This window comes from Dipteris shenzhenensis, chromosome 23 (assembly GCF_047967505.1).
Source record: "Dipteris shenzhenensis isolate YYH24624 ecotype China chromosome 23, Dip_SZ_1.0, whole genome shotgun sequence".
Taxonomy (NCBI): domain Eukaryota; kingdom Viridiplantae; phylum Streptophyta; class Polypodiopsida; order Gleicheniales; family Dipteridaceae; genus Dipteris; species Dipteris shenzhenensis.
The window spans coordinates 31,728,788-31,872,966 of record NC_141618.1 but is presented as its reverse complement, the minus strand read 5'-3'; the positions used below and the strand labels follow the sequence as shown (position 1 = coordinate 31,872,966).

Below are 144,179 nucleotides of genomic sequence, written 5' to 3'. Positions count from 1 at the left end.
AATGTAATGATCTGAAACCATATGCGAGCATAGGGACTGTGACTCCAAGTAGGAACTAGTCTAAAATTTTGGGCATGGCTTAGATTGGCAACTTGGGGAGATTCAAAGCATCGCCTCTATGGCGATCTAGTCTACTCTGATCTAGATCTATACCAACCATCGACCGATGAAAGAACAAAAAATAATTTCTTTTCTTTTGTTCTTTTTAAGTGCTGGGTCAGATGCATTGATGTAGAGGTTGATGTGTGTGTAGGAAGTGGATTTGTCAGCGAGGCTCAAAAGTGAGTGATACTTGCACCAAAATGTGCATGTGATGTGATGAGTGTGTAGAGCACAAAAAATCAATTGATTTTCCTTTTTGGAGCACCCTCAAATTCTTTCTGGATCAAGAGATACAACTTGATCTAGGTGGAGGGGCAAAAGGAGTGCAAATGTGCTCAATGATGATGTGGCAGTCAGGGGATCACACGCAGTGACTGTGCCTAACACGGACTATCCCTATAGAGCCCTATGCTAAGGTGGCAGGAGTGGTCACATGCAGTGGACTGTGTGTGCCTACAGAGGGATAAATGTGCCTAGTTGGGGGCTGTTGACTAGTCAAAGGGTGACATGGCACTGTGACTTTAACTACTGAGTGTTAGAGGTGACATAGCAGTGAAGATAAGGATGCCACATGGTAGATGAGATGACATGGTAGTCGGGTGCCATGTGTCAAATTTTAAACCAAAGATGTGAACCATTGGCTACGCTTGAGATTTCGTTGGGAGATGGCTATGCTTGGATTCGCTGGTATTGCTAGGAGATCGTTGAGATGTTGGAGGCTTCGTGTGCTATTCCCTGTTGTAGAAGAAGTCGTTGCCCATGGGTCGCTAGTGTTGCCCAAGAGGAGCCTTTGAGCATGGAGCAGAGGATTGAGGTTTGGAGCTTTGGATTCAACCTTGAACATTGAAGGCTGTGAGCCTAGAGAGCCAGTCATTGTCAACGACTCGGCTGTGAGCGTTGGGATTGCCCAGTGTTGGAGACGGAGAAGCTCATCGTTGGAGATGGCGGCTACTGCTACAATTTGATCAGCCTATCAAGGAGATGGATTTTATGGAGGAGTCGCTTCGCTGAGGCTGAGGAGGCCGATAGCTATGCTATGGAGGTGTTGGTCGCCATTGTAGGAGCTCATTGAAGCTCTCTTATGAGCCGCCTTGGAGACGGTGATCTCCTTCGTTAAGCCTCGCCACCATGAATAGCCTTGGGTGTTGCAGAGAAGCCTTGGATGTGGCTTAGAGGGGTTGCTAGCCATCGAAGGAGACTTGTTGGAGAGGCTTACCATAGGAGCTTAGCTTAGATAGAGAAGCTCTCTCTCTCTCTCTCTCTCTCTCTCTCTCTCTCTCTCTCTTGGAATTCTATCAAAGAAATCGAAGAAAACACTCAAGAAATCTAAAGAGATTAATGGAAATCTCTCTATCACTCAATGAACAAAAATTCCCTCAAAGTGGACGAAAATTCTCTCAACAGAAGTGAATGGAAGAAACTCACGATCACTCAAGAGAACTCTCAGTCTCACAATCTCTCTCACACTCTCAAGAATCACAATGCCTCAACAGAAGGCAAGGGAGCTCTGATACCATGACAAAATATGAAGCGGGGAGAGGAGAAGAGTGGAGATGAGGAGAGGGCATGACTAGAGAGCACACCACAAATGACTAATTGTACACTAGATTTAGTTGAAAATGTAGAATATATAGAAACCCATTTAGGGTTAGGGTTAGGGCATCTAACCCTTTCCTTTATAGCACTCTATTGGGTTAGTGCTATGCACATATGATCACATGATGGTGCTATGCACATATGATCACATGATGTTGAGCGTGAACTTTGAATAGCTGTTGCACGATAGGTGCTGTCAGAATCGATTGAGAACAAGCTATCCACTTGGCCTCTAATGGTGAAAATTGTTTTAAGGTTAGAGGAGGATAGGAAAAATAACAAAGGAGCAAACATCCCAATGAATCTTGCAAACCACATTATGGCTGTTGTAATGTCTAAAATTAATAGAAACATCTTCATCAAAACTTGATCACTCGGACAATTTGTTCATGGATGGCCTATCTCAAATTTGCTTCCTATACTAGAAGATCAACTTAATTTCATGGCAGTCAATTGCTATCCATGCGTTCTACAAAAAATCACCAATGAGATCCAAACATGTCTTGCATCACTTCACCCAATTACCATTCCTTCAAAAGGCAATCATATAATCCTCATCACAATATCGAATACTATGCCTATAGAGGATCACCTCTAGTACCAAAAGACAATCAAAGCTACATCAAATCATTGAAGGCTTGAATCGCAAGTGGCACAAACCCAATGCAGAGCAAGCAACAGCATAGTCAAATGTAAGGAATGGATGAACTCATAGAGCAAGCTAGAGAAGGTGAGAAAGAGGAGAAAAGCACATGTAGAAGGGATCCAATTCCAACATGAGAAAAACACACAATATAGTCCTAAGGAAATTAAGGATGGATCATCTCAAAATTATCAAAAGGCAAATCAAAGCAATAGTATATATGATACAAAGAGAAAGATGGTGTTGAAAAGTTGAAAAAATTTGAGTATCCTTGAGAAAAAGTCGTGCAAAGGCATAGAAATGTAGCCGAGACGAGAGGACTATCAGAGCCATATAAGAGACCTAAGGACAAAAAATCAGCAAAGAAAGGAGGGAACAGAGGTGGATGCATACCTAAAGTTGGAGGAGGTTGGATATGGCAATGATGGAAAGGACATTCAACCTCTCTATACACTACAATTCAATATTGCACACCGAGTTGGAGTTTCAATCCAATGTGCGATATCGAATTTTAATCTAACATAACCATTTCGAACTCTAACCTAACCACTATGGAGGGTACCAATGGCTATTACTCCACAAAAAAGGCTTAATTTTAGTAAAGGGTATTACTCTCATCTACTCCCTATGCCCTTACAATCCCCACAACATGTTCTTTCCAATGAATTGTTAACATGACACATGCATTGGATAGAATCAAATACATAATTCTTTTACTTTAAACTCAAACTCAATGTTGTAACATTGAGCTTGTGTTTCAAACCCAGATGAGACATCATTGTTGGTGCCCTACTACTCCATGGACAAAGATTTCGACATTAAAACAATAATCATCCAATATAAATCAATAATAAATTGTAAGGTTTTTTTGGCACTTCTAGAAATTACACAATGATATCAAACTCTCATTACATCATAATGGCAAAATCACAAATAAATTATGCTTCTATGCTTGCATGGTTATTACCAATAAGAGCACAATTACATTTCCCATTTAGATAAATGATTATTTTGAACGTTCTTCTAAAAATCATGTCATTCTTGGTACCTTTTGCTAATTTGTGTTTGGAGAGGTAGGGATTGTTTGTCTTATTTTTTAAATGCCTTTATTAATGAGTAAAGAACTTCTCTAATTCCTTTAAAAAAGACCCCTTTTTGTGTAAAATCTTTTAAAGATTCCAAATGTTTCTCCTAAGGTGGAAATATTACCCAAACAATCCGCAATGGTGTTAGTTGCTTGAGGAAGAGCTGGACAAGGACAAGAGGTAGGAGTTAATGTACATGAAGGAACTTCTTTGAATGTGGTTGTTCAACCTAAGGTAGGAAAAGGGGGTATTCCCTTGGTTACCATTTGAAGATATCTTGTTGAAATATGCAAAACTGTGTGGCGTACTTATGATATATTTTCCTATGCAAATGATGGAGGAAGCTTGAAAGACTATTGACTGCATTAATGAATATGAATATTGAGGACCATAAGGACGAGTTACTTTGGGCTTACAAGGATCAAGAGAACACCAAGAATTTGGTCACAAGAGTTTGTGTATAAGGTGTGAGAATGTAGGAGAGTGGCCTAGGGATCTGATGAATGCCCTCCTAGTTCTTTTCGATGCATTAGGAGGATGGAGTAGGTTCCTTTTTCAGTGCATCCATGGTTGGTGGATCATATTATTGCTTATGCTTCTCTACCTAACCATGTTGTTTGAGATATTGTGCCATTTATGATACATCAACATGTAGCAATTTCTTGGCGCTCCTTTGCAATATATCCTTTGATGGATCGGCCAATCTCAGCTTATGATGTAGCCAACCAGACTATCCAATCGGTTCAATCAATCAATCAATCAAGCTATCCAATCAAACTAATCGTTTCAATCAGTCAAGCTATCCAACCCACATACATGGGAGCTAAGTAGAAAAAATTTGAATTCGTGATTCGAAAATCACTTGAATGATTCGAATGAAAGAAAAAGCGGTGACACGTCACGTTTTTTACATAAATCGACACATCATCCCTCTATATTCATATGAATAGATTTTATTTGTACCAATTCGTATGGATAAACCTATATTAGGATGAATATGTGCCTATGTTTCTATGTGTAAGGTCACTGTTTGCCAGTGTCTCTTATCTCATGCTTGGTTCCCCAGCAGAGCATAAGAGATCAAATAAGGAAAAGAAGAAGAAAGTTCCTTAAAGGTTGTGAAAGCAATCTAGAAGGTTTGAAATAAGATGGATTTTGTGTTAGGGAGCTTTAGAATCTCATTTTGAGTTCCTGAGATCTCTTATGAGATTTGTGGTTTTGGTCTTTGTGTCTTTGTTTGTGGGAGTTCTAGGTTCGCTTTATTGAGTTCCTTCGATCTCTTGTGAGAAAAGTGTCTTAGGTGTTTTTGTGTCTGAAATTTGTTTGTGGGAGTTCTAGGATATCCTTGTTGAGTTCCTTAGATCCCTTGTGAGAAACGTTCTCTTGGTGTTTTTATGTCTATGAAATTTGTTTGTGGGAGTTATAGGATCTCCTTGTTGAGTTCCTTATATCTTGTGAGAAATGTGCTTGTTTTATATCCATGAAATTTGTTTGTGGGAGTTCTAGGATCTCCTTGTTGAGTTCCTTAGATCTCTTGTGATAAAATTTTTATACGTGGGAGTTCTAGGATCTCCTTATTGACTTCCTTAGATCTCTTGTGAGAAAATTTGTTTGTGGTTTTAGGATCTCCTTGTTGAGTTCCTTAGATCTCTTGTGAGAATTTTTGTATGTGGGAGTTCTAGAATCTCCTTGTTGAGATCCTTAGATCTCTTGTGAGAAATATGATTTATTTTTTGTTTGTATTCTCACACATTCTTTGAATGAATATTTAATATTCTTTCAATAGAATGTGAAAGAATGAGACAAGTCTTCTAATAACCTTTAAAACTCTTTGTATTTGTATTCTTACACTTTCTTTTGAATGAATATTTAATATTCTTTCAATAGAATATGAATGAATGATTTTCAATTTGAGTATATTCTTTGAATAAAAATGAATCCATGTCTCTATTTTTATTACTCATTCTTCCACTTTCTTTTGAATGAATATGTAATATTCTTTCAATAGAATGTGAATGAATGATTTATAGTTTGCATGTATTAATTTTCATCACTTGTTCTTACACTTTCTTTTGAATGAATATTTCATATTCTTTCAATAGAACGTGAATGAATTACAATTATTATATTGCATTCTTGAAAGTATTTTTTAAAGGATATGTGTTGTTTTTGACAAAATGTGTATTGCAGTATGTTTCTATTCATACGCAAATTAATTTTTTTGCCTTTTTTTATTTAACAACTTCAAAAGCATGGTGCATGACAAGATTTGGTCATATGTGATGGAGATATGAAAAGTACATGCCTCGGTCTCTTTCGTGCAGTATAAATATTGTGGACACAAGTTCACGGGCGGTTCTACTCGCATCAAGCAACATTTTCTTAGAATAGGCGATGACGTTGAAGCTTGCTCCTGCACTTCATTTGATGTTCTTCCATTATGCAAATCATGTTTAGAGAAAGTGAAGAAAGTGGTTAATCTGACCCTGAAAAGGAATTGTCCAAGCCAACAAGATGTGAGCGCTAAGGTTGATGAGATGGTTGAAGGAGAAGCACCAACAAGTGCAAGGGGTGTATCCATACATGAAGGTGATGTAGATTTGCTAGCAAGCAGATCACAGGTGAGTTTTGATGCGACTAATGCCTGTCAAGTAAAGAAGAGAAGAAAGGGAGAACAATCTTCTATGGAGGATGTTTATATTTAGCAACAAGAGCATGAAGAGCACTTAAGATGGATAGAAGCATTTATAAAAAATGGTATACCATTCAATGTGATGAGAGATGAAACATTTCATAATGCCTTGAAGTCATGTACTAGAATAGGATTTATTTTTTTGGATTATAATAAAATGCATACAAATCATCTTGATAGAGTCAAAAAAACTGTGGTGGACTGTTTGGAAAAAATGATATTGGATTTTATTCCTACATATGGGTGCACTCTTGCTTTTGATGGATGGATATCAAGTAGGCTAGACCCTTGATAAATGTAATTTGCATTACTCCCAAGGGAACTATGTTTTTAGAGAGTATTGATACGTCTCTAAAAGAAAAAACTTTAGCATATATTGTAAAAATATATGAAAGAGCAATTCGTAAAGTTGGATGGACCAGCAAGTAGGCTAGACCCTTGATAAATGTAATTTGCATTACTCCCAAGGGAACTATGTTTTTGGAGAGTATTGATACGTCTCTAAAAGAAAAAACTTCAGCATATATTGTAAAAATATACAAAAGAGCAATTCATAAAGTTGGTGGCAGTGAAAATGTTGCTGCATTAGTAACTGATAATGCATCGAATTACAAGACCGCGGGTGAGATGGTCATGGCAAAGTATCCCACTCTGACATGGGTGCCATGTGGCACTCATACTCTCAACTAATTATTGAAGGATATTAGATAATTGCCATTTGTGCAACCAGTACTACAAGATGCTAATGCCGTAGAGTGAGTTTTATAAAGAGTCATCAATACTTGCATGTAGTATTCAGAGAGCACTCTATGAAGCAACTAAAGAAATTTTGTCAAACTAGATTTGCCACTTCTTTTCTAGTTCTTGCTAGATTGTTGGAAGTGCATCAAGCTTTCGTCGAGACTATTGCTGATAGATGATCGGCAAATTGGCTCAAGAAAAAGACGTAGTATGCAATACCAGACAGTAAATGTGTGCATCTTGTACAATAATCATTATTCTAGAGAAATGTAGAAAGAATAAAAGAAGGTGTGGAGCCATTTGTGATAGTATTGAGGATGGTCGACATTGATTCCTTTGTTATGAGTAAAGTGTATTGGAAGATGTCAAAAGCAATACGATAAGTTAAAGAATTTGTGTGCTTTGCACCTAGGAAAAAGCAACAAGTGGTATATTTGACCGGTAAGAGATGGAAGAAAATGCACACTCCTTTGCATGGAGCTATGTTTGCAGTACATCCACAATATCAAATGCATGCTCAATCACAGGATCCATAAGTAACTTTTGAGAAGTTTGTAAGAACTTGCTTCCGGGAGATCAAGGCAAATTGGCCTACCAACAACGAGTGAGGTATACGAATTGCGAAGGCTCTTTTGGAGATCCTTGGAATCTTGATGCTATTAAGATGACTATTGCACCTACTTGGTCTGTTGTAACATGTTGCAACTCGTGTGCTCTCTGTTGCTGCATCATCGGGTGCATGTGAGCGAAATTGGAGTGCACACGATTTTATTCATTCTTAGAGACACAATCGCTTAAAGCCATCGAGAGCTACAGATTTAGTATTTTGCTTTGGAAATCTACGATTGTTGAAAGTTGAGGGTAGGGTAGCAAGCAAAGCTATTGTAATGAGAATTACTAGATAACAATTGACTACAAAATTAGTTGCCGAGGGTGCATTCAGCGAAGAAGAAGATGAGCTTTAGCTCCTCAGTGACAACAATAAAGTTGAAGAGATAAACGATATTGTACCTGTGTTGAATGTAATATAGAGTGTTGTATGTTACACATGAGGGGATGGATAGGAGAATATGATAGGTGATGGAAGATTCATATGCCCATATCCATATCATCTCATTTTTTATTTGGAAGCAATGGATGAAGCTCTAAATATGTGGGACGATATGTTGTATGTGAGGGGATGGATGGGAGAATATGTCAAGCAATGGAAAAGCACAAATGCTTATATCCATCTCAACTCATTTTGCACTTGAAAGCTAAAACCTTGTGGGCTACAAGTAATGTTGTGTTGTACATGGAAGCGGTGGATGAAGCTCTAATTATATAGGATGGTATGTTGTATGCGAGGGGATAGATGGGAGAATATGTCAAACGATGGAAGAGCACATATGCTCATATCCATCTCGTTTCATTTTGTACTTGAAAGCTAGAACCTTGTGGGCTACAAGTTATGTTGTTGTGTTGTAATTATTAAGATTGTGGATGATTTGGTATACATAATAGCTAGAGCCAACCTTGTGACTTGCAAATACTTTCAAGGAAACATCGAATGCAACATCGGAAAAAAGGAAAGAATAATCGAATATGCACAATCGAAGTTTATATTTTCAAGTTGCAAGGGTTGATCTAGCTATCATGTGCACTAATTCACGTCGATATATTTCAACATTTCTGCATTAACTTTACAAGTCCACCTAATCCATTAAAACCACTTAAATCACTTATACCACTTAGTCCACTTAAATGACTTAAACCATGTAGTCCACTTGAATCACTTAAACCACTATGTCCACCTAATCCACTTATACCACTTAAACCACTTCCTTCACTTATATCACTTAAATGAGGTCATTCACTTATACAACTTAGTCCACTTAATTCATATTAACTCAAGGTTGTCCTGATAGTGTCGGCATTAACATTAAAGTTCAAAATTGTTTTCTAGTATCTTCTCTAGGAACATTAATGGTGGGATATTTTGACCAAACATTAATAACTTTTCATTCATAGTATCTCCTATAATAACTATCAGATCCATCCTAAGCTTCATATTTCATCCTTTTTTAGTAGTGTCTCCTAACCAATGGAGCTTTTTAAAGTTAATGCTTTTATATTTTTTTGCAAAACTCTACTGTATGAAAACATAGAGGTAGGTAAAAATGGTGGTTTCCATAAGCTCATGGAAATGACCATTTCTATCAACCCCTCTCTTTTCATTGATTACAGCTTTGCAAAAAATACAAAAGCATTAATTTTGAAGAGCTTCTAGGATTGCAAGATGGAGGGATAAGTTTATCTTAGATTTGATAGAGTTTGGTACTGAATTAACAAATGAAAACTTATTAATGTTTAGTCTATTATCTCACCATTGATCCCATTGGAGGAGATAATACAAAACAAATTTGAACTATCATTGCATAAGAAATTGGAGAATGATAAAAATTATACAATGAAACAAATGTTCGCCATAATCAATCCACATTCAAACATTAATTATTGTATCATTTATCATATTTTAAAATTAGACCACCATTTTTATCACATCATTCACTTATACAAATAATATTTAAACATTAATTATCGCATCATTTATCATCTCATTGTAAATATACAAAATTGAATGATGGAGTAGATCCAGACTTGGATGATATACAAAATTATCAATGTTACAAGTATTCATGATCGGTCACTCATATTACAAATTGTCCAAGGAAGACTCATTCATTTGCTAGTCTAAGTCCTTGGTTTGGAGTGAGCTATATGCCACATCTAGGAGCAATGTAAAAAATTTCACAAAAATTAGCAGTGCTTGAATGTCTATTCAATTGTGCTAAATTTCCCTGAACTGCAAGTCATCGTAGACGCCGATTAGAGCTTTTGTGGGTCCAATACTTGGTGATGGTGCACAAATGTCTAAGATCTTTAAGATGTGATGAGACATAGCGTACACATCTTGTGCAACGTCGAAAGGTGGGGGATTGGTGCAGAGGCACTCTAGAGCAATGTGTCAAAATCTTGCAATGGAACTCCGCACAGTGTTGGGGCTATCATTGGGTAATGCTTGATAGTGCTTCCCAGTGCTGCATGGAGTCATCATTCTCAAATCACAAATGCTCAGATACACTTCCTCAAATGACTCCAAGAAGTGTAACATAATGTTTTGCCCATGCAAATCATTATGCAGGACATTGTGTTGGTGCATGTAATGAATAGTGCAAACTGGTGCACTTAAAATATCAAATACATGCTAACAAACCCGTGGAGCTCTAGCAAGCATTTCCACATCATCTTTGTGAAACACCAGAGACGGTCACTTTCCCTCATGTCTGAGGTAGGTTAGCCATCTTTCCAAATGATTTCCATTCCAAAACGAAAATAGTATCATTGGATTATCATCATGGACTAGATCTATAGCTTGGATAATGCCCGGATGTACATCACTCAAGCACGTGGCTTCTTCCAAGGCTCTGGCCTTCAATGCATCAGTGGGCACAGAAAGCCTCAGCACCTTACATGCATAAATCTTGTGTGGATCAAATGGATCGACAAGAAGATTGCACATGTTGGCTGTTTCACGTGTGCCTGTGCCCACAACCGCACTAGGCGTGAATCAAATGTCTCATTTGTTGAAGCAGTATGGGCTGCATTGGTCTTCACACTGGTGCACGATCATGCAAGCCATGTGATGAGGGGCATGCTTGTGCAGGCAAGAATGAAGGAGATGGAAATCTATCTGCTTGTGCAAATAGATTGTGCATTCTTGGTGCAAGCAAGTATGCGGGAGATGGAAATTGGTCTACGTGTGTGCAGTAAGAGGCACAAATGGATGCACAAATGGAGAAGCAAAAGATGCAGCTCCTTTGCCTTTGAACCCTCGCCGTGCATTCTTGATGTACATGACTATGGCATCTACAACATGACCCTCCCACTTCATGTCATAGGAGTTGATGTCTCGATCTATTTGATCGAGACATCGTCTACCCTCCAACATGAAGTGGTGCAAATACGAGTCTATAGACTCTACTATAAATACATATGGAAATCGGTCACGCATGGTCCTCCCTCCACAATCTGCCATTGTCCTCACCAAATTCTGTACACCACCTTCACCATTTTGGAAAGCTGACTCAATGATGTCCTAATCGACATTCATTAAGAAGTGTACATTCTCATTTTTTAGCACCTTCCTCTGAATCTTAGTGAGATCAGGTTGCTGAAACTTCCTCTTCTCACCTGCATGAGCCATCTCATATGCAGTAAGCTACAACACAGAATTCAAAAAAGAATTCAGTTCCAGGTGCAATAAGAAACTCATTAAGCCATAACAATTAACAATGCAAGCAGTCTAAGAAATTACCTAGGTATAACCTCTCAACTCAAGATCACATCATGTAATAGACTACAAAAAATCAAACACAAAAAATAAGCATGTAACCTGCACAAAAAATGACCTAGGTATAACCCTAACCATGGACAAGTCACCATCTAACACTAGGCTTCAATTGCAACACACAACTATCAAGGGATAGTTGAGTGCTAGACTAAGTGTCTAAGAGCACATCGCATGATATCTAACTTCGCTTGTAACACACAACTATCAAAGAATAGTTGAGTGCCAGACTAAGTGTCTAAGAGCACATCGCATGATATCTAATTATCAAGGGAGATAAAATTGAAATTGCCACACACAATAAAAACAGACTGCATCACACAACTCTCACAAGAGAGATGAATGCCAGCCTGCCTACACACTAAAATATGATACAAAAAATATATTAAATAATTTAAAAAGACGTCAGCACATAACGCTCCTAAGAGAGATGAGGGCCAGTCCTAAACAAAACAAAACAAAATAAACATTAATTACTAATGAAATACTGCAACACAATCAAGGGTGCAATAAAGTACCTATGAAGAGAGCTGGTAGGTATCGCAAGCAAGTAGGAGGTAGTAGGGCTGGCAAGCAAGTGGCTAAGGTATTGAAGGAAGACAGGCATTAGGGGAGAATTGGGGTCTCAAAAGGGCCTCATAAGAAATGGGTTAAGAAATGGATTAGGCCTAATGCAAGCCCTCTTGTGGGGTCCAAGGGAGTCCTAACCCCCCCTACCTAGGTGGCCAACTGATCCCACCTCTTACACCTTTTACACCTAGGAGGGGGCCACCTCTTACACCAAGGAGGGGGCACTTTTCCCAAAGTCAAAATTTCAAATTTTGAATTTGAACTCCCTCTCTCTCCCTCATCCCCCCATCCTCCAAAGTCAAACTTTTGAATTTGAATTCCCTCCTCCCCCCATCCTCCTCCTTGTCTCCCTCCTCCCTCCTCTTCCACACGTCCCATTCCTCCTCCTCCTCCTCCTCCTCCTCCTCCTCCCTCCCCCTGCCTCCCTCATCCCTCCTCCCTCCCCCCCTCCTCTTTTTCTCCACATGCCTCCTCCTCCCTCCTCCCACATGCATCGTCCTCCTCCCCCCCTGCTACTTATTCCTCCTCCTCCCTTCTCCCACAAGCGTCCTCCTCCTCCCCCCTTGCTGCTTTTTCCTGCTCCTCCTCCTCCCTCATGCTCATCCATTCTCATCTTCCCTCATGCTCATGCCTACTCCTCCTTCCTCCTACTCATGCAAGCTCCTCTTTCCTCATGCTCACGCCTGCTCCTATTGCTTCTAGTCCTCCTACTCATGCGTATTCATCTGCCCTCATCCTCACACCTAGTCCTCTGCTTGCTTCTCCTCCCTCGTAATCATTCATGGTCCTTCTCATCCCTCCTCAAACATCACCTACCTTCTATCATGGCCTATCATAGTCTCTGTAAACTTTATGACTATTGATGGCACCATTTGAGGAGATCTCCCATGTTACCATGTGACCGTACAGTTGCAGAATCAATATGTGATCCATGATTATTTTTTTCATGAAAAGAAGCATCTTGAACCTCAGGAGGTGCTCCAAAGAGGAGAATATGAGATAAAATGTTAGTTTTGTAGTGTTTCAATGTAATTTCTTACTTTAAATTATCCACAGTGGTGCATTGCTTTTGTTAAGGTCCCCTTAGTTGTTATTTCACGAACTTCATGGAGGATGATATGAGAATGGTGGGCATGGATGATACAAACTTTTCATATCGAAAGACACAAAGTCATGCATGAGTAAGTTGTTTTGGAGATGATGTAGGACTTGAAGGGAATGGTGATGCAAAGGAGATGCTTGGAGCTTGTGATGCTGCTAATGTAGTCTTGAAGCTCAAAGTTTATTGAAGAAGAAGAATTTACATGATGCATTACATCTATTTAAATTTAAATTTCTAAAATGATGTTTCTTCATGTGTGCAATAGCAAGCATGAATGGAGAATTTATCCATTTGGAACAAGAAGGCATGGAGAATTCATAGTATTGACCCAAGGCAACCTATGTGATCCATTCCAATGTGTCGTACATGAGATTATAAGAACTTACAAGTTGAATGTGAGATTCCAAATAGCATAGCGATCTTTCTAAGGACTTAGTTGAGGATTCAAAGACCCTATTATTGGTATATTAGAATTGAAGAAGAAGAGAAATAGGCTCTGAATCCTCTTTGTAATACAATTTGAAATACAAACACCTATTTCTAATAATATTCTTCTATCTAAAGCAAAAAAATTTCATGTATCTATGGCCGAGTGGTGAATCTTTTGTTATGTCTATTTTAATTATCTGTTGTTTTTAATAATGCATCTTTTTTTATATCAGCTTCCACACAAAAGTTATATCACATTTTGATGTAACTTACAAGTCAATAAAATGTTGTTTGTCAAGTTTGGCCATGCCAATACATATGTAGAAGGTATATGACCATGGCACCACATTGATTAGATGGAGTGTTTAAAAACTAAAATATGAGATTTTCCTACATCACCTTGTAAAGGATTGATGCATTTCATGATTTTATACGAATAAATATAGATTTTGAAGGGGTAGATGAAGAAATTTGACAACTTTGGCCATTTCAATGTCAATTTTTAGCAAATGTAGGAGGAATTTGATCATGGCAGAGAAGGCAAAGTTGGTCGAGACATCATGGGGTGTCCAAAAATGCCAAAACCCACCATGGCACGAATTTGGCCATTTGGACACCCCCCAAATGGCCAAATTCATGCCGTGGTGGGTTTTTGCATTTTTGGACACCCCATGACATACCGACCAACTTTGTCTTCAGTGCTGTGGTCAAATTCCTTCAACATTTGCCAAAAAGAAACATTGGAATGGCCCAAATTGTCAAATTCCTTCATCTACTTGATTGAAATCCATGTGTCTTTATAAATGCATCAACTTCAACATAGATAAACATGGAAAAGAAAATATTTACAAAGTAATTTAGCAAATGACGGTTGGTCAATATGACAACTTATGTGCCTTGTAGCACAGCTCTGGTAAGACCCTTAGGCAATATATTTTCTATATAATTTCTTGTGCTTTGGAGGAACCTTGTACGTTGGCTATGTCAATGTAATTTTTTATTTAATCCAAAATACTTTGATCTTTCACTACATCACCTTGTAAATTTTTATTTTCTTTGTTTATCTTGCCTTTGGAGCCACCTTTTAGGTTGGCTATGTCAATGAAGCATTTGATTTCATATCACTAAATCACCTTGAAATAATTTGATCCATTACATGAGAAAATATATATTTTGAAGAGGAATCTAAAATTTTCATTTTCTATGTTTTCTTGGTCATGGAGGTTGCCTATGTCCATGTATCTTTTATTTTAATTTTTAGGTTGGCTACTATATCACCTTGTAAAGGATTGATGCACTTCATGATTTTCTATGAAGAAATATAGATTTTGAAGGGGTAGATGAAGGGGTTTGACAACTTTGGCCATTTAGATGTCCATTTTTTTCAAATGTAGGAGGAATTTGACCAACTTTGCCTTTTGTGCCGTGGTCATATTCCTCCTTTATTGCCAAAAATGGTCACCAAAATTACCAAACTTGGTTGAGAGTATTATTTTGACTTGGAATATTCATAATATTTTCCTAAATTAATTTTATAAAAATATATACAAGTAATAGAACTTAATTGCATGGAATATTAAGAGAATAGTAAAATAGCTATAACTTTTGCGTTATAACTCCGATTGCAAAATTTTGTAGTTCAAAATCGAGAGCATGAGTAGCTCTATGATATTTGACTAGAGAAGACCCTATTTCCCCTCGAATGTTAAAATTCAATGCAAAAGACCTTTAAAAATCAGTTACAAGTTGAGGGGGTCATAAATTTGTAATTACTTTAGATACAAATAAAGGAAAAGGGACAAGTTTACATCTAAAATGTTCACCTCTCTACACAACAAACTTGGAGGTGGTGTATTCAATACTCTACAATTCAAAGTGACATTACCTTATATTGAATTAACAACACATTCAAAATTCCAACCATGACTGAATCAAAATTACTTCTTATGACATGGTATCTTGCAAGGAAGAGAATGTGATAAAATGTATATTTTTGTATTATAATCTCTCCATTTAAATACAAAGACTCTTCATAGCCTATACCTCCTCTTTGCTACCTCTAATACATATAAAAAAGAGGCTTTTGAAATCCCCAAGTAAGATCATAATACTAATACCATTAAGGCTCTCCTCTCAGGGTAGCCAAGCACAAAGTTTTTTACACCATTGCCAATGGGATACAATGCCATAAGGGAAGCCATGTGATGTGGATCACAATGATCAAGCTGTCAATACTTTGATGCACTTCAGTAGTTAAGTAGGCCATTCTAAAAATTGGATACATTTTCCTTGGTTTAGGATTAACTATTCACCACTTGCTTTAAACTATCATCTCCACTCCCATTACTCTATGAAAAAGTGCTATTCCAACTACTAAGTTGGTTTTAAATGTACTCAATGGCACGCTAACAACATAAATTAAGTAATTAAAAAAATGCAATTGTGGATATGGCCCTTGAGGGGTCCCCTTTATGGGCAAGGGCCATATTGACATGCCATGGACATATATGAAATGTCCATGGCATGTCAATATAGCCTTTGCCCCTAAATGGGACCCCTCAAGGGCCATATCAACATGAAAGAGAACCCCTCAAGGGAAAATGATGTGAAATATATGTATAGAATACCCAAAAAAATTCCATCTTTGTGGGACTCCAGTGATGGTCTCACATGGCCCAACCAATTAAGGTCTAGGAGGTTACATAGGTAGTATGTTTTACTTTCTTTAGGATTGATTACAACCAACACTAAAATCACTCCAAGAACCAACTTAGTGGCTGCACCAATCCAATGTCACCAACTTATCAATGCAGTGGTCGAACATGCTTTAAGCATGGGTTTTTGTGATTCTAAATCCACATGCTCATATTAATAAAGCTTTTTCCTTGTACTAATGCAAAAAAGCTACGGGTAGATGACTGATGGTGAGATGTGGAAAAATACTACTAGCCATCCTACGGATAGATGACAGGTGGCAAGCCATGGGTAGATGAAAGGAGGTGAGTTGTGGGTAGCGCCAGGTGGCAAAGAGCCTGGCAAAGAGCTGTCTACCACTAGCCATCCTACAAATATATGATAGGTGGCGAGCTATGTGTAGATGAAAGGAGGAAAGTTGTGTGTAGCACCAAGTGGCAAAGAGCCATCCTAAGTCAACCACTAGATTATGTAGTCAAGACAGACTATGAATAGTCTAATGCACAAAGATGCAACACAAAGACTGGGCAAAGGAGGGAAGAACTGCTCTACATGCTCATGGAGTAAATGCATATAGTGATGTGTGTTGAGCTTTGTGGTTTTCATAACAACAAGCTTTAGTAGACTACATCTCATTATTATTCCAGTACGGTAATCATTATGCTGGGAAAAATTTTGGCGAGAGTGCAAGTTAGTCCCAAATTCCAAATTGCACCCACTAAAGCATTGTGCTGCGGCCCCAAAATTGCCCCTAAAATAGTTTCATGAGTGGCTACACCCAATTGTGCATTGATCATTAATTTATATTTTGCGAGGATACGGCATGATAAAAAAAATATGTTCGTATTATAATTTCACAATCCAAATACAAAGAGGCTTCATGGCATGTCTCTTCTTACTAACTCTAATACATAAAAAATAGTGGCCTATGACATCTCCAAGTAAGTTCCTAAATCTAAACCTACTAAAAAGAGCACTAAGGCTCTCAACACCAAGTCATAAAAAACGATAACAAAATCATGCAAACGCCAAGCAACTCCATTTTTGGAAAAAAAACCCCAAAAATGTGCATTTTTTCACAAATTAGTGGGACAAAATATACACTTCATGTCAAACATTTTTAAAAACTAGTACTTTTATGAAAACAGAATGCATAAAATATTACTTACATTTTACTCTATAACACAAAAATGTATAGTATTATCAATTGAAAAAAATGTTCTCTTCTTTAAATTGAAAAACACGATAAATTACAAAGGAGATGAACTTGCTTCATTCAACGAAAAGAGTGGTTAGAGCTTTTGCTTTAAAATACCAATTGTTTTTCGTGCAAGTGCCCATATATTTTTAACTCAAATCCTTATACAAGGATTTCTACATCCTACAAATCAAGCATGTCCACACATCGATGAAATCCATTTTTTTTTAAATCGCATTGTTTAAGCACCTCTAGATGATATGTTTCCTTAAGTCTATCGGTTGAAAGAATTTTTTATGAATTGCCTTCCACATAAGCAATAACATTGCCCTCATGGATAAGTATACATTTCTAGAATATTTGTTGTACATAGTACGCTATCCACAAATTGATAATTGGTAAAATGATGTTACTTTAAGATCTAATACAAATTGATGATAGACTTTTAGTGCATTGTCTAAAAAAACAACTTTTATTTTTTATACACAGTTGATCAAATGGTTGAATTTTAATATATTTTGACATTAAAATGGGTAGGTATATATGGAGTCCATGACCATAGAATATGTTTATTCAAAGCAATCATGTCTCTAGATTTAGATAGAAGCCCAACGACTCAAATGGTCAAATTGTAAACGACTGTGATTAGTACAATTTATCATTTACTCTGTTTCGTTCTATTGGTTCGATTGAGAGCTCTAGCCTTTGCAAAAATAAAGTTTTTAGTTAAAGAAGGCTAGATTTGGAAGCATGAGTATGTTAGCAATTGTGTTTTTGAAAAATTCACGAAATTTTGGATTTAGGAATCCACTATGTTGACAAGCGTGAAAAATAATGAATTTTTTGTTTAAAAAAAGAAAAGTTTTGTCAAAAGAATAAAATTTTCATACGAAAAAATATGAATTTCAATTTATGAAAGAACAAAAATATCGGGCAAAATACTTCGTCATGTAAAACTTTCATCGACAGAACATTAGCACAATTTTTTTCCATTGACGAAATTTTTTTTTGTCGATGAATTTTGGGATTCAAGAATCCAGCGGGATTTTGGAATCCCAAATTTCATCAATAGAAGAAAATTTCCACCGATAAAATTTTTTCCCCGTTGGTGAAAATTTTCTTCCATCGATGAAATTCGGGATTCCAGAAGCCAGCGGGATTCTAGAATCCCAAAATTCATTGATAGAAAAAAAATCGTCGGCAGATTGTAATTTTCATCACAGAAAATAAATTCCGCCAACGAAAATTTTCCAACGATGAAAGTTTTATGTGACAAAATAATGGAATGACATTTGCATTCATTCATGTTCAAAATTTTCCTTTTTTGGATGAAAAGTTTGTTTCATTGACAAAAATTTGTATCCATTCATCGACTTTATCACAACAAAGTGGATCCCAGAATCTAGATTTTTATCATTTTTAAAAAGGACAATTGTTTTCACCTTCATGATTCATATTTAGATCAAAATAAAGCAAACCACTAAATTGTACTACTCACAATCATCTAAAATTTGACAATTCAGATATTTGATTTTCTTTCTACATCTATCGAAATATTTTCTTTCAACAAGCCTCTTCTTTGTCTATGGACGACATATACCTACTTATCTTCACACCATATATATTCTCTAATTCAATGACCAGGATGAACTTTAATGATTGGGATGAAGTTTTCGTAGAAGAAAAAGCACATTTTTGTAATTCTAAGTAAATAATGTATTATACTTTACCTAGACGCATGAATTATTAGTACTTTCAAAGAATATTAGATTGTATAATTGATCTTGTTTTTTTCACTATCATTTGATGTGAAAAGTAGAAACACTTTCATCTTTCAATTAGCAATATGTACATTTTTCAAAAAAAGTTTGAAACTATGCTTATTTTGTAAAAGTTATGAAAACAGTTCTCATTAATGTCTCCCAAACATTGTAAAATTGATCAATATTTAAGACTAGTGAAAAATCATAATAGCCTACTGCAAACGACAACTCATGACTCGTTGTCGTTTTTCATGACTCGCTGTTTCTTCCTTTTGTATCCAAGCACAGTTGTTTTTGTCATTTCCATATGCAGCTAATCCTTGAAATCATCGGCTTTGTGTGCCGTTCCAATCTATGCTATATGATATCATCTTCAACAATCCAAGAGATTAACTAGGTGCACTCTATAGGGGCATAGAGACATTTATTTGAGAAGACTATAGAGTTACAAGTCTTGTGATTTCTTTGCTAGTTGTTGCAAATAATGCAAGAGATATTTTGCAAGAACCTTGTAACTATGTACACGGTTGGAAATCAAGCACTCAGAACCTTTTCCCATAGAAGCAAATGTGGAGTCATTTCAACACCTCGTGATCATCATCAACGTTATTCTCTATATTTGATTTGAGTTAAAAAAACTACGCACCGTATAGATCTGAAAGGTGATATGGGAAGATTTTGGTGGTATCTTGGCCTTTCTTTTGTCTGTTGGTTGCAGGTCATAAGTGAGGCTATTCTAAATTGGCAAAATGGTAGCTATTGCTATAAGATTGCATCCCACATCATGGAGCACATCAAGAGAAAGTATAAATTATCTACTAGCAAATGTAATGTCTTTGTCTCACTGTAGAGTGCATTCAAAAGACCTCTATCTATTAACACTATATATCCACGTAGGTATGTTTAAAGTCCTTTATAAACCCACTCAATTAAGCCTTCCATGGAATTCATCTCTAGAAGCATTGTGTTTGGAATTAAAATCTTGCCTTCTTGCATATCTCTGGTTATTCCATTTCCTATGTCTATAACCCACTTTATGAATTCTTGCTCTGTTGATGTTTCACCAATTTGAAGAACTCGCATATTTTGTGTGAGTTTTAATACTTTTGTATTCCTCCAAATTCTTGAGTGGCATAATGCAACATTGACAACCTTGTCTCTTCCTGCCTTTGGAACCACTAGTAACACCTATCTAAAATCTCCACCAATAGCACCACCTTTCCACCAAAAATATTTTCATTAGACATGATATCTTGCACTGTCCTATGCAATACTTCAAAGGCATAGCGATGTGTCATAGGTGCCTCATCCCATATTATTATGTTTTCCTCCTTTATAACATTTGCAAGGTTGTTGTTAACACATATATTGCAAGGTTGTTGTTAACACCTATATTGCAAGTGCTACTAGCATGCAGATCCAACGGTATCTTGAAACGTGATTGTGTTGTGCGTTGGTACCACCAACAAAATCCCCATTGTAAAGGTAGTAAGTAGAAGTGAATATATGTGTGTGGCATTAGTAGAATATAATATCGAGTGGCAAGGGCCCAAGGTTGAGGTGGCAAGGCATGTCCATGTGCCACCCTTCCAAGTAAGAGGACCCATAGGTGTGTTATACATAGTCCATGGAACAAATAATATATTATGGTGAGATGGCATGGAATCTCCATGTGCCACCCCTCCACCTAGGCGGTCCCATGAAACATTAAGTGATATATGGCCAAGGCCAAGGGGACATATTGTATTTAATTGGTAGAGGTGGCAGGGCATCTTAGACTTTCTCATCTATGTGGGCTAGACCCACGTGGAATAGTCCAAGGGATAATATTTTCATAAAGAAAAAGTAGGTTGAGGTGGCAAGAGTCATTTGTGCCAACCCACCATGTGTGTATTTAAATAAGAGGGAAAAATCAAGTGCATTCTGCACTAGAGATATGGGGCTTGTAATATGTGGAAAATGCATCCCTCAATTTGTCGATCGCAAATTGAGGGTGTGCACCACCATCCACATACATGGAAGATGCCCTCTCCACACCATGCATGTGGGAGGATGCATTTATGGGAGAGAGACCCCTCTTCTTTGTTATAAAAGGAGGGGCTATTCCTTTGATGCGACACGCTCATTCTTGTATAGCCACCATGCTCTAATATATCCCCATATTTTCCATGACTCTCTCCCCTTTTTGTCAATACCGCCATGCCTCCTCCTCCTCCTTTGTTCTCCACACTCACCTCTTATTGATGTTCATACCCTTCCCCATGTCACCTCTTCTTCTCTCCCTCTCTTGTTGGTGGGCATTGAAGGCCTTTGATGAGCGTTGAATGATGGGGCACAAAGTCTTACAACAAAAAAATGGTGTGGCTGCTGGGATACGATCTCCACTTATGAAGATCGTGTCGCTCTCGACAACTTCATTGTTGCTCTTATGTAAAGATCCTTCTCGCCTTTTTTTGAGCTCCTTTAAATATATATATATATATATATATAATTTATTTCTCCCTCTTCCTTTCCCTCTTTCTTTCCCCTCTCCTTAGTCACTCTTTTTCCTCCATTGTTAGTATCTCTTTCTAACCCCTCTCCTCACTCCTCCCACTTTCACTCTCTCCACCATCTCTCCTCTTTCACACACTCTCTCTTCCCTCTCTACTCTCTACTCTCTCTTCCCTCTCAATCTCTCTCCTCTCTCTCTAAAAAAATTTGACATTTTCTCTCCCCTCTCGCACTCCCTAACCTCCCTCACTCACCTCCTACTCTCCCTCCCCTCCTCCACCTTTGGTGCCTCTCCCGTAGCATCATCTCCCAAATCACCTCCCATAGCACGTCTCCCATAGTGCCTCGCCTGCAATGTCTCCCGCATCGCCTCTCTCGTAGCAACGCCTCTCCCGCAACTTCTCCCACAATGCCCCCCATAGCGCCTCTCCCACAGCACCTCCCACATTTGCTCTTTGTTCGTGCACCACCGTCGGCCTCCCTCTACCTCGGGCACCCCCCCACTCCCTTGCTATCACTGTTGATATGGTACTGCAACGATGCGAGTTGATGATGTGGCAACAGAATCGGTGTCGATGATGTGGTAGTATTTCACTTCATGATGTGGTTGGCAATCAGAAAAATAAATTAAAATTGATGACATGGCACTGTGTGATGATGTGGCACTGAGTGCTTCACATGGGATTTGAACCCATGTTCTGTGTTTTTGCAAAATTATTAAGCTACCTCCAAGCCAATTCAATTTTCATGAAATTATAGGGGAAGTTAACAATTTATCATTATAATTGGGAAGATTGGAGAGGCCATAACTTTGGATAAGAGATGAATTTCAACATGCTATAAAAAGGAGAAGTGTCCAATTTGTAGAATTCTACAAGCCAAGCAGCCTATATGTCCGAGTTTAACACTTTTGAGGACTTACTTCAAAGCCTTGAGCTGGCAACCGTGAGTACTTGGAGGGATGTATTCCTAGAACTCCAAGTCGACTTGCAGTGCCACATGATCCACCACCAACTTGTCGAGAGACAGGTGGGAGCTCTTATCATGGGATGTAAAAGAAATTGAATTTTTGAACATCCATCGGCAAGGTTTCGATTTTAATTCTCCAAGCTGCACAACAACTAAGGTTCTGGCATCTTCAGAGGTGGTACATGAAGTAAGGTTTGTCAACGGGTGGGAACTACCTCAGGATTGGGGATTCATCTTAAGAATCTTTTGTTTAGTCCCAGTTCACAAACTAGTGCTATCTGATTACTACTTGGTGCATTGGGTCGCTTCCTCCTAGGTGACAATGATGGATGGAGAGTGCCGATCCGATGATTGATGCTCCCAAGGCTAGTCAACAAAGATGCCAAATTCCAGTTGTGATTCCAGTGCTGCACCATTAAAAGTAAGAAAGAGGAAAGTCCACAAGAAGAAGGTTAAGGAAGCTCGGAAGCCCAAAAGTTATTATTATGACTATCCCAAGCAGTTAGGATTTTCAGAATTCTTATGTAACAATATGCATTTGTATGGTTGAAATGTTCTGGCCCCAGAATCCTTTTCTACCAAATCAACCATTTGTACTGCACGTTGAGTTGCATATTGTGATCTTATTTGGTCATAAAATAAATCATTAGCAAAGGATTGTAAGCTTGTTTCGTCTTGCACTCCTCGTCAAAGTATTGGCTTCCCCTCATCCCCTAATACTTCCCATTCTTGATTATCGAGAGACTTGGGATATCTGTGTTTTGGTCCTTGTATGATGTCAGCATGGGTGATGCTCGGGTGATGTACTTCGACGGTGCCTACAAGCCCACAACAAAAGCACCCGAAGCCGAAGTATCTTTACTTTCTCCCAACGGGATGGAATTCCGATATAGCAGTCCTGTGGCCACCAACACATGTAATCAAGTTGAATATTCAGCCCTTATCTTCAATTTGCAGAAAGCTAAGGACCATCAAATCAGCCAACTCGAAGTTCGGGGGGATTCCCAGCTAGTGTGCCGACAAGCCAGTGGTGATTGGAAGGTACAAAGTGAGTCCTTGGCCCCGCATCATCAGCATGCCATGCAACTCTACCAAGAATTCCAAGAGATCCAATTACATCACATCCCAAGGTCCGAGAATAGTGTGGCCGATACACTTGCTTGAGCCATCTGTGAGTTCCAAGGAGATACCATTTCCAAAGGAGTTTTGGGCCCACACAATTCAAGGTAATTTATGAAGGCCCGAGAATAGTGTGGCCGATACACTTGCTCAAGCCATCTGCGAGTTCCAAGGAGATACCATTTCGAAAGGAGTTTTGGGCCCACACAATTCAAGGTAATTTATGAAGCCTAGACCTACCCCATGGAGGCGAACCACCTGCATGCGAGTCATATATTGTTATTATTATGGGGAATGTGGCCACCACCGAACAAAGTGTCCTAACTACATCATTCGGGTCCTCCGGCTTAAGGCCATCATTTAGAAAGCACTCCATCTACTTGCCCAGAAGAAGAAGTTGCAATGCCAGACCTCATGCCACTAGAAGAAATCTCTTGGAGATTGCAAGAGTTAGAGGAAGCTGAAGGTGATGTGCAAGCCTTACATCTTCTTGCCCTAATAATGGCCCTCCTCTTTGCTCTCAAGAACAACTTGATGCGACGTCGAGCCCCCAATCTCCCACAATAATGGCCCGACCATGAAGGTTGTCTATGAGCTTTTCTTTGCTTATTGATTCTTCTCGCATCACGTTCCACTCATTTCCCGAATCTCCATTTTTGGCTTACATATGTTTTCTAGAAGTTTCATCTCCTGAATTTTATTTCAAAATACCACTCTCAATTGTTAGTAATTAGCCGACAGTTTTCCTTCCCTCCCCACCTCCCCACAATTTCCTTTTCTTTCCATTTTCCTCAATGGCAGACATTCTAGTGTTCTGTGGCCAAATGGGCGAGAACCCAAAAGAATACGTAGTTTCATTCAAACGCCGATGTGTGCCCCTTAATTTCCTAACAGAAGACCACTGGTTGTTGGTATTACCCACATTCTTGGAAGGATTGGCTCAGGTATGGTATGAGAAGCAGATAGAAGCGGTCCGTCAAAGTTGGCCAAGGCTGACTGTAGCAATGATCAAATATTTCAGCAAGGATGAAGCACAAGAAAATGTGCACTTGCAGGTGGCAAATTTGAAGCATTTTTAGAAGGAGAGACGGTGCATCGGTATGTGGACCGAGCGGCCGTACTTCTTGATTGCTTGATTGCCATGCAAGAAGACAGTGCTGGATTGGGATGACTCAACATGTGCTGACTTACTTGATTGCTAGAGCTAAAGATGGTTTTCGTCTCAAGCTTAAGTGGAAGGATCCGGATACCATGGAGCGAGCACAAGAGATCGCCCACAAGTTCAATAAAGTTCAGTCGAACCCTACTTCTAGAATAGACTTTTCTCCACCCCAATCTTCCAGAGCCTCCCAGCGTCCACCAGGGACATCCTCAGGCTCTTCCACTAGGAATGTATCCACAGCCTCCTCTTGGGATGTATGCACCTCCCCCACCAGGGGCAAATCCTCACCCTCCACCTAGGGGTTCCCCAACCTCGTACACAAGCTCCCCTCCTTTCAACACCTTCTACCTTGCCAAAAAAAGAACCTGGTGTCAATGATCTCACTAAATCACTGAATGACTTACGACTTGAGATGGTGGGAATCTAGAAGCAAGCCAACCGCGTTCCAAGGGAACGTGCCAACATTGTATGCTTTGATTGTCATCACAAGGGTCACTACTGCACCGAATGTCCGAATGGCCCACATGTAAACCTACTAGGTGAATCTGACGCAGGAGAGTCCGATGTGGAAGTCCTTGATCTTGGAAAGAGAAGTAGAGAAGCTGCGGGACCTTCTTCCGTCCGAGGACTTGATTAACCAAGGAAGAAGGTAGCCTTTTCAAAGACTCTAGATGTTGAGATGGAAAGTCCCCCTACATAGGAGAAACGTTCCCTAATCCTGTAGAAGTAAGTGGTCTCCGTCTAATTTCCCCATTGAATCAGGGCAAGAAGACTACTCGGTGGTTCAAGACATTGCCAACCAGTCTCTCCCACAACTCATAGCATTAAGCCCTAAGGCGAGGTGTGAATTGCAGCAAGGGCTTTCTACAAGGAGGTCCAAGAGGAAGGAAAAGGTGTGGAAGATTTTGTCTATCTCAGAAGATATCGATCGACATTCACACACTGTGGATGTCATCATAGATAATTGTCGCATTAAGAATGTGTGCGTTGATGGTGGTGCCACATGCAACATCATCGTGCCCCACATCATGAAAAAGTTAAACCTAAAATGCACTCGGCGCTCCTCTACTCAAATCAAGGTAGCAGATGGAAGATGACTCGCTACCATAGGGGTCGTTGAGGATTTTCCCATCGCAGTCAATGGGCTGACCACCACCATCACTTTCTATGTGGTCATAGAAGATACGGGAAGAAGTTATCTAGCCATACCTGGGCGACCAAGGCTCAGAAAGAGTGATGTAGTTAGCTACTGGAAAACGGGGCACATGTCTTTTGGCACTTCAAAGGAGAAGATCCCGATTCATCAGCTTGGTGCGGCGAAATCTGAACAAGAAGAAGAGCTAGGAAATGACACTGCCTCATCCATAGTATCCGAGTCTAGGAGAGGTCTCCGAAGAAGAAATCTATATGATGGAAGTGTCTCCTACTCCACTGCCAACAGAGAAGGTAACTGCCACACCCCAACAGCTAGAGTCTATGCTTTCTTCTAATCTTACTCCCAGTGAAAAGTATGAATTTCTAGAAATGTTTAAAGATTTGCTTGACCTCTTTGCCACAAGTTACCATCATTTTTGCCATGTGACTACCATAGAACATAAGATAGAACTGAAGCCAGATGCTAAGCTTGTGGCATAGAAGTTCTAAAGGTTAGGCCCAATTCAAACGGATGCGCTATGGATAGAGGTGCAAAACTTGGTAGAAGCTGGATTCATTGTTCCAGTCACCAACACCGAATGGTTTTCACCAGTGGTTGTCACTCCCAAGAAGAACAACAAATGGTGGGTTTGCATTGACTACAAGAAGCTCAATGGTGCCATGAAAAGAGATCATCATCCTTTGCCATTTTAGGACATCATTCTGGAGAAGGTGAGCGGCCATGAGATATACACTTTTTATGATGGCTACTCAGGGTTTTATCAAATCATTATTGTTAAAGAAGATGTGTACAAGGCTACATTTGCCATGCCATGGAGCATTTTTGCTTTCAAAGTGATGCCGTTTGGTCTTACCAATGCTCCAGCTACATTCCAATAGTTCATGCAGATGGTCTTCACCCCTTATTTAAGGATTTTCTTGGAAACGTTTTTAGATGAGTTTTTCATATTTTCTACATGAAGTGAGCACATCATGAAGGTTCGCACGGCTTTCCAAAGGATTAATGAAGCAAATGGCAGCCTCAACCCTGAGAAATGCACTATTGGGGCCACTCAAGGAAGATTGCTTGGGCACATAGTCTCAGCAGATGGCATTAGGCCTAATCCAGATAAGGTTGATGCAATTCTTAAGCTCTCTCCACCCACCACAAGGCATCAAGTGATTTCCTTTGTGAACTTGGTAGGATATTACCAGTGCTTCATTGATCAATATGCTACTTTGACTAGACCCATGACTGTGTTGTTAAAAGATGGTGTTAATTTTTCTTAGAGTGAAGAATGAGACCAAAGGTTTGTGCAAATCAAGGAGGCTCTTGCATCTGAGCCTATTCTCCACAACCCCAATTGGTCCAAGATCTTTTATATCAACCCAGGGTTTGGAGATCACACTTTGGCAGGGATTCTTCTCCAGCAAGGGGAAGACCAATTCATGTATCCCATTCAGTTCACTTCACAGCAAATGCTTGAAACCAAGTAGCGATATTCTAACGCTGACAAGCATGCTCTATCCTTGGTGTTTTGCATTGAAAAGTTTAAGCATTACGTGGCTTATAGATCTTTTGTCATTATTTCAAGCAATGGTCTTGCAAAGCAACTTTTGCAGTCGCTTAATCCCCTTGGCTGGTTGGCTAAGTGGTTAGCAATCCTTCAAGAGTATGTTTTTACCTTCAAAATTATAAAAGGGCGTTGTTCTAATTTGAAGAACGCCTTAATTGACTTGGAAGAAAGTCTTGAAGTGAACCTTGTAGTAGCCATGGAAGCAGATGATCCATGGTATGGAGGTGTCTACAAGTTTTTGGCTACCTTTTCTTTTCTGCCTGACTGCACCAGTTATGAGTGGAAGAAGATTCACAGAAATAGTAGGCGCTATACACTCTTTGATGGGGTGTTGTATCGCCAAGGCATGGATGGTGTATTAAGAAGAGCTATTGATGTAGAAGTACCCAAAGTGTTGCAACAATGCCATGATGGTTCTTGTGGTGGACACTATGCAGCAAATTACACAACCAAGAAGATTCTACATGCAAGGTATTACTGGCCAACTATGTTCAAAGATGTAGCTATGTATTGCAACACATGCGAGCCTTGCCAATTCTTTGGTAAGAAGGATTTATGGCCTAGGCAACACCATCCTGTGATGTCCTTTCATCCATTTCAGAAATGGGGTATTGATTTTGTGGGCCCTCTACTAATGATAGCCCACAAGAAAAAGTACCTTTTGGTGGCTACACAATATGTCACCAAGTGGGCCGAAGCTATAGCTCTCTCAACAGCAAATGGTAAGGTAGTCTCAAATTTCATCTTTGAGCGCACGTGTTTTGGGACACCTATGGAAACTGTGTCCAATCATGGGATTCCATTCTTCAATGAAGCCGTGAAGTCGCTCATGGAACGTATGGGTATCGATCATCACACTTCCAGCATTTATTATCCATAATCCATGGGTCAAGTGGAGCGGTTCAATGGCCTCTGGTGCACGTCCATAGGAAAATGGCAGACAAACATTGGGGCCAATGGGATCAGAAAGTTGTTGAGTCAGTTTGGCCATACAATATTACTCACAAGACATCCACTCGACACACCCCATTTGAATTAGTATATGGTACCAAAGCAGTTCTGCCACTAGAGATAGAAATACCTAGCCTAAGGTTTGCACGGGAACAAAAGATGTCATAAGATGAACACGTTGTAGGCAAGTTGGTTCAACTTGAAAATTTGGATGAGACTCGGCGGCATGCTTTGCATCATGCAGAGATCCAAAAGAATTGACAGAAAGCCCACTTGGATGCCAAGATCCGCAAGGGGTGGGAGTGTCATTTTGCATAAGGAGACATGATGTTGTGCTTTGATAGTAGATTGGACCACCAAATGGACAAAAAGTTTATTCCAAAGTGGTATGGATCATACCAATTCATCAAGGAACGCAACAATGGATCAGTGGAGGTTCATGAGCTACAAGAGCCGCAAAGGAGGAAAGTGTTCAACAAAAGGCATCTCAAGCCTTTCTTTGTTCGGTTGTGACCCATGCATGGGCATGCGCAGATATTAGAGAAAGACATTCCGTCTACAGTAGGTAATCCATCAAAATTTGCCAACCTTTTGCCATATTCCTGAAGAATTTGTTGTAAATGCAATAATGGCTTCTTTTTCGCTATTGAAATTTGACCAATTATATTCTCCACACTTAATTGCAATGCATGGAAAAAATCATCTAAAAGTACTGATGAAAATTTGTCCCATAAAAGGCCTACAGACACAGGCTCACAAAAGACCAAAGTTGTGACAAATAGATGTCTCAATTTTGCATGCTATTTTGATAGAACAAAGCTTCTTGCATACACACAAACCACTCTTCATCACTTTCCAATAGACCTCTAGCTAAGCATACTGCCTTGAATGGAGGATAAAGCTATCCATTGAAAGTTCGCAAATCATCAAAGGACTTCAACCCTTGCAAGTATTTAGCAACATATGCATGAAGTATTGCTCTCCAACAGATGGTGAAACATTGTACATTCGGCCAATACTATTACATGATTTTCTTTTGCTCCATTTCTTGTTTGGTTTGTTCCAAATCCATTTTCTTAGAAAGTCACCGTAAAGTAAATTCTTTACTTCGTATTGCAATTCATTGTATTCGAACCATTCTATAGTTTTTCTATTTTGTTCCCTATCCACCACATTTTGCAAATCATCATCTTCTCAAAATATTACACTATTCATCATTGGAAGATGAACTTGCAATCTTAGGACATCTGGTTTTCCATCGTGCATTTCATACTTATAAATCCTCTAGCATTCTTTTGATGTTGACACATACCTGCATTTAAATACAAGCTAATCGCATCTATAATGTCATTATTTGGATTGTTTGATTCACCTTGTTCTTCTACAGGGTTTTCCATTTGCATCCTAATTGTAGCCCGATCATGACCTCTATATACATATTTGTACAAATATTTAACAGCAGCTGTGATAGTTGAGCAAACTTGAATATTAATGTGTGCCTTGTACGTCATTGATAGGAAAGGATTGAAAGACTCAATCCAACTATTGCCTACAGCACCCTCTCTTACTTGTATCTTTCTACGATCATCCCTACGCATGTACATAGGATAACCATCATTACCCACAACAGTACATTGAGAGAAGGAACATGGGTAACATCGATTGCATTTGCCATCAATCATGCAAGCAACAGAGGCATTGAATGCACCACATGGGCCATGAACATTACATTGCTTGATAATTGCATGCAACTTAAGAAATAATATCTCATCAGGTATCTCTGCACATACCAAGCGATCATAGTGGCTAACCTTTGTAGGTTTATTTGCACCTTCTAAAATCAACAATATACAGTGAGTGTGGCAAACCTCTCTTTTGAATCTCTATCACACAAACATATCCACCTACTTTGCCAAACAAATTATCCTTCAAATTTGATTTCATCATATCGTTGTGATTTTGATAGAAGACACATGTTGTCAGTTCTGGGTGGTCTTATGCACTCTAGCCTAGAAAAAATCCTTCTGATATTTCAACCCATTTCGGATTGCAAAAGTAAATGCAATAAATAAATCAGGTTTTCCTCTTTTCCTTACAACTGTCATTGCATCTAGATATAATTGGCACATATACATTGGTCCTCCTGTAAATGATCATGGAAAGACAACATTCTATAGCATTGCCCAATAAATTAACTGGCCCATCATTTGAATTAACCATGTCCGTTAATCCTAAACCTGTGTACGCAAAGCGCCTGATTGTTGTGTATCCATATTAACCTAGATTCTTCCATGTTACTATATGCATCAACAATATATTGTTGGAGTAATCTTCTCCCATGTATAAGGCATGCATTTGTATCTGTTCTCACTTGCAAACAGTATGCATAATAGTGTCTTTGTGTGACACACTTTTGCCTCTATATATCATGCAATGATATGTGTCAAGGAACATCTCTATATGGCATGTTTACATGCCAACCGTCCTCCCCTCGAGGAAATAGAAGAGCATACATGAGTGGCATGTATGATCGATGCAAATCAGATATTGTTTTGGCATGTCCATTGCGGCTTAATATTTTAATGTCTCTATTTCCAACATCAAAGTTATCTTCTTGGCCTAGCATGATAGCTGCAACTTCACTGGTAGTTGGAACTAAGTATTGCCTAGATGTTGTACGACTCTCATAAATCACCATTTTTACATTTGCATGTGGATTTTTTCTCAGAACTTCCCCTATAGCTACCAATGCAATTGCATATGGATTGCATGCATGCATCATTTTTTGTAACTCTTCCAAAATGCCTTGGTCCAAACCGGCATCCCATTCAAACGATGTTCCAGTTCATGATCTTTGTCATAAACATATAGTTGCACAAATTGTGGGACTTCTTGTCTATTCTCATGAGGCAATAATGTAGCAACACAATTATATACACTGCCATAAACTCGAAAGTTATGTATTCCTCTATTTCCTAAAAACCTTTCATCAATTTGAGCACCCGGGGAGACAAAATCCATCAAACTATCATAAGCCCTTATGTTCTTCTTAAATGCTTTCCTTCTAAGAGTCATTGCAATGTCATAAAGATTTCAAAATTTCTATTGGATCTTGTAAGTTTACATGACCAACTTTATAGCAGTGCTTTCCCACAACTTGATGCATGTTTGTTCTTGTCTCTTGCTTCCATAATTTTGCATTGCAAATTTGATTCATAGGTCCCAGTGACTGAAGTGTAGGATCACAAAACACCAATGGATACAGAGATTGGTGTTGTATATCATCTTTTAAAGGAAATTGAAAGAGAATAGAGAGACACTCATCTTGATTTGAAGTGGTACCCATGTTTTTGGCAATGTTCTCTTGGTATTGATCGTCCAGAGGACCTAGTTTCAAGCATAGATATTCTTGTACTTGTGATTGGATTCTCTGTTACATTTCCTAAGTGTTTATTGACATAGAACTTGGAGCAAGCCCATGAGTATTTTGATGGTTCAATGACTCCTATCTTGAGTAATTCATTGATTTTTTCTTGGCAGAGTTTTTGGTCTGTGGGGAGCATTCCATATCCATGAGCTTTTGTAGGATTGGTGTTTGGGACTTCCGGGAGCTCAATCTCATATTTGTTTTTGTCCCAAAATGCTAAAGGGTTGTCAGAGCAACATGCTTTTATCCTTTGTAGTAAAGGTTGGTTTACTTCTTTCAGCACATGCAGTCTAGTGGCCTCTATCTTAGGCGGGTTTTGCATATATTCTATCTTTTTTCTTTGGCGAATGCTTTTGACAGTGGGAATTTTCTCTGTCCAGTGCATTTTGCAGTGTAATCCCACCTTGCTTCCACTGAGAGTGAGGACAACTTGGGAAGCATCAATAGTATAGGGCTCGCTATGATTGAAAAAGGGGTCCACCTTGCTTCCGCTGAGAGTGAGGACAACTTGGGAAGCATCAATAGTATAGGGTTGGCTATGATTGAAAAAGGGGCATCTTGATTGAAGCCAGATCTTCCTAACCAAGGTTAGGCTTACTTAATCAAGGTTAAGTAGAGAGAGAGAGAGAGAGAGAAAGAGAAAGAGAGAGAGAGAGAGAGAGAGAGAGAGAAAGAGAGAGGCACACATGCATTTTTTGTTTTTTTTGATTTGTTTAAATTTAAGAAAACCTTATAACCCAAAAAGAAAAGAAATAAAAGTGACCAACCTAATGTAATGAATGATGCAATAAGAGATAATGTTTTTTTGAGGCTCTTGATCCACCAATGCTGATTATACGGGAGTACCCACATTTAAAACCATGCAGATGATGTTGTGTCAAAAAATGTAAACACAAATACAATTTGCCATACAAACACCATTTGAAAGTACATTTCCACTTAAATTCCTCACGTATGATAATTTTATTATTTTCAATGAGAAAAAAATCAAATTGCTATATTTTTATTGACAATTCCAAAATTTTCAAATTTTTTGATAAATTAAGGACATCTTTCTTATATTATTAAATTTTTTATACACACTTCATTTGAAATTACATTTCAAATGAAATTACTCATGCATTATTCTTTAAATTATTATTGAAAGAGAAATAAATTGAATTAGTGTCTTAAACATGTTTTTAAAAAATATATGGTCCACTATGATGTGACTTACATAACATCCAATTGTTTAGCACATTTAATTAGCCTTCAAACCTAGTTTCTAAAAAATATATGGTCCCTTATGATGCGACTTACATAACATCAAGTTCTTGAGCACATGTATTTAGCTATCATAATTGTAACTCAATTAACCTTTGTTTTGACAAAATTCATTGCAAACACTAGAGTCAATTTATTTGGGACTCTCGTAAAATAGTTGTACGCTATAGAGATTCTTTGTTTTAGGTATCTCTATTAACAATGGTATAGCCTTGTTAATTTTATTTTCTTTTGTGTTCGTATTTGTGCGTGCATGCATGCGTGCGTGCATGCGTGTGTGTGTGTGTGTGTGTGTGTGTGTGTGTGTGTGTGTGTGTGTGTGTGTGTGTGTGTGTGTGTGTGTGTGTGTGTGTGTGTGTGTGTGTGTGTGTGTGTGTGTGTGTGTGTGTGAGAGTGAGAGAGCGAGAGAGAGAGAGAGAGAGAGAGAGAGAGAGAGAGAGAGAGAGAGAGATTGTTTGTAAGAAAACCTCAAAACCCAAAAATGAAAATAAATTAAAATTAGCCAACCTGATGTAATGAAGGAGACAATGTGTGTTAATGGTCTACTCAGTGCTCAAGATCTAATGATGATTACACTGGAGTAACTACAATCAAAAACTGATAAATTTAGAGTTAAGAGGAATGTGCATATAAACATGATTTAAAAATATATATTGTCCCCTATGATGTGACCTACATAACATCAAATTCTTGAGCATGATCTGTCTACAATGGGGAAGGACTCATCTTTGTCATGTCTCTAACATCATAGGTTGCCTCTATATGCATATGCATCTTTATTTTAATAAACAATGTTGAAAATTTTTATTTCAAAAAATTTAAAACCTTTATGTCTAAGTGTGTTTAATTTATACATATACACATGTGTAGACCATAAAATATTGGAGTACAATGGTGGTGGCCAAGTGCACCGAGATTCAAGAGGCCATCTCACTGCCATGGTGCCTCTTAAATGAGGCAAGTTATCAAGTCCAAGGTCTATGCACCCTCATTCGTTGTTCTAGCCGTGGAGCGGACCTTTTCTCAGAAATCTCTGCACCAGCTCTTCCAGCTTTGAGGAGGCGAAATGCATAGATGGGGCCTCTGGAGGCATATAGTGACGACTGTAAATTCTGATGTTGCTTGCTTCAAGCGAGTCAAGGAGTGATTTCTATAATTTTGATGGGGACGAACAAAAATTCTCTGTGTTTCTCTCTTCACCCCCTTCATACAGGTGCAAGCACCAATTTAGTATTGTCCTGGCTTAGCATTTCAACGAAAGTTCATGCCCTGACTGCCTCAGAGGTCCTCTATTCGACCAAAAAAGCTCAACAAAAATGATTTCCAGGAACATGGGATATATGTAGAGAGCGAGAGATTCACCGTACCTTTTCCTTGTTGTGGGAGAGAGAGAGAGAGAGAGAGAGAGAGTCCAACAAAAGATTAACATGAGAAGTCACTTACTCTGCCTGAGATTCACGTGTACGAAGGAATAACATCAAGTCTTCAGAGTGCTAACAAGCAATGTGACCCGAACATACAAACGACAAACCACGCACAATATTCATTAAATATGCAGAGAGAAGAAGACAAACATTGCCCTACATCCTAACATGGATGCATCTCTAATGTGTTCATGTTGGCCTACATCTCTAATGTAGATAAGACGGCACGGGCAACAAATATTCACGACATGTTCATAAAGATAGAGATAAAGTAAAAATATCTAGACAAGAAAAAGTGATATGTATATATTTATGTGTGTGTGTGTGTGTGTGTGTGTGTATATGTACACACACACACATTATATATATATATATATATATATATATATAGATAGAGAGAGAGAGAGAGAGAGAGAGAGAGAGAGTTGTACCGAGATAGAAGTAGTAGGTGTACTATATCAACAACCAAACAAAAATTAGCATTCACAAGAAGCTCTTGTCTGCATCGTGGAATTCGAGTACAAAGACAAAATGAAGCAATTTGAACATGAATGGAAAGGAGCGAAAAGCGGGGGTGGCAAGGTGGTGGCTGACCACCACCCTTAATTTCATGCATATGCGATTGACCCATATTCGATTGTGAACTGAAATCAAATCTTGAATAAAATCCCACATTAATAATGCCATTTTGAATACCATTCCTCTCGCTATCAAGCATCAAATTAAAGAAATATTAAGGACACACAACTTTTTTGTCCAATTAATCTTGCTTCCACTCATGGGTTGTCCCGAGTGTAAGAGAAACAACCAATAGGGGATGTTTGCATGGCTACCTACCCTCTACCTCAACATGGTATTGCCCCACAGACTCGGGGGGGTCACTCATCATATGTAACCCTATCACGTGAGTTCAACAGAAGGATATTTTTTATTTCTAAAATTTACAGAAATAAATATACATAAGGGACTATTTAAAATAGTTTTAGGAAAATTTTACAGATTTGTATAGAAAAGGGGTACATTTTATTAACAAAATCTTTTACAAATAAGGGATTTTAAATATAGGCCTTGAACACACGTGATATAGAGGGTTTATACATAGTGACCCCCCCGAGCCCACAGAAAGGAGCACTCTCATTGCTACACTTGAAGGACATTTGAACTATTGCGGTTATTACGTTGTGTGACTATCGTCGTGAGGCATGACCACCATTAACCACTGACAACACAACATAACCATTTCGATAAATCTAGTGGTTGATCGTGGCATTTAGTTTTTTAAAACTCCCTTTATTTAAGGAAGAACACATTAGACGCATGGGGCACAATGGGACTTCTCACGAGTCCATGAATAGATGACAATGGGACTTCTTGTGATACAATGGAAAGGGCCACATGTCTCTCCTCATTTAGTACTCACTTGAATCATGAGAATTCCATTAAGTCATGAGAATCCCATTTAGTACTCATTGAGTCACTAGAATCCCATTATGCTCCATGAGTAAGTGAATAAATTAGTAAAAGAGGAGAAACTGAGAGTGACTGTGAGTGGGAAGCACAAGGAATCAAGTTATATCATGGAGATAGGAGCCCCACATATGACATTAATGGTTCCACCATCCATTTTGAAACTTTAAAACTATAGATCTACATTTATATATGTGTGTGTGTTGTATTCTTACCATAACGTATAAAATTTAAAAACTTTACATGTAAATTTAAAACAACATAAAAGGCCTCTTATTTCTTCCTTGGTCAACGGGAAGTTGTAGATGAGCTCATATAATGCTTGCTTACTTCTCGTAATCTAATATAAGATTTATTTTTTTTAAAAGGAAATTTTTATGGACCCAAAATGGAGAATTCTAAGCAACTTTCGTTTTAAGAAAACTTCAGTTTCAAAATTTTGCAACGATGGAGTGTGCAATTTTGATCCTGTAGTTATATTTAATTAGATACTTCTGATGCAGGAGTCGACTTCTAATCACCAGGTTCCGTGAAGACGGATCTTAATGCTGGACTCTGATGCCGCACTCTGTGTAACGACAATAGATTATAGAACCAACACGCTTCTCCGTGAGAAACCATCTCTCAGATGCGCGTCAACAAAACGGCAAAGGCTCAAGAAATGGGCGGCTGCCGTGCTGCTATTGGAAGCTTCAGAGCACGTCGCACGCACGCTGCTGCTTCGCAGTTGCTTGGCGTTCCAGCACCACTGTCTTTCGTCCCTTCATCGTCCGTCGTCACGTCTCTCTCATGCAACGCTGCAGTAAACCCAGAACGTTGTTTTTCATTCTATTCCATGCTCACCACCATGTCGTGCAAATCTTGGACACTTCTTTCAGCTTTCTTTAGTGTTTCAGGGCTCCGCCACGATCGCCATCGCAGTTTTTGTAGAGTGAGGGCAACAGTTTAGAATCAATGAGCACGAGGAATGTGGCTATGGGGCGGGAAATCCATGGTAAAGCACAGAACATGTGTAGATGTGTGAGATGTGTAGACTATATGTGTGTCCGATGTTGGGGCATCTTTGCCAAATCTAAAACATTGGTGGTCAAATGGGTGTGCGTGATTGGGTGTGAGAGAGTTTCACCCCTCTTGAAAGGGTGGCTAAGGAGTGTTCGCAATAAACATTTTTCTTGGGGTGTGAAAATTTAGAAGGTTTTGATTCTCTAGCTAAAATATGACTATATTGCCTACATTTAGAAGATTTTTACAAAATTGAGAATATATTTTTGACACCACTAACAAGTGTGTGCGCGTGTGTGTGTGTTTTTTTTTGGCGTGTGCTTGAGCTTGACCCTGGTTGTGGACTTAAATTTAGAGGATTCTACAAAATTGAGAATATTTTTCTTACACCACTAGGTGTGTGTGAGTTTGACCTTGGTTGTGGACCTTGGTCTAGAGGAGGGTGCCCCTCATGATACGCGTGGGTAAGGAGCGTTCACTCTTCACTACAAACGTTTTTCTAGGGGTTTCAAAGAATTTTGAAGGCTTTGATTTTCTTATCTTAGCGAATAAAGTTGTAGTGAAAATTCAACCCTGGGTGCTCTTGACAAGATTTTACAAAATCGAGAAAATATTTTTTGAGAAAGTGGTGAGGGGTGGGTGAATAAAAGTAATTTATTAAAACATCATGTGTGCGTGTGAGGGTCCCGCAAGGGTAATAATATTTGTAGGTATGTGGGGGGTATATAAACAAGATGTCGGGAGTTCGTAGAGCCAGGTTGCAGATTTTTATCAGAAGTACGATATCATGAGCTGGCGGAGGAGAAACGCCGTGGGGGCGATGGTGGAGGCCGTTCTGCTGGTGGTTCTGCTGGCGGCTACTGCGCCACGGTGGTGTGCGGAGGCGCTGCCGGTTCTGGCGCCGGACGTGCGTATCTGCCACATTCCGGTAACGATCCCCGACGAAGAGGTCCCGTTCTCCTGCTGCGCGCCGTCATGGGGACGGCCCGCGATCGACTTCGACGCTGAGGCGGCAGCGGCGGCGGCCGCCACGACACCTCCACGTGTGCGCCGCGCCGCCCATACTCTCTCCGACGCCAACGTGGCGCGCCTCGCCGACGCCTACGCCCGCATGCGCGCCCTCCCCGCCGACGACCCCCGCAACTACGACCAGCAGGCCAACATCCACTGCGCCTATTGCAGCGCCGCCTACCAGCAGGGTGGCAATTTCACCACCTCCTCCCTCACCCCCCTCCAAATCCATGGCTCCTGGCTCTTCTTCGCCTTCCATCGCTGGTATATCTACTTCCATGAACGTATCCTTGGTAAGCTCCTCGGCGATGACTCCTTCTCCCTCCCTTTCTGGAACTACGACCACCCCGACGGCATGGCCATCCCCCCCGCTTATGTCAACTCCCCTGAGCTCCGTGACCAAAACCGTGACCCCGCTTGCCTCCCCCCCTCCACTGTCATGCTCGATTTCTACTATAAGAATGCCTCCATCCGCACCCAGGAAGAGCAGATCGCTGCCAACCTCGCCATCGTCTTCCGCCAAGTCGTCTCTGGCCCTACTACCAACCTTCGCTTCTACGGCCAGCCTTACCGCGCAGGTGATGGTCCCCAGCCTGGCTATGGCACCGTCGAAACCATGCCTCATAACAGCATCCATGGCTGGACGGGTGACCAGTTTAATACCGACCAAAAGGACATGGGTGCCCTCTACGCTGCTGCTCGTGATCCAATCTTCTACATCCATCACGTCAACTTGGATCGCCTCTGGGAGGTCTGGAGATCTCTCGGCCGAGAGGACATCGACGACCCGGATTACCTGGACTCTGAGTTCGTTTTCTACAACGAAGACGCCGAGCTCGTCAAGGTGAAGGTGCGTGACTCCTTCGATATAGAGAAGCTGGGCTACATCTACGAGCAGGTGGACAACCTCTGGCTCAACATGACCCTCAATTCCATCAGCAACGGGACTGCAAGCCTTTCCGAAGATGCAAACCTCTGCATCCTCAGCGAGCCCTTGTTCGAGCCCTGCTCGCTTCTCATCTCCAGAAATTCTTCCGCAAACGATGGTGGAGAAGAAACGCTAGTTATGGAGGGCATTGAGGGCGATGTCTCCTTGCCTGCTCAATTCGAGGTTTTTGTCAACTTGCCCACGGCCGACCTTTCAACCATGCCCGATTGCACAGAATACGCTGGCCGTTTCTCAACTATGGCGCAGCCGTTGCAGGCTTCTTCCAACAATTCCACTCTCCTGCGCACTTCAGCTCGGTTCGGCCTTAGCTACAACATTCGTCAACTGGACCTCGGTGCAGAGGAGAATATCGTCATTACCATCGTGCCCAATTCTCACTCACCATTTGGGTTTGTCTCCATCTCTAGGATCTGGATTGAGTACGAGTTCACGTCCTCCTCGGCTAAAAGCACCTCTATGATTGCCACTTCCGCCGAAATCGAAACGATTTAAATTACCGAAATTACGCAAAATCGATCTTGTATATAGTCTAGGCCCTACAGGCATTACGCAGTCACCTGATAGGGACGTCTGGGACCGTGTGAGCCCAATCTCCATCTCCCAGGGGCTGGTGGTAGTCAGGTTTTTCTTGCATTCAGTGAACTGTTTCCCTACGTCGTGCCGGACTGTAAATTTTGCAATATATGAAATACACCTATACTGGTAGTCTTTCGGTTGAACTCTTTATATCCTTGGAAATCAATGTGCAAATTTAATACTTCCATGAGGCGAGGGATGGCTTCATAACAAGTAGTCACATTAAAAGTGTGCATTCAAGTAATATAAGGACCTCTTTTAGGGCGGTGGATGCGCGCATCTAGTTGGAGGATGTGCTCCCCCATTCAATTCACCCAGCATACAATTGCAAGTGGCAGTGCAGGTTTAAGCACCTGGGTGCGAGCTTGAGCCCAACAAATTTTGTTGGACTCCTTTCACCACCCGCTGCTCTACACGCTGCACATCGAAAATGAGAGCCTTCCTACCTCCGAATGGTCACATCCACCTGCACAGTCTGCAGCTTCCGCACTTTTTTCCTGAATCGCATGACCTGAACTACAGGTGTGATCTTCTGTCACCTCTGCTCAGACGGGCACCACACCTCCCTCCTGTGGAAACAAGACCTAAGTGGGGTGACCAGAAGATGAATGAAGTCCATGATCAAATTTGCTACGAATGAGTTTATTATCTTACTTCTTACTATATATTAAGGAGGGTGGGAGGTCATACTGTGCCATGTGTTGTCAAGTGGAGAGAGCTTAGAGGGCACCACATGTCGTGCGATTACGCGCTACACAAGAGGAGAGGTTGCAAAAGGAAAGCTGGCAGGGAGTGGAGGGAAGCATCGAAGGGCGTGCCAATTTGAGATGGTTCCTCCTAATCCTCCCGCGTTGTGACATTCCAGCTCACAAGATCATGCACCGTTGATCAGTCCTTCTTCATGCTTAGCTCCCTCCACTCACGCATGCTCTAGCTCTGCCATCGAGCTACCATCGACTCAACCCCTCCCAAATCAGCAAAAGGTCTTGGCTGCTACCCGCCATGTCTTCATTGAGTAAGAGCCTGATGGATCGTTTCAACCTTGGGTAGTGCCACTGTCTTCATTGAGTAAGAGCCCGATGGATCGTTTCAACCCTGGGTAGTGCCACTGTCGGAACTACATACCGCCTTTCATGTTCATGGCCAGAGGATACTCGCTCATGCTAGCGTTGATGTCCTTCAACGTCCTTTTGTTTCCTTGTGTTTTGGCAAGAGTTGGATTTGAGTGTTGTCGTTTTGCATTTAAGAGACGGCTTGACTTTCGAGCGGTCCATGAAAAATGTGTGCACACCTATTTGGGGAGTGCAAGGTTGCAGCAAGTGCCTTCATCCCCCTACCCATTCACTTAGTGCGGGCTCCATTCCATCATACAAAGGGGAGACAAAAGGCAGCTCAAAGTACTTGTTGTTGCAGCATGTAGTAATTGTCTCGAGCTAAGGTGCTAAAGCAAGCCTATCTCTTGCACTCTTGGTTAGCTGTGCTCTTCCTGCCGTCAATCTGCCAGCCACTCTGCACGTGAATCTTCCAACAAGGGGCGAGTGGTGTGTGGGTTCCGCTGGTGGAGAACATAGACACTTTGACCAAAACAAATGCAAAGTGTGTATGTTCTCCACCAGGGGAACCCACACACCACTCACCCCTTGTTGGAAGATTCACGTGCTTTGCCATGTGGGTAGCAAGCTCTCTCAGACTAAACCATGGAGAAGGGAATGCCACATGGGTAGCAAATAGGCTACCATGCAGGAAGCATAATGAAGGATGTACTTGGCATTTTGGAGGCTCTTAGGATGATTGGATCAGCACGGATCACAGGCAAAATGTTTGTAGGAAACATGTGATTGTTTGTAGAACGTTAAGGACTAGATCCAAGACTGAGAATTGTCAAACCAAAGGGTGCGATAGGTGGGTATCATAGGTTGCCTACATAGGTGTATGAAGATGTTGGAGGCTGAAAAGGCTAGAGATTGGGCCCCAATCAGTTTTGGATAGCATCGGTCAGCCTGTTGGGTCAACCACTTTTGGAGGGGGATTTCCCTTACATACAGGGGCCTTTTTGGCCTCATTATTCACCAGGGTTCGATCTATGGAGCAGATTGGAGTCGCAGGGAGCCTACCTGGAGGACTAGGACATGGACAAAGGAGGTAGCCATCAGTAATATACAAAGACCACATGAGGATCAGGACCCTTTGATGTGCTCCAAGATAGCAAGGAGACTCAGAGTCAAGAGAGCTATTTTGGCATCCAATGTGGTAGCTTCTTGGGATGTCAGCCAAAAGGGATTCCACAAGATCAATTAAGGCAACAAGGACCTCTAAACAAAGAGTTTTGGGAACCCTTGGCTGTCATCCAAGACATAAAAATACAGGGAACAAGAGAAGCTTGGGCCTCACCATTAGCTATTGCAAATCAGGGCAACAAGGAGGTCAAGCCTTCTAGGCATTCATTGCCATAGGTAGCTTTCTCGAAGGATAGCTTGGAGGTGTGTAGGTCACCATAGGTGACTAAGTCTACTGAAGCTCATAGGCTCAGAGATCCAAGGTGCCAAGGGGATAGTAAGAAAACTTTTGGTAAGATTAGAGGACCATGGTTTGGTGGGACTTTCGATCTCTCTTTTGTATTGTGCCCACTTGAGGACAAATATATACCTTGCACTAGTGCTAGATCAGGGCAGCAAGGAGGTCAAGCCTTCTAGGCATTCATTGCCACACGTAGCTTTCTCGAAGGATAGCTTGGAGGTGTGTTTGTCACCATAGGTGACTAAGTCTACTAAAGCTCATAGGCTCAGGGATCCAAGGTGCCAAGGGGATAGTAAGAAAACTTTTGGTAAGATTAGAGGACCACGGGTTGGTGGGACTTTCGATCTCTCTTTTGTATTGTGCCCATTTGAGGAAAAATATATACCTTGCACTAGTGCTAGATCACTCTTGGATCACTAACACTTATTTCATTAATTTTAGACTCATATGTCTACATTTGGACTATTCCTAAAACTCCTTCCCAAATGAAAGTTTACTTTATGAAAATGTTGTTCGAGAATCAAAAGTTTACTTTTTGGCACTATGATTTCCACATATTAAATTTTAGAATATCTCTCTATAATGTTGCACTTAATAACAATTTAAATTAATAATTTAATAAAAAATAATAGTTTAATTATTCTTAAATTAATAAAAGCAATTTAAATGTATGAAAAAATTATATGTATGCATGCATGCATGTATGTATGTATGGATGCATGTATGGATGGATGTATATATGTATGTATGTATGTATGTATGTATGGCCCATGCATGATATTAATTTACCATAAGAGTCCTCTAAAATCTTCAAGATATCATAACGGTATTAAAAAACATCTTTTGAGAGTTTAAAAACTCTAAAATCTGGTAGATATGGAGTCACACACAACGCTGCACATGCATGCATGGAACGTACATGTCCTTGGTTCATTGATCAAAGGCCATTGATACATATGGTGGGACCAGTGCATTGCACTATCCACGTGGCATGGGCATGCCTGTAAGACTTTTATATTTATATCTATATAGTTAAGGTCCATGTATGAGATTAATTTACCATTTGAGTTTTCCAAAATCTCCAAGACTTAATAACAGTGTTAATAAACACCTTTTAGAGTTTAGAGTTTTGGAACTCAAATCGCCAAGACTTAATAATGGTGTCAATAAACACCTTTCAAAGTTTTTGTAGACGTAATTAACTGAAAAATAGGTAGCCATAGAGGTGGCTGATGAGAGCCACCACCATTGGGAAGTAATTGCCACAAAAGTAAATCATGAAGCCTAATCACCTCTAATCACTCATTACCATGCACTGGACATGCAAGCTCGATGATTGGTAATTTACTGCACTTGTAGTAATCATGCATGCAGCTTAACAATGTAGTCAGGCTATAAACTTAAGCCTCCACTATTCCATTACCTTAATTGTTTTGTCTTCTATCCCTCTCGATCATTTCTTTCCACCTTGCACTCATACTTCAAAGTCAAGCCTCCACTATTCCATTTCCTTCACTATTTCATCTTCTATCCCTCTCCACCATTTCTATCTCCCTTGCACTCTTCCTGTAACCATCACTGAAAGCATGATTGAAAATGCGCTAGGCATTCCTGGAGGCAAGTTGCAGCCACACTTCTTCAAGAAGCAATGGAAGAGACGGGATATTCTAGATGTATACCCCAATGCTCAAATTATTAAAGATGGTGGAGTCAAGCTTTCTAGTTTGCCAAAAGACCTCCTGAAGAAGACAATGCACTTCGTTCCTGATACGAGAGGAACCATGAAGTTCTGGCAGGTTCAAGCAGTAGTAGAGCAACTAAAAGGACATGTATCTTAAGGGCGATGTCCAAGAGTATGATAACCAACCTGAAGAATTGCATGGATGGCAAATCCCAATTGTCATCTCAGTATGCTAGTGTTGCAATGTGATGACATCTACCCTCAAAGGGATTTTTGAACAATACGATAAGAAGATGTCTCAGAAGGTGACTTTTCTACAAGTGAGAGCCACTGATGCAGCAAAGACAGTGCAACTTGAGAAAATTCTTGGAGAGGGTGCAGAAGCTATAGTAGAGGAGGCACAAGCGAGGGCCTTGTAGGCACAGAGCAAGTCAAGGCCATTGCAAAAATGGTTGACATGGAAAGGCATAGAAGAGAAGAAGGAGAGAAGCGCATCAAGGAGCTCCGAAAGATAAGCTTGAAGAAGTTAGAAGTGATGGGGACATCGTGGACAAGGAGCTAGCAATGATGTGACAGGAGCTTGAAGGTTAGAGATCTGAAAAAGGAGGGTCTTTACAAACGGTTCTGCAACATGTAGAACACATTGAACATTGAAAAAGACTAGATGATGGAGGAGCTAAAAAGGGGGAATGCAAAAACCAGAGCGGTGATGTAGGAACTGCAAGAGAGCTTCAAGGCTAGGAAGAATGGTGTAGAGAGCAACCAAGGTGGAGAAGACAATGAGGTAGCTCTCGAGGCTAAGAAGGTTGCAGAGATCAGCCACCGTGAAGCAGGTTACAATAGCCATGATGGGGGTTGTTTTTTTGAAACATTGTTGGAAGTTTAAAGAGTAAGGTACAAGACCCTGCGACAAGATTACAATAGGGTTGTGCATGAACTTGCCGTGACTTTCGACAATTTTGAAAAGCAGTCCATCATCGTGAGAGATTTCCAAACTGGAGTCAAAGTCTTGGAAACAGCCCATGTTGATGTTTTTTAGCAATTTAAGCAGTTTCAACAGAAGTTGAGGCATTTAGATAAAGCTGTTGCATAGAGTGAACAAAGAGTGGAGGAGATGAGAGAGAACATCTACTAAAAATAGAGCAATCACTTGAGTTTAGTTCAATGGCTCAAAAGCTTAAGGTTCAATAGAGGTGGTCAGACACTCGATCAATAAACAAGAGTGCAAGCTATAGCGAGACAATTGTGCATGCATACATAGTCTATTATTGTGCACGAGCGCAAGTAGAGCATGTCTACTTGTATAAAGTTTACAGGTCACAATGCCCAACAATATACATGAGAAATCAATCTAGGATGTATTTTCTTGATTTCTCGCATTCATTTGTAAGTTGCACACAATTATCCCACACATGGAAATCTTTCATACACTTTTGCATCTATTTGATAGCATGAACAAGTATTTACGTTGACGTCTATTCCTCCCCATGAGTGCATGAGGTTCTACACATATGAGTAGCTTGAATGAGTTAGGTTTGCACTCATGCTGAGAGAACATGCGGACAATTCCATCAATATTGCTCCCCACCCTCAGGACCATGATGTGGCCACAAGCTCCCAGGCATAGCGCTCAAGTTTAAATTGAGTGTTGATCCTTGTGCAATGAGCAACCTCACATCAACTGAGGTCTAGATCTATAGGAACCAAACAACAAGCACCCTTGTAGAGCCTACAATTTAGTGCTTCCAAAAGATCCCCCTAGAACACATCACCTCCAACTCTAAGCAAGTAAAATCTGAGCCAGCAAAACTTGACTCCCCAAGGATGGAGTTCCTCAAGAAGTAAGCACAATCGACCAGATGCCAAGCCACTTCCCTTAGCCTTGGATGTGCTCTTACATGAAGCATTGCCCCTCTCTAAGCTAAGGCACGATTCCTACATTTTGGACACCCAAGTTTTTGTGGCCCCCACCAACCAAATTGCATCCCAAATAGAAGGGTTGATGCGGGGCTGGATGGCTAATGTGGGTATGGTATTGGGTGGGGAACGTAATATAGACATGGCAGATTAGGGGGTTTCTTGATTCGTCCTTTCTTCACTATCACCCTTTGCTCATTCATCAATGTGCATCCCTAAAGTGAGCTGGGAGAGAGGGGATTACAACATGTTATGTATCCCCACAAACATTGGATTATATTAGGACAATCTCTAGGGACATATCTTACCTTCCTTAGCACTCCACAAGGACATCTAGAGGTGCATGTAGCTAGGAGAGGTCTTGCTCATATGGGACTTCAATGCCAAGACCAATGACATGTGTGTGTGTGTAAAAATAGCAAGAGAGTATGTCCCCCTATACATGTAAGAAAATAATACAGCGTCTGTGCTCAACAGATAATAGGATCTCGTACGCAAGAGAGAAAACAAGATAGTATGGAGAATCAAAATTTTGATTACTGTAGAATTGATACAATAGATGATACAATAGAGCGCTACCTCCCAGCCGTGCGCTCCTATGAAAGAAGCTTCAATGGTGTGCTGGAAATAGTAGAAGATGGAGGACGAATGCCAAGGAATGAGTAAGGAATTAAGGTTGCTGTAGCCAGTGATGAAATGGGCTTCATGGGCTTGCTCTTATATAGCCACCAGTCATAGTCGGTTAGGCTCAATTGGGTGGCCGACCCAGTCCACCCGAAACGATCGACTAGGGGTCGGTCCCAAAATAGGCCACCGACCATATGATAGAACCGATGCGCAAAACAGAGCAACTAACCTATGGTCTCCGTTCGGCCCACAGCCATCTGGGGTAATCTGAGGCTCCAAAAGGGCCTTGCAACCCGAGAGTGGGCTGCCCCGAGAAATGCTTCGTCTACCCTCAGTGCGGTCAGTCAAGGGATGCCTTCTTACACTTGCATGTAGCCTAGTTGGCGGTGTGCCAAATCTATCTGAAGCCGTCCAGCCATCAGGCCACACATGGCCCCCATCTGGTGTCCAAACCAGGACCTACCGGATAACCGAGCTACTCAAATGCCTTCTCCTCATATGGGGGGCTTACAAGTAGAGTTAGTTGGTTCCCGCGTAGTTACACGAGAGTGGAGCATTGATATCTAACACCCCCCCTCAATGTCCACCCACAAGTGAACTTACTTTTTTGGCCCAATGCCAAGTCGATGAAGATGCCTCTCCAGCAGGTCTCTTCCAAGAGCCTTCGTGAAGATGTCCGCAACATTCTCTGTAGTCGGAGAGTACACCAAGTCGACCTCTCCATCCATGATCAGCTCGCATACAAAGTGATATTGAATCTCAATGTGTTTTGTGCGAGCGTGGAACACCGGGTTCTTTGCAATCACCATGCAACTCTGATTGTCACATGATAACTACATAGGCTTGTTCTGCCCTACACCCATGTCCCCTAAAATCCTCCTCAACCACACTACCTCGCAAGAAGCAAATCATGCAGATTTGTACTCGGCCTCGGTAGAAGAAAGAGCAACTATGGGTTGCTTCTTGCTGACCCATGACACAACTCCAGATCCAAGTGAGAAATAGTACCCTGTCACTGATCTCCTGCTGTCCACGTCTCCTACCCAATCCGAGTCACAGAATCCGGTCAAGATGTTGCCCTTGGTATAGGTGATGCTATAATCAAGTGTGCCTTTGATGTATTTCAGCACCCGCATCCCTACCCTCCAATGGTTCTCCGGGGGCTGATTGGAAAACCTGCTTAGTACACCAGTCGCAAAGCTGATGTTCGGCCGTGTGTTGCATAGGTAGATCAAGCTGCCCACAAGCCTTCTGTAGCTTCGTCCACTAGTGGTGATGAATCCTCGACGTCAACCTCCATAGGGGTACCAACTGTTTTGCACTTAGCCATGCCAAATGCTTTCAGTATCTCTCCAGCATATTTTAGCTATGAAATGAAGATTTGTTTCAGCTCCTGCCAAACTTCAATCCCCAAACAAAAATGCATCAGTTCGAGGTCTGTCATTTCAAACTCTCTTCCTAGCAAATGCTTCGTCTGCGAGATCTTCTCTTCATGGTTCCCTGTTATGACAAGGTCGTCCACATAAAGGACCATGATCATACACCTGCCTCCTTCTCTGAAGATATACAAATTTGCATCAGATGGGCTCCTCCTAAACCCGTTTTGCAGAAAGTAGGCATCAATTTGCTGGTACCACGCTCGTGGGGCCTGTTTTAGCCCGTAAAGTGCCTTCTTTGGTTTGCAGACTTTACCTTCTAAACCGGGGAGGAGGTCTATGTGGTTGTTCCACATATACCTCCTCCTTGAGATCTCCATTCAGAAAGGCGGATTTCACATCCATCTGAAACATGGGCCAACTTCCCTGGGCAGCTAAAGCCAAAACACTACGAATTGTGGTTAGTCAAGCTGTGGGAGCAAAGGTATCTTGATAATCAAAACCATGTATCTGTGCAAATCCTTTTGCCACGAGCCGAGCCTTGTACTTATCCAACGTGCCGTCTGACTTGTACTTGATCTTGTACACCCACTTGGTTCCGATTACCTTGCGCTTTGGTGGTCGATCCACAAGGTCCCAAGTGTTGTTCTTCATTATGGAGCCATACTCTGACTGCATAGCCTCCATCCACCTATCATCGCCTTGTGCCTCTTCAAGACACTTGGGTTCATTAGCACGGATCACTTCTGTCATTAAAGCATAGTTGACCAAGTGTTCCTACGCCCTTCTTTGCTCCTCTAATCTCTTGGAGCGGCAGTGTTTGGATGGTTCCTCCTCAATTGCTGGAGGTTCTCTGCCATCCAAAAGCTGCTTTACCCACTTTGGGAATGGCCGTTGCCATTGTGGTTCTGCAGGCTCTTCTTCATCTTCTTTGTCTTGAATCCTCCCAAGCACCGTTGGGGGAGTTCGGTTTGCTGTTGGTGGCAATACTGGATGGATATCCTGGTCTTGGTTGTCCGGGAAGGAAGCATCCTCCTCCAATTGATGCGGTTATTCTAAGAAGACCACATCGCGACTTACAATTACCTTCTTGGTAACAGGGTTTTAGAGATGGTAATCCTTCGCCTCTTCACTGTAGCCCAAGAAAATACACTTCTGACTCTTCAGTTCCCATTTCGTCCTGGTAGCATCAGGGACATGCACAAAACAATCACATCCAAAAACTTTGAAATGTGTAGCTGAAGGTTTCTTACCAGAAAAGGCTTGCAGTGGAGTCATCCCATTCACAGCCTTCGTGTAGCTACGATTGAGGATGTAAACTGCAGTGTTACATGCTTCAGCCCAGAAATTCTTTGGCAAATCTTTCCCTTTCATCATACTCCAGCCCATTTCGCAGATGACGCGCATCTTGCATTCTGCTACTCCATTTTTCTGTGATGTATGTGGTGGGGGTTTAAGCCTCTTGATTCCGTGACTTTTGCAGTAACTTTCGAATTCAGTCGATGTGAACTCTCCACCTCTGTCTGATCTCAGCTTCTTCACCTTCCTCCTCGATTCTTTCTCAACCATTACATGATATTCCTTGAACCTACTGAAAGCCTCATCTTTCGTCTTCAGGAAGTATATCCATATCCTTCTACTGTAGTCGTCGATCAACGTTATGAAGTAGAAGGAACCACCCAAAGCTTTCGTCTCCATCTTTCCATAGAGGTCCGTGTGAACAAGCTCTAGAGGAGCCTTTGCTCTGCTGGCCTCTTTAGGAAAGGGCTACCGATGCTGCTTGCCCCATCATGCAAGCTTCACATACATCGGGCAAATCTGAAATTTCTGGTAGGTCTACAATCATTCCACTTTTATGCATCTCCTTCAAAGAACTAAGGTTTAGATGACCAAACCTCTCATGCCATAGCTTAGTGTTCTTCACATCCGCTCGAGCACTGAAAGCTGAGAGTTTGTAAATGTTGTTGCCCCATGTACCTTTACCAACGACCTTTCCTTGAAGATCCAGGATCTGTGCACCATTCTTATCGAATTGAACTTTGAGGTTGATCCGTGATCGCAGAAATGGACAACAAGTTCCTCTTGATATCTGGCACATAAAGAACATCGGGCAACTATTTTACAACTCCATCTGACTTGAGAGCAATCATACCTTTTCCTTTTGTTGGACATTTTGCATCATTGCCGACTGCTACCATGATGTCATTCCCTACCGGCTGTAGAGAGGTATACCAATCCTTCCGACTGGTCATGTGGCGCGATGCACCACTGTCAATGATCCAAGGTTCATCTACAGGTACATGAACTGCCTCCGTGCAAATCTCCTCAATTGCGACGAACAGCTCTATGGGTACTGCCTGCGCGCTGTTGCTGGACTCTTTCTTCACTCCGTTCTTCTCATCTGCAATCTTCTTGGGGCACTCATTCTGCTTGTGCCCTGCCTTGTTGCAATAGAATCACTTGATCTTCTTCTTTCTCTTTTTATCATCAGAAGAAGATGGGTTATCAGAGTCCTTACCCTTACCTTTCTTTGATCCGGTCCAGAAAGCCGAATCTTCTCCAGTAGTAGTCATCTTTTGACGCATCTCCTCCTCCAGAAGCATACGTTGAAATCCTCAAAGTTGAGGGGCAGATTTCTATTCTTCTACGTATTCAGCGCCATAACAAGACCGTCGTACTTTGGTGGGAGAATCCATATGCACCTTCATGCTAGATTCTCGCTGGTGATGGTGATGCCAATCGCAATCATCTGATCGCACAGATTCTTCACCCTGGTGATGAACTTCTCTGCCACTTCATACTCAGACAACTTTTCATTCGCGAGTTGAGTCTCCAGATTCTGAATCTACGTCTGATTCGTGGTCTCGTACTGATTTTTCAAGACCATCCATGCCTCCTCCGCTGTGGTGACATGATGAATTAATGCCGTGATGGAATCACTAACACTGCAAACAATAGAACACAGTGCATTTGCATTTCTTCTTGTCCACGCGAGAATCTCATCCGCAGTTGGTACTATCTGTTGTCCTGCTGGATTCCGGTCTCAGAACCGGCCTCACGTCCATCCGAGAAGCAATGTCCCAAAGCTCATATGCACTTAGGATGGTCTTCATCTTGAACTTCCAGAGAGGGTAGTTAGAGCCGTCCAACTTTCCGCTTTCACCGAACGGTGGGATTCACAGTCTTGCAGGTTGGGCCATCTCTCACAATCTGCTCGCAAATAGAAACACACTACCAAATCTTCTTGCTAGAGTCTAGGCTCTGATACCATGTAAGAAAATAATACAATGTCTATGCTCAACAGATAACAGGATCTCGTACGCAAGAGAGAAAACAAGATAGTATGGAGAATCAAAAATTTGATTACTGTAGAATTGATACAATAGATGGCGCTGCCTCCCAGCCGTGCGCTCCTGTGAAAGAAGCTTCGATGGTGTGAGGGAAAAAGTAGAAGACGGAGGCTCAATACTAAGGAATCAAGGTTTCTGTAGCCAGTGATGAAATGGGCTTCACGGGCTTGCTCTTATATAGCCACCAGTCATAGTTGGTTAGGCTCAATTGGGTGGCCGACCTAGTCCACCCAAAACGGTCGACTGGGGGTCGGTCCCAAAATAGGCCACCGACCATATGATTGAACCGGTGCGCAAAACAGAGCAACTAACCTATGGTGTCCATTCGGCCCACAGCTATCCGGGGTCATCTGAGGCTCTAAACGGGCCCCGCAACCCGAGAGTGGGCTGCCCCGAGAAATGCTCCATCTACCCTCAATGCGGTCAGTCAAGGGATGCCTTCCCGCACTTGCATGTAGCCTAGTTGGCGGTGTGCCAACTCTATCTGAAGCCGTCTAGCCATCAGGCCACACATGGCCCCATCTGGTGTCCAAACCAGAACCTACCGGATAACCAAGCTACTCAAATTCCTTCTCCTCATATGGGGGGCTTACAAGTAGAGTTAGCTGGTTCCCGCGTAGTTACACGAGAGTGGAGCATTGATATCTAACAATACATTGATACATACATTTAGGTAATTGCATGTGGCATTTTAGTTTAGTGCATTTCTTCTTATTTCTTGTCATAAATCTATAGAATGTTCCACTATACAAGATTGTAAGACTAGATACATGGCTTAAGTGTACTAAATGTATGAGAATGCTTGAGGGGTAGATTTATATTCAAAGCCTCTATTGACTGGCAAGTTCTTTGCATTGTGATAACTTTCTAAATTTCTAAATGTATAGAAGTAGATGATGAAATTAAAGTTAGATTTTCACACACACACACACACACACACAACTAAATATGTGACTTACTGCATATTCACTACTCTAGCTCTATTCATTAATTTACTTGAATTTTTACCTGCTTTTCGTGATCATAAACTACAACTAAAGAAATACTTAAAATATCTAACAAGACACCTTCTACCAGGCCATTATAGAAAATTTCATTCTTTAATTTTGCGTCATTTTAATCATTTGATTCTTCTTGCCAAGAATCTAGTTGCTTATGTTTACCTATGTATGTAGTGTCCTTCCATGTCCTTGTTGAAGATAGAAGCATGAAGAGATATATCCCTATTATATGACTTGACGAGGGGTAGACATAGTTCTGGTGATGGGTGTACCATAGGCTTAAGTTAGCCAAATGTACGTTGGACATAAGGCCACAAGTCTTCTTTTGGTGCTTAATTCTATAGATCTAGCCACATTTTTAAATTGTATATATAATATGTTGGCGAAAGTTTCCAAATATATTTATTTATTATATAAAACTTTGGCGAATTTTCATGGACTTTATTTATAATTTTATAATCTTAAAGGCTAAACCTAGCTCTTTTTTTAATTTTAGTTTCAAATTGTGGCAAATATACTAAGCTTTTATTTTTATAAAAGCATATAAACTTTCACAAGCCATATAAAACTTTCGCTTATCAACGAAACTAACGTGAAAATATCATCCCTACATCACATCTATCTCACTATCAAAAGTCTCATATAAATCTACCTCTCTACTCGAATAATGAGTAGAAGCCACAAAGTCATGGTAAGCCTCGTAGGGTGTGGTCATTGGAGGTCTATCGACGAAGCTAGTATGAGTTGGGCTTGAAGAGGTTTTGTCTAGGAGATGAGCATAATAATGGTGATATTTAGACCTACGGACTTTATATAGTAGTCTTTAAAACACTCTTAAAAGTAAAAGGTGATGTTTTATACAATTTAAGTAATAAAATATTGGGCAATAAAATATATTAGCTTATTTCTAGTACATCTAGGAATCAATTTCCAAATTTATCACACCTAATTATAACTATAAAGCATTAGTAGAAATTTACATGACAAGGTGTTGGACTTGAAAATAGTTGAAACCCAAATGAAATCATTACTCATGAAATCCCTCTGCCTGAAGAAATCATTTGACTTTTTATTGCCTCAAAAGTAGTCTAGAGAGATCTTCATACAAAGCTATCCCTGCAAGGTTCAATGTTACACCGGGCTAGAATTTCTCCATTTGGTAGCTCTTATTGGTTTGATATTTAAAAATTTCTTCATCGAGAACTATTCCCACACTGTTTTAGGTTTTACTATAGCCTCTATGATCCAAGAAGTTGAGAGTTCATAGGCTATGTGCTTATCACACCCAATCGTCCTTTGGTCCTAGGTTTGATATCCACCATCACACCTAGCCCTCCTTCACTCCTAGGCTTGGTACAAAAATACCCTTTAACCGAAGAGATTGTCCTCAAGTTAGAGACGCTCCCCATAGGTAAATGTTTGCATTGTCTGATGAACTTCTCAGTGTCTAGAGTTGAGAGGGGTGCCACGAAGGTGAGTAAAAGATGGCTACTAGTAGGTAGATGCAATGGTTTAAAGCAAGCCTCCTCCCTCTATAAGGTTTTCTTGGTAGCCTCTCCATATTCCCATCTTCTTCTCGAACTTTCCTAAAAACCAATCCCACATATCTTCCATTGAGACATCAAATTCCCATTAGTGCCGTGATAGTCTAAAAATAGTTTCCTTTGGGAGTTTGACACAAACAATTTGATCCAAAATTTTTTATCATCTGAAAGGAGGGTGTGACTAAGATGAGTGCTCTAATTTCTAACCTTTTATTCCCTTCTTATAGCATCCATTCTCCTTGCTCTTATTTTAGCTCTGTTTTTCCTTACTCTTCAAGGATGTTTTTGGGTGTTCTCCATTACTTTGTGTCAAGCCTCTGTAGTAGGCCTATATCCAAACAAGTTGCTCTCTAGACCTTGACGACTTGGTCTTGAATGATTTAAAAGACCTTGACGACCTGGTCTTGAATGATTTTCAAAAGAAAGAGTTTAGGATCATCCCTAAACCATGATGGAGCAAGATTCCCTAGACCAAATTCATAGGTGGATGACTCTAGTTTTATGGTCAGATAGGGTTAGGGAAGAAAAAAACTGAGTAGTAAAGCTAGTTGACTTGGAGATCAAATCTTGTGATAGATAAATGCTATCAAGTCTAGCCTCTCTTCTATGATCACCAATCTATATGTTACACCAAGTGAACTAGCCAAGAGTTCCCACATCTACCAATGATAAACTTCCTTTAGGTTCTTCCAAGATTGTAGCTCGTTCCCTCTATTAAGAGATCCTTTGTCTCTCCATCCATCCGTTCTTTCCTCCACCATGTTGATGTCTCCAATTACCATTATGTTTCCCTAGTTGATAGAGTGGGATTTCCCTCTATTAATAGATCCTTTGTTTCTCCATCTATCCGTTCTTTCCTCTACCATGTTGATGTCTCCAATTACCATTATGTTTCCCTAGTTGATAGAGAATCCCACGTTTGTAACTTGGTTTCAACTCCAATAGGGGCATAAATTGAGACAATAGTAAACCAAATACCCCTAACACATTACCTACCTAGATTCTATGAAGAAAGTGGGATCAAGCTCTCCTAGTGCATTGAGGAATGAGCAACAAGATCATGGGGGATAAAACCATACAAGAAACTCCATGAGAAGGATGCAAGATTGGCACACACAACTTAATTTATTCCATGTTCAAGTGCATTGTTTTATAGCCTCAAACACTTCTCTCCAATCCTCTTTAAGTCCACATGTCAACACTTTATTGTTGTAATCTCCCATCATCTATTTTCTATTCTTCATACTACTCTTATACCACTCTCTATCACTCTTATGCTCCATGGCACCACAATTCTTAACACCCCCCCCTTTTCTGTTGAAGTCATAGATTATTTTGTGTTGCAAGACTTGTCGCTATGATGTTGCTTGTCTTTCGTTCAGTGGCATAGAAGTCTTTTCTTTGAAGTTGGGCCAGTCTCTGTTGCTTGTCTGTGCGTATGTTGCCTTCGTTGTTGCTTTCTTGCGGGGGGTTTGAGGTTGAGTCGTAGTCAAATCCTTTGATTGTTGCTATTGAATGGTGTTTGTGTGTCCCATCTGGTCGTGGCTTTGTTGCCTTTGCTGTGGTAGTCCTTGCAAGTGTGCGTGTTCTTAGGCTACTTGCTCAACGACTAGCTCTTGCTTTGCCAAGTCATTTTTGTAGCTATAGGTCTGTCTAGTGTCTTGTGTACTTTTGTGTTGTTGTCACCTTTGAGTGTTTGTGCTGACTTCATTATTGAATATCACATATTTTTGGCTTGTTTTGAAGCTTGTTCTTGCTCCTCTAAGCTTCCTTACTTGGAATTTTCTCTCTTGAAGGTGCATATGTTTTCATTGTGCATTTTGCTCTGCTAATGCTTATTCAAATGTCAGAGTCTAAACACTAAGTCTCCCTCAGAATAGAACATAGAAGAAGTGAAAACTCTCTCTCTCACTCTCTCTAGAGAAGCTCAACAAAAGTGAATGGACATCACTCACAATCACTCAAGAACTCACAATCTCATTCTAAAACCAATCTAGGGGAGCTAGACCTAGGCTTTGATACCATGTGTAGAAAGTGATATTGAGCTCGCCTAGTGTATTGTGGAATGAAACAGATCATAGGGGATCAAACCATACAAGAAACTCCATGAGAAGGACACAAGATCGGCACACACAACTCAATTGTATTCCATGTTCAAGTATAGCCTTAAGGGCTTCTCTACAATCCTCTTTAAGTCAACATGTCAACACCTCATTGTTGCAATGTCCCATCTTCCAATCTTATATTTTCTTTCTTCATGGTCTCTCTATCACTCTATGCTCCATGGCACCACAATTCTCAACAGCTTAATACTCCTATTTTATAATAAGGGAGTAGACTTGTTTTGCAATATCTCCTTTTCCCTCTTCATAATTAGTGTAAAACCATTCATTGATCTTAGTCTTTGTAGAAGGGTTGTATCTTCACAATCTATAGTGCAAAAAACGTTGAGGAACAGACATTTAGGGTGAGGCAAGATAAAAGTTTCCTTACCCCTCTCATTCTTCCCCTTCTTTACATTGGGTGCTGGGCTTCTCAACTAGTATATAGCCTCAATCTTTGAGTCTTCTCTTGTTTTGTATCTTTTGTCTGGACAAAAAAGAATATTCCTAGGCTGGCTGAGGAAGTTCCTATTCCAAGTATCCATCATCAAGAAGACCAGTCGTCGCCATTGAATCCTTTTGGTTTATTTAATCCTCAAAAGTCTTTAGACCAGCATGTTTGTATTTGTGTCTTCAAGTCCTAATCCTTTCATTGGGTTCTTGGTCTATGAGCGCCTCGAAAGCAATTTTTGATATTATTGAAGGGACCATGAGCTCTAGGCACTCACATGTTACACATCTCTATAGGTTCTTGAGCTCTTTGATTAGCATGTATATCTTTCACAACTCTATCATACTTTCCGCCTACTCGTTTTTCTCCTTTGGGACCCAGTAGGCTCTTAAATAGTTTTTGGCTCATCTTTCTTTAGGGAAAAAATTTTAGAATGTAGCTTGATAGCCCACATAAACATTTGGGGAGATTTGTGCTACTCTTTGAAGACCTCCATTTCTAGAGATTGGCTTAGAGTGCTAAGCAGTTCCTCTGCTAAGTCCATCTAGACACAAACTTGGGGATTCCCTTTGGGATTAATGAATTGTTCTTTCTTTACCCCAAGTACTACTTCACGAAGACTGGGTAGCTTAATTGCACAAAGGTAGAGGCAAGTCTAGGAGTTCCACCCAAACAAGTGTTTTCATAGACCTCACCTTGTTAGGGGAGAAATTAGGATATCAACTATCCAAATACAATGGTTGTTTCCTTATTGTCCAAAGGCCTTGGTGGAGGACATCGTTTTCATTTTCAAATCTTCCTTCTCCTCAGACGCCTTTCCCTCATATCCCTCCACCTTCTCCATCTCTCTTTTGCCTCTCCTCTCTCACATTCGTCTATCCTCTTCTCTCTCTCTCTCTCTCTCCACCAAATAAGCTAAGCAACGACAAGAATGAGGTATCACGAAAATGGGGAGCAACTCTTCTTCCCAAGAGAGGGGAAACGAGGAGCAACTCTTCTTCCCAAGAGAGGGGAAACGGGGAGCCTCAATGTAAGTTATTTCCCAAGGACAGTTTCCGCTATACGGTATGATCTCGAACATGGTGAGGGGAGCTAGATTGCATTGAAGCAAGAGGAGACTAGGGAAGGAGAAGATGGCTATCACGTCTGAGTCTACCTTGCAAAAAGTGAAAAAATGCAAGTGGATGGTAATACACAACTATGTCCTAGGATATCTTGTTATGTTCAAGGATTATCTTATGATGAGGTTTTAAAGATATAAGAAATGATATTTCATGGCCCGTTAAAGAAACAAAAAATAGCAATAAAGCACAATGAGATTACAAGTTTCAAGCATAGTAGACCTCTAAAGAATAGCATTGTGGAGGTACTTGAAAGCCTCTCTAGTGAGGGAAAAATGAGCTTAAAGTATATGATTACAAGTATAATAGAGCTCGAAAGAATAGCATTATGGGGTGCTTGAACAGCCCTCTCTAGTGAGGAAAAGTTATATTATGGTGAGGTTGAAAAAAATTACAATATTACTCAAAAAAAATGATAAGATGTAATTGGATGAAGGATTCAATCAACAAAGCCAAAAAAAAAAGGCATCTCTACTTAAAGGCGTGAAGAATGAGCTACATCTTGCACATGCAAAGGCATTTGGAGCATAACATCATCTAAATTTTGAAGACCTTGGACGTTTTCAACATAGGCAAACTAATCCCATGTCTTACAGATGTAATACCTGCTTACAGTGACTCTAATGGCATTCGTTAGTATGATTGGCCTTAGTGTAGCTAAGATAATTACCCTATCTAGGGGGATGCATGTTTAGAAAAGTACAAGAGTAGTCATCATCGTTGTGTCGATGCACTAATCTCAAACAAAAAGGAGAAAACCACATGGAATGGACTTACTAGCAATGAGGTACCCTACGAAAGTGAGAACCAACATCAGAATCAATGTCATCTTCAAAAACAAGTTTGGATTGCTATAGCATATGAGAGTTCTGCAGTAAGAGGAGCCTCTACAAGCAAATGTCGCACATTCTTTGATATGCTTGTGTCCTCATTTTGCCAACATGGGAGAGTTGCTGTGGATGCATTTAGCCATGAAAGCAGACCTTCATAATGGAAGAAGACAATTGTGTATTTAAGTAATTCATCTGTGAGAGATGCTATGCTTCCGATCGTTGTCAATCAGACCACATGTGACGATATACAAACTTTCCTTTGGGGAGCAAGGTATGTCAATCTGTAGACATGGGACCCTATGGAGAGTTTGTATTTTCTTCACGGGTGACAAATAAGGACTAGTGCTAAGAAAAAATGTCTCCTGTTTTTGTGCATCCCAAGCAGCTCCCACAAACACAAATGGACCTTCACATATAAAAATGGATCCCGTTTGACCAATTTAAAATATATTCCAAGCAATAAATGTGGTATGGAATGTTACAGAGCAGGTGTGCTTTCATTGGCCACCCCTGGCAATAATAAAAAGCTATCAGTTGGTCTGGCAACGGTGGCAGACTCCATGGTTCCGAAGTTCATACAGCTTGTGGATCAGCCCTTAACTGGTGTAAGGGTGTAACGGTAAGTAGAAAGAATTTGATATTGCAGATGATTATAATAATACAATCACTGCAGGGCAGGCAAGTCGTTGGCAGATGCACCTGTACAAGTAACAATACACATATATCCATGCTTGCAATGCCCGAAAGAGAGTTGCATGTATCTATTGAGTGTAGGCTGAACGAACCAAGGTCAAGGGCCCTCACTTTGTTGCCTGGAGTGGAAAATGAGTACAATGACAAAACTATAGGATGGCACAGCTCAAGGTGCAATCAGAAGCTGTTCAAGTAATGGGCTGGACCTGCTTCGCTGCATAACCAGTCCAACCAAACATCAATTAAATGCAACCTCTTGACCTAAAATACTTACGAATACGCTCAGTTCCTAGACATTTCAAGTTTCAACCTATGACTCTCAGAAAACCAAGTATATGGAAACAGCTAGACCTTACTCTGACAGCAGAGAGCTCCTGCACATCTTTGTCTTCACACGGCTGCAAAAGTAAACAGAAATATAAGGACAAACATTAATGCGTTGTACATCAAATATCTTCCAAGATGTTTATCCAAACAGACATATATGCAAGCAAGCAATGAGATGAGTAATTTATATGTATCACCAAGCCTCTACCATAAACAGAAAGCCGAAATGTTTCACCTGCCATTTTGGTTTAAATGCAAAGAGATTTTTGGTTTAAATGCAAAGGGAGTTTGGTTCAACCCCAGTACTATCACATATGCAAATGGGTAAAATATCTCATGTGTGGTTGCAATGCAGTTGTTCAATTTGTGCACAATCGTGAGCCCCTCGCACCATGACGTAAATACACACTGATAGCCTGCTGATACAGATTTAAAAATGTATACACCATTTCATTTGGAACTCAGAAATGGTTGAAACAGTTCAGCAGTCTGAAAGGTTTCAAAAAACGTTTTTTATGACTACCCATTCATAGCATCCAGAGTAAATTACCCCAGTGCGTTAAGGAAAAACATCCTCCTTACGTTAGAAAAAGTAAGCATCATCAGCAATTCCATGATAGCCTGAACTGGCCACAGGATTGATTGTAGATTTAACTTCAAGCCATTTGCAATTCATTGTCTTGTTAAAACGTTCTAGTCACATATTCTAAAATAGAGCTCAGAACATTCCACTTCTGTCAATAAGTGAGAGAAAGGGCAACTTGTGCAACAGGTGAACTCTTCACAAATTCTTTCCCTACCCGACAGTTGTCAGGTATTTCTATATCGCAAGATTCAAGATGAGGTTCAGATAGCGTTGAAATTTTCTGCAATGTTTCGAAGGAATATTATGTGCCATAGAAAATATATGGTACCACATTAAAAATCATTGAAATATGAAAAAAAAAAAAGAATGCACAGTTGAATGCTGTAGCTTTTCACACATTTTAGCTTATAAATTTTCATGGCACCATGCTGCAACCATAATATATCCATACCAACAAATTACATGTTCATATTAATATAACAAAGTCTTCCAAGTTCCCAACAGGTGAGCACTAGGTTCCTAGGTGGAAACCCTAGGAGGACAAAAAAACACATGTTATAAAATCTTCTGGAATGGGTTCCTGACACATTACATCGTGAATGTGGTTAGCTACATTAGAAACCGGTTTTCTTCCAGAGTAGCTGAAGATGCATCAGTTTAATTTTTTATTCTTGCTGTGTTTCTCAACTCATTACCCCAAATATCCACATTACCTGGTGTACGTAATACACTACTTTCACCCACATGCAGCAAGAAAGGCATGTAAAACTCGTGTACACAAGATTTGAGCACTGGACACAACCCGAGCACACTAAATAAAAGGAGAAAACCTTATGAATGAGAGGTTGATAACAATCTTCTGAATATTCCTACAAAGGATCAGATGCTCTGTAATGCTAAAAGAACCTTTACATTTCAGGTTCAGGCATTGATTCTTATTCCATCTACAGATTCCCTAGGCTAATCATCAAGTTTGTCTATGAGCACACGGTACACCTAAGTGCTTATTTCTCCTGAAGCTCAATGAAATGTTATCATTTTACCTTCCCTCAATATCTGAAACCTGTAAAAATCCAGACTGGTTTGATGGCCTACAAGAAAATGGGAATGGCAAAACTTAACATATGCGTCTTTTTTCAAGAATCAAGCCATCAATTGCCATTTCTGACAATTCAAATTCTGATACTAAAGTTGCACAAACTTGCTTATTTTACTGTCAATTGAACCTTGACTCTGCACATATGATGCAGAAAAGGAAGTGTATAGAGCAACATTAACTTAATAGATTTCAGGCTTATTTCACTAAAACGTTTGGATAAAGATTCAGGGGCTGCACAAACCTCGGAGAGCAAGTCCTTGCGAGTGATTACCCCCACAACCTGAGAAGGTCGGGGCACAACAAAAACATGCCTTAGACCAAGCTGCCGGAAAAGATTGTACACCTGTGCAAAATACCCAAGATGATTGAAGTGGCAACATTCAACATCACCAACTAAAAAAGACTTTGTATAATTGACTCAATACAGCAATTTATTCAATAAAATAATTGCATCGTATAGTTTGGTACTTGGAAACCAGCCTTGGTCCAAGCCCAATGGCAGACAAAGGGTACCCAAAAGCAGATTCCAAACATACTTGATTGAATCTTATGCTTGGTTTTTATATGTTTCTCAACATCTCAATTTGTTACCAACATCTCAATTTGTTACCAAAATCCCCGACAGCTAACCTTGACAGCACCAATAGTAGATGATAAAGAATCAAAAGGGTACCTTTGTCAAGGACATGTCCTCAGGAACAATGTAAGGGGAAGGGTTTACAAACGGCTCAAGGTCCAAGTACATTTCCATTTCCTGGGGAGTGAGATAGACATCACTTATTGAAAGGCCTTTACTGGAGACTGGCTTCACAAAATCTGTGACACTGTGCCTGTAGTCATTAAGATCATACAAAAAATGAAGTCAATGCCCAATTAGGTTCGGATGATTACTGTGGTAATAAGAAATCGATATAGAAGGAAATGTGGGAACAACCTAAATGTGATTCTCCCTCTAGTGTCACCAGGTGACTCACTGTGCTGAAAATCTGCCTTGGATTGCAAAAGCACAAGCAGGTAACTGCATTGATTTTGCCAACAAACACAATTGATATACCCTTCAGTATTTGCGCAATTAATGACATGGTTTTCTCAAATATGAGAAATAGGATATGTATTATTGTGAGACATAATTTGCATTGATATGTGACTGCATTTCAAGTGTAACATACCTCCGCAAAATAAGTCCTATTACTACAGTCTCTCCACTTTGCAGCTTATCTATCACCTGCTCCATTGTTTCCAGTATCAAACAAGACAAACCATTAGTCGAATATGCAGCACATGCACACAACTCCATGTATGTCTACACCCCAACCTCCGTCCCCCCCTCCCCTTCTTGTTGCTTTTTGCTAACAGCTGATTTGTATGCTCCCATTTCACAACTCTAGTAAACCCAACACCCTGCCGCGAACCAAAAAGAAAGAACTTACCGGAAATCCATGATGATTGTTGCTGTGGAGTACTGACATGATGTGGCCAACCTTTGATATACGGTTGAAGTAGACAACCTAAGGCAAGTGTTTGAGGTATCATAGAAACAAGGCAAGACTGTTTTGCATTATATACATGCCACAAGAGATTAAATGGGGGTAGCCTTCTCAAGACTCAAATTCAACCTGCTCGTCTAATATACACCAGTTATCTCCAGTTCATTTATTTAATGATTGTGAGCTTGTAGTTTCTTATGAAGCACAACCCAAACAAGAAGCCAAATTATTACCTTTTGGCCACTGCAAGTCTCTTTTGCAAGTGTTTTTCGCATATGGTGCTTTGGCCGCGAGTCAAGTAGCGGAATTCCTCTTAAATAAGCTTGCTCTTCATAAAAACCTGCATTGAATGCATCGCCAACAGCCTGCACTACAACAGAATCATGTTACAGATCACCAAAATAGAGAAGACTGTACAGTTATCGCCCTTGTTATCAATTAACCAAGTTTTACCTTAGAGATAAGAAGGACTAGCATGATGAGTGGAAGAAGCTTTAAATTATTGGTTATTTCGACCATGATAATGCAGATAGATACAGTCATGCGCATAGAACCTCCCAGAAAAGAGGCAGCTCCAAGTAGGGCATACCTGCAAGAGAAGGAAATCTGAATAAGATCAAGATTCTGTTCAGGACGGGAAAATATGAGGAGATGAATCATACAACAAAATGGCTTCACGTGAACCAAGTATTGGGGTCTTAACTACGAGTAAGAGCAACTCATAACCTGCATTGTCCCTATTAAAAAGAAACAGCATTGGATGACAGATTAAATAGTTTAATTTGCAAGCATTCCATACACTGACTCATAGCAAACAAGAACCCAATACAAGAAGCCATGTGAAATGAAACAGCCAAAGAAAGAGCATAAAAATCTTACGTTCCCTCATCAATGTTCAACTTCTTATATACATTCACTACAAACATTCCAACAAGCCGTCCATATGTAGCTCCAATCATGATACCAGGTACAAATTGTCCCGAAGGTACAGCTGTACCATAGGTTATTACAGCGAGAGAGAAGAACATTGCCTGCACAACAATACGTACGTCCCAAACCAATTAATAAGTCTAGAACCATGACACGAGATAGCTGAACTAGAATCTGACACAAAACTGCATATCAATCAAAATAAAATTGTAAAGTGCATCGGAAATGTTTTCAAGTACAAGTAAACAGCCAGCTTATGAGTATTTGGTACTTTTATTTATGACCCTGTAGCATTGCCAGGCCAGGTAAGTTCTTGTTTATTTATACTATTATTCCAAGTGTGTTAGTACGTATATGAGAGAAAGATTAGATGATGCTAAACACAAAACATAATGGAAAGATGAAATTGAATCCTTTCCATAGATGTGTCCAAAAAACCTCCTCCCCTCTTGCAAACAAAAAGAGAAGAGGACCACTTTATCACGCAAAGAGAGAACTTTGCACCTTGTGATTGAAAGGCAACCCAATCCCAAAATATTGAATCAGTCCACCTCCGTAATCTCTTGCCCTTTACTATTAGCCCCCTATGCTGACCTTTCTCTCTTCTAGCTCTTGCAGCTCCCCTCTCCTCACTCCAATCTCACACCCACCCAACGTCAGGTTCCGAAAGTCAAGGAGGACTGGCACTAGAAGGGGACCGCATCCGAGAGGTCAATATCAATGGAGGGGTCATCCCTTGTCTACTCAGAGACTACCCAGCTCCTATTACGGGCTCATACTTGGTCTTTCTTTATCATGGGCTTACAAATGGAAAATTTGTGTGCCAAGCTTTCCGGTCACACTACAATTACCAAGCTAGACCAAGGAATGCAAGAAATGGTAACTGCTTGGCTTACTCAAGGAGTCCTCCCACATGTGTGGCTTTGGTATGATGGTGCACAAAAGATACACCAAGTTATTCTAATATAACACAAACTTTTTTCTGCCCCAAAAAAAAAAGATACACCAAGTAATAGAGGACCCAAATTCCCTTCCTCTAAAGATCCTCAGGCTAGAGGGTGGAGGTTGTGTATCTACCATGCCAATATCTATATTACAGAGAGTTGGTTATTTGGTCAAGTCTCGTCACTGCTTCACAAGATGTCCTTGTAGGGGAAGGGGTGGACCCTTCCTGCAAGTCAATTACAAGAAGCGCTCCCCCCCCTTTCCTTTCTTCCCAGTGGGCAGCCACCCCTACCCAAACAGAGGCTCTCCCCTAGGTTCCAAGCCTATTGACCATCGATGAGGAACTATCAAAAGCCAAAACTTGTTGATAGGGACATATTTCTGAAAAATTCATTTACAGTTTAGCATTTCTAATTCAAGCATCTTATAAGGCGCTCTCAAGAATCCTCCTTTGTCCAAGCAAAAAATTAAAACACTTACAAAATAAAGAAACCTCCAAACTCAACCTACCCATGATAAATATCAAAACCATTTCATGTCTCTTTGGAGCTGCATATTTACATGCATGTCCTAAAATTCCTTTTCAATCAGAAGAAGTATTTCTGTCAAAAGTACCCAACCCTTAACATTTGATATAAGAATATCAATGCAATATACCTACTTACCAGAAATAAGAGAAGGCTTCGTGCACTATACTCATGCACAGTCTTGGTGCTGAACAAGTTGCGAATGGCATCGTCCTACACAATAAAAGCACATCTTAAAAACGCCTTAAGAACTGCCCAACAACATTCCCCTTTTAACGTATATCTTCCAAGCAAGAGACATAGCATACATTCAATTTCAATAACAAGTTGCACCAAATGAGTTGTTCATCTTTAGATCTTGAATTATAACAAAAGGACTACCCTTTACTAATTCACAAAGAGCCCATGCTTCTCTCTCTCTCTCTCTCTCTCTCTCTCTCTCTCTCTCTCTCTCTCTCGCGTACGCAGCTTCTCAATCCCCCTCACAATCCAACCACCTTATGTAGCCTGTCCAGCCCGCTTGCGGTAGTCTCTCCGTCCCCCCCCCCCCTTCGGCGGGTCGCAGCTACCCCTAGTCTTCTTCAGTTCACCCCCAGCCCCTTGCCTTGGTCTCTCCTCCCTTTCCCCACCCTGATTTTGAGCTGATCCCCCAGCTGATCTCAAGAATAAGTTGGATGCAATAAGAGCAGCAGGACAAGGCTCTGAACCTCAGAATAGTGGGGATAAAAGAAGATGAAGAGGACAATGTAGGAGACGACCTCACAGATATCTTCAAGGCAATAAAGTGGCAGGACACCTATAGAGTAGGAAGGCAAGGGGACAGACCAAGATAGTTGGTTGTGAAGTTCTGATGAAAGCCCACAATGGAGGAAAAGACGAATTGCAGCCTACTCCTACTCATCTATGCAGATGACATGCAATGGACAAAAAAGGCATGCATGCACACCTACATGCATTGGGTGAATTCTGCAACCCTCAAAGTACAAGTCAACATTGCCTAAACAAAACCCATGGCGATCAGGACATGAAATAAGAAAAGGCCTTTATGTTTGACTAGGAACCCTTGGAGGCAACCACCTCCTACAAGGGGCTTGAATTCAGGGACAACTACAAGTGGAATGAGTGCGTGGAAAGAAGACTCATGGAAGGGTTGAAGGCATTATATAGTTTCAAAACAAATGCAAGAAGGAACATCTGTGGGGCTGGGAAATGAGAAGGCTTCTGTACACCATGCCTGCACAAACGATGGTGCTGCCTAGCTGACTATCCAGGGTATATTGGAAAAGAATAGAAACTATCCACATATGTTTTCCTATCGGTGAGCTCAACAAGCTCGGAAAGATGGTGAAATCAGCTTCAAAGACTCCAAAACCTCCCTGCAATCAAATCGCAGCCAATACACGGGGCTGTTGGGCAAATCGCAGCAAACAGTGACCACTTGGATCAAGCCGCAGCAGAATCTAGGCCTCCTGGAACAAATCGCAGCCAGTCTGAAACACTTGGGAAGGCTGGAATCCCAATTTGCAGCAAGAGGTGGCATCCTAGTGGCTGGAAATCAAATCGCAGCAGATTCTCTCTGTCTCTGGACCTCACTCGTACAAGGTCTTTATTGCAATAGAAAATAATTTTGTACAACTGGCTCTCAGAAGAGCACGACAAAAGTTCAATCCAAGGGTAACTCATACAGGCCACTGTGGGCTGAGGCAAAGGGCTCGCTAAGGCCCTTGATAAGTGCTATGCTATGAGAGAGAAAGAAAGAAAGAAAATGTGTTACCGCCTTCGAGACCTCGTGGGCCTATGAGACAAAGTACAATCACAGAGCAACCATACAAGCCATTGTGGGGATAATGCTGAGTGGATGGCTAAACAATTCTTTTTAACTTTTGCAAACCTCATTAGTTCTTATAATCAAGCATGCAACTGAGGGCATCTGCAATCCAAGCAAGATGGATGTTACAAAATTTTATTTCCTACATTACTTGAGGAAATACTTGCTATGGATATTATTTTATTTCATAGTCACGTTGACTATGGCAAAATAATATTATAGAACTACATTAGATGTGATGAGGCACTAGTGGATGCTTTGATGGTTTAGTTAGAGATGCCTAGCTAGACTTGAATAACCTGGGACTCAGCCTAGCACACAAACACCAACACTTCAGCCCATTAGAGGTTAGCGAAATGCATGCATTCCTAGTCCTTGGATTAATCCTAGTCCCTTGTGAGCATCCCCACAGTTCTCTTTTACCAATGCAAAGCAAAAGTAAAAAACAATAAAACTTATTCTAGTTAACCAAAGTCAACATTCTATGACCGAAGTCAAGCAACAAATGGTGACAGCTCCTCGGCTTCTAATCAATTGCCCTCAACTAAAAAGCTTCTTGATACAACTGCAAAACTTAAGGGCATTCTGAAAAGTATCCCTCATCTACCCACTTGGCATGGCCTTCACCCCTCAATTGAGCATGGTTCCTTGGAATATGGTGTATTTGTAAGGGGGTCCGCGGCTATTTGACACGTGGAATCTATGGGAGCAATCCCATAATCATAAGTGTGTATTGGGGGGCCTTGGATATAAAGGCCTCATTTGCCCACTCCATAGTTACTAGGGAGCGTGCACGCCAACGGAACACCAACCCCCTAGGGAACGGGAATGCCAAAATCCTAGGAGACGGGAAGGGAACGCCACATCACCATACTCATTAAAAACACACTATCTGCACAATTGCTTTTGGACAAAATTTGGAGTCAAGATGTCAGAACATAAACAAAATCCCAATGATATTTGAATCGGGACTCCAAATTTGGAGTGAGGAACTTAGGACATAAACAAAATCCTAATGATAGACAAGATTTAGGTTGGGAAATGGCATAGGAAAAATTCCATAGATGTTCCGTAGGTGTTCTCCAACATTCCATAGCCGTTCCAGAAGTCTGACATTCCATAGGCCTTCCATTACCATTTTTGAAGGGAACACCGTTCCAACGTTCATTAGCTACGGAACGGGGTTCCCTGGCATCTATGGCCCACTCTCTCTAATCCCTCTCGGGGTGTTTTGGGAGGAGAAAGAAAAGAAAGAAAGAAAGAAAGTTTATTAAAGTCTTCGGAAGACCGATGGGTCTATGAGACTGTGAAAATCCTGATACAACGAGCTGTGGTAGTGGAGCTACTAAACGAGCGTCCATACCAATGCAAAATGCAAAATGCAAAAAATGCAAAAAATGCAGAATGGCAGTACTAAGTCCTAAGTACAACATAGTCATGTCGATGGTCGACTATATATCAATCTCAGCATCATCGTCAATATCATCATCATCATCCCCAGCAACAACAAGATATCAGGATGGATGAGGCAATGGAGGCATGAAGTCGACAATAGAGTGCTATCCGCCACTCACAGGTGCGGTCCTGGCACGTCGACCCTCTATCTGAGCTGTCGGGCCACGGGCTTCGGGTGACGGTCATGTCGAGGCCTCGTCTCGTTCGGGTCCATGTGATCTAGCTGAAAGAACTTTGTGATAGAGCTCTGAGAGGGATCACCCGAGGAGAAGTCTGCTCCCGTCTCCGTGCTCGGAGTATCCTCTCGCAGTGTCTAAGTGCCTCATGAATGAAACCTGCCAAACACCGCTGGTCTGGATAGGAGAGGAAATGGGCTAAAATCCCATAACTATCTCTGAAGAGGCAGTGGAAACGTCCTCGGATCTCATAGTACAAAGGACACCTGAAGATTAAATGCTCCTCTCAACCTCCTGTATGTCACATGTGTGCATATGCGCCGCTCCCTGGGTAGTCGCTCTGCTCTGCCGCTCTCGATGCGAAGTCTATGTGAAGAGACCCGGAACCGCCTAAGAGAGATTCTCATCGAGTGGGGTAGGTGAATATGTGTGTATCCTGGTGGGTCAATGAAACCCTCCGCTGTGATATGTAAGAAGTGATCTCTGTAGAAGCTAAGCTTCACTGGGAGTTCACTCGGTTCCAACCAGGTCCGAAAAGTGTGTAGCTGTAGTAGATCCTCACGGATAACCTGGTTGACCTTGTGTAATAAGAGGGGAGAGAACGGAGCATCCATGCTATACTGAAGGGAGGTAGTCTATCCATGTGGAGCCCCAGCCGCTCAAACCATCTCTCTGTGCGTCCATACCAGCACCTCTGATCTCCTCCTGCTGCAAGTGCCATAGAAGAGGATAGAGCTATCCATGGTAGCCTACTACACCCCGAGGTATAATCCCCATATTCCCTAACTCGGTACAGATATGTGATGACCTGAAATGCAACATGTAGCTGTAAAGGGGGTGACCTAAACTCAGCCTGAATGATCTGGTGAGGAACGGATGACTTACCACGAATCATCTGTGATAGCATGAGAACCTGTAGCCGCTCCACACGGGCCCACTCTGTATCCGACAAGTCAGGCCCCCAACAAGGACTGTCGTACATCCCCGCTGGGCGAGCCAAGAAGTCAAAAAGCAACCCCTTGGTGCGTGGATCCTGAAAGTGTGAGCAGAAGCACTGCCTCTCTAGCCTGGCCAATGAGGCATACCCTCTACTCAAGCGTGCCTGCATCGCGGGTCTCATAGTGAAGCTCGGTCCGGAGAAGATAACCCCAAGATAAGTGAATGATGAAACTATCTCAACAGATGACCCCGCAAATGTGAACTGCTCCTGATGCATGATGGCTCGAGATGTATTGAAGATCATGACCTTGGTTTTACCCAGGTTGACCTTCAAATCATGAGACTCACAAAAGGGCTGTAGTGCGTCTAGGTGTCTCTGAAGCCCCTCTGATGAGAAAGACAAGAGAGCCACGTCATCTCCATAGAGCAAAATCTGGATCAGCGTGCCCGCAAGAGTGCAACCTACACCCCCCTGTGTCTGCATCATTGTCTCAAGCTCATCAATGTAGAGGCCAAACAAAGTAGGCGACAAAGGACACCCTTGTTTGACCCCGATGGTACTCATGATCTCGTCTATCCACCCGGATCCTGCCCGAACTCTGCCAAAAACTCTCTTGTAAAGTGCCATGACAGCCCAAATGATCTCCTAGTCATAACCCAAGTCCTGTAGGCGCCGTATGAGGTGGGCTCTCGGGACCGTGTCAAATGCCTTGCGAAAATCCACAAAGCAACAATAAACCCTCTGCTTCCGAGACCTCACCTCCTCGATGATACATCTGAGCGTCAGAATGTGGTCCATGGTTTCATGATCACGCCGGAATCCGGCCTGTCCTGCTGCTCTAAGTCCTTGACACTCTGCAAATCTGCTAACCTCGGAGTCAAGTACTGATGCATAAATCCTGGACATGACACGTCCAATCATAATGGTCCTGTAGTTCTCCGGGCTCATTAGATCCCCTGCCTTGTGGATGGGTGAGATAGTGTTAATGGTCCAAGTGTGTGGAAATCCCAAACAAACCGCTTCATTAGAAAGCTTTGCTAAGATCGGGGCTAGGAGGTTAATCCCATATGCAATGAACTCAGTGCATAGTCCCTCATGATCCTTCGCTCGGCCATTATCAAGTTTCATTGCAGCATCCTTTACCCCTCCTCTAGTGAAGAGGGTGCAGGATGTGGGACGAGGCATGTGTGAGAGGCTAGGGACTGGCTGATTTGGGATGTCATAAAGTGTGCGTGCATAATCAAACCAGATTTGGGTGTCAGTGAGTGGCGGAGGGGACCGTCCTTCTAGAGAGAGAGAGGGGCATTGCATGGCTAGGGGGCGGGGCTGGGCCGATATTGCATCATATCAGCTCTCTCTCTCTCTCTCTCTCTCTCTCTCTCTCTCTCCAAAACATTACGTCCAATGTCCTCACCAGCCTCCAAAAGATATGCCTTGCATTGATTGAAAGAATTGGTAGCTTAATCTACTAATGTGGCCCTCCTTGCGGAGAAGGCACATGTAGATAAAACACTAGCTGAAGTGAAAAAGTATGGAGGGAAAATGCAGGAGGAATGGAGGAAAGAAAAGGGCAAAAAGGAGGAATGGGAGAAGGAAAAGGGTGAATGGATATGCGAGAAAAACAAGCTCCAGGACAGGGTACATGCTTTGGAGATTGAATTGCAGCAAATAAAGGACATGAAAGCACCCCCGGAAGGAACTTGCAAAGCAATGGAGGAGCTGAAAACAGAAAATGCCACTCTCAGGAAGGACATTGCCATCATGCAGGAAACAATGCAAGGCACACATGCTGAGCTTAAACAACAAATCAGCCAAGGGGAAGCTAAAATGTTGGAATGGAAGGATGTGGTCAAAAAGGGCACGGGCACAACAGCCCCCAAAAAAGAATTTATCTCCGAAGCACTTGATGAGGGAAAAAGGAGGACCAGCAAAGCATTAAATGTCTTAGTGAGGGGGCTTCCGATAGGAGACACTCCGATGGGAGATGCCAAAATACTGTTCACCAAAATGGGAGTCATCTCACTTGTGAGACAGCCTGGAGGGTGGGTAAACCTGAGGCACCCTCAAAACCACTAGTGCTGAAATTCCGGACAGCCATGGACAGGAAGACCCTCATGAGCACGAGGGCGACTTTGAAGGGAACCAGGATCTACCTGGATGACGACCTGACACTCCTACAACAGGAACATCGCAGGGAAGGTATGATAAAAGTAATGGCAGCAAGGGAAGCAGGGAAATGGGCTGTATATAGGGATGGTAGGGTGATTATTCGAGAGAGAGGAGATAAGGAGGATAAAGAAGAGAAGGAAGAGGGAGAATTATGACGGTGTCAAGCTCATAGGATGTGTGCACATACCGGATTGAAAATAGCAGTATGGAATTGTAATGGCACATTATGGTCTGACCTGGAGACATATAATGATAGAGATATGATTTTCTACACTGAAACACAGGAGAGTCCAGAGCGAGGGCTGCCCACAGTGACTGGATACACATGGGAATCAGCTCACAAAAGAGAGTTGAGAAGAGATAGCGGAGTTCAAGGCTCCGGTGGAGTGGCTGTCCTTTTCAAATCACAATTGAGACCACTCATATCGATGGTTCAGAGAGAGGAGCATGCACGACACATGTGAATAAGAGTTCAGCTCCTAGATGCTCGGCCTATCTTCATTGCAGTGTGCTACTTTCCTCCAGACACCGTTGTCCTATGCACGAGAGATCCACAGTCCATATGAGACGATCCATGATGACATCACGGAGTTTTCCAGACAAGGAGACACTCTCCTGCTGGGGGACTTCAATGCACGGACAGGATATAGAAAGGTGGGCCCACTTGACTTCTCAGAGGATGACAGAGACCCACACATAGTCACGGAACTAGATGCAGCTGCGCTTGGGATAGTGAGGCATTCTACAAATACCCCACAGGTGGCAGGGTAATGGACGACCGTCGACATCTGCTTGAACTGGGGGCAATCCACGACCTGATCATCTTTAATGGCCTTCACAGATGGCCATCTTCTGTGAGACTCACTTGCTTCCCACATGGTGGTGGATCTAGTACAGTGGACTATCTACTAGGCCCACTAGACTTTGTCTCACGAATACAAACTTCGCCATAACCCCCCCCACTCGGAGCTGATCGCTCATACTTGACCTTCCATATCGCCACCACCATGCCAATCACAGGGAGAGCTCCCCCCACGCACTCAGATCCACTTTGACCGTGCTCTCGACCCAGTATACATGAGCCATCTAGCCAAGGAGCTCCCAGCTATACTTGGAGATGACATAGACCTCACCAACGCCTCCAACACCCTTGTCTCAGTGGTACAGGATGCTGCTATCAAATCTTTTCCCACAACCCGATCCAGGCAGGCCAAAGATGGGAAGATGCCTCTAAACCCTTGGTTCGACGACGAGTGCAGAGAGGCGAGAGCCCACTTCACACAACAGCAGACTTTGAGTCATCTGACGCCACCTGAAGCATAGAGGATCTATCGACGACTGACGCGTCGTAAGAGACGGCCGGGCTTTCCTCACACATAGGATGGATGAGATTGTTAGATCGTTTCGAGGAGACTTGACCACTGGATGGGGATTTCTATCAGAGGGGAAGCCACCTATCCCCATTTCTGACCCAGATGTGTGGCACACGTATGCATGCTCCCTCTATGATGCCCAGATGCAAACACTGCCGGATATGTCCCCCACACCTAGGCCCACCATCTGTCATCTGTTCACCACACAAAATGTATGGGCTGCACTTCGCCGTCTACACAATCGAAGAGCGCAGGACCACGAGGGCCTCCGAACTAAGCACTTTGCACATGGACAGGAGGTCCTAGCCCCGATCCTAGCACAGATGTTCAACCGGGCTGTTTGTCACAGATTTCCACCTTCTTGGAGTACCACCACTATTGTACCGATACACAAAGCCGGGGACCCTATGGAAACGGGGAACTATCGGACCCTTATGATTGGCCACACTCTGGCCAAGATTTATCGATCAATTCTAGAGAGGAAACTCAGCAATCATACAGAGGCTTGGGGGCAAGGGGCACTAGGACAGGCAGGATTCCGGAGACAGCACTCTACCCTAGATCACATCTTCACTTTGAAGGCTATCATTGAGGAGGCGAGGTCTACACACCAGAAATTCTACACATGCTTTGTAGACTTTCGGAAGGCTTTTGACACTATCCTACGATCCCGCATGATCAGGAGATTACAAGAGCTGCAGATTTCAGAGACAATGATATGGGGGGTGATGAGCCTATATGAGTCAGTAAGAGGCCAAGTTCGTGTCCTAGGAGGCCTATCGGACTAGGTCGAGAGTACGATTGGAGTGAAGCAGGGATGCCCCCTCTCACCAACTCTCTTCGGGCTGTATATTGATGAGATCACCTCTTTCATAGACCGCCTAGGGGACGAAGGATCACCATTGGCTGATCTCATGTTATAAGGTTATGGTCTTCAACACCTCACATCCAGTAATCCGACGACTCAATTTCAGTTATCGAACCGAGCCAGTGGAGATAGTGCAGTCATACACATATTTGGGAGCAGTCTTCACAGGACCCCTTTTCACTATGACATATGCAGCCCAAGCACAACTCACACGGGGACGGGGTGCTCTAGCCCAATTGGAGAGACAATGTTTCCAAGCACACTTCCAGGATCCACCGACGAAGTGCTAGCTTTTTGATACGCTAGTGCGACCGACTGCCTGTATGCGGCACCTTTCTGGGGATGTGATCTACCGATAGCAATGTGAAAGACATTTGAGCGGTTACAGGTGACCATGGGATCTAGGATGATTCGGAGCAAGCCCTCTGTCTTGCATGAGATAGTACAAGCAGAGTTCGCCATGACACCACTACAGATTGATGCCATCTTTCAGACAGTGACTTTCATCCATAGAGTCTAGGACTTACCCCATTAGAGACTACCGAGGCTAGCTCTAGAGTCATCCAAATGACTAGCTAAGCGTGGGGCAGAGACACATGGTATGCACGTATATCCACATGGTTTGCTGGACACGGGATTCAGATGGATAGGCTCCCCCCCTTTGGGTATAGTTTGGATGCACCCCCTGAGTCGATCCCACGAGACGAGATTAACCGTTTCATATGGTTAGATCTTCTCCAGCTCCACACGTCTCGAGCTTGGGGGGGAGATCAGGAGCTCCCCACCAAGACAATTCTACCGTGACAATTTCTTGAATGTCTCACAGGAGGGATTCATCGTTAAACCCCTGTATCTCGAGGACAGAAGAGTCTCACATGCGCTGAGGATCGCCATTGGGCAGATGCACGTTTCATCCCATCAGCTGAGGATTGAGACAGGGAGAGCAGCACGTATACCTAGAGAGCAGCGGACCTGCACGCTATGCACACTGGGAGTGGTTGAGACAGAGGAACACTTTCTTTGCACCTGCCCAACCTACTACGAGATCCAGGGACGATACCACTGCCTCTATCAAGACGGGAGTGGCTTCGGCCCACTATCACGCTTGATCCATTTCCATGACCAGGTCTGCATTGGCTCTACCTGCTTGAGATGTGTCGACACAGGGAGACCTTGCTACGATGGATCATAGAGCAACAGGAGGCGATCACACCACAGGATGCAGAGGCCGACCACAGACAGCAACACATCACAGATATTTATGCATTCGAGTTAGCTCCAGCACACAGTGGGGTGGAGGAGGAGCTAGCTGATATGCGAGCAGTCTACATTACCGAGAGAGGACTGCAGAGGCCACCCATGACATGGAGACCGCCCAGAGCACACTCGATTGAGGTTCAGCCTATCACCGCTTTCCTCCGAGGGGACCACCCGAGATGAGGGGTCACTCTGAACACATCTCAACGGGTTCAGAGATCGAGGAGACCACGCACCCCTCCGATGCCACAATATGAGACAGCCAGACAGACTCAGATTCAAGACATTTTCACCACTCATAGACGAGCCACCACAGTGCCCGGTTTCGGTTTCTAAGTTTCCAATCCAATTTCAGTTCTCAGCTTGCTCCTAATAGCAAATAGCACATGATATGATATGATATATTTTTTGTACTTGTTTCTGTTTGAGCCATTGCGCTCTTTTTATTTCAGCATAGTACTCAGTAAAGGGTCTTAGCGCGCCCTTTGCCTCAGCCCCTTGTGGCTTGTATGAGTTTTTCTCTTTGGTGTCACTTTGTCCCATAGGCCCATGAGGCCTTCTATGGACATTAATATTTCTCTCTCTCTCTCTCTCTCTCTCTCTCTCTGGATCCAGATCCCGACACGTGAACAGTCAGGATCTGTCTTCCCACCCGAGACATCCCACTTTGCTAGAGATATTCAAGATGAGGCTGAGACATCTCCATTTGCAGCCCTTTATCAGTCTATTGTTGACTTCTCGCTGATAGACGAGACCCAGTCACATGTTATGGGCACGCCCTTTTGGACCTTAGCAGGATGCATGATCTCATTATTTATAATGATCTTGACAGATGGCCCACCTAAGGTGGTTTCACATGCTTTCCACATCAGGGAGGTTCTAGCGTTGTTGATCCCCTCCCTGCCTTTACATCTCGCATTACTGATTTTAGTGTAGCACCTCTTCCTCCAGGGACTGATCATACCGACCTATTCTTTAGCATTTCCACTCCCCATCGCACAGCACCCTCCACCCAATTGAGTTCTTACTCCACCTATTAGGACATAGGCTTCAACCGTGACAATTACTCAGGCTATCTGTACATACTTATCGCTTATATCGACTTCATACCCCTATTAGAGGACCGTGCTACCTTGATCACCCGCTCACTACACAAAGCTGCCCTGCACACTTTCCCTCACACCACTCGCTCCACCCACCCACCACCACCTGGGACCATACCTTGTAATAGTTGGTACGATGATGAGTGTAAGGCTTTACGCCATCAGCTCAGATTCAAAACCAAAAACAATCTTTTGAGCGAACTAGAGACGCTACACGAGTATCGCCGACTAGTACATAGAAAGAAACTAGATTTCATTCGCCGAAGGAGGAAACTGACGGAGATTTCTAGAGGGACAATCCCCCTCACCGTACTCAGCTCCCGTTGCAGCTGCTACCACTCACTAACAATCACGTTTGGTATAATTATGCACACACACTATATGACATCCCAATCCCTGACCTCTCACATTTGCCACCCCCCACTTCCTGTACCCTCTTCACTAAGAGAGGAGCGAAGGACGCCGTAATGAAACTTAATAATGGCCGAGCGAAGGATCATGAGGGAGCTCATTACATATGGGATTAACCTCCTAGCCCCGATTTAGTAAAGCTCTTTAATGAAGCTGTTTGTTTGGGGTTTCAACGCACCTGGACCATTAACACTATTTCACCCATCCACAAGGCAAGGGATCCCATGACCCCGGAGAACATTGTATACCTTTGTAAGACTAGAATAAGTCCAATCATACAAATGTATATTTTTTTGTTCTTCTAAAGATCAAAAATCTACACAAAAAATAAAAGAGAAAATGAAAGAGAAGAAAAAAAGAGGTAAACAAAAACTTTTATGAAAAACAAAAGAAAGACATACTTAGCAAGCAAAGCAACACTTATGTCGTCATCAGTGCCCAAGCATAAGCAGCTATACTGGGTTTCTAAAGACCCACAAAGTCTCTTGGGCAAACCCAGTGCTTACTAAAATACGTCAAATAAACAAAAAAGAAAGAAAACAAGAAATAAAGAAGAAAGAAAGTAGGTGACTAAGCAAAAATAAACAAGCAAGTCAAGAAACAAAATCTTTCAAAAAACTGGAATAACGCTCTCTCTCTCTCTCTCTCTCTCTCTCTCTCACTCTTATTTAAAAGATAAAAAGCTAAATGGCCTTTCACACTTACGTATCGTTTACTACAAAGAGGCAAAAATACATTTCTAACTTAGAAAGCACAAGCATACTCAAACAAACTCTCTTTTGAAACTAGAAGAAAAACGGGCTATTCAGCTCCCCACTTTTTGTTTTCAGCTTATGTTCAATCATTCTAAACATACCTAAGGCCGATACACCATAGATAAAAGACTTCATATCTAAGATTGTGCATACTTTTTTCATTATTTTCCTTGGATTATACCTCTTGTGTAATAGTAAAGTGATCGAATTACTACATTGAGTGATAAAAGTTGTACAAAGGCGGGAGAATCTATGGAATTGGGAAGAAATGACTCCATATTTTGCCAAATCAGAAATGTTTGAGTCAATGTGAGGCATTTTTATAATGTGTAAACCACTATATTCAGGTTGTTCACGTTTATCGTATATATCAACCTCTAATCCTATGGTAGATTGAGAAAGTCTAAGATCTAAGAAAACACAAGAATCCCCTCTTGAAGTGCAGTTCAATTCACAAGAGTCACAAGGATAGATTCCTTCTCCAAAAGCACTAGCGTCTTTGTACATAAAGTCTTGCAAGTTAGGAACATCTGGTACAAATAAGTCATCTATAAAACGCCTAACTTGGCTAAGCTTATGTAAAATAATAGGGCAAGTATTCATAGAAATAAGACGTTGCATAAACTCAAATTCATAAGTGAAAAGATAAAAGTTTGCTAAAAAGACGGCACAATTAGTGCCCATGGGGACTCCTATAATTTGTTGAAACAATTAAATAACCTATTGTGATGTAAAGATTATCTAAAAGAAAATCTATTCAAGAGCAAACATCTTCCACACTTACTACCTTGTGTATCTTTTCTTTTCAGAACCTATGTCATGAACTTTATTTTTTAGCCACGATATGTCAAAGCATAAGCCTGTTTTCTCAACTTTTAGCACTTTGCATCTATCTTTGTCAAATCTCAGCTTGAAAACTTCAGCCACTGGCTTTTTTATTCTAAACTTCAGGTCTTCCAGCTCGATCTTTGTGTAAAGAGTGGTAAAATCATAGGTTTGAAGGAGAATAGGAGACTCTTTTTCCTGAATGCTTCGGAGAACATTATGATTGGACATATCATGTCCAAAATTTATGCATCAGTGCTTGATTCCAAGATCAGCCGATTTGCAGAGTATCGAGGACTTAAGCAGCAGGACAGGCTAGATTCTGGCGTGATGATGGAACCATGGATCACATTCTCACGCTCAAATGTATCATCGAGGAGACGACGGCACGGAAGCAGAGAGTTTACTGTTGCTTTGTGGATTTTCGCAAAGCATTTGATACGGTTTCCAAAGCCCGCCTCATCTGACGCCTACAAGATTTGGGTTATAACCAAGAGATCATTTGGGCTGTCATGGCACTTTATGAGAGTGTCTCAGGCAGAGTCCGAGCAGGATCTGGGTGGACAGACGAAATCATCAGCACTATTGGGGTCAAACAAGGGTGTCCTTTATCACCTACCCTGTTTGGCCTCTACATAGACGAGCTCGAGACAGTGATGCAGACACGAGGGGGATGGATGTTCTCTTGCTAGCACACTTATCCGTATATTGTTGTACGCAGATGACGTGGCTCTTTTGTCTTCCTCAGCAGAGGGGCTCCAGAGACACCTTGACGCACTACAGTCTTTTTGTGAGTCTCATGGTCAACCTGGGTAAAACCAAGGTTATGATCTTCAACACATCTCGAGCCGTCCTGTGCCAAGAGCAGTTACCGTTTGATGGGTCACCTGTTGAGATAGTTTCATCACATGTATCTTGGGGTTGTCTATGATCTTCAACACATGTTGAGCCATCATGCGCCAGGAGCAGTTCACGTTTGATGGGTCACCTATTGAGATAGTTTCATCACATGTATCTTGGGGTTGTCTTCTCCGGACCCATCTTCACTACGAGACCCGCCGCGATGCATCCGTTTGGGCAGAGGATACGCTTCATTGGCCAAACTAGAGAGGCAGTGCTTCCACTCGCACTTTCAGAATCCACGGACCAAGGGACTGCTTTTTAACCCCTTGGTCCACCCAGCGGGGATGTATGGCTGCCCTTGCTGGGAGCCAGACTTGTCGGATATAGAGCGGGCTCGTGTGGAGCGGCTACAGGTTCTCATGCTATCACGGATGATTCACGGTAAGCCACTTGTTCCTCACCCCATCATTCAGGCTGAGTTTGGGTCATCCCCATTACAGCTAGATGCTGCATTTCAAGTCATCACATATCTGTACCGAGTCAGGGAATATGGTAATTACACTTTTGGGTGCAGCAAGCTACCATGGTTAGCATTGTCCTCTATGGCTCTCTCAGTAGGAGGTGACCAAAGATGCTGGTATGCACGCATAGAGACCGGGGCTCCACATGGATAGACTCCCTCCCTTCCAGTACAATATGGACGCTCCGTTTCCTCCCCTCCTGTCACATGAGGTAGTCATCCGCGAGGATCTCTTACGGCTACGCACATTCCGGACCTGGCTAGGACCGAGCGAGCTTCCAGTGAAGCTCATCTTCTATAGGGATCACTGCTTGCATATCACAGAGAGGGGTTCATTGACCCACCAGGATACACGCAGATCCACTTTCCCCACTCACTGAGGATCTCTATTGGGCACTTTCGGGTCTCTTCACCATAGTTACTAGGGAACGTGAACGGCAACGAAACGTCGACCCCCTAGGGAATGGGAACGCCCAAATCCTAGGGAACGTGAACGGGAAGCGAATACCCATAAACAAACATACTATTCTATACATTAGAAAGCTTAAACTTAGAATCCAAGACTCAAAAACGTTGCAATTGCTTTTGGAGTAAGGACTCAAGACTCGGGACATAAAATCAATACTGAATCTTATAGATGAATCATGATTCATGCATAATCATTGATAATAGAATCTAGATTAATCATTGTGGCTTGCCAATGGCATACAAAAGCAAAGTCCATAAGAGACAAGGCACAAGCATATGAGATTATCTTGAGTCTTAGAATCTTGAATCTGGATACAAGAAAAGGAGAGTGAGACCTCCTACTACTAAGGCTCCTAGAACTTAAAAAACTAGCTGCTACATGCATGATCCACTCAACACTGTCAACATCAATGATCAATCTAAATCTGCAGCATTGTGGTTGCTGCCCTCTTCATCCTCTTTATCATCTCTATCATCTAGATGATCTGCATGTAGGGAATGGCGTAGGGAACGTTCCCTAGACGTTCCACGAGGGATGTGGAACGTTCCATAGCCGTTCCATAGACCAGAGGTTCCTCAAACGTTCTCTTCAAGCTCAGTGAAGAGAACACCGTTCCAACGTTCTATAGCTATGGAACGGCATTCCCTGGCCACTATGCTCTTCACATATACTTCATATCGAGAGCGGTAGAGCAGAGGGCCTACCCAGGGAGGGGTGCATGTGCACATTGTGTAACATACAAGAGGTTGAGACGGAGGAGCACTTCATCTTAAGATGTCCTGTTTACTATGAGATCTGAGGACATTCTCTTCAGAAATAGCTCTAGGGTTTTGTCCCGATTCCTCTCCTATCCAAACCAGAGATGCTTGGCGGCTTTCATTCATGAGGCAGTCAAGCACTGCGAGAGGCTACTTCGATTATGAAGACAAGAGCAGAGTTCTTCCTTGGCAAATCCCTCTCACAGCTCCATCACGGAGTTCTTCCTGCCAGATCACATGGACCCCCACAGGACGAGACCTCGACATGATTGTGACCCACAGCCAACGACTCGATAGCATAGACAGGGGGTTGACGCGCAGATTACACTTGGGGATATCCCCTCCCTGTTCAGAGTCAGAGCCCGACCAACAAGGCTTACTATAGTCCTTGTTAGGCACACAGTTATGACCAGGAGACGTCACAGGGCCACACCCATGAGCTGCCGACAGAACTCTATCGCCGCTTTCATGCCTCCATTGCCTCATTCACCCTGATGTCTTGATGATGATGATGACGATTATGAGATTGATATGTAGTCGACCACTACATGACTATGTTGTACTAAGTACTTAGTATTACCATTTTGCATTTTTTGCATTTTGCATTGGCGTGGATGCTCGTTTAGTAGCTCCACCCTCACAGCTCGTTTGTACCAGGATTTTCACAGTCTCATAGACCCATCGGTCTTTCAAAGACTTTAATAAACTCTCTCTCTCTTTTATTATTGTCCATAGGTTTTCTCAAACATCTATCTTATTGTTGTCCATAGGTTGTCTAAAACACATAAACAAGATCTCTCTCTCTCTCTCTCTCTCTCTCTCTCTCTCTCTCCCCCCCCCCCCCAGCCTCTCTCTCTCTCCGCCTAGCCTAGCCTCTCCTCTCAGCCCGTCCAGCTACGCCAGCCTCTCCAACCTGCTCCGCCAACCCCCACTAGCCTGCTCCATACACCAGCCTGCTCCCCCACCCCCGCGGGCTACTTCCCTTGCCTTTGCGGGCTGCCTCCACACCCCCGTGGCCTGCCTCACCCCCGTGGCCTGCTCTTCTTCGCTCCCGGTACTTGCTCTTCTTCGCTGCCCGACCCTGCTGCTGCGCTCTCAATGATGGATCTCAGCTCGTATAAAACTATTGCATGCAGTAAGAAAAAGGGAGATCGCTATCTATTCCAAGAGCTGAGCAACTAGTGCATGAAATAATAGTGAAACATATCAAAAACAGTCTCGTTTATTCATAGGCGACAGCTTTATTCATCTCCTCAGCTCAACCGAGCTTGTTGGAGTTACAACTCACACACACTTAGCTACAACGACTGATTGACAGAGGCACCGAGCCATGAACTATATGGGAGACTGTCGCCACGCTCATCAAGATCGGCTTCCAAGGCATAATCAAGTGCATCAACTCCAAAGACAACTGCGCCACCAGCAACTCGTGATCACAGGAGAGACTACGGCCCTTAATCTCTCTCTCAAGGTACTCCATGCAGCCAGCCATGCAAGTGACAAGTGGCTGATCCAGTCCCTCCTTTCAACCATGCTCTAATATTGACCAACCTAGAGTTTTCTTACACCAACACTCAATGGCACCTTCGCTAGCACCGCGGGCCTCTCCTAGACCCCGTGGAATGAGCCACGCCTATTGCGTGGCTGCTAACTGGGCCACGTGACTGCTAGGAGCAGTCACTAGCTTGGCGTGGCCAAGCAAGGCTGCTCAGCGCAGCCCCTCCAGCCTTAGGCATTGCCTAGGCCCAATCAAAGTCTCCACGAAACAACGCGCACCAGGCGCACTGCCTCAACCTGCTCCAGGCTCCAAGGCTCCATCCAACACATCTCGGACCTGCCAAGAAAAAATAAAACAGTGAAGCAAAGAAGTCAGTTTTCACACAATTGACAGCTCACGACCAGAAAACAAGAGGCAAGACAGAAAGAAAACACAGTAGTGAGCCAGTTGAGACAGAGGACCATGCCTACAAGAGCGGGAATAGAAGACACATGTGGCAAACTAGCTTTGGAGACAGCCATGGCAGCCCTCTCTACAGGGACAGCTCACAAAGGCACTACAGAAGTACTCACATGCCTCAACAAAATCTGCCCTGTGTTGATAGAGAAAATAGACAGCTTGGAGGCCACCAATGTGGCCCTATTGGCTGAAAAAGCACATGTGGACAAAACACTGGCTGAGATTCAGACACAAGGTGGGAAGGTACAAGAGCAATGGAGAAAAGAGAAAGCCAAGAAAGAAGAATGGGAGAAGGAGAGAACAGAATGGGAAAATGAGAAGACCAAGCTACAAGACCAATTATACACATTGGGGACCGAGTTACAAAAAATGAAGGGCAAACAAACAACCAAAGTTATAGATGAGCTCAAAGCAGAAAATGCAGCTCTTAAGAAAGAGATGGAGGCCATGCAGACTACCATGAATGGTGAGCATGCTGAATTTGCACAACAGCTCAACAAGGGGAAAGAAGTAATGCTTGAATGGACAGAAGTTGTTAAAAAGGGATCAGAAGCCCCCAAAAAAGAACTCATTTCTGAGACACTAGAGGAAGAGAAGAGACGGGCCAGTAAAGCAATGAATGTGCTAGTTAGAGGTTTCATAGTGGGAGACACCCCAATGGCAGATGCTCAAGCCCTTTTTGCAAAGATGGGAGTCAACCTCACATGTGAGGCAACATGGAGGGTCGGGAAGATGGAGATACAAACAAGACCGTTAGTGCTGAAACTTCGGACTGCAATTGATAGGTCCAACCTCATGAGCATGCGAGCATCCTTGAAGGGGACCAAGATCTACTTGGATGATGACCTCAGCCTCCTACAGCAGGAACATAGAAGGGAAAGCATGACACGGGTCATGGCAGCAAGGGAAGCGGGGAAATGGGCTGCCTACAGGGATGGCAAAGTGATTATTCGAGAAAGAGCTGACAGAGGGGAACAAGGGAGAAGGGGAGAAGGAAGAGGGTGAACTATGACAGTGTCAGAGCCGAGAGAGGAGTGCACATAACAAGCTGAGTATGGCTGTATGGAATTGTAATGGTACACTTTGATCCGACCTAGGTGGCTTCTCGGAGACATACACAAGCAGAGACATCATCTTCTACACTGAGACACATGAGAGCCCAGAGAGAGGGCTGCCCACATTGACAAGGTACATTTGGGAGTCTGCTCATAGGAGAGAAATGAGGAGAGACAATGAGTACAAGGCTCTAGAGGTGTAGCTGTCCTTTTCAAAACACACCTGAGACCACTCATATCTGTGGTACGGAGAGAGGAACATGCACGTCACACGTGGATACGAGTGCAGCTACTAGATGCCCGACCGATCTTCATTGCAGTATGCTATGTTCATCCACACACGTCATCATATGCCCATGATGTCATGGGCAGAGGGGCACAGTCCTTATGAGACGATACATGATGGTATCATAGAGTTCTCCAAACAAGGAGAGACCCTCCTTCTGGGAGATTTCAATGCAAGGATGAGGGATAGGCAAGTGGGCTTACTTGACTTCACGTATGAGAGAGACCCCCACATGGTGCCAGAGTTAGATGCAGCAGAACTTGGGATTCGGAGACTTTCTGCAGATACTTCACATGTGACAGCATACGGGCGACACTTGCTTGAGTTGGTAGCTGTCCATGACCTCATCATCTACAATGGCCTTCAGAGATGGCCATCGTCTGAGGGTTTCACATGCTTCCCACATGGAGGTGGAACTAGCACAGTGGACTACCTACTGGGCCCATTGGCTTTCGTCTCACGGATACATGACTTCACCATACCCCCAGGCGGTCTATCTGATTGGGTTGAGAGCACCATTGGGGTGAAGCAAGGCTGCCCTCTCTCACCGACTCTCTTTGGACTCTACATTGATGAGATCACATCTTTCATAGATCGTCTAGGGGGCGAGGGCTCATTACTACGGGATCTCCTCATACAGATATTGTTATATGCTGATGATATAGTCCTTATATCCTCTTCAGCGGAGGGGCTGCAGAGAGACCTGGAGGCATAAGAGGTGTTTTGCACAGAGAGAGATCTAACGGTCAACCTTGGGAAAACTTAGGGTTTCACCTATCTTGGTGAGCCAGTGAAGATAGTGCAGTCATACACATATTTGGGAGCAGTCTTCACAGGACCCATCTTCACGATGAAACATGCAGCCCAGGCACGGCTCACACGAGGGCGTAGTGCTTTGGCTAGATTAGAGCGACAGTGTTTCCAAACGCACTTCTAGAATCCACCGACGAAGGGTTGGCTTTTCGACACACTAGTGCAGCCGACTGTCATGTATGTAGCACCTTTCTGGGGGTGCGATCTTCCGAGGACACATTGGAGGAGCTTTGAGCGGCTACAGGTGACGATGGGATCCAGGATGATGATCCGATGTAAGCCCTCAGTTCCACATGAGATAGTACAGGCAGAGTTCGCCATGACACCTCTCCAAGTTGATGCCATCTTTCAGACGGTGACTTTCATCCACAGAGTCATCCAGAGGACTCGCAGCAGAGAGCGGAGCAGACACATGGTATGCACGCGTATCTACATGGCTTGCCAGGCACGGTATCCAGATGGACAAGCTCACCCCCTTTCAGTATAGCATGGATGCACCCCCTGAGTCGATCCCGTCCACCAAGACCCAGTTTTATCCAACCACTTCCTGAGAGTATCAGAGGAGGGATTCATTATCAGACCCCAGTATCTCGAGGATAGAGGAGTCTCTCATGCACTGAGGATTGCCATTGGTTAGATGGGGGTTTCGTCCCATCAACTGAGGATCAAGGCAAGGAGAGCAACGGTTATACCTAGAGAGCAGCAGATCTGCACGCTATGTATGCTGGGGGCGGTTGAGACAAAGGAGCATTTTCTTTGTGTTTGCCCAGCCTACTATGAGATTCGAGGATGCTACCACTGACTCTACCTAGAGAGGAGTGGTTTCGGTCCTTTGTCATGGCTGATCCATTTCCATGAGCAACTCTATATCGGGCTTTATCTGATGGAGATGCAGCGAGACGAGGAGACGCTTCTACGACAGATCAGAGAACAGCAAGGGATGGTCAGACCACTACAAGACATAGAGGGTGATCGGGCACAGCGGCACGTCACAGACTTCTATACATTTGAGTCAGCCCCCCCACACAGTGGAGTGAAGGAAGAGGAGCTAGCCGATATTAGAGCATTCTGGGTGAGCATCCGGCACAATACCACCGGAAGAGGGGCGCAGAGGCCACATGTGCGACAAAGAGCCCCCAGAGTACACTCTATTGAGGTCCGAGAGATCAAAGCTTTCCTCAAGGGAGACTGACAGAGACGAGGGGTCACTCTAGACATAGCCCAAAGAGTCCAGAGAGCGAGGAGACCGCATCCCCCACCGCAGCGTGAGACCACTCGACAGACGCAAATACGAGACATTGAAACCGGCCTCTAATCACTCAGAGGGCAGTGGAACTAAACCTTTAATCACTTCAGCACTTATTTACAGCTCACAAAGCATATATCACAACCATTAACCATTGCATGATCACCATTTGGCATTTACCCATTTGTCCACAAACAAAACCACTGAAAAAGGGATGGAGGCTAGAATGCCCCTGCTCAACAGACATAGACAAGTACACCCGATTGGCCCCAAACACCGTGGCGCCCCTTTCGGTATTTCTTTATATTTCACAGTGAAATGATTACAAGTTGCATCTGGGAGACCTTCCCTGCAACTGAGCACGCAGCCCCAATTCACTAAGCCTTCGCAAGGCTTTCAAGCATATAACACCATCACATAAGTGCACTTAACCCGTAGGCTCAACCCAAAGGCATTCTCTTTTCCGAGTGCAATTCCATTGGCTGTCCAGATGCAATCACACTGCACCCCAGCTGTACTCTCTTTGAGTGGTTTCCAAATGGCATTCACAAAGCTTTTCAAAGCTCCAAAATAAAATCAGCAAAGTACCCAACCAAAGAATGATTCATGTAGCACTGCCTGGGCACCTGTGAGCCAAGAAAGAGGCGGCACACGAGGCCAACCAATAGCTTATGGCAAAAAGAAATTGCAGTAGCAAAATCACAACTCACCAAGCCGTGAAAACTCTCACCAAGTCCTCAATCGCCAAGAGGACATAGTAGCCAATGCCCAATTGCATTCTCAGCCAAAGAGGAGTGCAAAGGCACGAAGAAAGAGCATTTACAAGAGCCGACCAGCAAGAATTCCACTGAAAAATGCGAAAAGAAGCACTTCTGTCGCGAAGAAGTGGGAGTTCTTGGGCTCAAAAGAAGCGTGCTTCAGAGAGGAATGCATTGAGAAGGTTTTGGAGAAGTTTCATCGCCGGAAAGTCCTCCAAAACTGAGAAAAACCAGTCAACCAGCGCGTGGGACCACTCGAAATTCAACAGAAAGCTGTAGCTTTGCAAGAGGAGAGGCCCAGGAGGCAGTAGAAGAAAAAAGGTCCAGAAAAAGCCACTTTTGCAAATTCGACCAGCAAAAGAAGTGCTCAGCTCTGCCCGTTCTACCAAACGCACGGAGGGAAAAGCATATCACTACGAAGAGGAGGCAGAGGGGAAGCCATCGGGCCAAACGGAAGTCGAGGAATCCAAACGGGTGAGGAGTTATGAAGGAAAACGGAATTCAGCTGAAGGAGGCTGAAAAACCAGTCCAAAATCTCAACAAAGGGAGACGATGAGAGAGAAAACCACACATGTGAAGTTTAGAAGGCCCAGGAAGGTCCAGGAATGGCAAAGGAGCATGTAGAAGGCACTAGAGCCACCTGGAACTCTAGGGGGGCCACTGAAGGTACATGGCCCTCTAGGGGGCCCATTAAAAATGCCACATCATCATTTCCCAACAACCACTCTTTTAATTCCTTGGAATGCCTTTGGGCCTAGGGATTAATTACGCGGCATGGTGTAGGGATTAATTACGCTTATGTGCTAGGCACCATGCCGCGTTTAATTACACATTATTAAGCCCACGCTTGGACTTTTAAAACCAAAGTTGTCACGGTCTTGTAGTACATTAAAGTACCTAGAATTTCACGCCCCCGTGACATACTCCTCTCTTGAAACAGCAAACCACAGTTTGCTGCCCCAAAACACAGGAGCGAGCATGAAATATAGCATAAAAGAGTATACAAGAAAGCCGCAGCTATAGTATACAGAGACAGTGAAAATATGGCTAGGAGAGGCATGCATCCATCCATATATACTGCTCAAAATCTATGTGATCCTCGGCGATCAATAGTCAAGATGCATCAATATCATGAAGTCTCACAGCAGAAATACTGTCAGCTCAGTATCTCGTATGAAACATACAGTGTCATCAAGCAACCTCATGAAATCACAGTGAGCCCGTCTGTACTGAGGGAGTGGAGGTGCTACCCCCCTCTCGAACATCAGGTAATGCTCCAGACGCTCGCTCTGCTGAACTACCTGTAGGAGCCCGGCGGCTCTAATTGGAAAGCATCAAGGTAAAGCTGCAATATCCCAGGTGAATCTGCCAGTTCACCTTCCTCCATCCATTTCGCATCAAGTGATGGGTAATTTTGAAATTTTACCAAGTAGCGACGGATAACTTTACCCTTGAGCTTTCTATCTCTGTGTGCCAGAATCTGCTCTGGGACCAGAAGTTCATCCTGTTCTTCCACTTCAGGCTGTACCTCATCAGGTACATCCTCAGGAATATCTCCATGATATTGCTTTAATAAACTCACATGAAAGGCATTATGTATCTTCCAATGCGGAGGCAACTTCAGCCTGTAAGCTACCTCGTTTATCTTTTCAGAAACTTGGAAAGGACCATAGTAACGCATGTTCAGCTTTGTGTACAACCTTTCCTTGCCTTTCTTATTTTTCAGCCTTGCCTTCTGAAAACGCAGCAAAACCCAATCACCTTCTGTGAATACCAATTCCCTGCGGTGCTTATCTGCTGCTCTTTTCTGCTTGTCTTGACTTCTTTGCAAGGCATATTTGATCTTCTTGTAAGCCTCTTCAAGGCTTTCCACAAAACGATCAGCTTCGAAGATTTTCTCTTTTGTATGCAAAATGGGAGGTATCTTCCTACCTTCCACTATTTCAAAAGGTGCTTTACCTGTGGATGTGTGCACCGTATTATTATAAGCATATTCCAGCAAAGGCAAATAATGCTCCCATTTGCTTTTGTGGTCTGAGACATAGCATTTAAACATATCCAAGATGGTAGAGTTTTCCTGCTCTGATTGTCCATCAGACTGAGGGTGAAAAGATGACGAAAAATTCAGCGTAGTGCCCATATTTTCAAACAGTCCTCTTCAAAAGAGGCTGGTCATCCTCGGATCTCTATCACTGATTATGGATTCAAGCATCCCATGATACTTGAAGACATGCTGCAAAAACAATTTGGCCATTTGATCTGCTGTAATTTTCTTTCTTACTGGCACAAAGTGGGCTTGTTTGCTAAACCTGCAAATTATTGTCCACAATCCATCATGTCCAGTAGGAGTACGTGGAAGATCAAACACAAAATCCATAGCTATGCTTTGCCATGGTCTATCGGGAATTGGCAAAGGGTGTAACAACCCAGGTGCCTTCTGCCTGTCAAACTTTACTTTCTGACAAACCATGCATGTTCTCACATATTCTTCCACATCTTTCCTCAAAGATGGCCAATAAAAGTATTGCTCCACTACTGTAATTGTTGCTGTAATTCCCCTATGTCCTGCATATGGAGGAGCATGACTTTCCATTATGACTTTCTGTCGCATCTGATCAGTGACACAGAGTCGTCCATGCATCAAAATGAAACCCTCTTTCAACATATAGTGATCATGCCTTTGACCATCAGAAAGCTGATCATAAATAGTTGAAAAATCAGCATCATTAACATACTGATCTTTCATCACATCTAACACATGTTGTAAGCAATGCTCACTGCTGAAACACTGGGTTTCTTGGAGACTGCTTCAGGCTGTGGTTTCCTGGAAAGTGCATCAGCCACGACATTTTTGTTACCCGGCACATGTACAATTTGAAAATGAAACATTGAGAGGAAGTTAGCCCATCTCATGTGCTTTTCAGATAATTTTCTCTGCGTGAGAAAATATCTAAGTGACTGATGATCTGTCTGCACATAAAAATCAGCTCCAAGAAGGTAATGTTTCAATGTGGTCAAAGCATGTATCACTGCTAACATTTCCTTCTCGTATATCTGCAAGTACAATTCAGCATCTTTGAGAACTCTACTCTCATATGCAACCACTCTGCCATCCTGCATCAAAGTGCCTCCTATGCTGTTTCCACATGCATCACAAGTTACAGCAAAGGGTTTTGCAAGATCTGGCAAGATAATAACGGGTTCAGAACACAACTTTTGCTTCAGCTCTTCAAAAGCTGCATTTTCCTTTGGTCCCCACCGAAACGGTACAGCTTTCTTTTGTAAAGCATGCAAGGGAGAAGCAATTTCTGCAAAGTACTTTATAAACCTCCGAGAGTATGAACACAACCCAAGAAAGCTTCTGACTTCATGCAGATTTTTTCAAAATTGGCCAACTCCTTATGGCCTCAACTTTTGCAGGATCCATCTTGACTCCATCCTTTGACACTATATGACCGAGAAAATGAATCTCATGCATAAAGAACTCACTTTTCTTGGTGTTTATTAATAGCTTGTGTCTTTTCAACTCTTGAAACACAATAGTGAGGTGTTTCCTGTGCTCCTGCTCATTTTTAGAGAACACAATGATGTCATCGAAGAAAGTGCCCACAAACTTTTTGTGTGCTCTGAAAATTCTGTCCATCATTCTATTGAAAGTGGCAGGTGCATTAGTCAAACCAAAAGGCATCACAAGTAACTCACATAAGCCAAATGAAGTGCGGAAGGCAGTCTTGTAGACATCTTCAGGCCGTATCCTTATCTGATGGTATCCACTTTTAAGGTCAATACGACTGAACATTGAGGAACCTTCCAACCGATCCAATCTATCATCAATGCGTGGAATTGGAAAACGGTTCTTAATTGTGACTTTATTCAAAGCCCTATAATCAATACACATTCTCCAACTGCCATCCTTCTTTTGCACAAGCAACACAGGGGAACAGTAAGGAGAATTACTTGGCTGTATTAATTCCTTTTCCAAGAGTTCCTTCACTTGTGACATTATCTCTTCCTGTTGTGCCTTACTGACACGATAGGGAGGTATATTAGGCGGTGAGCTTCCTGGAATTATATCAATTTGATGATCCTCGGGCCTCTTGGGAGGTAATTCTTGAGGAAGTGCATCTGAGAAACAATCCTGAAAAACTGAAATAAAAGCAGCCCTTTCTCTATCTAAAGCAGAAAGAGTAGAGCCTTCCTGAACTGGTTGGCTGTCCTCTTTGACAAAAATCAAGTACGCTGAAATATGACGCTTTATTACATTGGAAATACAAGAAGCTGAAACTATAGGGATGGACTCCCCTTTCAACTTTACATCAAGTACATGATTTTTGCCTCTATGAGTTAAAGAAATCTTCTTGTTTCTCATCTGCACATCAGCCCCCACCCTGTACATCCAAGGCATCCCAAGCAAAGCATCACACTCTGGCAAAGGCATAATGTAGAAGTCCTCTGCATCCTGATATCCCTGGATATGCATCCTCAACTTGCCAATGATAGGAGTGACAGGTGTGTTGAGTTCAGGGTTGGCCATATCACACATGCCGGATGGCCCCATTTCCTCAGGCTCGATGCCAAGCCTTTCTGATTTTTCCCCATGCTCTGCACATCTCAGTCTTTTTCATTTCCTCTTCATCATGTGCGTGTGGCAAACTCCCAATCACATCTGGAAGAAGTCCTGCAGAAGGTTTAGGCTTTTTGCCCTTCCAATCAGCCTGTTTATCACCATTCTTATCATCATCTGACCTGTCTCTTTTCTTGAATGGGCAATCATAAGAGCGGTGTCCCTCTCCTTTGCATATAAAGCATTTGTTTTGCTCCATGAGTGACTTTTTCTCTTCATCAGATAACTTGGCACGGGGCTGTTTATTAGGCTGTCCACGCCTTTGACCAGCTTTGAATTGGGCTTTTCCTCCCTTTTGAAACGGTCGTTTGCCATAATTTTTATTTTCAGATTTGATGTCCTTATCCTGGTGTTTGGCAGCCCGTTTGTTGTCTTCTTTCTTGCTGTCCATAAAGCCCAAATTCTTCTCCTGCATCCATGCATATGCTGTCCTTGCATTCTCAATTAATTGAGTCATAGAACCCACCTTGGTTTTGATGCAATAATCACGTAGCTCACTAGGCAATCCACAACAGTACCTCTCTATTTGCTCTTTCAAAGAAACATGCCTGTAAGAGCTCAATGGCAGCAAAACATCCCAAAACCTCTGGGTGTAATCATCAAGATTCTTGCAAAGTTTGTATGACAAGTCATGCCAGTGTGAAAGTACTTCAACTTCAAAAGTTGGAGTAAGCCAAGTAGAAGAGAACACTTGCTTAAATTCCAGCCAAGTAGTAGGTGCATCTCCATGAAGCATAAGATTGGTGTACCACTTAAGTGCATTGCCTTTCAAAAATGTGGCAACCTTCCTCATCTTGGATGCTTCTGTAAACAAACCCCCAAGAAATGCAGCATCAAACTGTTGAAGGAATGTGAGGGCTTTGTACCTGTCCTGTACTCCATTATATGTATCAAACTTGACATGAGAACCACCATCCTTAAATTCTTTATATACATTTGATATTGGCTGTCCCAAAGATGGCTGTATATTTGCAGCATTCCCTTCACCAGGGAGAGCCATGCTTGGCTGAACATTAGGCATGGGAGCATATGCTGTGGCTTGCATGCCTGGCTGCATTCCCACATTGTCATACATGGCTTGCTTTCTATGCCCAATTGGCGGTGAAATCAACATAGCATCAAAGATCGAATCTGTACCAAAATATTCAGGTTGCTGCCTCAGATATGACTGAGGTGGTTGAGCCACATTTATGGACTGCACATTATTATTTTGAGGAGTAGAAATACCCAAACCAAGGCCTTGTGCTGGCTGCTCATACTGTTGCAATGGATGTACTTTTTGTACCTCTTTCTCAAGTACTCTTTTGGACGATTCCTTTCTCTTGAAAGTCACTTTCTGAGTCATTTTAGATGGCTGTCCCTCATGGGAAACTGATGCATGAGTGTGCGGTCCGCCATGAGAAGCTGATGCATGTGTGTACTCACTCTTTCCGTGCTTGTGATTTCTTGATTTCTTCTTCTTCTTGGCATTTGTTTGCACAATCTGAGCCAAATTTTGAGCCAGCTGAGTCAAAGCAGTCACTGCACTTGCAAGCTGTGCATTCAACATAGTAGCATCATCTGACTCACTGCTAGAACTAGTATCACCGTTGAGCTCAGTTGTAGCTTCATGTGTGGCCTGCTCAAAAGGCATTTGTTGTGCTTCCTGCAGATGTACACTAGCTGGATCATTAAGGCTTTCCTGCCTTCTCCTTTGAGGAGTTGTGGAGCTCTCTTGCTCATGGGTACTCACCATGTTTATGGTTGTAATATTCAGCTGTCAAAAAGTGCAGCAAAGATATCCTTCCACCAAACTACCGAGGCCCACCTCTTGAGAAAGAGTGTGTGGTATCCCGGCAATGGAACCAATGAAACCGGGCTCTAATCACTCAGAGGGCAGTGGAACTAAACCTTTAATCACTTCAGCACTTATTTACAGCTCACAAAGCATATATCACAACCATTAACCATTGCATGATCACCATTTGGCATTTACCCATTTGTCCACAAACAAAACCACTGAAAAAGGGATGGAGGCTAGAATGCCCCTGCTCAACAGACATAGACAAGTGCACCCGATTGGCCCCAAACACCGTGGCGCCCCTTTCGGTATTTCTTTATATTTCACAGTGAAATGATTACAAGTTGCATCTGGGAGACCTTCCCTGCAACTGAGCACGCAGCCCCAATTCACTAAGCCTTCGCAAGGCTTTCAAGCATATAACACCATCACATAAGTGCACTTAACCCGTAGGCTCAACCCAAAGGCATTCTCTTTTCCGAGTGCAATTCCATTGGCTGTCCAGATGCAATCACACTGCACCCCAGCTGCACTCTCTTTGAGTGGTTTCCAGATGGCATTCACAAAGCTTTTCAAAGCTCCAAAATAAAATCAGCAAAGTACCCAACCAAAGAATGATTCATGTAGCACTGCCTGGGCACCTGTGAGCCAAGAAAGAGGCGGCACACGAGGCCAACCAATAGCTTATGGCAAAAGAAATTGCAGTAGCAAAATCACAACTCACCAAGCCGTGAAAACTCGAACCAAGTCCTCAATCGCCAAGAGGACATAGTAGCCAATGCCCAATTGCATTCTCAGCCAAAGAGGAGTGCAAAGGCACGAAGAAAGGGCATTTACAAGAGCCGACCAGCAAGAATTCCACTGAAAAATGCGAAAAGAAGCACTTCTGTCGCGAAGAAGTGGGAGTTCTTGGGCTCAAAAGAAGCGTGCTTCAGAGAGGAATGCATTGAGAAGGTTTTGGAGAAGTTTCATCGCCGGAAAGTCCTCCAAAACTGAGAAAAACCAGTCAACCAGCGCGTGGGACCACTCGAAATTCAACAGAAAGCTGTAGCTTTGCAAGAGGAGAGGCCCAGGAGGCAGTAGAAGAAAAAAGGTTCAGAAAAAGCCACTTTTGCAAATTCGACCAGCAAAAGAAGTGCTCAGCTCTGCCCGTTCTACCAAACGCACGGAGGGAAAAGCATATCACTACGAAGAGGAGGCAGAGGGGAAGCCATCGGGCCAAACGGAAGTCGAGGAATCCAAACGGGTGAGGAGTTATGAAGAAAAACGGAATTCAGCTGAAGGAGGCTGAAAAACCAGTCCAAAATCTCAACAAAGGGAGAAGATGAGAGAGAAAACCACACATGTGAAGTTTAGAAGGCCCAGGAAGGTCCAGGAATGGCAAAGGAGCATGTAGAAGGCACTAGAGCCACCTGGAACTCTAGGGGGGCCACTGAAGGTACATGGCCCTCTAGGGGGCCCATTAAAAATGCCACATCATCATTTCCCAACAACCACTCTTTTAATTCCTTGGAATGCCTTTGGGCCTAGGGATTAATTACGCTTATGTGCTAAGCACCATGCCGCGTTTAATTACACATTATTAAGCCCACGCTTGGACTTTTAAAACCAAAGTTGTCACGGTCTTGTAGTACATTAAAGTACCTAGAATTTCACGCCCCCGTGACAGACATCTTCACAGCCCACCAGAGAGCCATCACTGTACCAGGCTTCGGTTTCGTCGTAGCGCCTGGATAGATTGATTGATATGGCCCACTCTGCAGCCGTAGTTTACTTTGTCTTTGTCTATGATTATGATGATGATTATGATTTTGTTAGCATAGACTACTGCCTATGGGACAAAGTGCACAGAAAAGTGAACTCATACAAGCCTCAGTGGGCTGAAGCAAAGGGTACGCTAGGGCCCTTGTTGAGTGGCCCGTGAGGTCTCCCGTGGACATTAATATATATTTCTTTCTTTCTTTCTCTCTCTCTCTATATGATTGTTGGTGTTGATCTCGCTACCCGTCTGATCGTCTGTAGCCTCTCCCACTAGCCCATCGCTAGCCTCTCCCCCCTCCCATCACTAGCGCTAACCTCTCCCGTCACCTGCTGCTTTTCTCCTCCCGCCCGTCGCCGCCTCTCCCATCGCTTGCTTCTCCTCGTCTCCATTCCCGTCTCCAGTCTCCAGTTAGGGTAGCAGACCCCAGGCTGAGTGAGCTGAGCCCCTGGCTCAATCTGGGGTGTTAGAGACAGCAAAGAAGCCCCCATCCGCTCACAGACCGTTATGGAGTTCCCGAAGGTGAAAACCCACTAGCCCTATCAGTAAACTGTCCTACTATGATATTGCAGCAACGCCCAGCCCTTATGCATTGCATTACAAGCGAAGGATCAGTTCAGACCCACAGGAACAGATATATTTTCTACAGCAGAAAGTTAAAGAGCTTATGCTCCAACTTGCAGCTCTAGGAAGAAAGATGAAGGACATGGAGAATAATGGCAAGAAGTCAATTATTGCAAAAGTAATACAGCAGAGTAGCACATCACCAACACTTGTTTCTACGGTCACAGTTCTCCACCCAAGTCAGCTCAGCCAAGGAGGAGATGACCACCGTAGCCAGCCACAAACTCAACAACGAAGACCTTTATGCAGAAGTCAAAGAGCAGGAAGCTATAGTGGCCGATAGGAAAATACTACGAATTGGAGGGCTACCAAAGGAATGCATTAGCTGCCTCGAGGATGATGCAGGGTACACACCAGAGGAGAAATCCACATGTCTCAAGAAGGGGATACCACAAGTTGATTGGGATGAAAATGATACTGGCTGTATCGCTCAGATACGCACACACGCACAAGTGTATTTCAAGGAAAGGGTAGGAAGAGTCAGGATTCTCCGAGAGACAAATAAGCTGAAGGGTACAAGGGTGTGGATATCTGAAGAGCTAACTCCGACTCAGCTCAAACAAAGGAATATTGAACCCTCTAAAGTGAAAGATGCACGCAAAGCTGGAAAATGGGCAGTCTACCGAGATGGACTGGCATTAATTAGAGATTTCAAATCTAATCCCAAAGACTCTGCATTTGCTACAGCTGCCTCACTATTTAGGGCTTTCATGATTTGAAGGCTCCTCTCCTGCAAGAAAATTTGAAAAGCCTCAAAATTTTCCAAACCCTAAATTCTGCTAAACCCTAATTTTCAAATTTTAGGGCCTTTCTGTTTTGTGCATCCCATTTTAGGGCATTTCTGTTTTTTGCATCCCCTGAGCTATATTGAAGTCTTCTACATGTAGACATTTGGGGATTTCTCAAAATTCATGTAATTTTATTACTATCTTGTACATTCATTTGGGCATTTTGCCTCCTTCGAGCATAATTGCTCAAATTTGAAGATCTTCTACGCATTCAATGACGGAATCCCTCTGTGATTCCCATGACACGTGTGTTACTTTAGGATTACAGAGCACAGTATGCTGATTAAGCACATTGTGTAGTTGTATTCATTCTACGATTGATATACAAAGCTATGTATGCTAGTGACATATGCTAAATAAAGTGGAGAAGTTCATTCTTCTAGATACTTTGAGTGTTTCTTGTTGATGAAATTTAAGCCTTTGAGTGGAATTCTATGCAATTCATGTTTTTAATGTCTCAAATAATGGCATATTTTCATTTCACCGACGGGGGTCACAATAGCCCTGATCAGATGCAGAGCTACAACCACGAGACGTGCCACGACCACACCTCTGAGTGGCCGACAGCACTCTATTGCTGACTTCATGCCTCCACTGCCTCATCCATCCTAATATCTTGCTGCTGATGATGATGTTGACAATGATGCTGAGATTGATATATAGTCGACCATCGACATGACTATGTTGTACTTAGGAGATATACTGCCATTTTGCATTGGTATGGATGCTCATTTAGTAGCTCCACTACCACAGCTTGTTGTATCAGGATTTTCACAATCTCACAGACCCATCGGTCTTCTGAAGACTTTAATAAACTCTCTCTCTCTCTCTCTCTCTCTCTCTCTCTCTCTCTCTCTCTCTCTCTCTCTCCCCTTCAAAGGCATTTCATCTGTGGCGGATGTACTTCAGGATGATGGCACAATTCTATCTTTTGCTTTGGCTGCTCGCAAATATGGCTTGGGAGCTCATTATCGTCCTTTATGGCATAAAATTTCAGCAATGCTCCAACCGTACTTGCCGGTACCTCATTTAGAAATTCAGCATCGGCTTGAGGATTGGAGTTTATGCTCTCCTTCCTCATATGTCCGTCCTTTAAAGCTCTCACATATTACACTGTCATCACTATATAAAGTGTTATTACCTCCACCTTGGATTTCCAACAGAGTAAATACTGTTTGGCATATGGATCATCCAATGAAGTGGTGGAGGAAAAGGCTGCGTCTCCTTTGGCATTACAAAGTCCCTCTTCGACAACAGCTTTTCCTATGGCGAGTTCTCCTTGGCATTTTTCCATCTGGACAGTTACTCGCACGCAGACATATTGCTTCAGCTGTTTGTCACCGATGCTCGCACTCTACTGAATCAGTGCTCCATATCTTTTGGTCCTGTCCAAACACTTCTGCTCTCATTGCTCTCATCAGACAGAGGCTTCGACAACGATTTCCTACTGTCACTTTTGACAGATTTTTCTGGTTGTTTGGATTTCATCCCCAGAGACAGGGTTTTGATTTATTTTTTGTATGGGTGAGATATTGGACCCTATGGACTTTATGGCTGGATAGAAATCACAGAGTCTTTGGTGATCCACTATTTTCATCCTTTCTTTTTTTCAAACGATCTCTGCAACAATCATTCTACGATTGTTTTCAGACTCGTTTGATAGATCAGGATGTGTATACAGCTTATACTGAGATCTTTTGTTGAGTAGTAGCTACTTCGTTTTGAAGCAGCTATGAATCTAATTATTTCATCGAAATAAAAGATTTCTTCTCACAAAAAAAAGTGTGTGTGTGTGTGTGTGTGTGAGAGAGAGAGAGAGAGAATCACGTAACATGGCCACACTCATCCTGTTAAAACAATAACAGACTACCAATGTAACCCCATGCGAGTCAAACCATAAGCTTCATCCCGCATAGCAGGAAGTACCTTGACGGCATATGTTAATGACATGGTCTACACACATGGTTGGGTGGTGACAACACTGGAATCGCACATACCAGCACACCCACACAACACATGATCTTCCATTTATATGAATGGCATTGTCTACACTAAGTAGAGCATGGCCCCAACCTAAGACAGAATACTTGAGGATTGAATATAAAGCCACGAAATGACTGAGTATTGGACTGCTTGGAAAGAGAGAGAGACCCCTTACTGTCAGATTCAAAACTGGTCAGCTGTCGGGTATAATGTCCACAGTAGCATACTCCTCTATAAGTTGATACCAGTTTATAAGTCTCATACATCAAGAAGCCATTGACAAAAAGACTTTATGACTCGCCTTAAGACACGTGCTTGAATGATTGAGGGCTACATGTACTGGCATTTCAATTTTAAAATACAAAAAATGCTTATGTATACTTGGACCAAACCTGTGTATTGAAAAAGATTGTAGCGAGGTCGTTGTACTCATTTTGACTTGAGCAATGGAACTGCACAGCCAAAAAACAAGAACAGCCAAACACGTAACGACAGTGTGTTTCAAAATTAATCAAGATACTTCTGCCCAGCTAAGCATCCCCACTTCACCAGAAATACAATTAGATAAACAAAACACATGGTTTCAGAAGCATAGAATGATGCTCTAATTTTGCAAAGGGCATACAAAACTAACAAATGGCTTTTATGTTAGCACAGGATTTCAAGACAGGCTTCATCTTGAAAATTATTCCAGCAAGAAAATAACTATTGAATCCTTTGAGTTGAAACTAACTATAAAATGGCAAAGTATTTCCCTCATGGGATAATGCTTGAGCACATGATAAAAGGTACCAATTTCCAACAGACTTGCCATAAAATTTAAAGCTTGCAGCCATGAACCAAACCATTACTTTTCCGCTTGCGTGCCACTTACATTTACGTAGTTTCCATACGTCCCTTCAGGACGAGGACAAACAATGTCGGGGTATTTTTCTGCGTCGGGACAAGGTGTACATTTGGTTAACAGTGGCAAACCAAACGAAAGGATTGAAGTAAGTAATGACACCAGGCAAGCTTCCATAATCTGACAGGCGAACAAAACCATAAGTCAAGTTATTCTGCATGAACGTTGAAAGGAATCAAACTGAACAGAAACTGAGGGAATTGTAGATATAGTCTACACAAGGTTCCTGTAAAGTTGCTGCTGTAAGTACCTTAACACGATCACCCTTTTTGTGAAGTGTGTTCCGACGCCATGATGACAGGGACAGTGTAAGCTGGTTAAAAAGGGCACCTGATGTCAGCAGCAAGCTCAAGGTCAAAATCGATAAGATCAACGAATACACAACCCAAAACTGCGTGCACAGATCAGAGGACTTAAATCCAGCACTGAAGTGTTCCATCAATCATAACTGTTCCACAAAGCATTGCCAGATCAATTTTCCTTTAACTCCTCACAGAGAGCATTGCCAAATCAACACAATCCAAGCAACAGAGAACAACGACAATGTCTAACCAAGGAGTCCTCCAATGACACCAAGCATAGCCATTGGTAAAAGCTCATAGAAAGAGTAGTCCTCCTGGCCTCTGATGCAAACATGACAGATTCAAAGATTCAGAATTCAGAACCGTTACAAACGCCCCCCTGCCACTTCCCACCCAAGCCCCCCCCTCCCCCCTTTTTCAAAAAGAGTGGATCCAGATATAGAACATAATATTGAACGTCTTAAAAGAAAGATAGGCCTGTTACCCTGATATATCCCAAATAATAAATCCACCGGATCCAAAATGCCCACAGTTCCCGTTTGTGCACCAGCCCATGGCAGATCGTACCACAACTGCCACCACAGCTGAAGTAAAGAAGACTCTCCAGAGCAACTGGCTCCTCCACCTATGTAAGCATCCAGAGTGATGTCGATTAGTAACTTCAATACATTCAGCATATCTTTAATCACAGAGACTTAGGCATCATCCTGTCTATATGGATGCAAATATATATTTGCTTACCTTGAGCTTGCTGGTAATTGTCAAGAGTGTGGAAGTTATGTGAATCTCCCATGAGCAAGATTCTCACGGTGATTATCCAATATTGCCAAATGCCCCATATTAATGGGCCCCTTATATAGGCTCTAGCCCCAGTGCTGCTAAAAATAGCGAGAGCCCTAACTCGTCCACTGCCCACCTGAGAATCACCTGCCTAGACCCTAGCACCCCCAGGATATCAAAGCTAGTCTTGTGTACCTAAGCACACGTCAGATACGATCCGTGCACATGACAGTAGGTGTTGCTCAATCTTGGGACCTAAAAACATGTCCCATGGAGCCCACAAAGCAAGAGTTCACAAGGGGAGCATGCCATCAAAATCACAGAGCGATAGTGAAGATGAGGGTACTTTCGAGAGGTACCTAGCTTGCTACAAAGGCAAGCAACACCAAACTAAGTTTAAAGGGAATCTATTTTATTGGAGACTTCATTAGATTGCTTTATGGTCGATGTTTGTACTAGAGTTCTCTATTGGTCAGACAATGGATTGTAAAAGCCATCCATATAGACACAGGGGGAGTTCTTATTGAGGCGGCTTTCAATGCCTACTGCAAGATTTCCTTGTAGGTTGGTGGCGAGGACTTCAACAAGTTCGAGTTACTGATCAATGAAGGTGATCATGAGGCTTCTCAAAATTGGCCCAATCACAAAATGCTAGAAGGACTAGCTAGTTGATCCCGTCGAAGCCTTTCAGTGGAGACTTGGGATCCGAAGGATCAAAGGAGGATGATCACACTCATGGCAAATCAGATGGTGAAAGTATTATTTCAAAGGCAACTAGAGGAATTTCTACCTGTGAGGATCTATGTGAAGCAATCACAGGGAGGTTCCATGGACCTGGATACAATTCAAAGACGAGTTGAAATTGACTCCTAAGTCCAGGTGCTTTGCAAGATGGTCACTTGTCATGCCTCGACATCTATGGAGTCGACAAGATGGGACTTTGTGTTGGACTTGTTGATGGTACCTAGAGTGCATGAAGACAATGGCATATACCTAGATGAATCTAGGAACATTCCCAAACTCATCCTCTAAAAACACAACATAGTGCAGTCTCAATCTCACAATAGTCACTCATAAGATTGAAAACCATAAACTCCATCACGCATAGCAAGGACTAGCTACTATGACATACCCACTGACGTCATCAATGTTCACAATCGAGAATTAGTACCGTAAGCCATTGGTGCTCCACAAAAAGAGCCTGTATATCGCATATATGGAGTCAGACTTGGAAGAGCAAGAGCTACACAGTCATGGACCAAAAATTGAGGACGCCTTCCAATTGTTCAAAGCTTCTCCATGGGAGGTAATAGAGCATCTGCATCGACAAGAGGGCATCGGCCCACAGTGGGTTGCTTAGAAGGGATGTTGCGATCAAGGGTCACCCTTCCACATGTGAGCCCCCATATAAGGAGGACATGGGGGAGTTGACATGCGGCAAGGGATGGGAGAAAGAGAGGACAGAGATAGGGCTGCTATGGTGGTAGCAATATGGCTGCCACATGGATAGCAAGTACATGTCCTTCTTGGATTAGACTTACCCTGGTCCACTTCATCGGCTAGCTGTGTGCCTTGCTTTAGGGCCAGCATAAGGGCTGGAAGGCTAGGAGCCCAAGCACGGGTTCGAGGGGCTGGGAGAAAGGCCAACAAATAGGGTCATTATATGGGTCAAAGGGAGGCCAGTCGGCAAGAGGACAGCTACAGCCAGCAGTCTCTCTAGTCCAATCAGATTAGGGGCTAGGTTGTCTCTTGTCTTCGAAGATTACAAACTAGCCAAGTCCACCTGTCTAGGAGCATACCGTTAGGCCTCTCCAAGCAGTTCAATCTGTAGGTGTTTTGGCCTTCCAGAAGCAAAAGGCACACGAGTCTATGGAGGGTGAGCAAGACCCCTTCAAGAAAAATGTTAGAAAAAGGTTACAAACCCAATTGTTATATGGACAAGCGGCTAGTAGACCAAGGGTAGACCTTCTTTGCAAGAGGCAAAGGCGGTAGCGTAAGCTTGGAAAAGGCAAGACCAACAATGACACAGTAACTATTGCAAAAGAGGAGTTCTTTCTACTCATATAGCACAACTTAGCTCATGCACTATACGAAGACACTGATGGATGGTTTATGCTGATAGGAGCGCCTTGAGACACACGTCCGACTATAAGAACTGGTTCAAGATAATGCAGCCCGCACATTGGGATTCATCAGTGACTATTGGAGTGTCACGGGGGTGTAAAATTCTAAGTACTTTAATGTACTACAAGACTATGACAACTTTGGTTTTAGAGGTCCAAGTGTGGGCTTAATAATGTATAATTAAATGTGGCACGGTGCCTAGCACATAAGCGTATACCTAGATGAATCCAGGAACATTCCCAAACTCATCCTCTAGAAACACAACATAGTGCAGTTTCAATCTCACGAGAGTCACTCATAAGATTGAAAACCATAAACTCCATCACGCAAGCAGGGACTAGCTACTATGACATCCCCACTGACGTCATCAGCACCCAACAGTGGGTATAGACCATAGTATAAAAGTATGCTCTCACACATACAAATCCACACACCCACACATACTTGAGCATCCATTTATACAAAGTCTTCGTACTGAGTTTCTGTCGGCACTCCGGAGGTGAAGGGCAAACCTAGCCATGACGAAGACTAGCACTAAAGGAGAAGGCTAATCAAAAAGTAGTCCAAATCTCTTCATTCAAGCTACAATTGCTTGTGAAGTCTAAACGATTTCATTTTAGTCTCTCCCAAACGAGCATCTAAATCTAGCTGATAGGGCAACGCACTATTTAAGATAGAAAGAATTATCGCAATACCAGCAGACCGCAACTTGGACGAAAACTTCACAAGGTGAAATTTGCATGTCCGCTAATACGGCAGAAGCATATACCTAGATGAATCCATGAACATTCCCAAACTCATCCTCTAAAAACACAACATAGTGCAGTTTCAATCTCACGAGAGTCACTCATAAGATCGAAAACCATAAACTCCATCATGCATAGCAGGGACTAGCTACTATGACATCCCCACTGACGTCATCAGCGCCCAACAGTGGGTGTAGACCATAGTATAAAAGTATGCTCTCACACATACAAATCCACACACCCACACATACTTGAGCATCCATTTATACAAAGTCTTCGTACTGAGTTTCTGTCGGCACTCCGGAGGTGAAGGGCAAACTCAGCCATGACGAAGGCTAGCACTAAAGGAGAAGGCTAATCAAAAAGTAGTCCAAATCTCTTCATTCAAGCTACAACTGCTTGTGAAGTCTACACAATTTCATTTTAGTCTCTCCCAAACAAGCATCTAAATCTAAATCTAGCTGATAGGGCAACGCACATAAGCGTAATTAATCCCTAGGCCCAAGGGCATTCCAAGGAATTAAAAGAGTGGTTGTTGGAAAATGATGACGTGGCGTTTTTAATGGGCCCCCTAGAGGGCCATGTACCTTCAGTGGCCCCCCTAGAGTTCTAGGTGACTCTAGCACATAAGCGTAATTAATCCCTAGGCCCAAGGGCATTCCAAGGAATTAAAAGAGTGGTTGTTGGAAAATGATGACATGGCATTTTTAATGGGCCCCCTAGAGGGCCATGTACCTTCAGTGGCCCCCCTAGAGTTCTAGGTGGCTCTAGTGCCTTCTACATGCTCCTTTGTCATTCCTGGACTTTCCTGGGCCTTCTAAACTTCACATGTGTGGTTTTCTTTCTCATCTTCTTCCTTTGTTGAGATTTTGGACTGGTTTTTCAGCCTCATGCAGCTGAATTCCGATTTTCTTCATAACTCCTCACCCGTTTGGATTCCTCGACTTCCGTTTGGCCCGATGGCTTCCCCTCTACCTCCCCTTCACAGTGATATGCTTTTCCCTCCGTGCGTTTGGTAGACCGGGCAAAGCTGAGCACTTCTTTTGCTGGTCGAATTTGCAAAAGTGGCTTTTTCTTGACCTTTTTGCTTCTACAGCCTCCTGGGTCTCTCCTCTTGCAAAGCTACAACTTTCTGTTGAATTTCGAGTGGTCCCACGCACTGGTTGGCTGGTTTTTTAGGACTTTCCGGCGATGGAACTGCTCCAAAACCTTCTCAATGCATTCCTCTCTGAAGCACGCTTCTTTTAAGCCCAAGAACTCCCACTTCTTCACGATAGAAGTGCTTCTTTTCGCATTTTTCAGTGGAATTCTTGCTGGTCGGCTCTTGTAAATGCTCTTTCTTCATGCCTTTGCACTCCTCTTTGGCTGAGAACGCAATTGGGCATTGGCTACTATGTCCTCTTGGCGATTGAGGACTTGGTTCGAGTTTTCAGGCTTGGTGAGTTGTGATTTTGCTGCTGCAATTTCTTTTTTCCATAAGCGCGGTTGGCCTCGTGCGCCGCCTCTTTCTTGGTTCAGAGGTGCCCAAGTGATGCTACATGAGTCATTCTTTGGTTGGGTACTTTGCTGATTTTATTTTGGAGCTTTGAAAAGCTTTGTGAATGCCATCTGGAAACCACTCAAAGAGAGTGCAGCTGGGGTGCGGTGTGATTGCATCTAGACTACCAATGGAATTGCACTCGGAAAAGAGAATGCCTTTGGATTGAGCCTATGGGTTAAGTGCACTTATGTGATGGTGTCCTATGCTTGAAAGCCTTGCGAAGGCTCAGTGAATTGGGGCTGCGTGCTCAGTTGCAGGGAAGGTCTCCTAGATGCAACTTGTAATCATTTCACTGTGAAATATAAAGAAATACCGAAAGGGGCGCCACAGTGTTTGGGGCCAATCGGGTGCACTTGTCTATGTTTGTTGAGCAGAAGCATTCTAGCCTCCATCCCTTTTTCAATGGTTTTGTTTGTGAACAAATGGGTAAATGCCAAATGGTGATCATGCAATGGTTAATGGTTGTGATATATGCTTTGTGAGCTGTAAATAAGTGCTGAAGTGATTAAAGGTTTAGTTCCACTGCCCTCTGAGTGATTAGAGGCCGGTTTCATGAGACTGCAAAAGTACTCAATAGAATGGATTGGGAGCATTCAATTCACCACACATCTAGGTGAGAACAAGGTTCTTACAAATGTTCTCTATGTTCATGATCTATGCAAGAATCTGCTTTATGCTAGCGAGATCACAAAAAACGGAATGAAGGAAAATTTTGATGACTGAGAGATCCTGAACCAATCGAAGGATTCGAGAAAGATCGTGCCATGAGGAAAAGAACAACTTTGGATTTAAGAGATCGATGGATTGTTGGCTAACATGGATGCAAACACTTCAAAGTTGTGGCATGAGAGATTGGGCACGTCAACTAGGGGCTTTCTCGAAGATGCACAAGGCTGAATTCGTGGGTGGACTTCCACTCGTTGCAGACAATGCAGAGGTCTACTAGGCTTGCATGAAGAGCAAGCAGCATCGGTAGGTAGGCGCTCTCCAAGGAGACTACAAAGAAAGGTCCTGATACGATATAAGGATTTGGGACACCAAGCATATGCGTAGGTCTCCGTATAGCAACCCATACACAAGCGTGAACCCTCTGTACGTGCACGTGAATTAGCCCATGAGCAAGCCGTACAACCACAGCTACCTCTAGAACGACCGTACAGTACCGAATAGGCGTCCGTACGTTGGAGAGTCGTACTCCTTCGCTTGTTCTTTCGTACAATGGCGTATACAGACCGTGAAGGCCCCGTACGTTTTCGTGTGTGAGCTCGTGTTCACCGATCTCTCCCCCGACTAGCCCATCCCAGGTGCTTCCTATGTTCCAATCAAATAAGAACCTTCTGGAGTTGGCTGCATGCGATTGCCACATGGCGAATTGCCACGTGGTAGACCCACGTCAAGATGGGGATTTTGGACCCCAAGGCCCTCTTTGGACCCCTCCTAGGGTCCATTAGCCCTTCACTTGCCCCAAGGCATATTTAATGCCTAGGAGCCCCCTTTTTCACACAAAACAACCTAGGCCTTGCCCTTTACTTTTCATAGCGCCAGAAATCACGCCCTCGTGACAACTAGAGTCAAGAGAGAGTCGAAAGTCAAAACATTCCAAACCGACATAGGGGGAGATTTCACTTTGGAGGCTTCGACGCCTACAGCAAGAACGAAGGGATCAAGGGACAGTTGACCATGCACACATGTCCACTCTCATAAACACCTGATCTATCTAGATCTGGGTTTATTTGTCCTTAGCCCTAGATTGTCCAATCATGGTTAGGTCCTGGTTAGTACTATCATGTTAGAAAGGACCCAACAGAGGGTACGCACAGCGGAAGACTTATAGTAATGCCCAGGAGCTCACACAGTGTGCGTGTGGGGTGTGGAATCACAAACTTCTTTACTTAATGTGCATCACATAGATGTGCAGACTCATCAATAGACAATGAACCAGCCAGATAGAGAAACCACCAAAAATATGTTTCCATCCAAAACTATGGACACAATACAAAATAGATAGATCCAAAGTCCCACCAATGGTGTGGTCCTTTGATCTAACCACAAGGTCCTTCTCCTATCTGCTCGCTATCTCTAGACTCGAGCCCGCGTGCTCCACCTCGAGCATAAGTAGACTTTCCATCCAAAGATCTCAGCACCTTGCTGCCCTAGTAGGCAGCCTAGGCTTCAGCCCCAAGTGAGCTCAGTCTGCAGCAACTCTGGCCCTGCTTTGCCTCCTGGATGTAGGCCCAAAGATCAGACTTCTGCTGCTCCTGCTGCTCCTATGTTTGCTGACTTGCTGGATAAATTGTGAGGCATCAAGCCTCTCCTTTTAGGGCCTGTCTAAAAACCGACCAGCCTGCCCTAATCTGGCTGACCAGACTGTGGCTGGTCCAGCCCTTTAAGGGCTCACAACCCGGGGCTTTTGGCCCCACACTTCTAGGGCCTTTGGCCCTCCAATCTAGGCAAGGGCCCAGCCCTATATAAGCCTGCCTGGCCAACCTGTGTGGGCTATAAATATGCCCCCCAGGGTCAGTCCCTTGCAGCCCTCCTTGCTGCTGCCTCTGGACACCTGGGTGCCCACTCTCCAGCCCTAAACCAGGGCCTCCAAACAGTCCCAAAACCTGCTCCACATCTGCGCTTATCCATCCTGCACATCCTGCCATCATTGCGCCTCTGCCAGGCTCTTCTCCAATAGTGTACAGAGCCGTACACCCTGCAGATGTCAGCGCCATGTGATCGCCTCCTATTCTGGGTCCCTTGTGCTGGCTACTGCTTCACCTTTTGCTGCTGCAGATCCATCCTAGCTGTGGGTACTTTCCATGGTCTTTGATGTGAGGTGCTGCCCATGTGGCAGCCCCCTCTCTTTCTTCTCTCTTGGGCACATCTTGCCCCAGGTCTCCCTCCCCCACGCTCTCCTCATTTGGGGGCTTACAGATGGGGAGGTGACCTTTCCAACACCCCCTCACCGACACATCTCGGTCCAATGCCAACACGTCGATGACTATGCTCCAGTAACTCCCTGGTCGTAGTCCTCTGGAACTTTTCGATGTCGAAATCTTTTCCTGGCTTTTCATCCAATGGCTCCTGCTCCAACAGGTCTCGTTCCGCTTCTGCATACCATCCTGGTACACTGGTCCATCTTTGGTAGCACCTCCTGGCACCACCTCCTTCAGTCACATTCCCGCCTTCGAACTCGAGCAACCCAGCCGTCACAATCTTCCAGTTGTCCCCCTCATAATGAGTGAACAACCTGGAGTCTTCCAGGCACCATGCTCTAAGGGTCTGTTTCAACCCGTCTTTCCTTTGGCAAGGTCTATAACCAATGAATATTTCCAGTTTACCTAGACCATGAACTCTCGCTGAGTTCTCAAGCAAGTACTCTTCTGGCTTCAATACTCTTTGTCCATCACCTTCAAGCAATCTGCGTCCGAGATTTGAAGAAGCACCAATACTTCCCCTTCTGCCTTCGAAAAAGGCCAATTCCTACAATCTTGTATCACCTGAGACAAATGAAGAACAGAGTCTCTCCACCGCATGCTATAAAGGCTCAAATGCAAAATATCAAGTACATACCACACTGTTGTACTGCCTGTGTGTTTGCTCTGGAAGCAAACCCTGTCCCTCATTGAGGCACCCACCAAAAGCCTGTGTAATCCTGTACTGTCCCCTTCTGAAGTATAGCATCCATCTGACCATGAGAACCCAGGGCCCTCCATGGAATCCACCCTCGTGTCAGTATCGACAGCCACACACCTAGAAGGTACCAAGCGCTCCATGCTGTCCTTCACCTTCACAAAGGCATTTGACTCCTCGTCAACCCACTTCACCTCCACAAAGGCATTTGACTCCTCGTCGACCCACTTCTCTATGTCAAACATCCTCACTGTGATTTCTGGATCAACATATCTGACCTTGGTAACACTCGGTGATGTCACCAGGAACAACTCTTTGAATACCACATTTGCTTTGGCCTCTCCCTCTGAATCTGAGTCGGACTCCTTTTTGTTTTTCTGATCCACCTTTTTCCCTTTTTCTTTCTGCAGTCCTTTGCAAAATGTCCTGGCGTATCACAGTAGAAGCACTTCTTCTTCTGCTTCCTTTTAGAAGTCCCGTAGTCGTTAGAGTCGTCTTTTTAGAATGTCCTCAAACGTCACAGGTTTGGTACCCTGTCCTGCTGTCACAGTCATAACAAAGCTCTTGAAACTCCAAGGTAGCCTCCTCAGGACCATCAAGGTGAAATGGCATGAGTCTGTCTTCTGACCAACTGCAGTTTGTTGATCCCTCACCACCTTAACCTTCGTCAAGTGGCTATGTTCCGTATATCCTTCTTCCATATCAAGATTGTAGAGTTGATGCTGAAGAAGCAAAATCCGAGAGGTGTTGTCCGTCTCGTACAAATCCTTTAGAGTGACCCACGCCTCTATTGACGTCTCGGCCAACTGGATATGTTGAAGAACAGAGTCGGCCATAGTCCCTATGATCAATGCCAGGGCATGGGCATCTCCGTCTTCCCAAGCTTCGAGCTCCTCTCTGTCTACTACCATGACTATCTCCCCTTTCCTGTCCACCATGTCCTCCGGCTTCGACTCCACTCCCGTGGTCAGCTTCCACAACTTTTGAGCCACTAAATGACTCCGGATCGTCACTTTCCAGATCGGGTAGTTGGTCCCGTCCAGTTTCCCAAACTCTCCAAAGTTAGGGATAGTGAATGAGAGAAAACTGGGGGAGGAGGAAGGGAAAGCAAGGGCTGAAGAGGCTGTTGAGGTCGACATCTCTGCTGTTTATACCACACAGCAAAGTCAACCAAACTCAATTTCAGTAAACCAGAACTCTGAACACACCTGACTGGAACCTGGGTCACCCTCCTCGCAAGGGCACAATCCTCCAGTCGTGGAAGTCAATTCCCAAGAGCTTCTGAATCAAGGTCGTCCTTCAACAAGGTCCCTGCCTTCAAGCTCCCACACCTGTGAGCCTCCTACTTGGGCTCTGATACCATGTTAGAAAGGACCCAACAGAGGGTACGCACAACGGAAGACTTATAGTAATGCCCAGAAGCTCACATAGTGTGCGTGTGGGGTGTGGAATCACAAACTTCTTTACTTGATGTGCATCACATAGATGTGCAGACTCATCAATAGACAATGAACCAGCCACATAGAGAAACCACCAAAAATAAATTTCCGCCCAAAACTATGGACACAATACAAAATAGATAGATCCAGAGTCCCACCAATGGTGTGGTCCTCTGATCTAGTCCCACCAATGGTGTGGTCCTCTGATCTAACCACAAGGTCCTTCTCCTATCTGCTGGCTATCTCTAGACTCGAGCCCGCGTGCTCCACCTCGAGCGTAAGTAGACTTTCTGTCCAAAGATCTCAGTAGGCAGTCTAGGCTTCAGCCCCAAGTGAGCTCAGTCTGCAGCAACTCTGGCCCTGCTTTGCCTCCTGGATGTAGGCCCAAAGATCAGACTTCTGCTGCTCCTACTGCTCCTATGTTTGCTGACTTGCTGGATAAATTGTGAGGCATCAAGCCTCTCCTTTTATAGGCCTAGGGCCTGTCAAAAACCGACCAGCCTGCCCTAATCTGGCCGAGCAGACTGTGGCTGGTCCAGCCCTTTAAGGGCTCGCAACCCCCAGGGTCAGTCCCTTGCAGCCCTCCTTGCTGCTGCCTCTGGACACCTGGGTGCCCACTCTCCAGCCCTAAACCAGGGCCTTCAAACAGTCCCAAAACCTGCTCCACATCTGCGCTTATCCATCCTGCACATCCTGCCATCATTGCGCAGCTGCCAGGCTCTTCTCCAATAGTGTACAGAGCCGTACACCCTGCAGATGTCAGCGCCATGTGATCGCCTCCTATTCTGGGTCCCTTGTGCTGGCTACTGCTTCACCTTTTGCTGCTGCATATCCATCCTAGCTCTGGGTAGTTTCCATGGTCTTTGATGTGAGGTGCTGCCCATGTGGCAGCCCCCCCTCTTTCTTCTCTCTTGGGCACATCCTGCCCCAGGTCTCCCTCCCCCACGCTCTCCTCATTTGGGGGCTTACAGATGGGGAGGTGACCTTTCCAACATGTCAGGGATGTAACCCACATCCACATCAAGGAAAATACATATTACATGCAGCACATAAACCAATCCTACAACTTTCTTTGCTCCACACACAACCACGTTTTTGTTGGCAAATACCCCGTACACGTGATTGTAGCATAGAATGGCTAAAGACAACGTGTAGATAGAATAATGTCTTTGCAATCACCAACCGAGAAAGTAAGACACCTAATGTGGAAGATATACCACGGTACACACCCTGTTATCATGCTTCACGACTAGAAAAGGAAATAGAGAGCATTTTCAGAACTGAGAGAAAATACGGAGACGTACATCCAAAATAGATCTCATCTATAGAGAAGAAATCCATACAAAGGAAGTTTCAAAAGCATACCAACACCTAGATTTGGCAGCACCGACACAAGCTTTTTTGTTTTGTTTTGAGAGCAGGTGCTTACACCCACCAGACATCTCATGGAAAAATCTTCCCCCCCGCCTTATTTATTTGACGACATGAGCTCTGTTTGCTGGGCGCTCTGCAGTAGAACTCCTCTTGGATTGCCCACATGCTTCTCGTAGGCTTCAGCAGCTTGCTCTAGGGTCAGCTCCGCTTGCTGCTGCCTCCTACACCCACATGCACTCTCCTGCAGCCACTAGGTATGTGCAGAGTAGAGCCCAATACTGGCTGAAGGCTGCACCTGCAATATACTCGGAAGTGCCCCAACAATGGGGTCTTTTATAGGGGATAAAACCCTCCTGTCTGGCCAACCAGACCTATTGATTGGCCGACCCATTCAGGCAGCCAAACGACCCAGAACAGGTCCTCAGACTGCCAACTCAGTCTGTTAATGATCCGACCAGCAGCCAGGTCAGCCGACCGGCTGCTCACATCTTCTGGCCTATTCGATGTCTTCTGCTTGCACCTTCTGCTGGCTGCATGCAGCCCATCTGGCCACTGCATGGACCTGTACCAGGGCCTGCACAGCAGCAAATGTGGTTGCAGTACTACACCAGATCCTAAAGGGCTGCCCACATGGTGCTTGTTCGCTCAATCTGCCTCTCTCCCCTACCTATGCACATGTGGCACAAACTACAAGGAACAACCTGTAGGTGTCAAGCCCCATTGCTCTCCTCATTTGGGGGCACACAGGCAGAGCATTGACCCTATACATCCAACACATTTGCTAGAGCTAGTAGTAAGTACCTGAATAAACGCATAGAGTCGTACATCTTCAAATCAAATATTGGTATTTGTAGACATCATGAAAGAGAACTTCAATTGATTAATTTCACAGAAGTAATGGCCATTTTAAATTTAAACATGACATTGATATCAATATACCTTTGTAAGACTAGAATAAGTCCAATCATACAAATTTAGATTTTTTGTTGTTCTGACAACCAAAAATCTACACAAAAAATAAAAGAGAAAATGAAAGAGAAGAACAAAGAGGTAAACAAAAACTTTTATGAAAAACAAAAGGAAGACATACTTAGCAAGCAAAGCAACACTCATGTCGTCATCAGTGCCCAAGCATAAGCAGCTATACTGGGTTTCTAAAGACCCGCGGAGTCTCTTGGGCAAACCCAATGCACCCTCTCGATCCACAAGACAGAGAAGCTTCAAGATGGGAGCACACAAGTTCTAATACATCAAATAAACAAAAGAGAAAGAAAACAAGAAATAAAGAAGAAAGGAAGAAGGTGACTAAGCAAAAATAAACAAGCAAGTCAAGAAACAAAATCTTCAAGCACTAAAATACATCAAATAAACAAAAGAGAAAGAAAACAAGAAATAAATAAGAAAGGAAGAAGGTGACTAAGCAAAAATAAACAAGCAAGTCAAGAAACAAAATCTTCCAAAAAACTAGAATTAACTCTCTCTCTCTCTCTCTCTCTCTCTCTCTCTCTCAAGGACCCTTTACACTTATGTATTGCTTCCTACAAAGAGGCAAAATTGCAATCCTAACTTAGAAAGCACAAGCATACTCAATCAAACTCTCTTTTGAAACTAAAAGAAAAACGGGCTATTCAGCTCCCCACTTGTTGTTTTCAGCTTATGTTCAATCATTCTAAACATACCTAAGGCCGATACACCATAGATACAAGACTTCATATCTAAGATTGTGCGTACTTTTTCATTATTTTCCTTGGATTATCCCTCTTGTGTAATAGTAAATTGGTCAAATTACTACATTGAGTGATAAAAGACTCCTTAGTTGTATAAAGGCAGGAAAATCTATGGAATTGGGAAGAAATGACTCCATATTTTGCCAAATTAGAAATGTTTGAGTCAATGTGAGTTTTATATGTGTAAACCACTATATTCAGGTTGTTCACGTTTATCGTAAATATCAACCTCTAATCCTATGGTAGATTGAGAAAGTCTAAGATCTAAGAAAACACAAGAATCCCCTCTTGAAGTGCAGTTCAGTTCACAAGAGTCACAAGGATAGATTCCTTCTCCAAAAGGACAAGCGTCTTTGTACACAAAGTCTTGAGAGTTAGGAACATCTGGTACAAATAAATCATCTATAAAACGCCTAACTTGGCTAAGCTTATGTAAAATGATAGGGCAAGTATTGATAGAAATAAGACGTTACATAAACTCAAATTCATAAGAGAAAATATAGAAGTTTGCTAAAAAGATGACACAATTAGTACCCATGGGGATTCCTATAATTTGTTGAAACAAAGAATCACCTATTGTGATGTTAAGATTATCTAGAAGAAAATCTATCCAAGAGCAAACATCTTCAACACTTACTACCTTCGTGTATCTTTTCTTTTTAGAACCGATGTCATGATCTTTATTTTTTAGCCACAAAAAGTCAAAGCATAAGGCTGTTTTCTCAACTTTTAGCACTTTACATCTATCTTTGTCAAATCTCAGCTTGAAAACTTCAGCCAGTAGCTTTTTTATTCTAAACTTCAAGTCTTCCAACTCGATCTTTGTGTAAAGCATGGTAAAATCATAGGTTTGACATTGATATCAATATTGTGTGAAAACGTTATTTGTACTCTTTTAAATAGAGAAAATAGCAAAATAACTACCTTTTCACAAGCCAATGCATCATGCATTTGAATTCAAATAAACGATAGAAATCAAATGAGTCCTCCCATCATCACCCCTTCAAAGAGCTACCCATGATAGCATGGTACAACTAACGTCTCAAAATGCTTCAAAGGATGAGTTTTTCCAATCCATACTGATAAATAGCTTTGCGATCTTAAAATGGTTGATTTAAAAAATGAAAATCCAAGCCGTACATACCAAGAAGTAACTTCTTCCAATGCGAAAAGCACACCACCAACAGGAGCCCTAAAAGCTGCAGACACGCCAGCTGCACATCCACACGTCACCTACCACCATAACGGAAATAACTAATCCGTTCAACAAACAGAAACTCAAGCTTTGGAAAGGGTTTTTCAACCTTAACAACAACAAAAATCACAATAGTGCACTTCTCACCAAATCGCGCCGATCTCGATCATTTTTGAACACCCGCAACCATTTCCAATTCACATAATATTTTGTGGAGCCTCCCTACTCAAAAACCAAAAAGATGGCAATTACAATACTTCTTTGCACTTCACTTTCTCCTCGCTCATTGTAAAAATCGGCCTATGAACCAAGCATTACACTTGTTGTACATGTCAAAAGTAGGTCTTGCTCAACAACCAAGTATTATGTGTGTGTATGCACATGTCAATGTATGAACATGTTCATGTGTCCATATGCTTGTGCTTGTGCTCTACGTATGCATTGTATACTCTGTGTTCACATGAGATAAAGACAAAGACATAGGTTATTTTATCAATATTTACAGCCCCCAAACCTAGCCATAGAAACGATCAAATTCAATCAATTATTGTATGCACATCACGATATAGCAAATTGTACAAGTTCCTCAAGAAAAGTGCAATACTCTATTTTGCAAAAGATCTTATCACACTTGTGTGATGAGATATTGTGCACTATTCTTTTCTACAAAGGATCGGGAGGGGAGCGAGGCGTATTCCCATGTGGGTGCTTTAGGACCTTTTAGGACACATGAGCTATACCCATTCACTTCATAACATCAAAAAGAAATAGGCAAGCTTCTAAGTTCTAACACAAATAGTGTTAGAATTTACCCAACAGAGGGTACACACAGCGGAAGACTTATAGTAATGCCCAGGAGCTCACACAATGTGGTGTGGGATGTGGAATCACAAACTTCTTAACTTATGTACATAAAATAGATGTGTAGACTCATCAATAGACAATGAACAAGCCAGATAGAGAAAATAATATATTTCCGTCCAAAACCATGGACACAATACAAAATAAATAGATCCAGAGTCCCACCAATGATGTGGTCCTCTGATCTTACCACAAGGTTCTTCTCCTATCTGCTGGCTATCTCTAGACTCGAGCCCGCGTGCTCCACCTAGAGCTTCTGTAGACTTTCTGTCCAGATCCCTTCAGCCTAGGTGGGCAACTCTCCCAGCTCTCAGTCTGCAGCTCCTTGTCACCTTCTTCACCTCCTGATATATAGGCCCAAGAGAGGGTTCCTTGGCTGCTCCAATCTGCTGGTTCCTGCTGCTGCAAGTGATGATGATCTCAGCACCTTGCTGCCCTAGAAGACAGCCAAGGTCCAGCCTCTTCCTGGCTAAGTCCGCAGCCCTTCAAGCACCCTCTCACCTCCTGGATATAGGCCCAAAGGGTGGCTTCCTGCTGCTCCTTTCTGCCCTGGAACTGCTGGTTGCTGGATGATGAATGAGGGCTGGAGGCCCTCCTTTTATAGGGCACAAGGCCTGCCCCAAAAAACCGACCAGAAGACCCCTTCCTGGCCGACTTTTGTCTGCCCTAAAAACCACCTGGTTGGCTGCCCCTACCAGCCCAACCAGGGCCCTATATAAGCGTCTTTTCTAGGCCCTTTTTCAGCCTTTGTTCCAGGGATTCAGTCCCCCTGGCCAGCCCATCTCCAGGCCTGATTTGCTGGCTCCAACCAGACCCACCAGCCTCAGCCAATGGCCAACCCAGGTGCTGCTGCTCCCTTCCATGGTTGCACCACCTGTAGGCTCTGTCGCAGGCTGTCCATCTGCACACAGATGCCCTTCACATAGGCGCCTTTGTCTATGCAATCCTGCGCCATGTTTGCTGCCCTCCTACCAAGTTAGATCCAGGACTTGCTGTCCCCGCCTTCTGCTCCTTCCACAGGTTCCGTCCGTTGCAGCCATGCTGGTCTCTTTGATGTGAGGTGCTGCCCATGTGGCAACCCCCTCTCTTTCTTTTCTCTTGGGCACATCCTGCCCTAGGTCTCCCTCCCCCATGCTCTCCTCATATGGGGGCTTACCGACGGGGAGGTGACCATTCCAACAAATAGATGACAAACTAAAACACTACAAATTGAGCATTGTTGCCTTACATCTAGCTTGATCAATGATGCTGAGATATACTTTGGTTCATGCTTGATTTTGGTATCAGACCTCCTAGCCACTATTAAAGCCTACTTTTCAGTTTCACAAAGCCATCAACTCCAGAACAATTTGAAGGCGTCCTCCATCTTCGGTCCTCAAACCTACAGCTCCTATTCCTCTAGATCATAGCACCAAACATCCATGGTAACCACCCTTCTCGATCACTAAGATGCCATTGTTTTCAAGCAATCCTAGTACTAACATCACGTTTATATAGCTGTCCCCCTCAGAATTCAAGGACATTCTGGTTCTTGCCAAACATCATGCCTCTAGTATCTGTTCACCATCCGTAACCAAGTAACACACCCAAGCAATGAGATTGTCAAAGGTTGCACGTACAGAAGCATAAAACACGACACAACAAGAGAGAGGGGCAGAGAGAGTGTGACTCAGATCTAAGGCAAGAAGTTCTTGTTACATATACCTTTGTAATACAAAATTAAATCCAATCGTACAAATTCAGATTTTTGTTGTTTGAGATCTTTAGCAGTTGGGACTTCTGCACCCGGGTAAGATAATTCGATAAAGTTAAACAGCCGATCACCACTTGGACCAAAATTCAAAGAGTTTGCATGTCCGCTAAGGTGTACCTTTGTAAGACTAGAATAAATCAAATCATACAAATTCAGATTTTTGTTGTTCGATAATTTTTAGCTGTTGGGGCTTCTTTACAGCAGCGAAAAACGTGCACAAACTCTGTGCATGTGCGTTGGTTTGGGGGGAAGGGGGGATGAAACACCTCCAATAGGGACAAAAGGCCCTATAAATAGGCTGCCATGTGACCGACCTAGATCAGGTCGGTTGACCCGACCAGCCATCCAGCCCAACCAAGATTAGGTCAACTCTGTGGCTTGGTTAGCTAGCCCCAAAACCTGGGTAAACAGGCACAGATATAGCCTGAAACAAGCCCCAAATACAGAGAAAATAGTTCTCCCTTCCAGGGCAGGCATAAGCACTCACTCAAAAGATGCCCTAAATTCTAACACCCTCTCCAAGTCCAAAGAAGAAAGCTGATGAAGATGCCACCATGGAACCTCCAACACCACGAATATTGGATTCACCTCGGAGAGAGAACCTGATAGCCTGGATCCTTGAAACATGAACAACAAAGAGCCCCGTTGAGCTGTGATTTCCCATACCAGTGTGCATGGAATTCCAAGTGAAGAATGCTGAGCTGTATAACACATCAGTCCCAAATCCTCTATATCCACGAACCCCGAACAACGAACTCGGAACGCATCTTGTCCATAGTCTCTGCTACTCATAAGCAATGAGCTTGTGAACACATCTAGTTCATAGCTTTGTCTCCCGAGCCTTTGCTTGCCAGATTTCAATTATAGGATTTCAATTATAGGAGATGCAATCAGCCCGCTCTACCTCCCACAAGCCCTCTTTGTCTGTGGCACATGGGGGGACGCATTCCTCAGCACATATGTATCTTCTAACAATGCCTGGGAAGCTACTATGAGTCGTAACATATGCTCCCCAAAAGTGTTGATCCCTTGACGGTTCCATGCCTCTCATCATACTACCAGCATGAATAGAAGGAAGCTCAAAAAGAACATCTCTATCAAATGTTGGAGGGAGCACTTCGACCTTCCAAGTTCTTACAACATTTTAAAATATCTCACAAAGTTTGCATTTAGTTGGTAGCTCTTTCAAAAGATAAAACACACAAATATCAGCATTCGTTCCATGCATTCCTCAGTATCCACGTCAAGCACTATACAACCTTTTGAGCTAGCCTTATGAGTTATTAACTCACCACTTGCAAGAACAAAGCTGGGAGTTACCTGTTAGAGTTAGCATTCCTGATGTATCATATGTAGAGAAGAAGCGAGGGCCTTTATCGTGGGCATGTGCCCTTGCCAAGGATTCATGGAGGTTCCAGCCTCTTTCAGGACTGATAGGCTACACCACGACGTTGTGCATGACCCAAGAGGTGTACGGGGCTGCACGGCACTGTTCAAGGTCCTGCAGCCATGAAGGCGCATAGATGGCGACCTGACCTACCCTGATCTGGGCTGTCTGCAGCAGGGTGCAGGGCTGTTTACAGACGCCCCTGGTCCTACCTTGGAGGCGCCTTGCTGGTGCCATGTAGGTGCCTAGATGGAGGGGCCAACCAGGCCCCTAACACCGACCTGTGGATCGGATTACAGCGGACCCTGGGTCGGCCAGCCTAGTCAGCTGGTTGGTCAGGTTGGCTAGGAGGAGGACCCCTATATATAGGGCCCTTACCCCATTGTTGTATTCATCTCAGTTGTGGAGGTTTTGAAAGCAGTAGAGGGCCTTTTCTTGAGACCCTTGCAGTGTCTCTCCCCCCCTTTGTGCCATTCAGTTCTTGTGGTGTGTGCTCTCGCTGTTGTTGTTCAATTTCCACCACATTCTCACATGGTATCAGAGCCAAAGGTTGGCTGAAGACGTGGAGGGCACTTGGAGCCAGCGAACTGGGTGGAGTTTCGGGCTGCTGTTTGGGGGTGTTTAAAGAGGAGTGTGGGGAGGTGTGGACTGTCCGGGTGTCCAGCAAGGAGTGTAGTATTTCAAGGGTGTTATTCAGATCTGAAAGTAGGTGTTTTGAGGGACAGGACAGCAACGGCGTGAAGGTATCTTAGGCTTCAAACCTCTTCATTGCCTTCTCCAGCCCTCTCCAATCTTTCTCCTTCAATTTCCTTCTCTACTTTCTTGCCCATCCACCCTCCTTTCTCAGTTCTACTTTCTCTTCATTCCAACATGGCTTCCCTGTCTAAGATGGCGGTGAAGATTGCCATATTACTCACCTCTAGAGGACCGCCAATTGAATGGAAACAATTACGGTGTATGGTGAATTATGATGAAGTCAATCATGCAGTCATATGATCTAGCAGACTTCATCTTTGTGGGGGTACCTTGAACTGATTCCCTTGCAGCAAACCTAGGGATCCTGGAGCAAATGGAGGCTAAGACTATGGGGCAGCTCTAGGACCGGGTCAATGCTAGGGTACGTTCTTTCATTTTCTTGAACTGTACTCCTCAAAATATAAATCATGTTAAGAACATGATGGTAGCCAAAGGGAAATGGAGCAACAATCCTCACCATTTTCAACAATTATTCCAACGATGGTTCCGCCGACGGAACCATCTCCACAGTCAATTTTCTTTTTTGTTTCCAACCACGGATATCCAAGATAGACAAAATATGTGAAGATAGAGTTGGGCAAATGGATCATGCCTGCCTGCTTTTGAAGTGCACAAAATCTTCAAATTTGCTACTTGCCGTTTGTTGCACTATGCAAATTTTAAATTAAAAAGATTAACTGTGGCAATGGTTTTGCAGACGGCACCATCACCACAATTACTTTTCCTTTTTGCTTCCAACCATAAATATCCATGATGGATAGATAATGTGATGACAGAGTTGGGGAAACGGATCATCCACGCTTCTATTGTTATGCCCTCTTATGCCCTGCTTACAAACTACCTTCAATGAAGAGGCTGAAAAGAAGAAGTCGCAAAACTCAAATTAAAAAATTTAACTGTGGCGATGGTTTGCCGATGGATAGTCAAATTTTCTTTTTTCCTTTTACCACATAGAGCTTAAAAATGTATAATGTCAAGCAAAGGAAAAGAAGATGAGAGGTAGAAAGATATGGGGATCCCACCTCAATAAGTGATCAAAGAAACACATGTTGGTCGACACGGCCTAGAAGACACGGGAATAGACGAGAGGGGGGCGAATCTAGGCTCAAGTAAGAGGAGGGAAGAGGGAGGTCCATGTCACGAAAGGGGGAGGGGGAGAGACTCATCATGGAGTATTGTGACGCGAGAAGAGGTTGTAGTGAAGGATTAACGTAAAGAGGCCTTAAAGGGGTCAGGTGAGGGCAAGGGTTCCAAGGAGAGGTACTAGGACAACGGCGCAGAAGGCAAAGGCTGTGAACCTACTAGAATTAGTGCTTCACCAATGCGAGCAACATTCTTTAGTAACGGCGGCACTATCTCACTGATTCATTTCCAAAGCTCGAGGCCGGGGTTGTTGTCTCACTTGTCTAGTTTGCTAAGTTTTGAGGATATCGATAATCTTGCCAACAATGACCGAGCTTGGTGTACAATCGACAAGCAGCCGAGGACAAACAACGAGTCTAAGTAGGGCATCATGCAAACGGATGGATGATGGTGGAAATGGAGGGCTGAAATGATGGAGGGATGAAAGCGGTGGTGGGTTGTCTAGAGACTACATGCATTTATGTTATTCTGAAAAAAGTAGCAAGGGAACCTCTTGAAATATCTGGCAATAGTTCACTAACTCATTCAATCGCACAAAAGGAATAAATCAGACCAATCATTAATGAGTCATCTGATGAACCACGAGTTATTACTATGCCTCATTGAAGGTAGTTCGTAAGCAGGGCATAAGCAGGTGTAGCAGTAGAAACATGCATAATTCATTTGCCCAACGCTATCATCACAGTTCTTGTCCATCATGGATATTTCTGGTGCAAGCAAAAAAGAAAATCGACTCTGGAGATGTTCCGAAGGCAGAACCATCACCACATCCAAATTTTATCTTAATCATACCAATGTAACAACAACTAGCATGAATTTGTTTGCAAGTGTGTAAGTGGGAAACATGATTAGAGCAAAGAAGACAATAGGTGGACAAAAAAGGGGAGAGACGTGGAGTGGGTAAAAGTGGTGGAAGAGAGACTTGGCATGGAAAGCTCTCTGGACAAGTTGGTAAAGATGGAGGGCAAACTTCTTTGCACATTGGCGGGGATGCAAACATGCATCGTTCCTTGTCAAGTACTAATATGCGGGCTGAGAATCGTGATATAAGTGGCGGAAATAATGAAGACGAGGTCCAAGATCGTGAAATGGAAGGAGGACCTCGTATAGAGACGGTTGTTGAAAATCCTTATCATGTGGATGAAGATTTTGAGCAGCAAACACCAGTATCTATTGAGCAATAACATTCTAGCTGTTTGCTGATTTGCCTCCTCTTGCTATTCCATTGTGTGGATGTCAAGTTAACATGAGAATGCGTCCTTTGAGACAACAGGTAACTGACTTAAAGGGTGCAGCCTTGGAGAGGAATAAAAGTTATAGACCACACAAAAGGGATTAGGAACCGTGCGTAAGTACACACATGATGCATATCAAGGCATATGCCTAGATGCTACAAAAAAAAGGCTAATTATTCATCCAAAAACGCTTTGGAAACATAAACAAGCAATCTTTAAAAATGATGAAAAACAATTGAGCCCTTTCACAAACCAACCTGGCCAACCAAAGATGCAATGCAAGCACCAGTATGGACAAGAGGTCCTTCTTTTCCGAGTGCCAAGCCACCTCCCACAGATCCAATACTTCCAAATATCTGAAAATCGAGAACAGACATAATGATAAGACACAACTTATAAGACAATAGGAGGAACTTAATCTCTAAAGCTTCACCTATTAAATCCTTAGAGGCCATGCGCATCCATCTTTCACAAGAAAAAGGGTCAGAACTAAAAACAGATTAAAAAGCATGAATGAACATTGAACAGCAAGCTCATATATTAAGACCGAAGATCCAGAGATGGCACTTATTTCACCACTCCAATTTTGTTAAAAGCTGTGAGACCCATGATCCGTGAATTGATACACAACACAAAATTCATAAACTGAGTTCACATAAGTATAGATGTTTTCACTGTGAGTACAGGCGCTACATTGAAAATCATAGAAAATTCCAAAGAAAACAGAGAAAGCAGCCACCTCTTCCAAAAACACGTTTCAAAATGGTTTCAGTCTATAAACTGTAATAAATGACCACTGAAGACATTCAAAATTTCCCCAGGAAAAGCATTGCTCAACATGCAAGTAAAACACAAAAATGCATGTACATAGATGCATGCAAATGTTGACCTTGTCCACTTAACCATTTCGGTCCTTTGAAAGGAAGGAAAAAGTACTCACCTTTCCAACCAGAGTTCTGAACAATAAGATCCCTGGTGTGTCTATTCCTGCAAAATATATCAAAGACACCATTCTATGACTGCCTTCTTTAAATTCATTGTCAAAGGTCCAGCATATTGAATGCATCATAAACGCCAACGGATATCAACTCACCATTCAAATATCCTTTGATCTCTGGGATACCAGATCCAGCAGCAGCAGGTGCAAAATGTGTGACGATAAAAACAGACGAAAAGACCAACGCTGCATTGAATAAAATGTAAAGTAGAAACCCAGCAAAATAGGAATGTTCCATAATGGCAAAGGTGGCAGCAAATTTCCATCCAGAGAAGTTTTCCACAGCAATGTTAATGAAAAACGCAGAGAACCCAGTGGCTGCAAAAGACATAGAAACAACAGTCATGATTAGAATTGTGACCATGAGATCCAGTAAACAATATGGTTAAGGAGAGACAGCATCTCCCTCCCTTCACAAAAAAGAAAAGTATGGCCCTTCCCCATCTGTTCTACAAATCATCCACCTAAATAGTAGTTAGATAGAAAACCAAAATTAGATCCCTTATTCATTTTTTTCAATCTATTCAATTTTCTTCTTTCACTTATTAGCATGCTTAGGCTTAGACTCTTTCATTTTGTTTATTATTTGCCATGGGTGTGGATTACCCCCCATTTTTTATGTAGATTACCCCATGTGGATTCTCTCAGTATTAAAGCGTTTAATTTTTTCTCTCTCTACATTATTTTTTATTTTATTTTTTTATCCTTAATTAACTTTCACGGGAGTGAATTACTGCCATCTTTAATCCAATTAATTTGTTTGGCTTTAAAATATAAATCCCTACTTTTTCCTTGCTTAATTTCCGTTGAAGTTTCTTTTTTCCTTAGAATTCCGAAAGGTTTGTTCAAGTTCTTTGGTAAAGCGATAACAAGCCAAGGGATATAGGCATTACCTGTCTACCCAAATTCAACTTTATTGTTCTAACAATTGGTTGGTTTGGATGGTGGTAGGTAAGTGGACCCTGACCTTGGTGCCTGGACTACATGACAGATTCGACATTTATATACTAATTCTAGTCAGCAAACTCAATATAAAGAAAAATTCTTTTGCCAGCACAAGTGGCAAGTACACTTCCAGTTTCACCCTTATCCCGATGACAAGAAAATACAGCTTGCAGCCAGGTTTATGGCTTTATTGTGGTGGAAGGAACTCCAACCCAAGCCTGCAACATGGATAGAATTCAAAGGGATCTTCAGGAAAGAGTTTCTGAAGAAGGAGGAAGATTACGATATCGTAGGCAAGCTCAAAGCCCTCGATATGTCCAAGCTGAATTTGACTTTTGAGGTTTATCTTCAAAGGTTTTGGGATTTGCAGACGAGGGCTACAAAGATGGATCCAGTGACCTTGTTAGGTTTCTTTGTGAATAATTTGCTTGATTCCTACAAGTTACAGATCAAGAACAACAAGTGTACCACGTTGCAAGAGGCCATGAATTACGCGCATATTTATGATGATACCATGGCTAGTGCAAAGGGAACCACAGTTGCCAACACGGGTGGGAAGAACAAGAGGAAGTTCTTCCAGTCTACCACTGGTACCGGGGAGTCGAAGTCTATAGACAACGCCTCCAAGAAACATTTGACTCAGGCGAAGAACGGTCGAGCCCGTGTCCTTCGTACCTTGAAGCTAAAGAAAGAGGGACGTTTCATCTGCGAGGAGCGGGGCCACACTAAGAATGATTATCCTAAGCGCAAGAACCAGAAGCAAGCGCTGGGACCGAAGCTCCAGGCGGGTCCGAGTACCAAAGCTAAGGGAGCTAATCAAGTTTCGATGACAGGTATTTTTGTAAATGTCATTACCTGCCCACTTTCTTGTAATTGCACTTTTAATACTTCCTTATTTGGTTCCCATGATCTTTCCCGAGTTTATGGAGAAGTTAGGGACCAAAGAGTTCACATTCTCTTTGACCCGGGTAGCTCTCATAACTTTGTTAATTACAAACTTGTGCAGAAGATGGGGCTGTCCACGATACCTAGCGATCACACCTATGAGGTGCAGCTTCCAGCTGGGAAGCAGTTTTGGGATCGCAAGATTGAAGAGCTATCTATCCGGATTCAAGAATACACTGCGGCTCTTACGTGCTATGTCATGCACTTGGAGCATGTGGACTTGTTATTCGGAATAGAGTGGCTTAAAACCCACGATATTCGGATTGGATGGAAGGACCATACTCTTTCTTTTTTGGATAAGGACACCCAATTTTGTATTCAGTGCGATAATATTCCCTCTTCTCAGGGACCTATTGTATCTGCGATGCAGCTTCGGAATATATTAAACAGTTCTCATTACGATGTCTATCGGTGTGTTTTGATTCCGCTTTCTTCATTTGTTGTCTCTGTTAATAACAAGAATGATTTAAGTGTGTTTGAACACCGTGAATTGAGAACGTTGTTAGATGATTTCATAGATGTATTCCTTGCTCAACTGCCGGAAGGTTTACCTCCAGAACAGGCAGTAGATCATCGCATAGACTTAGTACCTGGGGCTCAACCTATTAGTGTTCCACCTTATAGGATGAGCCAGCTTGAAGAGGATGAGTTAGCTTCACAGCTACAGGATTATTTGAAGATGGGCTATATTCGCCCAAGTAAATCACCTTGGGGAGCACCTATCCTCTTAAGAAAGAAGAAAGATTCTACATGGAGAATGTGTATAGATTATAAACGATTGAATAAAGTGACAATTAAGAATCGATACCCTCTACCCCGTTCCGATGATCTAATAGACCGTTTGACCGGAGCGAAGTATTTCACTAAGATTGATTTGCGTACGGGTTATCACCAAATCCGTATCTATGCTAAACACATAGATAGAACCGAATTCCAAACTAGGTATGGCCACTACGAGTTTCTTGTATTACCTTTTGGTCAATGCTCCTGCCACCTTTCAGCAAATGATGAACGATTTGTTTCAAGATTTTCTGGGCAAATTCGTTGTAGTGTTCTTAGATGACATCTTGGTATATAGCCGAATGCTAGAGGATCACTTAGGACACCTCCGGATTGTCTTAGTTATTCTAAGACAGCATACGCTCTATGCCAAGATGAGTAAATGTGACTTCTTTATAAAGGAGATCATTTACTTAGGACACAAAATTTCTTCTGAAGGTATTTGTTATGCTCTAGCTGAGATAGCATGACCTCGGATAGATCGGTGGGCATTTTCTCTTAGATGACCAACTTTTGTAATAGTTAATGTGCGTAATTGAAATGGTCAAGAGAAGTAACTGCCAAGGTCCTAGGTGAGGGTGGAATGGCATTGACTAGGTAGTTCTGAGTGCTGAGTGCTAAGGCCTAGGTGCACCTAAATGTGCAATAATGCCAAGGGGCAAGTGGTTTTTAATGTGCCCCAAGAGAGGGGTAAAAAAAGGTGCATCAAGTGGAGAGGCTAAAATGATGACATTTGGCAAGGAGAACTATCTAGGGAAATGAGGGTCTCATGGATAAGCATGAAAAATAACGAAGGAACGAATTAATCTGATGATCTGCGATCCATGAGAGTAGGCTGGGTGGAACAAAAGATAAGCCATCGCCCGTGATTGTATTAACGCAGGAATAGAGATTCAGGCTGAAGAGAGAAGGGTCTGACAGTTGGTATCAGAGCCTTGTGGAGAGGTAAAGGACCAGAGAGGGGTAAACGTGACTAGACTTTGTGACGAAACGAGGTGGTCACGGAGATGCTGGCGACGCCTGATCGACGGCGTTCTCGACTGTCCATGTAAAAGTCTAGTGGGGGTCCCGTAACGCGCTGATGCGCAAGTGGCCTATGAAGCGTGGGCACTAGACTACTGCGATGGAGGTCGTCAAGGTTGACGATGTTTTCCCAAGCGGGGCTTGAGCGCAGGTTGGCTACCGTGGCCTATGAAGGATTTAAATTAACGGACGGCTGAGCTTGGGATAGCGTGGCGGTTCGGTAGTCGACGGGAAAGAAAACCAGACGGGTTTTCTAAATTGAGACTGGAGCGCAGTTGGACGAGGATCGACGGAGAAGGGAGGCACGTGAAAATCTTGTTACGGTTTGCGATCCCACCTACAACTACCATGCGCTGAGCTCGTTGTTGGAGCCTAGCTGCACCTAAGAGCCGAGTTGAGTCGCACCTACGAATAGCTGGAGCATGAACGCTTGCTGGAGCATGTAGTCGAGCTTAGGGGATCGACGGATTAGTCAACAGGCCTGTTAGCACAAATTGAGTAAGTTGTGATCGATCAAAGCTGAGCAGCCGGGATTGTTGCGAACATCCTTCGAAGACAACCAGGGAGCATCTTTTCTCTTATATATACATATATTTCAGGTTTTCAGTTTGCAGTAGTTGTTCCTGTACAAAAAGGGGTTTGGAAGTGTTGTACTTTTGGAGTTTTCCCGTGAGAAAAGAAGAAAGAAATTTTATAAAGACTGAAAAAAAAAAAAAAAAAACATCTTCCATTGTGAAACTATGGAGGCAGAAGGGCAGAATTCTAGGGTGAATCCTAGTGAGTCTAGAGTGCAGTCTACACAATAGATGTCACATCATGCAGCACCTACTTTGATCGGTAGGATTTCGATATTAGAAGATGCTTTACAGCAGATTATGAACTAGCAGCTTCAAGTGAATGCTGGTCAAAATGAGATCAGGGAGATGGTGCAAGCCTTGTCGGCTAGACCGTCTAGAATTGATAAGGGCAAAGCTCCAGCAGAGCCAGAGCCCAGTATACATTCCTTAGAGCGCGCAAGGGTCAAAGTGCCAAATATCGCTAATTATAGACCGGAGAAGTACGCTGGTCAGATGACCGAGCGCAGCTCTGATGTGATCGAGGTTTGGTTACACAAGTGGGAAGAAGCCTTTGCCATTTGTGAAATTAGATCTGATCTAAAGAAAATCCACGAGGCCACACACCTGTTTATTGAGGCAGCGGACAGATGGTGGATAAAGCAACAGAAGGATCAAATTGCTCCAACCACCTGGGAAGGGTTTAAAGCTGAATTCAAGAAACACTTTCTCCCACATGATGAAGAATCCCGAGCTTGGGATGCTTATAGAAATCTTCGTCAGAGGAGTCTGTCAGTGGCAGAGTACACTGACAAATTCAGGGAATGTGTTATGAAAATAACAGACCCTCTCCCTATGTCGGTTCAGTTAAAAGACTATATCTATGGACTGAACGACAAGATCAAAATGGAAGTTCAGGCTAAATATGTGACTACATTAGATGAATCTATTGCAGTAGCCATGAACTATGAGGATGCCAGAGGCAGATCTGGTGGATTTGTGCAGGCAGGGGCTCAGTATGAGCACCTGAGAAAAGGGGGATTTCATAGGAAATGGGTTTCAAAGACAAGTGTCTCGCAACCAAGTGGCCAAACCAAGCAGGTGAAGCCGGTTGAGGGACCAGTAAAAACAAGTACCACCGTTAGGGTGAAAAGGAAAATAACTCCAATGGCAGCCCGGGCTTGGTCAAAGTCCTCGTTGACCCCTGAACAAAAAGAGAAAGCTAGGAAAGAAGGATTGTGCTTCGGCTGCCTTCAGCGACATCAGTGCAAGGATTGTCCACTGAATAAAGACCGTCGCACGGCTAATATGATAATATCTGAATGCGACGTGGAAATGCAGGAGAGTCCCAATGCGGAACATATGCAGATGCAGCTGGCGGGACCTTCTCAGAGATTAGTACCTTGTTTGTTATGTGTATCTGTTGCTAAGTTAGTGACGAGTGCACCTGATAACATCCTATCTAAGCCCGCAGCAACGGGGTATACGGCCTTTAATGATACGGAGTTAATTAAAATGAAAGGGCAAGTGGCCAGTCATGATGTCATTGTGTTGTTTGACTCGGCGTCAACTCACAATGTGATTAACTCCAAGCTCGTGAAGAGGCTGAAATTAAAGACAAGTCCATCTGACTATGCGTATACAGTCAGGATGGCAGATGGAAGTTCAACTGAAGTATGGGACCAAAGGGTTACCCAGTTGGAGCTTCGGATTCAGGACTATGCTGAGAAGCTTGATTTTGAAATGACCAAGCTTGCTCATGCAGATATAGCCCTGGGTATGGCGTGGCATTCTAGAAAAAATCCAGCCATTGATTGGAAAAAGCACGTATATCAATTCAAGATGAATGATGTGCTTTATGTCTTGCGAGGTGAAAAAGATATACCTCAGGGACCGTTGGTTTCCGTGATGGAAATCAGAAAAGCTCAAGTAGAGTTTTTATTCCTTTGCACGGCATCGGTAGAGCCGATGGATGATTCTTCGGCTAGCACTGATGTTACGCAAAGTGGTGAGATGGCCAAGCTGGCTAATCTTATAACAGAGGAGTTCTCTAAATGTTTTAGGGATGAACTACCTTATGGGTTACCTCCAGAGCGGAAAGTTCAACATAAGATTGAACTGATCCCGAGGGCAAAACCTGTAAATAGACCTCCCTATAGAATGAGTTTCGCTGAGGAGGCGGAGGTGCGAAGAATACCTCAAGTTGGGGCAGATTCAACCAAGTTTCTCACCTTTTGCTTCGCCAGTGATATTAAAGAAGAAAAAGGATGATATGTTTCGCCTCTGTATAGATTACAGAGCATTGAATAATATCATTGTTAAGCACAGGTATCCGATGGCTCGGATTGATGATTTGCTAGATGCATTACATGGAGCCGTGATTTTCAGCAAGATAGATCTTAAGTGCGGCTACCATCAAATCCGGATTAGAGCCAAGGATGTACAAGGATATTCCGGAATAGTATCGCCATTGACTGATCTGACCTCAGATAAAGTACCTTTTATTTGGGGACAGAATCAACAAGAAAGTTTTAACACCATAAAACAAGCTGTGGTCTCAGGACCGGTGTTAAAAATAGTTGATCCCCAGAAACCGTTGTTCCTAGAAACCAATGCAAGTGGCATTGCGGTAGGAGCAGTTCTCCTTCAAGAGGGAAGGCCAGTAGCCTTTGAAAGCACGAAGCTTTCTCCCTCTCAAAGGAATTGGCCAACTCATGAATTAGAGCTATATGCTGTCATCCATGCTTTGAAAACATGGAGACATTATCTGTATGGTTCAGAGTTTTATGTGGATGTAGATCATGATACTCTGAAACATTTTTGTAAACAGCCTGACTTGAGGGGCCGCCAAGCTAGGTGGGCAGAGCTCATGCAGGAGTTTAATCTAACGATTCGGTACCGAAGAAGAAAAGACAATAAGGTGGCTGATGCATTGTCTCGCATTATGCACAACCTGAGTTCCACGGTATTAGAGAGTGCTCTAATGACCGAGATAAGAGAAACTCAAAAAGTGGGCGAGTTTGTCCAGAGCTTATGGCCTAAGGCTCATGTGTTAAAACCCGGGGAAAGTGAAAAGGATGACCTGGCATCCAGAAAATGTCAAACTTATGCAAGATATACCATAAGGGATGGTATGCTAGTTAGAAATGGCAAGGTTGTAGTACCTGGTCAGAATGATCTCAGGCAGAGAGTCATTCGACAGTGCCATGATAGCCCGTGTGCGGGACATCCAGGAGTCGAGAAGACATATGATCTCGTGAAGCGAGATTTCTTTTGGCCAAAGATGAAAAAGCATATTCATGAATATGTGACACGGTGTTTCTCGTGTCAGGTAAGTAAGGCCGAGCAGGTGAAGCCACCCGGACTTTTACAGCCCTTGGAAATACCACTAAGTAAGTGGGAGAGCATTTCCATGGACTTTATTGTAGGGCTACCTCCAACACAAGGAGGATATAATTCTATCCTTGTGGTGGTTGATCGTCTAACCAAGATGGCTCACTTCATTCCGACTAGAGAGTCTGTTAGTGTCCCGCAAGTGGCGGATTTGTTCATTAGACATATATTTCGTCTGCATGGATTGCCTAGATCCATAGTGTCACACAGAGATGTCAGATTTACCGGTCATTTTTGGACAGCGGTATTTGAGACACTAAGGATTGAGTTGGGAATGAGTAGTGGGGATCATCCTGAGACGGATGGTCGGACGGAGAGAGTCAACCAGACTTTAGAGGATATGCTGAGGGCATATGTGTCATTGAGGCAACATACATGGGACAAGTGGTTGCCATTGTTGGAGTTTGCCTACAATGATAGAAAACATTCATCTACCGGGTTCAGTCCGTTTGAGCTGAACTATGGTTATAGACCAGCCAATCCAACTATAGTTGGAGTACCTCACAAAGTGCCTAGTGCCGCGAACTTTGTAGTTCAGATGCGGGAGATGCTAGCACTTGCGAGAGCTAATATCCGTCAGGCTATGGATAGAGCCAAGGTGTATGCGGATGAAAATCGGTCTATAAGAGTATTTAAGGAAGGAGAAAAAGTTTTTCTCAGAGTTTCTTCGCACTCGAAGTCGTTGACTTCAGGAGAGTGTGCTAAATTATCACCTCGATACTGTGGGCCCTGGTTAATTCTAAAGAGAATAGGCAGTGTAGCCTATAAATTAGAATTGCCACAGGGGTGTAAGGTGCACCCGGTTTTTCATGTTTCGCGCTTAAAGAAATTTTTGCATACAGGTGACTCACTAATCGAAGGTGTGGTTTTGTTTCAGGAGATAGAGGATATTGCAAGGCGCAAACCAACGAGAATCCTGGACCGAGGAACAATGCAAATACGAAATCGGAAGATACCCATGGTGTTGGTTGCATGGCATGGTCAGCCTCTATCGGAAGCTACCTGGGAATCCGTATACCAGTTATGAAGAGTGTTCCCAGATTTCATCATCGAGGACGCTGATGCTTGAAGAGGGAAGGAATGTTATGCTCTAGCTGAGATAGCATGACCTCGGATAGATCGGTGGGCATTTTCTCTTAGATGACCAACTTTTGTAATAGTTAATGTGCGTAATTGAAATGGTCAAGAGAAGTAACTGCCAAGGTCCTAGGTAGTTCTGAGTGCTAAGGCCTAGGTGCACCTAAATGTGCAATAATGCCAAGGGGCAAGTGGTTTTTAATGTGCCCCAAGAGAGGGGTAAAAAAAGGTGCATCAAGTGGAGAGGCTAAAATGATGACATTTGGCAAGGAGAACTATCTAGGGAAATGAGGGTCTCATGGATAAGCATGAAAAATAACGAAGGAACGAATTAATCTGATGATCTGCAATCCATGAGAGTAGGCTGGGTGGAACAAAAGATAAGCCATCGCCCGTGATTGTATTAACGCAAGAATAGAGATTCAGGCTAGAGAAAGAAGGGTCTGACAGTATTAGCATTGATCTGGATCATATCCAGAAGGTTTTAGAATGGCCTATCCCCTAGACTGTGAAACAACTTCATTCTTTCCTAGGATTTACGGTATTTCTACGGAAGTCTGTGCGTGATTATTCACACATCACGGCACCCTTGACAAACATATTGAAAGGTCGTGGATGCAGGTCTACCCAGCCGATCTCTTGGAATGATGCATTGAACAAGGCTTTTGAAACCTTGAAGTTTTCTATCAAGGAAGCACTGTTCTTGCATAAGTAGTGTATGCCCTGAAGGTTTGGAGACACTACTTGTATGGTTCGAAGTTTCTTGTATTGACCGATCATCAGTCAATCAAGTATGTGTGTGATGGATCTGATTTGAGGGGACGGAAAGCTAGATGGGCAGAATTAATGCAAGATTTTGATTTAGAAATACGTTATCGCAAGGGTTCGTTGAATAGTGTGGCGGATGCCTTAAGTCGAGTCAAGTTTATAAATGCTGTCATTTACGGAAATATCCTCATACCTATTTCAATCCTTAAGAGGGCTTTGCGCAATTGATAGTCATTTCACTTCTTATTGGCAGAGAGTTCAGGATGGGAGCTCCATGGTTGACCAAGACTCAGGGATTGTGCCCCCTACGGTACAGGCGGCGGGAGGTCAGTGGATGATTAGGAACGGCTTGCTGTTCCGCAATGGAAAGATTTGTGTGCCAGATGTTCTAGAACTTCGATCCAAGATTCTCTGGGAGTGTCATGATGCTCCTAGTGCTGGACATCCGGGTATACATCGGACTCTGTCTCTTGTGAAGCATACCTTCTATTGGCCTAAAATGCATGCATTTATTGAAAACTATGTGGTAGGTTGCTGGGTTTGTCAGGTTACTAAGGCAGAACGCCTTAGAAGCGCAGGTTTATTACAACCATTGCAAATTCCAAGTAATAAATGGGAAAGTATTTCCATGGATTTTATTACTGGTTTGCCTAGAACGCGCAAGGGTCATGACTCCATTTGGGTCATAGTCGACCGTCTGATAAAAATGGCTCGATTCTTACCTACTAGAACAACTATTTCAGATGTTCAGCTGGCTCACGAGTTTGTGGACCACTTGTTTAAGCTGTATTGTTTGCCCTCTGACATAGTCAGTGACATAGACTCAAAGTTTACAAGTAACTTCTGGACACTTGTTTTTGAGAAGTTAGAAACTACTCTAAGTATGAGTTCCTCAGATCATGCACAATCCGATGGCAGTACAGAGAAGGTCAACCAATTGGTTGAAGATATGCTTCGGGCAAAAGTTTCTAAGAGACAGTCTTCATGGAAAGATTATCTACCTATGATAGAATTTGCTTATAACAGTGCAAAGCATTCGAGTACTGGGTACAGTCCTTTTATGCTTATGTACGCCAGTTATGGTTAGATTAAAGGGAATCCAAAATGATGCTGCAAAGACCTTCTTGCTAGACATGCGAAATGTTACAGTTTGCAAGGGAGTCTATCAGAAGTGCCCAAGATCGGGACCGATTTATTGCTAATAGGCATCGTTCACCTAGAGAGTTCTCTGAAGGAACGATGGTATATTTGCCAATTCCCAAGAAATCCAAGAGCCTGAGTACTGGTTTAATTCCGAAGTTATCCCCCAGATACTGTGGTCCATTCAAGGTTATTAAAAGAATTGGATCAGTTGCATATCGAGTAGAATTGCCTCCTGCTGTTAAAGTACATCTAGTATTTCATGTCAGTAGACTGAAAGAAGTATTGGGTGCGGATGATCAACTTGTTTCTCCTCAAGAAATAATAGAAGTTACAGATTTGACTTTTATTCCCCACGAACCTGAGTGTATTCTTGAATTTCGTGAAAGACGGATTCGTCAAAGAACTATCACGGAATACAAGATCAAGTGGAAGGATCGCGTTGAGGAGGATGCAACATGGGAGACATTACAGACCCTCCAGAGGACATTCCCGGGTTTTTTAGCGAACTCAGGAGTGAGTTCTTAGAGGAGGGGAAGTATGTCATCTGCACGGATTGGTATCCGACGTGTACTGGGTACACAAGACTAGCTCAGGTAGCCTAGGGAGGCTTAGAGCTAGACAGGCTTGATTCTCGGGTTGAGTGGCAAGGGTACGAACAAGTTAGAGGTCTTCGCTATTTTTGGCACTTGGGGCCCGAGTCTATATAAGGGGCCCAGAGGTTTAGTTCTCAGAGAGCCGATGGGAGCAAGTTTCGTTCCCAGGTGCTAGGTATGATCCTGGATTGAGTCGCGGACACGTGCCTGCATCATAGCGTAGCCCAAGGCCCAGCAGCAGATCCCAAGCTTCACAGCGCCACCTGGTGGTATGGGACACCAGGCTGGTTAGGATCTGGTTGGGAGTTCGTGCCAGTAGCTCAGCTCGTGGCTCGGAGGGGACATCTCATGATTCGGGATCACATCTCGTAGATGTCATGGTTGGGTGGTGAGCAGCCTGCTCAGTTTCCTCAGGTTGGTGTGTTCTTGTGTTTGCTTGCAGATCAGAGGTTTCAGGAGTGCTGGGATGTGTCAATTTGGTATAGCAAGTCGAGGTTTCTATCGTCATTGAAATGCTTGTGACTGAGTCTCCCTGCTAGCTCACCGCACCCCTTGCATTTCTTGATCACCCCGTCGCTGCTTGCCGCATTTTCCGCCTTCTGATTTGCCCCCCCTGCCTGGCCTCTGTCCCCCTCGCTGCTCGCACTCGCGAGCTCAATCGATCCGCTCCCCTGCCTCTCTCCTTCTGCTCGCGATAGCAAGCTGCATGACCCCCCTGGGGCGTTTTTCATCACCCGCTGCTCCACGGCCTGCTGCTCCATTGCAGAACAGCACCGCCTGTTCCGTTTCCTCCACACACCCTGTGGCTGTAGCTGCAGGCTCTGTCACGGGTGTTCGCCCTCTCCCAAATTGCTGCGCATTTTGCAGCCTGCCCAGGGCCTCCACCTCTCCTGCTTGCAGTTTTTACTGCTGGCTGGATGTAGGCTCCCGTCTACCATTCCCTTGGCTGTTTTTGAACCCCCCTTGGCCAGAGGGGCTCTTATAGCAGCTCCCTCAACACCCCACATTGGTCACATTGCTCTCTCCCTAGAAGACAAACAAAAGGTGGAGAATGTTGTTCAGTCCCTACAGAACAGAGCGGGTGACCACATGCAAGAGGTCACCCGCTATGGAAGATGTGTCTTTTGTAACAGACTTAAACTTTTTTGTTAGCTACATTTATGGACTATTATTGGATATCCTATTTTCATTTGGTTTTCTTATCCCGACCACATGTGTGAGTTTCTCTATGTCAGTTCTTGTCACAAGACTTCACACCCCGGCTGGTTAGCTTCTACAAATCCTGTGCACATGATTATTTATAGTTCAGAGTACGCTCTTATCATGACTGATCACCATGTATTCTATATGTAGTACAGCTCTTGGCACCTTCAACACAACCACATTATTTGCAGTTATAGCCTATGACACCTTCAGTGTGTCCATGAATCCTTAAATGTGTCCATGACAGTCACCTCAGTGTGACCATGTCACCTTTAGTGTGGCTTTGAAGTTATGGGTTGTTTACACCATTTACAATATGATGATGGATCTTCAGTATCCATGCTAGTCATGTCCCGTGACAGGATATTGGAAGCAAGTACAAGGTGGACTTCACATCAATAAAGTTACAAGTCATTTGACTATTTCCTATCGTAGGGATGCCGTGAGAGACTGGTGCATCCACAAGGGTTTTCCTAACTCCAATACCCATGGTTTATTCCTGAAACCTTCAGACAAGCTTTAGGATGTTTGGCTTCATGAGGGTACATAAAGATCACAAACTGTTTATCACTGAGGCGGATGTGATCTTCAGAACTCATCATCCTTGAGGGTAAGAATTCTGGGTTGTAAAGGTCAAGTTTTGAGCCTGGCAAACCTAGGATTGTATTTGTTCTAGGCCTTACTTGTTTAATCAATTGTGTGCATGGGTAGAGGGATCATGGGATAAAAATTATTGAATGTCTTAATGAAAAGATTAAATACTATTCTAATCTAGAATAACCGAAATGATATTACAGTTAGAAACTAATATGCTAGAAATCGTTTTTTAACATTCTACAAACTGTTCTAGTAATAATAATTGTTCTATTCGTTTTCCACTTACAATCACGTGCACAAGGATTCCTAAGCTGACTTAGGGCTATGTTCTAAGTTTTACCAAGCTCTTCAACTAGGAGGAAAACCATGCTCTAATACCTGGCAGAGTCATGCTTAGGTGGAAGCGCATTTCGGGTTAAATAACTTAATAAAGTTAGAATTTCAAATAGCCATTACTTAGAACATACATATCATTCAGAACTCCACACAAGGGACATGGTAGAGAAAGGAAAAAGAGAACCACATTTGCATGTAGACGTGACTTCACAATAGATCGAAGGAGCAGTATGGAACGTTTTCTACCTGGCTCAATCTGCAAATAGTGTTTTACAAGGTAGGAGCCTTTTGGAAGTGAATTCAAGGTTTGGAAAGCAAGGGTGCAGCAAGAGAAGCAGGAGAGAGCAAAAGAGCAGCAAGAAGATGATGCGAATTTGCAAGAGAGGCAAGCTAGCCTCTATAATATCAATTGCAATTTGCCTATATCCTGGTGCACACCAGGAGAATCAAGGGAGGATCGACAAAGAAAGTAGCCTTAGCAACCAAGAAGACTGTGCCCACAAAGCAGTTCACTCGGAGACAAACGAGGAGGGGTATGAGATAGAGACAGATAAAAAGTTCTCAGCCATGAACACAGCACTTCACCTACAACCAAGAATGTGGATGGACGAAGGCTTATGGATAAGCTCAAAAAGAAGGAAAGAAGATGCAATCCATTAAGTTTACAAGTTGCGGGATTATGATGATCAGGAAGAGAAGGATGAACTTCACGACGTGGTGAGAGAGGAAAATGACGAGGTATAGATTGGAGTCACCGGAGATGTCAGACTCATCTTGGGGGACTTGAAAACGGCGCCGATGCCATGAACCTAGACAAAAGATTAAGTTGGGAGAGAAGCATGTGCAAATGTCAAAGTATGATGGGGACCATATGCCCGAGGTGTTGCTCAAATGGATTAGGAGTTTGGATACATACTTTGCACGTGAGGAGACAACAGAGCAGGCTAAACTGAATTTTGCCACTTTGCTTGTCAATGGATCAGCTTTAGAGACACAGGATATCATGCCAAAGACTTGGCTGGAATTTAAAAGACAGCCGCAAGAACATTTCCTATCACCCAAGTTTGAGATAGAGACAGTCCTAGAATGGGATAAGTTTAGATTAAAAAAGGCAATACTATTCAAGAGTATACAGATCGATTTTGGACCACACTCTTGAAGGTACAAACTCTCAAAAAGAAGTCACGTGAGGAACAAGCCCATAAGTATAGAACCTTTCAGGCTGAAATAAAATGTTTCAGCCCTAAGCCCTTGAAGGAGATCATTCCATTAGCAATGAGAACTGAGTAGAATAAAGGAGATGGAGGAATGTTTGCATCAGGACGGGATAGACAGGGGTATAGAAAGAAGAGGAATAGATTCCAAATGAATAAACCACGGTTTTCTACCAAAAGGCGAAATTTCAAACCAAATCCCAATCAGCCACAAAACGCAGCACCGAGTTGGAAGCAGCTAGATCAACAAACCATCACAAGGTGTATGAGAGAGGGCTTGTGCATTAGGCATGACAGAACACAAGTTTTCGGTATGTTCTCCTCAACAAGGAAGGGAGATAGGCCCGGACAGCCTATAGGAGAAAAGGAAGCAGCAAAGGTAAAACCCGTGCTAGAAGAGGAGTCGTCGCAGATGGACCGCAAACTGAAATTTTGAAAGCATGGGGACGAGGGAGATAAACCATTTCGTGAGCCCATGAATGGTTTGGAAATTTAGCCCATTCCACCATTTCCTGTAGCAACATGAGCATTTCGTGATTCACCCATGAATCTACTTATACTTATTAGTAGCCAGCTCATCCAGGGGTACCAGGACCACATGGACTTCTTAGTCTATAGGATAGCCATAGTGGATGTGGTGTTGAGACAGCCTTGGCCCTACAAGATGCAGCCCATCTATGATTACAAGAAGAAGACGGTAAGAATAAGATGGTGACAATTCTACACAGATGTCACTATTCAAGCTAGAGTTTCAAGCTGCCTCATTCCAATGGCAAGTCACATCCCAGTGTAAAAGGTCTTTAAGAAATCAGTTTGCTCTTATTTGATTTATGTCCGAGAATCAAACAAAGAAGGAGATGAGGATAGTCTCACAGTGGAGGGAAGAGAGTTCCTAGGAGAGTTCACGGTAAAGTTTCTACAGGACTTGCCTGGGTCATTGCCACCAGATAGACCAGGGGAACTCACCATAGAATTATTTCAGGGTAACACACACCCCTGGCCCTCGTTGATCATCCACTTCCAGGGCAATTTGGGCTTCAGTCCTCAGCAGCCTCCACAGGGATTAGCAGTAATTCAGGCCCAAGATAGTCAGCAGTAGATCTGCCCTCACCCTGGGCACTACAGGTTCGACCTACAGGCCCGGTTCAGTCCTGACAGCAGCAGCAGGTAGGGTTCTGCATCAAAGCAGTCCATTCCTTCCTTCAGCCAGTTCAGCAGCGAGGGTTTGGTCCCTCTATACAGATTTTCATTCCTCTTTTGTAGTGAGGATTCATCCCCTCCATAGTTCTTTACAGTTGTATTCAGCCCTCTAGGCCAGACATTATTTCAGTTATTGTTTCCGTCTTCGGAGGCCCATTGTATTTCCTCCCTCCAATTCACACTCACTCCACAGTTCCACTCATCAGAGCTTAAGATTACCTTTCCTGAGATAGGCAGCGTTAGTTCAGGGACAGCCCCATTATCTTATGGTACAGACAAAATCCAGAAAGGACACCATGAGTACTAGTGGCACGTCCAATACAGGTGGAGAGGCATGATCTGCTTCCCAAGCATCAACACAACATAACACAGCTGTAGAAGCCCAATGCCGAGTTTCTGTAGACTTTAGCGTTCGTGCCTAGATCTCTACACCTTGCTGCCCTGAATGTCAGCCTAGATGTGCACTGTGCAGACCTAACTCAGCTTCTGTCGGCAGCTCTACAGCCTCCTATACACCTCTTGGATGTAGGCCCTATAGGTGCTGATCCGCTGCCCCAATCTGTTAAGGAAATGCTGCTCCAGATGATGTGATAGAGGCCCTAAGGGCCCTTTTATAGGGGCTGGATGCCCCCCATATTGGCCGACCCAACAGGGTCTATTTGGCCAACCCAGCAGCCTGGTTAGCCGACCCACCCAGGTCTGTAAAGTTGACCCAGTGGGCTCTCCATTTGAGGGCCTTGCAGGTCTTCCCTTGCCACGTGGCAGGCTGCCATTGGCCTGGGTAATCCTGCGATTAACCCAACTGTTCCAGGGCCTAGATCTGGCCCAAAACCTGTCCAAGCTAGGCACCTTTTTGCTGCTGCTGTTCCGCACTGTTCCAGGCTATTTTCGAGCCAATTGGGTGCTCTCCAACAGCTTCGTACCACCTGCTGAAGACCTCCATACAGATTCTGTACAGTTGCTGTACAGCCCATAATCCCTGCGCAAATCTGCTCCAGCCAAGGGTTGGCAGACATGTGGCAATTCCGTGCCAAATCTGCCCTCCAGGAGAGCTTCCATCTACTAGGTACTCTCTTTGTGTAGCCATGTGGCAGCCCCATTTCTCTGCATTTTGTTGTGAGCATGCTGCCCACATGGCAACCAAAGTACTGCCCATGTGGCAGCTACATCACCCTTTGATTCACCCCCCCATGCATGGGGGCTTACAGCTAGGGAGGTGACCACACAATCTCCAACACTCCCTCTCACCGACAATCTTGGCCCCCATCCCAATCCGTCATGAAGATGATGTTAGAAACATGGGGGGGGGGAGAGAGAGAGAGAGAGAGAGAGAGAGAGAGAGAGAAGGTTAGGGTGTGAGGAAATGATGCACAAACGAAGACATAATGAAAGGCTCTCATTCATTCATCAAGTATATCAAGACAAGTGGAGTACAAGCCTCATATAGGCTACTCACTCACACACTAGCACCTAGTGCATATGGGATAAGTCTCATGATGACACGTGGCACTCAAACATGACTCACACACATAGACTAGTACTAGATCACAGTACTACACACCAACACTCTTTGGCTACGATATCTCCAACACCCCCCTTCAAAGCAAAAAGTGTGAGACCCAAGTTCCAACACGCAAAGAGTATTCCGATCCCCCCTCCACCGCAATACTACAAAGAGCAAGTAAACTATCCAACACCTCCCATGTAATAGTGACTTCTCAGTCAGCTTGCGACCGGCAAGGGCAAACCATCACTCGTCATCCCCCCCAAGTAGCAATTGCATCTTGGTTTGCCACGTGGGAAAGCCTTCCCCCTTGAACTTCTCCACGAGGAGGGAAGTTGAAGACAATGAAGCCATGATTGAAGAGGACATCATGAGGGCAGGCAGCAGCCTAAGAAATGCTTAAATAAATGTAACCAGCAACTTGTGAATGACCTCGGAGGCTCCAAAATGTAAACCTTGATCAATGCGCAGCAAGATTACTCTTCGAAATGAAGTAGGACAGCTCCAAAAATACTTCGAAGTTCAACAGCAGCCTTCTGATAACCAAGTCGGCTGGAATATGGTCCAAACAGCAACAAAGATACTCCGAAATAGAGAGACGGCTGCAGCAGATGCTCCAAAATGCAGTGAAACTCCCACGTGTGAAAGCGGCTGCAAGAAATAGACAATAACAGCTCCGAACCAGCTTGTGAAGGCTGTATGAAGCCAGAAAAACAGCAGCAGATGGTCTCTAAGGAGTCGCCAATGGAGGAGGAGCCCAAGAGAACGGATATCCTGCGAGGGAATGGTCTCAAAATGCCTTGGGTACCTGCAACTAGGGCTGGAGCCTCAGGATGTGAACCGACCAACAAGCAGGGAGTATTCTATCAGGTCAGATAGTAAGTGAGCAGGAGACAGAATGAGTTAGCTATTTCCCTGTTACATCACTTGTGAGAGAAAGCATATAAGGTGGGCTAATTTCTTAGTTCCATTTAACTTTCAGATTCAGCACCACTCCACGAAAGGAGAATGTGGTAACAGATGCCTTGTCTCGTAGACCACAGGTTCACTATTCAAAAGCTTAAAAGTACAAAGATAATCCAGATTTTCACATATTTGTTTCAACAAACTCCCTCGGGTGATTGACAATGACAGGATGCGAAATTTATCTGTCAATTTTGGCAGGAATTATTTGCTGCTGTAACAACAATACTCACTCCAAGCACAGCATACCATCCTGAGACAGATGGTCAGTCTAAGGGGATGAACAAATGGGCCAATAAGTATCTGAGGCACTTCTGCCATGACATTTGGAATTGTGATTGGACTGACTGAGTTTGGTTACAATAGCCTGAGCAGTTATCTCATTTGTACCTTTAAAAAACCAGATAGCAGCTTATCAAGCACTGGTAGTTAAAGGCTGCACTGTTAAGTCCACGTGGGACTGTTTTGCAAGGGGCTATTTTGGCTCGTTGGCTAGAAAAAAGGCATGCTGCCTAGTATTCCCATTGGCCAGACTAGGGACTCAACTAGGCCCCGAACAGACTCCGGTCAACCCGTGGTCTGCCACAAAGCAGTCTCGAGTAAGCTCAGTGTGCGGGCAGACTGCCTAGGCCCTTAACTATATACAGGGCTTCTTGTATCTTCTCCATCAATCCCGTAGAAGCCTCTGCAGATGCAGTTTGCTCCTTACATGTGGCTTTTTTTTTTGGTACATAGCAGCACACAGTTGTGAAGCTACGTAGACCAGCGGTTGGGTCCTTACATGTGGCATCTTTTTTTCTTCTACATGGCGTCCAATACTTCTGGAGCTACGTACTATTATCTTTTGTCTGTATTCTTGTTGTACATTCCAGATCTGAGGTCGTATATTTTGAGCACACGTAAGTTGTGTGGAGAGAGTCGTAACATCATTACCATCCATGTTTGCGATTCACACGAAATTTTTGGAAATGCAAGAGCATGAATGAGAGGGTGTGGTAAAGCTGACGATGCGCATGAACTAATTGTGTTTCACAGAGGTTAAATTTCTATCAAAATCAAAAACACAATGCTGGAGACAACGAGAGCGTTGTAGATCTACAGATCACCTAATACTACTTACAGATATATATTCGGGCAATTGCGAGAGACTATGGTGTGGCAGGTAAAACTATTGCCCTATATGTGGAAAGAAAAAACAAAACAACGCCAGCAGTCCTCACCTACGCCGATGATGAGAACAAATAACCACTTGAGCGTCACGTAGGATCCATAATGCCATATCCCCCTCGTAGCCTGCTATCAAGCAAAGAGCGAGGGCTCGACTTACAGCGTAATTGGGGGGGTAAAAAAAATTTCCCAGATCGAAGCAAACATGATTGACGAAGGCAACATGCCTGGTCCTCCCGATAAGCCATGTTCTCGATAACTTCATAGTCGAGGCTCTCCATCTGGGCCAAATTGAAATCCTCATGGTGACGAGGAGACTCAGAGGAGGGATCGGAGGTGCGAAGGGGCGACCAACGGGGCCAACGGAAGGCAGGCTCACTGTCCATGGGGGAAGGAAGCTAGAGGGGGCAAGGGAGGGCACCGAGGACGGTGCGAGGGGGGAAAGCTGGGGCGAAGGTGAAGGCATTCAAAATTCGGGAGAGGGAGGGGGTGGTTGTGCGCATGGAGAAGGGATTAGGGCAAGATCGCAAGAAAAGGTGATGGTTTTTGGCTATGGCGATGGTCCTTTTTCTGGCTATGGCGTTGGAGCTTTTGCAGAGCTTGAGAGAGTCCACGTGAAGAAGACGACGAGTTGAGCTTTTTGTTGGGGACTTGCCTCATTACTTGCTCTCTCACCCACGTGTCTTTCTCACTTGACCACTCTCGAGGTTGAGGTCGAGATCGCGGTCTCGTCGTGGCCTGTGCGCGAGTCAGGTCACGGCTTGTGCGCGTGCCCACGGCCTGGTTACTTGGCCAGCTTCACTAGAGCGTTTTATAAAACTCTAAAATCTTGAGAAGCCATGTGGCACATTAGATCAACTCACCTATTATTAGCTACTTACAATAGCCCATATAGTTAGCACCTGGCCCATATACTTAGCAGCTGGCCAAGCATTCTAGTTTGCCAACTCGGCTCGCGCACAAGAAAAACCACGATCCGTTCATGCACAGGCCGTTCTTTCCATGCAGCCTCATACGTCCTCAACATCTCTTGCTGCTCCTACTTTGCAAACTTGGTTTGCTATTCCTCGAGGCCAACCCAAGAAGTACAAGTTGACAAGGTGGCTTGTAAACCAGGCCCTTCACATCAACAAGCCCTTGGAGGCCACCCCCACACACCCTCTACATCAACTTCTACCAAGATGCGTAGCTTCTCGTACAAGGTGACGGTGTAGGGAGGGGTCCCTCTCCCCATAGCCTGCATGAGAACCCCCCACATCAATCTCTAAATACCTTAGCGTGCTCTTTGTGGTGTTGGCATGGTGATGACTACCACATCACCCTCTCCTGGCCATAAGATGTCTAGGGTAACCCAAGCACCCCCCATGCTGTCTTTGAAAACAGATGTAATCAGTCCCCTTGCAGCATGGTGTTTGTTATGGAGACAACCCCATTAAATGACAACCCCCATCGTCGAAAGCTGATCTAGGAGAGGTATAGGGGTAGCCCCTTCCAAAGTCACTCTTTCATTGTTTTAGTCTCATACACCCTTGGGTCTTTTGAAAACTTTACCAAGTGCACATGGGAACTACCTCCTAATATAGTGCTAAGCGCAACACTTCTGAATGCAAAGAGGAAGTAAGCAATGTTTTTAGTTCGTTGGGCTATTAGAAGGTAGTTATAGTCTAACAATAAAAGCTCTTTAGAATAATCTCCATAAAAACCAATTCAACTCAATTAACTTTCTTTTCAAACATGGAAATTCGCAAATGAGGATCCGATTACCCACTATAGCACTACCGCTAAGGAGGTTGTGCTAATCAATCAATCAATCTCTCTCTCTCTCTCTCTCTCTCTCTCTCTCTCTCTCTCTCTCTCTCTCTCTCTCTTTGTGCACACACAATAAGGGATGCAAGTAACTATTAGGCTATCATGGCTAGCCATTTAATGGCCAAGGTTTATTGCTTGTGTATACTCAAGGTACATCTTCACAAGCCCTAAGGTTGCCTAAAACAAATACCATAGGCACGGTTAACTAGAGGGCATGCCTCACGATCGTGATTAGAGAGACAGTGTTTCCAACACATTTATAGCACATGCACATGAGATCACTCCGCTATGATTCCCTAATCCAACCAGCAACCCCATATACTAGTGCTTTCTAGGTAGTAGGCCTTAGAGAGGATGAGTGGATTGGTTTTGATTGTCTACTAGTCAATGATGTTGTCTCGCATGATTTGGTAGTCTAGACAACATTATCCTAGTAGAATTTGCATGAGACACCTCCACATAAATGTCTTGTTCTAAATCAGTACCCATCTAGACCACATCTAGCACTTTGGATGAATAGATGTAGGGTAGATGCTCCCTTCCTGCACTTGCTATTGTAGGAGATTAATTAGTTCGTTAGGGATGATCCATCACAAATATATACCCATAGAACATGAGTATCCCCCATATAGCCACATGTTAAAAAAATAGCAGTTCCTCCATCTTAATGAGGATGGCATCATCCAAACACCAAGTCCCTATAGATTCACAATTCCTATGCAATACAAATCACCATGGGCTAACTCTGGTCTTCATCATAGTAGATTTAGATTGAGGCGAGATGTGAGATTGCTATCACATGACATCATGGAGATCTAAGGCTCCAAAATCTTTGGAACTTGTAAGAGTTGGAGATGGAGGAGCATGCTCTAATGTGATGCAACTCTGGACTTCATCACACAAATTTTAGATTGAGGTGAAATGTGAGATTGCTACCACATGACATTGTGGAGATCTAAGGATCCGTACTCTTTAGAACACATAAGAGCATGCTCTAATGTGATGCAAGGGAGAT

The 144,179-nt window shown here is 43.2% G+C and overlaps 2 protein-coding genes across 3 annotated transcripts; one reads left to right on the top strand and one right to left on the bottom strand.

The window, feature by feature from the left end:
- Window positions 1-37,813: 37,813 nt before the first annotated feature.
- On the top strand, window positions 37,814-39,650 carry LOC147887261 (aureusidin synthase-like). The gene has a single exon (XM_087394260.1). The coding sequence runs from the start codon at window positions 37,814-37,816 to the stop codon at window positions 39,443-39,445; it is 1,632 nt and encodes a 543-aa protein (XP_087250386.1). The 3' UTR covers window positions 39,446-39,650.
- An 18,481-nt stretch (window positions 39,651-58,131) lies between these two features.
- Window positions 58,132-141,980, bottom strand: CLC-D (chloride channel D). Of its 2 annotated transcripts, none has more exons than XM_087394361.1 (23): window positions 141,583-141,980; window positions 141,409-141,481; window positions 122,047-122,268; window positions 121,894-121,940; window positions 121,211-121,309; window positions 113,966-114,040; window positions 113,768-113,856; window positions 99,757-99,897; window positions 99,523-99,593; window positions 99,221-99,300; window positions 98,941-99,090; window positions 98,459-98,518; window positions 64,782-64,856; window positions 63,121-63,272; window positions 62,695-62,830; window positions 62,475-62,606; window positions 62,185-62,262; window positions 61,924-61,979; window positions 61,689-61,772; window positions 61,428-61,584; window positions 60,996-61,097; window positions 59,094-59,140; window positions 58,132-58,956 (listed from the first exon to the last, which is right to left on the bottom strand). In XM_087394361.1, exons 1-23 carry the CDS (start codon window positions 141,739-141,741, stop codon window positions 58,920-58,922), a joined length of 2,322 nt encoding a protein of 773 aa, XP_087250487.1. In that variant the 5' UTR covers window positions 141,742-141,980; the 3' UTR covers window positions 58,132-58,919. The 2 variants fall into 2 exon arrangements, with proteins under 2 accessions (XP_087250487.1, XP_087250485.1); XM_087394359.1 differs by having other exon boundaries at window positions 59,099-59,140.
- Window positions 141,981-144,179: the final 2,199 nt, after the last annotated feature.

Coding starts and splice junctions, on each gene's coding strand:
- LOC147887261 (XM_087394260.1), top strand. CDS start 37,814: ATGGTGGAGGCCGTTCTGCTGGTGGTTCTGCTGGCGGCTACTGCGCCA.
- CLC-D (XM_087394359.1), bottom strand. CDS start 141,741: ATGGACAGTGAGCCTGCCTTCCGTTGGCCCCGTTGGTCGCCCCTTCGC. Junction 141,482..141,582: donor TGGCTTATCGGGAGGACCAG/GCATGTTGCCTT, acceptor GCTTGATAGCAG/GCTACGAGGGGGATATGGCA. Junction 114,041..121,210: donor TTGCATCTTTGGTTGGCCAG/GTTGGTTTGTGA, acceptor GTTTTTGAGTAG/GGAGGCTCCACAAAATATTA.